The 142,100-nt window shown below is 47.6% G+C and overlaps 1 protein-coding gene, 1 long non-coding RNA gene and 2 pseudogenes across 4 annotated transcripts; 2 read left to right on the top strand and 2 right to left on the bottom strand.

Moving 5' to 3' along the window:
• The first annotated feature begins 34,013 nt into the window (after positions 1 to 34,013).
• On the top strand, positions 34,014 to 83,576 carry Cnot10 (CCR4-NOT transcription complex subunit 10). 3 transcript variants are annotated; one of them, XM_021635759.2, is made up of 19 exons: positions 34,014 to 34,344; positions 42,969 to 43,063; positions 43,827 to 43,988; positions 46,696 to 46,846; positions 50,035 to 50,177; positions 51,161 to 51,247; positions 51,747 to 51,830; positions 54,856 to 54,973; positions 58,516 to 58,665; positions 59,847 to 60,049; positions 63,330 to 63,451; positions 64,527 to 64,703; positions 67,123 to 67,203; positions 74,619 to 74,732; positions 76,879 to 77,009; positions 77,778 to 77,813; positions 78,000 to 78,127; positions 81,710 to 81,785; positions 83,152 to 83,576. In XM_021635759.2, exons 1-19 carry the CDS (start codon positions 34,323 to 34,325, stop codon positions 83,304 to 83,306), a joined length of 2,235 nt encoding a protein of 744 aa, XP_021491434.1. In that variant the 5' UTR covers positions 34,014 to 34,322; the 3' UTR covers positions 83,307 to 83,576. The 3 variants fall into 3 exon arrangements, with proteins under 3 accessions (XP_021491434.1, XP_021491435.1, XP_021491436.1); XM_021635760.2 differs by having other exon boundaries at positions 67,126 to 67,203; XM_021635761.2 differs by lacking the exon at positions 43,827 to 43,988.
• On the bottom strand, positions 43,125 to 46,700 carry LOC132654643 (uncharacterized). The gene is made up of 3 exons (XR_009592301.1): positions 46,557 to 46,700; positions 45,031 to 45,099; positions 43,125 to 43,354 (listed from the first exon to the last, which is right to left on the bottom strand). It is a non-coding gene; the product is annotated as an uncharacterized LOC132654643 (long non-coding RNA).
• Positions 83,577 to 86,946: 3,370 nt separating the features above from the next.
• Positions 86,947 to 90,867, bottom strand: LOC110547920 (small ribosomal subunit protein eS12-like; annotated as a pseudogene).
• Positions 90,868 to 106,811: 15,944 nt separating this feature from the next.
• Positions 106,812 to 107,120, top strand: LOC110547900 (translation machinery-associated protein 7-like; annotated as a pseudogene).
• The last annotated feature ends 34,980 nt before the right edge of the window (positions 107,121 to 142,100 follow it).

The following is a 142,100-nucleotide window of genomic DNA, read 5'->3' on the forward strand; positions in this document are numbered from 1 at the left end:
GTCTGTCAAGTTAGCAATCAACTACATCAGTCACAGAACTGAAGCAGCCTCATTGTTACCAGGATGAACTTGCAGGAAAGCATGAGGAAGTGTAGCTGCCCAGGCTTGGGAAGTGGGGCTAAATTGTCTCTCCTAAGCTTTAAGGACGGGAAATTCCCAGATGATCATTTGAGTTTTACAAAAAGTGGTCTGATCTGTGTATCCCTACTGGAATACACACTGTATTCCTAACAGTGCCCCGGGCCACTGTTCATGTATGAAGCTGAACATACGTCCCACGTCAAGTGCTGGATTCAGGCTCTCCTCCTTCAGCAGCTTCTAATACCCCTGTCCCTTGTGTGCTCAGTTTGCATCAAGGCAGGATCAATAATCATAAAAGATGCACCCAAATTTCCAGACCTATCTGGCATACGGGATGACTTCAAGGCCAATGCAGGCAAAATAAACCCCCAAAAGTAGAGTAGGGATATAGTTCAATAAGAGAGCCTTTCTTGAGCCCTTCTCCAAGGTGAGAACCTTTAGTTGGCCTTCATGCTTCTGTGTCCATATTGAGGTAACAGACTCCAAGGTAAAGCTGGAGATAGACTTTCAGTGTCTTTTCCTGGATCTAGAACAGAAGGAAATGAATATTCTTAGAATCAACTGGCACCATACACCTCTCCGATTCTTTACATCATGTTAGATGTGCTTCATGCATTGTCTTTCAAAGTCCTCAAAGACTCAGATAATCTCTGGAAACTAGACTAGCAGATGACAGAAGTAATGGGTAGACTCCCATCTCTTCTCAGGTAGCTAAGCTGGACTGTAAGCCCCTGGGACCTTCTCCTCCCTCCTACTCCCATCTCCCCATAGGAGCGCTGATGGCAGGTGTCCCCACCCCCAGCACCTGGCTTTGGTTTTTCTTAAACTTGGGCTCCAGGGATTGAACTCAGACCAGCAGGCTTTTGCAGCAATCAAGAGTTTTACACACTGAGCCATCTTTCCCAGCTTTACAATATGATTGTTCTAGTTTGCTTTCGTTTATTTATTTGTTTGTTTAATGTATTGGGTACTTTGTGTGTACATCTGTACAGCAGAAGGTGATATCAGACAGGTGTGAGCTTGTCATGTAGGTGCTGGGAATTGAACTCAGGACCTTCGGAAGAGCCATCTCTCCAGCTCCCTAGTTTGCTTTCTGTTGCTGTGATAAAATTGACCAAAACCAATCTGTGGAGGAAAGTACTTATTTGGCTTACATATCCTCAATCATGTCCTTCACTATGGGACATCAGGGCAGGAACTAAAGCAGAGATAGTTGAAGAACACTGCTTCCTGGCTTGCTCAGACTGCTTTCTTTACCACCCAGGACCCAGGGGTGACACTCCTTCCAGTGTTCTGCGCCCTCTCATATCAATCAGTAATCAAGAAAATGCCCCACAGATTTTCCTGCAGGCCAATCTGGGAGGGGCATTTTCTCCCTCGACACTGCCCACTTCTCAAAGGATCTTGACCTGTGTCAAGTTGGCAAAAAAAGAAACAAACAAACAAACAAAAAAACCAGCACAACAATTTCATTAACTGTGGTCCTTATGCTGTAATTTGATGTCCCCATCTGTTCATCTGGTTCATCCTGTGTCCTTCCATTCTAATTTTCTATTGTTATACTGTTTGAGACAAGTGTCACTGTGGCCCAGGCTGATCCGGGATTCTGGATAGCCTGCTGTTAATCCTTTGTTTATTTGCTCACACCCCTTCGCCCTTCTCCTCTCTATCTTATCCTCAGCCTTTCTGTGCCACTCTGCTGGAAGCTCATCCCCTGCCCTGCCCAGGCAAGACAGCAAATCATTGCATAATCCCTTCTCTTCAGGGCTCCTGATCAGTGCTCCGGACTGGATGTAAAGAACCAGCCAACAGCAGCTTCTAAAGAGTGGGGAGTGAGGGGGTTATTTTTAGGGCACTGTAATGTAAAAAACTCTTGCCAGACTGGCCTAGGAGACAGGGGAGTGTCCTCAGCCCTCCGGGAAATGAGGGTTTTTTTCTATTTTAGCCTGTAGCCAGAGTGAGTTGTCTGTAAGAGTTGGGAAGAGTTCACTGATCACTTCTCTGCAGGATTTAACACACAGCTGTGGAAAGCTTTAAGCAGCTGGAGTTTAGGTCCTTTCCCCGATTGATGGCCTTTGTTTATGAGGTAAAATCCATAGCCCTGATTCTACTACAGTTTTGTTTTGTTTCGTTTCGTTTTGTTTTCGAGATAGGGTTTCATGTGTCCTACACTGGCCTCCCTCACTTACTATGTAGCTAAGCGTAGCCTTGAACTTCTGGCTCCCCTGCCTCTGCCTGTGAATACTGAGACTGCAGCTGTGCTCCACTTCGCCATTTGCTGAAGTGCTGGGAGCGACAAGGACTTCCTGTGTGAACACCCAGCCCGCTACGCTACATCCCTAATCTCTCATTTTTCTTCTACGTTTATCCATGAGTGTGTGTGTGTGTGTGTGATAGCATATGTGTCAAAGTGGTCAGAGGACAACTTGTGAGAGTCAGTTCCAGGAGTCAAACTCACTTCATCAGGCTTGTTGGTAAGTGCTTTTACTTGCTTAGCCATTTTCACTGCCTCTTCTCATTCATTCATTCATTCATTCATTCATTCATTCATTTTGGTGTTCTAAGATAGTCCCATGTAACTCAGGCTTGCCTCAGACTAAGTATGTATCTGAGAATGACTTTTAGTCCTCCTGCCTTGACCAGCCAAATGCTGAGATTTACAGGTGTATGCCACCATAACTGGCTCCCGTACCATATACTTTTTCTTAGAAATACATGGTTTATTTTTTAAACCCTTTTTACACTTACTTATTGTGTGTATATAAAAATATGTTAGGGTCTTCTGAATCTTTTTGAATATTTTATTTTTATTATGGGGTGTACGATCATCAGTGCAGATGCTCAGAGAAGAAGTACCCATAACCACTGATCCATCTCTTCCGCCCCTGACGTAGGGTCTTTTGAAACCCACTGTTGCCTTGCAAGGTCTATTTGACTTTAAGTAGCAGAAATAGCTATTACTGTGGGCCATGGGAAAAAAGCAATTTGCAATGTTGTCTTAGTTACTTTTCTGTACTTTCAGAGAGTGAGAGTCCATGGCCATCAATAGGCCAGCAAGCAAGCACTTACGCCATAGCTGAGGGTTCACATTTTGAAACTCAACCAGGAGGCAGAGAGGGTTAAGTAGCAAAAATGTGGTATTCCAAAACCTCAAAGCCCACCTCTGATGACACACCTCCTCCTCCAACAAGAACATATTGCCTAATCCTTACCAAACAGTTCCACCAGCTGGGGACCAACTATTCAAAGATAAGAGCCTCTGAGGACTATTCTCATTCAAACAACCTTAAATGGCAACCTTCTCCTTTGTGGTTCCCATCCCCCAAATCCATGCTAAGAATAAGTGATGTCAGCCATTCTCTATCCAGTCAGCAAGTCTGGGCAGATGACAGCATGGAAACGCCCCTGAAAGCTGAGAGGGCAGCATCTGCAAGACTCCAGTGTCACAGCAAGCCGTGAGGGGATGACGCGACTCCCTCTGGCCATGCCAATTAAACCCAGCGAGTAGGAGATGACAATGCAGCCCCTGGTGCCCGGAAGAGGCCCAGGTGGACATTGTTTTCACAGCTCCTCAGAAGAGACGAAACCGCTTTCTTTTCTTTTTGACTATAGAAAGCAGTGTATCTTTTCAGTAACTACAGAGCGCTTAGGAACTATGAAAAGCCAGGCATGGAGGCACGCTCCTATAATCCCAATGCTCAGTAGGCAGACGCAGAGAGACTCTTGCATGTTTGAGGCCAGCTTGCTCTGCAGGGTAAGCTCCAGGCCATCCAGGGCTACACCATAAGACCCTGCCACAAAACATGATAGATAGATAGATAGATAGATAGATAGATAGATAGATAGATAGATAGGAGTAGCTATAATTTGTTTTTGTCATATTTTATTAACTCATAAATAAAATATGTAAGTAAATTTCAGATAGTTTTTAAATTTACGTTTTTCACTTTTTTGTGTGTGTGGGTGGGTGGGGAACAGGCAGCGGGACACAGGATTTTATGTAACCCAAGTCAACCTTGAACTCTCGCTGTCAACGTAAATGACCTTGAACTCCTGAGCCTCCTGCCTCCCCCTCCCAAGTTCTGGGGTGACAGCGCTACCATGCTTGGCTCCAGCTCTTCTGTAATATAATCGTATATTGGAGCTAGGTAGGATCTTTCTACATGGACAGCCTGTGTCCTGTTTTCCATGAATCATACATAGTTTATGTGGCTGGGGATGAAGCTCCATAACAGAGAATTTGCCTAACATGAACAAGGCCAAGGCCCTGGGTTTGATTCCCGAGTACCACACACACACACACACACACACACACACACACACACACATACTACTACTAATAAAAATAATAATACCACTTAAATATTTCTGTCATTTCAGTTATATTCTCTCGCACGTGGTTGTACCATAAACCACTTGGTCACTTTTCTTTGAGTCTCAGTGACTGTGGCTGATGCTTTTCCTGTATATCACTCAACAGCTGAGTGTTCCCTCATGCCATTACAGAGTCAGACAGTGGTGAATCCAGGCAGATAGGATGGCTCAGTGGCTCTTCCAGGTTGGTTTCTCTGGCTGTGATAAAACACTGGCTAAACGAAGCTTGGGAGAAGAAGCTTTACTGGGCTACATGTCCATCGCAAAGGGAGATCTGGGTAGAAACTGAAGCAGAGACCATGGAGGAGTACTGTTTACTGGCTTGCTCCCACGGCTTGCTCAGCTTTAATGCCGTCCAGGGGTGGCACTGCCCACAGTGGGCCATGCCCTCCCACATCAGCCACTACAAGAAAATGTCCCACAAACTCGCCTACAGGCCAAACTGATAGAGGCGTCTTCTCAATTGAGTTCTCTCTTTCCAAGTAACCCTCTTACAGCAGATTGACAGAAACCAGCGCAGTGGGCAGAGTGCTTGCTGGGCTAGCATGAGGACCCGAGTGACTCTCTACCATCTACTTAAAAGCCAGGCCTAGCTGCATGTGTCTCACGGCAGCACGGGGATGAAGACGGATGCATACTCTGGCCTTGCTGGCCAGTCAGACTGTCCCTGGCGTCAGTGAAAGACTCCATCTCAAAAATAAAGTGGAGAAGCCATTGAGGAACACACCCCAACACCTACTTCTTGAAACTACATACAATTATATACACACACATACACACACATATACAATACATGCAGATACCACATATATGCATGCATACAGACAAATACACATGTACACACACACACATGAAAGATAGTGAGTCCAAACATCTGGAACCTCAGGGCTGGGGATATAGTTCAATTGGTAGTGTGCATACAAAGCCCTTGCTTTGATCCCCAGCACCACACAAACTAGGCATAGTAACACACAGTTATACATATTACACATAGTAATCCCAGCATTTGCGAGGTAGAATCAGGAAGACCAGGAGTCTAAAGTCATTGTGGTCTACAGTGAGGCTAGCCTAGGCTACATGGGACCCTATGTGGAGTGAGGGAGTCTGTCACATGGGGACAACTTTCCTCAGGTGGGGAACACAGGCCAGGCCAGCAGCATTCAGTCCCAGAATCCCCAAGCTGGCAAATGCCTGAGACAGCTCCCTTAACATGGTCCTTGTTTTCAGATAACGAAACGCATGGCAAAGGCACTAAGTCACTTGTCATTTCTGGCAGTTCACCACTTGTCCTGACCAAGCCAGATTCCAGGCTTAGTTTGTTTTTAGAAACGCAATGGCATCATAACACAGAAAAGGGACATGCCAGAGGGCCAGCCAACCAGCTGTGTTGTTCTCGTTCTCAGGACCCAAAAGCCACCTCCTTCCTCATCAGCTGACCCTGCCTGGTAAAATAGACTGTCTTTTCCTACGTTGGGATGAGTGCCCCTGAGCCAAAGTCGGTGTTGAGGAGGAACCCAGTCCTCTGGTCGGAGAGTCTGCAGCACCCAGAGTAGGCTGGAGCGATGGCTCGCTCAGCAAAGCCCTGAACACACAAAGACTTCAGTTCAGGTCCTGGAACCCAACGCAACAAAAGATGAATGCACATATGTAATCCCAGCTCTGGGAGGCAGACACAGGTGGATCCCGGGGGCTAGCTGGCCAGCCAGTCTGGTTGAATGGACTAGGGAGACAGCCTGTCTGAGAAAACAGGGTCGGGGGCAGGAGAGATGGCTCAGTGGTTAAGAGTGCTGCTCCTATGGAGAACCCAGGTTCAGATGCCAGTGCCGACATCAGGTGACTCACAGCCGTGTGTCACGTCAGATGTAGATCTGACACTCTTTAGGCACCTGCACTGATGTACACCACCCCTGCCCACACACACACACACACACACACACACACACACACACACCCTACACCAGGAAGAGCAGCTAGACCTTCCTCGATTGTTGAAGACCTCCCAGGCCTGGGGCGTATTCTGCAGCCCTTGTCAGAGCTGTGCTCCCACCCCTGAGCACACCATTTCCAACAGACCACTTCCTACTGCAGTGCCTGAGACCACCTGGCTCTGGCTGCAGACTTGTTCAGGTGCATGTCAGAAAGCCGACCAAGCCAGGCAAGGAGAGCCCCCGGCAACACATGACCAGAGGGAGCTGGGGTCACAATCTTCCCATTCCCTTGTTATTTTTTCATGCCTGGCCCCTGTGCCTAAAGCAGGAGGCTATTGTCTAGCAATCCTGCCTTCACTCTCTTCCCTCCCCGCTTCATTTCTGGTACTCCCCAGCAGCAGCACCTCCATCAAATCCTCACCCCAGAATTTGCAGTTGCAGCAGCTGATCAAGGTTGTGACTGCAGGAACCTGCTGCTGGGTCATAAATATCCCAAGGACAAGCTGGCAGAGATGGACAGGGAGAGGACCAGCCCCTTACAGATCCATTTCCTCCAGCGTGGCTCTACCCATGGACCTATGGGATCCACTTTAGAAACCAACTATAGCATCAGAGTGAAGACTATGGAGACCTTTGAAGAGTAACTGTGGAACCCCTTCCCCCCAATATAAGAACCGAGGCAGAAACACAAATTGATAGAAATGTTAAAGCTTACAGACACATTGGCGGGACCATCAGCCACAGTTCAGAGGGGCTTTGTTCTGTACATGGATGTGAAATTCAGCAATGCAATGCTAAATAGCCGTTCCAACAGGGGCCAGGGTTTAGTCTTCTCCTTCTCGGTCTTTTTTTAAAAAGACTTGTGATTAGTTTATTTTATGTGCATAGCTGTTTGGCCAGTATGTCTACCTATGTACCATGTGCATGCAATATTACATAGGTCATCTCACTTTTATGGAACTGGAATTGCAGACAATTGTGAGCCATCGTGTGGGTCCTGGGTGCTAGGAGACAAACCTAGGTTCCCTGAAGAGCAGTCAGGGCTCTTCACCAGCAAGCCATCTCTCCTGCCCCTCAGTCTTCCTGTTCAATCCTGCTGTTCCTGGTACATATTTCTCATTATCAGTCACCTCGTGGTGCAAGGTGACAATTACAGCTCCAGCCAAGGCATCTACATTTCTAGGCAGGAGGAAGGAAGGACAGACACAAAAAAGAAACCCTTTCCCTAAGTCAGCTCCGCTTATGGAGTCTCTCTGCAAATCTCACAGAATGCTTCCTTTTAAAGCCCATTATACTTTCTCATCTGGCAGTTTCCTCGTTACAAAAGAGGTTCGGAAATAGCCTGCTTTTGTCGGGGAAATTGCTAAAATCAGAGCGGCGCTGCTAAGTGGGGAAAGAGAATGTTGGGTCGGGTCGCCAGCCGTCTGCCTGGCCAGGCAGGGCGACGTCTAGTGCAGAGAGTTAGGGAGATCACAGGGAACGAGCTAAAGGAATTTCTATTTTCGAAATTCCACACCCCACATGCCTCTACTCCCTCCTTCACCCATGCTGGGTGGTGGCAATCCAGACAAGAGCGAACTAGAGAAGGCTGAGTCTCCCACACACGGCTGCACAGCAAGCCATTGCAGAGGGCCACAGCCGAAAATAACGGAGCCGTAGAAGCTGGAGAGAAGGCTCAGCCGTAAGAGGCTTGCTGTACAACTGTGAGCACCAGAGTGCGCATCCCAGGACCAGGTCATGAGTCCAGCATTCCGTGTGGCCCCCATCTGAGGTGGGCAGAGAAAGGAGGATTTCTGAGGCTTGCCAGCTTCTAGCCCAGCTGAGAAAACATGAGCCCCAGGTTCAGGAAGAGACTTTGCCTCAAAGGAATAGATGAAGGAGGACATGTGATGCCTTTCTCTGGCCTCTGCCTGTGTATGCACACACTATTTCACTCTTTCTCGTGGTTTTGTGGACCAGCTGTGGTCCTGCTGGTCTCTTTGGAGGTACTTACACAAATACAATCTATTAACAACAGAGTTACTGACTCCAAGAACCGAGGATGAGCTAGGGCCTTACAGCTGTCTGTTAGCCTGCAGCCTCCACAAGGTTCCTCAAAGCCAGCAGTCTGACCTAGTCTCACGGTATTCCATGCATCAGCAGGTGGGAGCTACAAGGCCTCTCAAGAAAACAAGGCTGCACGGGAACAAGCTGCCAAGAGATGGAGGCTGGCTTCACTGAGAGCTGCTACTTCTAAGTAAAAAATAGGTCTTTTAAGAATAACAAAGTAATAATCATACCTTGAATCTAAAAAAAGATAAAATAAAATAAAAAACAAAGGCTCAACACTGGGCTGGGGAGATGGCTCTGAGGTTAAGAACACTGGCTGTTCTTCCAAAGGCCCTGAGTTCAATTCCCAGCAACCATATGGTGGCTCACAACCATCTATAGTGAGATCTGGGGCCCTCTTCTGGTGAGCAGGCACAAATGTAGGCAGAACGCTGTATGCATAATAAAGAAATCTTGAAAAAAAAAAAGAGCTTGAGAGACATCTCTTCTGTTCCATTCAGTTGGCTGAGGCAAACCTCAAAGGTCATGAATATAAGAGGTATAGGAGGCCAGAGGCAGGCTGCATGTTTGGATGGGTCTGCGGTAAAGTCACACTGAGCAAGAAGCAGGGACCCATCAATGAAGACACAACATGGGGACTGGGTACCGACTTTTCCTGAATAAACTGAGGGCTGCTTGGATAAGTCCTGCCCATGAAGTCCTGCAGGTCCCCCCATTTCTAGGAATAAGGCAGGGAGCATCAGAGCAGGGTACCCCATATCCTCTTCTAGACTCCAGCGTGCACATAGGCACACACCCACTCTCACATATGTACACACACCAGACACACACACAAGAAAAGGTAAGTAAAAGGTCTGTTTTTTTCTAAGACCCGTATTGGAAATTCGATTCTACATCTTTTTGTTTGTTTGAATCTGAAAACCGCCTTCGGCTCCATCCCTCATAGCTCATCACAGTCCCTCTCACAGTTGGAGCAGCAGCTCCTCTGGCCCCCTGCCATGTAGCTCCCATTTCCTCGTGAACAGAGGCTCCCCAGCACTAAAGAGATTTGTAAGCAAATGGCCTTTAACCCAGTGAGAATCCTGCCACAATCTGTGCTAATCCTCTTATGTGTTAATATTTAGCATTACCTTGTGCTGCCCAGGTGTGAGGCAGCTGCCAGGGAAGCCTTTAAAGAGCTTCCTTGCTGGACCTTTCCGGAGCCCAGCAGGAAGGTCCTTGAGCCCACAGATCTCCAGAAAAACCAGGATGTTAAGCACACAGAATTGTCCTCTGGGGGAGTGGGTGTGAAACCTGTTCTTCCATGCAGAAGGCTGGGAATTGGAGGTGATGAACTGCCTCGTCATCTGTGTTATCCGTTAGGCCAGGCCATATCAAGGTCCTACAGCCAGGACTGGAGGTGGCCAGTCGTCTGAATGACCCTCAGAGCCAGAGGCTCCTCAAGCTCCCACAACCAGGACCATAGGTGGCTAATAGCCCAGAGGGCCTCTATGCTATCTGTACGACTGAGACCAGGCTGGGTCCTCCCTTAGGTCCTTAAGCTAGCCTATCTATAGAACCTATCTTCTTGGAAGAAACTATATGTGCCCTGAGTTGAGTTTTGATATAGTTATACTTTCTTGTGCACCAGGATTGTATTATACAATTTTCCCCCTGAAATTAGGAATATGCTGACCATAAACCCTCTGGCAACAGACTACCCAAAGTCTTTTCTGTTTGTTTGTTTTTGCTTTTGGGATGGGGTTTCTCTGTGTAACCGTTCTGGTGTCCTGAAACTCACCCTGTAGACTAGGCTAGCCCAAGTGCTAGGACTAAAGGCATGCACCACCACATCCGGCCTCCCCAAAGCCTTGCTTCAGGTTGACAGTCAATCTGGACAGAGTTTTCATTCTCACCTCATGGTTCATTTCCCTACCTCTATGACCACCTGCAGGGTCTCAATGGCTCAGTGAAGAAAGGCCCCCAAGCCTAATACCCAGGTATGACCTTGATCCTGGGGACCACAGACTCCTATAAGTTGTCCTCTGACTACCACATAGGTACCCACACATGTCTGTTCCCACACACAAGTAAAATTTAAAATGTCTCCTAACTTCTTCCCTCTGCTGGGTTTGCCTTTGCTGTTTTGGCTGGTTGGTTGGTTGGTTGGTTAGTTGCTTGATTTTTGAACAATGATCTCATCATGTGGCTCAGGAAGGCCTTAAACTCCTGGGATCAAGTGACCTCCTACCTCAGACTCCTGAGTGCACACCACCCAGCCTGGCCCTGCTGCTTCTTCCTGCTGGAGAATGGCTGAATGGTTCAGAGCATGTATGGACCGCACCTCCAGAGGACCCAGGTTCAGTTCCCAGCATCTGCATCAGATGGCTCACTCCTGCCCTGTTACTCCAGTTCTAAGTGGTCCAACCCCATCTGGACCAGGAGGGCACCTAGACACATGTGGGGGGTGCACATGTCCCCTCCCCCACTGTGTGTGTGCATGTGTGTGCATGTGTGTGTGAAAAAGGAAGGGGGCAGTTCCAGCCTAGCAAGTTATGAATAGAAGCAATTGCTCCTTTAATATTCAAGCATTTGGAGTCTAGGCAGATGGCTCAGTGAGTAAGGTATTTACTGTGTGAGCACAAGGACCTGAGTTCAGATCCCAGAACCCACTTAAAAACAGGGTGTAACCAGTTAGTGGTGGTGCATGCATGCCTGTAATCCAGGCACACTCGGAGACTGAGGCAGGTGGATTTCTGTGAGTTTGAGGACAGCCTGGTCCACAAAGCAAGTTGAGGACAGCCAGGGCTACATAGAAACCCTGTCTGAAATAAAACCTAAAAGCCTAAAGAAATAAATACGATGTGTGGAGCCAGCAAGATGGCTGATCAGGCAAAGGTGTCATAAGAGTTGTTCCTGGGGTACAGTGCAGAGCACACACTCACACACACATACACATACACTCACACTACACATGGTGTTCTCACAGAGGTAGAAAGATCACTAAAGATAGCAAACAAATACCTACATACATACATACATATATAAATAAATAATTGGTAAGCAAACACATAAGAATAAAAAGTAACATGTCAAGACACAGACCACAAAAAGAAAGTCACTGCATTATTTTATTCATTCTATTTATTATTGTTGTTGTTATTATTCTTTTTATAACTTTGGAAGCTTTCTGTCACAGTAACAAAATACCTGAGAAAAACCAACTTAGAGGACAAAAGGCTTATTTTGGCTCACAGCTCCGGAGGTCTCAGTCTGTGGTCACTTGGCTCCGTTGCTAACAGCCAGTGCGAGACAGAACAGGATGAAACTTCCTCCAACTGGTTCCCACCTCCGAGCAGCTGATGGACTGTGAACACAGGAGTGGCTGAATCCACTGATGAGCTCAGACCATCCTAATCCATCACCTTGGAGACTCCACCTTGGCCCACTGCTGGCCCGGGGCCCAGGCTTCAGCATGTGAAATTCTGAGCGGACAGTCATAGACAGCCCTCAGAGGACTCCACTCTGAGATGACATACTCCAGGCAACTCCACAGTGCAAGCATTCCCCCCAAACACGCACAACACTCTCTTCAATGAGCCTTTTCTCTATGTGGTGACGGTTTGTTCACTCGGGAGCAACCGCCTTGCTCTGAGCATAAATCTGAGGTGTTTTGTGTTTGGCTGGTGACAGAGTCTCTCTAGTCCTGAACTCACCCTTTAGACCAGGCTAGCCTTGAACTCACGGTGATCCGCCTACCCCAGGCCCCCAAGCGCTAGGATTAAAGGCGTGCACCAGCAGCTAAAGCTCTTTTCAATACTATTTATGCGGAAATGTGTTTTCTTTTTGTGGACGAAGCAGCTCAGTAACTATAGGATCAGAATCGAATCAGCAAAAGTCGGTGCCCTGAGTAGTCCTCCATGCTCCCTACTCCCAATAGGAGGTAACAGAACTATCCCAGACAGATAGGTGAACAGGCTACTTACACACACACATACACAGACACACACCACTACACACACACTCCATACACCCCACAGACACTCACACTCATATCACATACAGTCATACTCTCTCTCTCACACACACACACACTCACACACATACTCTCATACACACTCACACCCCCTCACACATTCAAGTACACTTATACCTACACTCATGCATACACACACACACACACACACACACACACACACACACACACACAGAGTTCCATAAGCGCTAAGTTCCCTGCATCTCCATTTTGCTTGGAAGAACAAACAGATGAACCTGGCTGCTTTTAAAATGTGGAGCAAAGATATGAGAGAAAACAAGCACCGTTCGTTTACAAACCTCGATGCACTAGCCCACTCCCAGGTTGCTTAGGCACCTGTGATGTCACCATTGGTCACCAGGGACCCTGCCTCTTACCTCTCTCTCCTTCCTCTCTCTTGCTCTCTTCTCTCCTTCTCTCTGCTTTTGTCTCTCTGTTGGGGCGCCCCCTGCCTCCATCTCTGTCTCTGCCCTCAGGGTTCACACAGGCTCTAACTCTCTTCTGCTTCCCTTACCCTGAATAAACTCTTTCATATAAGACCTGTTGTATGTGGCATCATTTTTAAATAAATGCTAACAAGCACCACCAAACAAAATAAACAGAGGCGGGTATGTAACGGAGAGTCGGAGAGTCGGCTTCACACAACCCGAGGAAAACTCAACTGAGAAACTGTCTCGACAAGAAAGGCCTCTGGCCGAGTCCTGCCGCATTTCTTACTTGTTAATTGATGTAGAAAGGTCCAGCCCACTCTGGGTGAGGGGCATGCCAACCCAAGGCACCTAGGTCTGGGCTGTGTGAGAACAATAACTGAGCAAGCCAGCAGGCAGCATTCCTCTGCAGTCTCTGTGTTAGCCCCAGCACTGGGTTCCTGCCCTGAGGTTCCCAGTGATGGGACCTGAGGGTCATAAGATGAAATAGACCTTTCCGTACTCAAGCTGCTCTTGGACACTGTTCCTTCACTGGGCTTCATCAGAGAAATAAAGGAGGACATCTCGCAAGAGAGCTCCGTACGGTCACAAAGAGGAATTCCTCATTATGCTAGGATGTCTTTGTCAAGACTTCATTATTTCTGTAAAAATCAAAATGACAGCATCCTCAGGGAGACAGTTGCCTGGCAACGCAGGCCAGAGAGTCGCCTTCAGAGCCTCTGGAACTGTGCATGCCTGCTTTGGTTTTTCTGTTGAGGTCATTTTCTATACCTCAGGTTCAGCTTGTCCACGAACAATCTTGGGGGAAATCAGCTTTCGCTCAGAAGAAAGGCTTTCCTTTGAGAAGGAATCCTTGTTAGCGAGTTCAGTTGCCTTTGTGCGGCTGATCTGCTCCCTGTGCAGGGGCAGGACTGAAGTGAGAGCACAGAAAAGAGGGCTGGAGACGGCGCTCTGCTGGGCTTGATCCCCAGAACCACAGACACTGGCCTCGGTGGTCCATGCCCGTGATCCCAGTACTCACAGGTAGAAGCAGGAGGTCAAGGGATACTCAGACACACAGCTGATTTGAGCCAGCCTGGGCTATATGAGACTTTGTCTCAAAAAAGAAGGTGGGGCGAAGGAAAGAAAGGGGGGGAGGGGAGAATAAAGCAAAACGGGCTGAAGGGAGTTTCAGGTGGAGACCTGTATTTTGAGTTCCAGCCAGACAAAGGCTTTCTAAGAAAACCCATTGACAGAGCATGCCACAAGGGTCCTCTTGACGTCACTCCAGAGCAGAGAGGCTAGCGAGCCTCTTCACAGGAACAGAGAGCTGCCCAAGCAGGCTCTTCCTTGCCATGATTAGAAGCCCAGGGCTTGTCACCCAGCCCACGTTCTCACTCAGCGCGCAGACAGAACCCCAGTTAGCCACATAATTCATGACTCTCTTCGCTCCACCCCATGCCGGGGAAGCAAGGACGTAGATGGGAGGGGACCGGAGGAGGCCGCAGCTTCCGAAGCTGTGCCCTATGGGGTTAAATATCCTGGGTGGGGCAGCCGGTGTTCCCGCTAGATGAGAAAGTAAGGCTGCAGGGGTTTTCCCACACACTTGGCCAGCGTCCAGAGGCCTGGGCGGGATGCCCTGCACCCCTGGGGTGCTTTGGATGAGGTGGTCCCCCTAGGCTCAGGCATTCCGACACTCAGTCCCCAATTGATGGCACTGTGTGGAAGGCTCTGCCAACAAAGTCTTACTAGAGAAAACATGCCCATGGCTGCAGGCTTTTGAGGGTCCCCAGTTCACTCTCTGCTTCCTATTGCCCAGATGTGAGTTCTTAGCGTCCTAATCCTGCTGCCACCATGTCTGCTTCTTACTGCCATGCCTCCCCACCATGAGGGACTCCTCTTCCGGGAACTGTGAACCCACAAAACTCTTCCTTCTGTAAGTCACATTTGGGTGTGGTGGGTTTTGGTCTTTCCATCTTGGCTTTGTTTTAGATGGGATCTTATTACGGAGACCAGGCCGGCCTCAAACACAAAGAAGTTGACTTGCCTCTGCCTCCTAAACGCTTGGATTAAAGGCTTGGCTATGGTGGTTACCACAGCAACAAGTGAGTACCAATTACAGCCCCTTAAACCTGGCATGGTGATGAGGTCATCCTCACCTACATAACAAAGTCAAGGCTACCCTGTGCTACTCAAGACCTTTGGGATAGTGTGGGATTAGGAGTGTGGGAATGAGGGCTGGAGAGATGCCTCAGCAGTTAAGAGCACTGGCTGCTCTTCCAGAGGTCCTGAGTTCAATTCCCAGCAGCCACAAGGCGACTCACAACCATCTATAATGTGATCTGGTGCCTCTTCTGGCCTGTAGGTGTACATGCAGATAGAGTGCTCATTAAATAAATAAATATTTTTAAGAGACCGTTTTTTGTTTTTAAATCTGGATTTACAGGCACGTGTATACAATGGACAGACGGGTCCCAAAAAGGAAGCTGCTGCCACTATAAAAAAAGGACATGAGGGTCCCATATCTGTAACTGTGTCGGGGTGGGCTCCAAGACAGGGGTTCTCATCTAGAGACATATTGAAGTTGTGTCCTTGCGTTTCTAGGTAATGTGGATCCCGCTGACCAGGAGAAATTCCCCAGAGGAAGGGGCAAGTGTGGGTCATTAGAGCTGGGGAGATGGCTCAGCGGTGACGAGCACTACTGGCTGTTCTTCCCAAGGACCCGGGTTCAACTCCCAGAACCCACAGTGCAGCTCATAACTGTCTGTGGCTCCAGTTCCGGGGGCTCCAACACCCTCCCACAGACATACATGCAAGCAAAACACAAATTCACATAAAATTAAAAAAGAAAAAAGGTGTGGGCCAATAGCAGGCGGTACTTATAATACCTGCATTGGGAGTGCTGACAGCGAGGGCCAGGAGAGCTGACAAGAAGACTCAGTGCCACACTCAGTGTCTACCCAGCTATAATGATAAAGGCAAGGCACTGGGGTTAGATTTTTTAAATTAATTACAGTTTATTCACTTTGTATCCCAGCTGTAGCCCCCTCCCTCATCCCCTCCCAACCCCACCCTTCTTCCCTCTTCTCCTCCCATGCCCCTCTCCAAGTCCACCAATAGGGGAGGTCCTCCTCCCCTTCTCTCTGACCCTAGCATATCAGGCCTCATCAGGACTGGCTCTGTTGTCCTCCTCTGTGGCCTGGTAAGGCTGTTCCCCCACCAGGGGGATGGGGTTAGATTTTTTAAGTCTAGGAAGTGCCCTCTCTAGACCGTGAACACCGGGGGAACTAAGACCAGCTCTGGAATACAGTTTGTGAAAGAGATTGATCGTTTATTTGCATGAGAATTTTATCGGGGGGGGGGGGAGTCATGTAATTAGTAGAAAGATAGCAACAAAATAAAATTAACTTTTTTTTTTCTATGCTAAGAATCAAACCCAGGGATGCTCATATGCTGGGAACATAATCTACTGCTGAGCTATATCTCTAGCCCTAAACTTTTCCTAAAGGAAAAACACAGATGTCAAAGCACAGAGGCTAAAGGAGAAAGGGTTCCAGGAAAGAGGTCTAGAGGATTTTTAATTTAGAACATGGCTGTTCTGGCAAGAAATCATATCCAAAGGCCTTCTAGGTCTGTGTGATCCAGCTAGAATATAAACATGCCTTTAATCAGGGAGACAGAGGCAAGCAGATCTGAGTTCAAGACCAGCCTGGTATAGAACAAGTTTCAGGTAAAGAAAAGCATAGGTCTAGGTATGATGGAACATACCTTTAATCCCAAACAATGAAGGTAAAGGTAATTTATAGAAGGAAGCACCCATGTTTGAAAGTGATGTCTAATTGAGTGGCAGAAAAAGTGACGAATCAGAGACAGATTTGATGGAATAGGATATGCCCAACTCTCACTAGGAGAGAGAGGAAAGGGAAGCTACTTAAGGAGCAATGCAGAGAGAGGAGGCAGTTTTACCAGGACGGTAATAGTCAGGTTGCAGAGAGAGAACTCAGGTGAAGACCGAACAAGCCAGAGAATGAGAAGGAGCCAGGAGATGAGAGCAGATTGCTTGAGTTGAGGTCAAGCAGAGAAATTCCGGGGCCAGATTGAATAAGCCAGCTGGGAAGGGGTTTGAGACAGAACATGAGTTGAACCAGCCAGCCCAGAGCTCAGAAAGAACAGGAAAGGGTGAACTTATTAAGCTGCAAGTCTTAGAGGCAGAAAACATTCCAGGTTAGACTGTATGGAGGCTGGAAGCTTCAGGACTAGGCCTAGGTTAGCCGGAGGAAGCAGCAAGCCTTCCAGGCGACAATCAAACCACAGGAATAAAAGTTCCTTTTACAAAGAGGTCACTGGGAAACAAACAGCTACAGACTGCCTAATGCATCGGAAGAAACCTGTCGTAAAAGATAATACTGAAGAGCTTACACAGATCAGCGGTGGACAGTTTGGGAGTGATTGGTGACAGGCACACAAAAGCCGACGAGGCTGTTTGTTTGTTTGTGTCAGTTTTGTGTGTGTGTGTTTATTAGTGTGGTTTATGTACAGGTATGAATGCAGTGTCCAAAGCATCCAGAGAGGACGTCAGATCTCCCTGGGGCTGGAGGTACAGCATGGATGCTGGGAACTGAACTCAGGTCTTCTGGGATACAAGCAGCACTTTTGTTTGTTTGTCTTTTGAAACAGGGTTTCTCTGTGTAGCCTTGACTGTCCTAGATTGGAATTGTAGATCAGGCTGGCCTCAAACTCACAGCGATCCGTCTGCCTCTGCCTCCATGAGTGCTGGGATTATAGGCATGCGCCACTACGTCCAGCAGCAAGCAGCACTTTTAAATGTCAAGCCATCTTTCCAGGCCCCAAAGGTAGCTATTATTAACTCCAGGAAAAGCAAAAGATGTAGACGAAGATGGCTGTCATTTTGACTAGCATTTGACTAAATAAGCCGTGTCATTCATTACTTAAGATTAACAGTAAATATTCACACAACTCATACTGACATCCTGGTCCACAGCAGACCACAGAGATGACACCAGCCCCCGGAGACCACACTGGGACTGAGAGTCCTAGAGTCCTATTGCCTCTTTCTTTCTTTCTTTCTTTCTTTCTTTCTTTCTTTCTTTCTTTCTTTCTTTCTTTTCTTTCTTTCTTCCTTTCTTTCTTTCTTTCTGGTTTACTTTATTTTTATTTTATGCGTATGGGTGTATCTGCACCATGTTCATGCAATGGCCTTGATTGTGAGCTGCCATGTGGGTGCTGGGAATTGAACCCAGGTCTTCTGACAGAGCAGCCAGTGCTCTTACACTGAGCCATCTCCCTAGCTCCTTACTGTACCTATCTACATTACATGTTTTTAGATACATAAATCTTTACCACTGTGTTATAACTGCCTGCCATGTTCAGTACAGCCACCTTTCATTTGGTATGTAGCTAATGAGCTATAGTATATATGTGTGTGTGTGTGTATATGTATATGTGTGTGTGTGTGTGTGTGTGTGTGTATTGATCTAACCCAACTATGCTGGCCTGGCCTGCTTCCTAGCCAAGTGGCCCATTACCTACCATCTTAGTGGTGCCCTGGCTGTTCCTCCTCCATCCTCGTGGTGACTTCTTGGTTTCCAGCTGGGGTTGGAAGTCCTGCCTTAATTCTCCAGTGCAGCTATTGGCCAGTCAGCACTTTATTTGACCAATCAGAAGGTGACAGAGAAAAATGTTGACAACACCAAGATATGAGATGCTTCATGATAATGGGAATACCGAAGTCCAGATTGTAACCAGATCTCTGGGTACACAAATCAGCATTTGAATACACAGTGTGCAAAAACATCCTCTGACACAAATTTCCCAAAGGAGGAAAGGTTCGCATACCTCACAGCTTCAGAATCTTCAGTCCCGCTGGAGATAAGGAAGCCCAGAAGCTGAGGCAGCTATTCACATCACCTCAGTAGTCAGGAAGCAGATGGGTGGCAGCCAGGCGTCCATCCATCTTTCTTTTTTGAGACAGGATTTGTTTGTGTTGCCCTGGCTGTCCTGGAATTCAGTGTGTAGTTATGGCTGGCTTGAACTCACAGAGATCGATTTGCCTCTGCCTTCCAAGCGCTGGAATTAAAGACATGTGCCACCACTGCCCAGCTCTTTTTTCTCCTTTCAAGATTTTTTTAATGTGTCTCTGTATGTATCTGTGTGTGAAGGTACCCGACATGGCTAGAAGAAGGCATCAGAGACCCTGGAGCTGGAGTTACCGAAACATGTGAGCTGCCTACGTGGAGTGCTGAGAACTGGGGTCAGGTCCTTTGAAGGAGCAGCAAGCGCTCCAAACCTCTGAATTCTCTGGTCCTCCTCCCTGAAGCAGGCCAGGTACCACTCTTAATCTTCTGCCCTGCAGATGCTTATCCATCCCAAGAGAGAAAGAACTTCTCCAGATGCCAGCAGGAATCTGAATAAACAGCTTTGGTAAGCTCCACCAGGTTAGCACAATGAAATAAAACCCTTTTGTCCTCCAAACACCCTCTGCATAGCTCTCTGTCCACAGGAATGCAGTTCCTGGAGAGATGGCTCAGTGCTTCTCAGCCCTTGCTGTGCGTCTATGCCCACCTAGGAGGTTCATCTAAAAATTCCTCCTTGTCCCTCAGTAATTGCTTACTAAAACAAGTCTCTTTGCATAAAATTTCAATATTGCAGTGTTTGATTAATCCTGATAATTGGAATTCTCCATGGAAACTGCAGAGTGAGATGGTATATCTCCCAAAAAGCATAAAAATAATGCTCTCTTTTTATTTGTTGCCTGGCAACAATACTTTTTGTTTTTATTTGCATGAATTTTCTGGCAAAAAAAAAAAAAAGAAAAAGAAAAAGAAAAAAATAGTTCTTTTAACATTTAAAAATTGAAAGGAGAGCTGGGTGTGGTGGTGCATGCCTTTAATCCCAGCAGTCTGGGGGACTGGCATTCAGATCTGGGTGAGTTTGAGGCCAGCCTGGACCACAAAATGAGTCCAGGACAGCCAAGACTACACAGAGAAACCCTGTCTTGTAAAACAAACAAAACAAAAATTGAAAGGATTGTTTAATCTTTTTCATCTTAAAAACAAGGTTGACTAAAAAAAATAAAATAAAAAAGGTGGAGGGGCTGGAGAGATGGCTAGGCAGTTAAGAGCACTGTCTGCTCTACCAGAGGTCCTGAGTTCAATTCCCAGCACCCACATGGTAGCTCACAACCATCTATACTGTGCGTGGAGCCATAAAATGGCTGCTTGGTTCTAGCCTGCTTGGAATCCATGAAGCACAGTGTGCTTAGCAGGACATGGTGATTTTCCACCCCTGGACAGCAGGTGTTCTTTGTTCTTTAGATGTGTGCTCAGCCGTTTAGATTTGGCAGGTATCCGCATGAGAACTTGCCTCCCGATTACCCAAGAACTTTTCTCCTGCTTTTAGAATTTCCTTGAGAATATCCTGCTCTCTGATTTTCACTGAAACTAGTTCCTCCCCCCGAATTGCCCATTCTTACTCTTTATAAGCTGTAACCTAAAGAGCAATAAACTGAGACTTGTCTTGTCTCCAATTCGCGTCTCTTGTCCCATCCCATTCTCACCTTCTCTCTTAGTATTGACTTGTGGGTCAGGCCAATACTGGGCTCTGATGCCCTCTTCTGGCGCACAGGTGTGCACTCATAAATAAAATTGAAAACAAAACAAACAAGGTTGAATATTTTTAACCCTGAAACACAGAGGATACATGGTGCGTTGGCAGAGAGGAAGACCATAGAGGAACCAATAGCAAGGATATTTGGGAACACCTGAGATGCCACTTTAAAAAAAAGGATTGATTAAGTCATCTCGAGAGATGATGACTTAGTGGTTGAGAGTACATAGTCCTCTTTCCGAAGACCCAGTTCAGGTCCCGGCACTCATCCAGGAAGCTCACAGCTGCCTGTAACCCCCTTTTCTGACCTTGGCAGGCACTGCACACATGTGCAAACCTCCCCCACCCCATGCGTATAAGCACATAATTTAAAAATCAAAGATTAATCTTATTTATGCATAGGCCTGCCTGCGGGCCCACGCACATGCATGTGAGGCCAGGCGAGGGCACCCGATCCCCTGAAGCTATAGTGCAGGCAGTTGTGAGGCACCAAGGTGGGCCTACTAGGTGCTGCTTCCATTGTTGGTGAGAGGCATGGCTTCAAATAGAAGTGACAAGGCTCAGTGACCCAGGGGTGGCAGATTAAACAAACCAGAGCGGGCTTACTGGAAAGACAACGCTATATTCTACAAATGCAGATTTATTGGGAGCAGAGAGGGGGCAGGGGAGCACGCGCTGGGGTGAGGAGGGAGAGAGGGCAGGGAGAGGGAAAGGGAGAGGAAGGGCAGAAAGGGCCTATGGAACCAATATGTCTGGTTCCACAGTGAAGGGCCTCTGGGGGAGAAGCCCTGCCCCTAGGTGGAAGGCAGGGTATGGTAGCCCTGCCCTGCAGCAGATAGGGACTTTAACAGCCTGTACCTGTAACCCCGACCCCTGAGGAGGAGGATTGGGAGTTCAAGGCCAACCTAGACTACCTGAGATTCTGTCTCAAAGAGCCAAAAAAATAGCTGGGCATGGTGACACACACCTTTAATCCCAGCAGTCTGAAGGTAGAAGCAGGCAGACGTGGTCTACATAGTGAGTTCCAGGTCAGCCAGGTATACATAGAGAAACCAAATCAAACAGGTGCTTGAGACAGAGACAGAGACCCTGACTGGATCCCTAGTAGCATATGTAACTGGGCTTGGTGATGGATGTGTACAGTTCCATCACTGAGAAAGTAAGGATAAGAGATCAGGAGTTCAAAGCTAGCCTCAGCTTAGTGAGCTCAAGACCACGTAAGCCAGCAATCACTAATAAACGTATTGTTCCCAGCTGTCTTAGTCAGGGTTACGACTGCTGTAATGAAACACTATGACCAATGCAAGTTGGGGAATTAAAGGACTTATTTGGGTTATCACCTTCATCATTTAAAAAAGACAAGGCAGGAATTCAAATAGGACAGGAATCTGGCAGCAGGAGCTGACGTGGAGGCCATGGAGGGGTGCTGCTTGGTGGCTTGCTCTCTCTTACTCAGCTGCTCGCTTTCTTTCTTTCCTTCTTTCTTTCTTTCTTTCTTTCTTTCTTTCTTTCTTAGATTTATTATTTATACAGAATTCTGTCTGCATGTACACCTGCACACCAGAAGAGGGCACCAGATCTCACTATAGTTGTGAGCCACCATGTGGTTGCTGGGAATTGAACCCAGGACCTTTGGAAGAACAGACATTGCTCTTAGCCATTTCCCTAGCTTCCCCTCAACCTGCTTTCTTATCATCACCAACAATAGGCTGGTCCCTCCCTCATCAATCACTAATTAAGAAAATTCCCTACAGGCTTGCCTACAGCCCAGTCTTGTGGAGGCATTTTTTTAAATTGAGGCTCCTTCCTCTCAGATGACTTTAGCTTGTGTCAAGCTCACATAAAACTGTCCAGCACCCCAACAGTGCCTACCATAGCGCAGAGTCCATATAACTTCGGCTAGCCTTAAACTTACTATGTGGTATTGCCAATGTAACTTATCTTCCTGCTTCCAAACCCTGAGAGCTGGGATTCGAGGTGTGCACCATGATACCTAGAGTTGAGAAATCTCTGCCTAACTCAAGGTCAAAAGATTGTTTTCCTTCTCTGTGAACATTTTATAGGGAAAAAGTAACTTTCTCAAAATCTGCTAGTTTCTTGAAATTTTTACCTCAGAATGAAACCCTTCTGTCTGTCTGTCTGTCTGTCTATCTATCTTCTATCTGACACAGAGTTTTATGATGTAAGCCTGGAACTCACTATGTCACTGTGTAGACCAGGCTGACCTCAAACTCACGGCTGTCTCCCAGCCTTTGCCTGCTGAGTGCTGGGACTAAAAGTGTGCAGACAGAATAAAACGTATTTTAGCGTTACAATAATCTCCTAACTCAGGTTGAAAGAGAACCAAAAAAAAAACAAAAAAACAAAAACAAAAAAAAACAGATAAGCAGGCCAGTGAGATTTCTGAGCAGAGACAGTCAAACAACACGGAAGTGTCATGATTTGAGTTTAATTCCCAGAGCTCTCGTCGTGTTCATCTGCAATCTCAGCACTGCCAAAGCAAGAGGAGAAAGGAAGAGGAGAAAGGAATCGAGAATTTCCTGGAAGCTTGTGTGCCGGCTCCCCTGGAATATGCAGTGTGGCAGACACAAGAGAGACCCTGCCTCAAAAACAAGATAAAAGTAAACAAATAAACAAAAAACTCCTGAGAGTTGTCCTCTGACCTCCATATACACACTGGGCACACACTTGTGCCCTCACACACATACACACAAATTTTCCGCACCACACCTTCTTCCGCAGTGTTCTCTGAGATGTCGAGGTAGTGGTGTCAGCGACCGCTTAGGGCTGGGACCTCGCCCATTGCTTACTCTGCATCCTGAGCAGGTACAGCTCTCTGCCTTCACCACTTCATTGCACGGATCGTTTTCTCTGCGTCAGGCCGGAGCTGCTTCTGTCTCTGTGTACTGAGCAGGCGGAGCTCAGGTTTGCTGCTGTGTCAGTTTAGTTTGCCCACAGAGGCAATGTTACCCTCACGGAGAACGTGCAGCGTTTGTTCTTTTCCAGCTGAGTCGCTCTCTCCAGCGGATGTTGTCGCCACCTCCACAGCCCCGCCCCAAACCCGGTGAGCATAGCAAAAGATGCTGCAGGTTTTCACAAGGAGCCAAACCCACGCCCCATCCCAGTGAATCTGTGTAACGAGTTGAGCATCACCCTTGCTCGAGTTCTCAGAGGAGATACTGAGGTTCAGGAAACTGCAGTCTGGGCGCAGGCCTGCTCTTATGTCAGCCTGACACAAGTTAGAGTCAACTCAAAGGAGAGAACCTCAACTGAAAAAATATCTCCATAAGATCTGGCCATAGGGCGTTTTCTTGATTATTGATAGTAGGTGGTGCCATTGTTGGGCTGGTAGTCCGAGGTGCTGTAAGAAAGCAGGCTGGCCAGGCTGGGTGGTGCAGGCCTGTAATCCCAGCATTTGGGAGGCAGAGGCCAGCCGGTCTCTGTGAGTTCCAGGCCAGCCTAGTCTACAAAGCAAGTCCAGGGCAGCCAAGGCTACACAGAGAAACCCTGTCTCGAAAAACCAAAAACCAAAAGAAAAGAAGGCAGACTGAGCAAACCCTGGGGAACAAGCCAGGAAGCAGCACCTCTCTCTGGCCCCTGCATCAGCTCCCGCCTCCAGGTTCCTGTCCTGACTCCCTTCAGTGACGGACAGTGATACGGAAGTGTGAGCCAACGAAATCATTTCCTCTTCAGCTTGCTTTTTGGTGATGGTGTTCGTCACAGCAATAGAAATCTAAGTAGGACAGGGCTGTGTAGCCAAAGTGAGCTGCTGTGACAGTAACCAAAGCAGCAGGCTTGCTTGCTTCCGCGCAGTGGCTCTCGGACCACCTCACTGTAACACTTCACCTGCTGTCTTAGATTGCTATCGGTGTGACAAACTCTGTGGCTGAAAGCAACTTCAGGAAGAAAGAGTTTGTTTCATCATATAGGTAATGGTCTGCCAGGAAGGGAAGTCAAGGTAGGAACCTGGAGGCGGGAACTGAAGCAGATCATGATGAAGGAATGCTGTTTGCTGGCTTTCTCCTTGATCAGCCTGCTTCTTGTTTTGTTTGCTTTTGTTTTAGCGACAGGGTTTCTCCCTGTAGCCCTGGCTGTCCTGTAATTCTCTTTGTAGAGCAGGCTAGCCTCTAACTCACAGAGATTCACCTGCCGCTGCCTCCCCTGATTGCTTGGACTAAAGGTGTGCCTTACCACTTCCCAGCCAGCCCGATTTTTTAAAATATACTACCTGGTACTTCATGCTCAGGGACATCACCACTCCCAGTGGGCTAGGCCCTCCCACATCAGTCATGAATCAAGAAATGCCCCACAGACTTGCTGCAAGCCAATCTGATGGCGGTAACTCCCCAATTGCCTTCCCTCTTCCGTGATGACTCTAGCTTATGTCAAGCTGACAAAAACAAAAACAAAAAGCAAACAAAAAGCACATCAAAGCCTACCCAGCACGCCTACCATCGCTGAGTAAAGGGAAATCAATGAATGGGCCTAAGAAGGACCTCCAGAACATTATTTTACCTTTGCAAAGCTGTGTTAGTCTCAATCCACATTGTTTGTTCCAATCTACATTTGAGTGGGAAGGAGAAAATATGGTTAACCTCTTCATTAATCAGCCCTCCCCATGCTGACTCAGCCCCATAGACAATAGAAATAATTACACTGAACAATTGTGTTTATTCCCCTGTCTAGACACAGCCTGCATTTACAGACAGTGGGTAGCAGTCAGGAAAAGGCATATCCACTTTTTTAAAATTCTTCCTGGCAAACCTGTTTCTTTGATCTGTTGCTTCTCTTATGAACAGTATATGTATATATAATACACTGTAATATGATATATATATATATTCAAGACTATAAGTACTTTTTATTTTAGTTTTGTTTTTGTTCTTTTTGAGACAAGGTCTCTCCATAGCTCTAGCTGTCCTGGAACTCACAATGCAGAGTAGTAGGCTGGCCTCAAACTCACAGAATTCCTCTTTATTATGCCTTCCTGGTACTTGGGATTACAGGCCACCGTGGTGACTTTGGTCAGGATTTTTTACATTCATATTGGGACAGGATCCACAATGTTTAAACTTGATACTCTCGGGGAAGGTGTCCTGGTCAGATCAGACACTCGCAAAGCAGTCTCAAAGTGCACAGTAGCATAGTCTGTGAGACGGTACCATCTAGTGGCCAGTCATAAGCTTGGGGTTTTTCTGTTGGGAGAATGTAATCAAAGTCACATGGTCTAAAAGTGGTGCTTAATGCACGTGCTGCAGCCGCACATGAGATTAGTGTAGAGAGAACCTGAGAGTAGGAGGACCATTTCCAAGGTAACAATGTGAGGTCCTGGAACAGGCCACAGCATCATCTGTGGACACAGGTGATGGAGGATCAGGTGAAACATGACTCTAGGGCTTGACCCGAGGGGGCTTGTAGCTAGGACCTTGAAATCGATTAAAGATCTTTGTCTTATTTTTTCAAATTATTTTAATTTTATGTGTGTGGATGTTTTGCCTGCACATATATCTGTGCACCTTGTGCATGTCTGATGCCTGCAGAAGCCAAAAGAGGATAGCTGAGCCTCTGGGACTGGAGTTACAGGTTATGAACCACCACAAGGTTGCTGGGAGCCAAACCCAGGCCCTCTGCAAGAGCCACAGGTGCTCTTAGCCACTGAGCCATCCCTCTAGCTCCCTGGTCTAATGAGTTTGTTGTTGGTCTGCAAAACCCTAGAACACTGTGATTTGCCCAGGGTTACTGTTCTGAATTCAGGAATGATTTGGGCCAGGCTCTGCTTATATGAGCAGGAAGAGGGATGGATAAAGACTTTTCATCGGAGAGTGGTGGGCTGATGCCCCCAGATCCTAAAGCATGTTATATACTCTGTGTATGACAAAGGCTACCTGGCTTAGCACACATTCAGGCTCATTCATACACAGAGAAGCTTCCTGTAACCTCATCCTGCCCAGTTGTGATTGTTAGTTTTTACTACTAACTTGAAAATGATTTGGAGTCACACTGGGTGTGTCTGCGAGGGGGCTTCCAGAGAGGATGAGCTGAGGAGGGAAGATACAAGCTGCTTGTGGGCGCTACCAGCTGTCTTAGTTAGGCTTTCTTTTTCTTTCTTTCTTTCTTTCTTTCTTTTTTTTTCTTAGTTAGGGTTTCTATTGCTGCAACAAAACACCATGACCAAAACCAAGTTGGGGGCAAAAGGGTTTCTTCAGCTTACATTTCCACACTATTGTCCATCACTAAAGGAAGTCAGGACAGGAACTTAAACAGGGCAGGAACCTGGAGGCAGGAACTGAGGCAGGGGCCTTGGAGGAGTGCTGCTTACTGGCTTGCTTACCATTGGCTTGCTCAGCCTGCTTTGTTATAGAACCCTTTCTATAACAAAGACCAACAGTCCAGGGATGGCACCATCACAGTAGGCTGGTTCCTCACACACTGATCATTAATTAAGAAAATGCCTTAAGGGCTGGAGAAATGGCTCAGTGGTTAAGAGCACTGTCTGCTCTTCCAGAGCTCCTTGAGTTCAATTCCCAGCAAGCACATGGTGGCTCACAACACCTACACTGGGATCTGATGCCCTCTTCTGGCCTGCAGGCACACATGCAGATAGAGCACTCATATACATAAAATAAATAAAATATTTAATTTACAGATGTGGTGGTGCACGTATGTAATCCCAGCACTCAAGGAGGCAAAGTCAGGCAGATCTCTAGGAGTTTGAGGCCAGCCTGGTCTACACAGCAAGTCCAGGACAGCCAAGGCTACACAGAGGAACCCTGTCTTGGAAAAAAAGAAAGATAGAAAGAAAGGAAGGAAGGAAGGAAGGAAGGAAGGAAGGAAGAAAGGAAGGAAGAAAGGAGGAAGGGAGGAAAGGAGGAAGGGAGGAAGGGAGGAAGGAAGGAAGGAAGAGGAGGAAGGAGGAAGGAAGGAAATGCCTTCAGCTGGATCTTATGAAGGCATTTTCTCAATTGCAGTTCCTTCCTCTCTGATGATTCTAGCTCAGAGGTTCTCAACTTCCTAACTCCACAAGCTTTTATGGGTCCTCATGTTGTGGTGACCCCCAACCTTAATAGTATTTTGTTGCTACTTCATAACTGTAATTTTGCTGTTGTTATAAATGGTCATATAAATATCTGACGTGCAGGACATGTGATTTTCAACCCACAGGCTGAGAACTGCTACTTTAGCTTGTGTCAAGTTATTGTAAAACCACATATACCATCCTGCTGCTGGGCTCCCAGACTGAATAACTACAGGGAAGGAAAGAGGACGCAGACACAGACCCTGCCTGGTGGCCTTTAATCCCAGCACACCGGAGGCAGGTGGATTTCTGTGAGTTACAGGCAACCTGGTCTACAAATTGGGTTCCAAGGGCAGCCAGGGATATGGGGTGAGACTCAACTTTATACACCTTTGTAAAGAGCATACTGACACATCTGTATGAAAATATCAGGAGTCAATGAGAAGACGCAATGGGTAAAGGCTCTTGTCACCAGGTCCAACAACCTGAGTCCAACCCCTGGAACCCAGGGGCTGGCTGGAGAGAACTGACTCCCAAAAGTAGCCTTCTAAACCCCCCCCACACACTTTTTTAATGTGTATGTTTTTGTTTATTTGTTTTGTGCATCTTGTCTATGGTACGCCTGTGGAGGCCAGAAGAGGGCATCAGATGCCCTGGAACTGCAGTTACAGACAGTTTGGAGCCGCCATTCCAGTGCGGGAATAGAACTCCAACTCCAGTCCTCTAGAGAGAATGCTGCTGTGCTGTCTTTGCATCCACACTTTTTTCTCCTTTGAGGTAGAAAGCCCGCTGAGTGCCAGAATCCCCTTCTCTTTGCTTCTTGATCCACAGCGATGTGAGCAAGCAGCTTCCCACCAAAGCCATGAAGCCACCTGTAGCCGAGACTTCCCCACTGCAACTAACTCTATCCCCTCAAGCTGTAAGCTAAAATAAACCCTCTCTCCCACACGTTACCTCTCACTGATGCGGAAGGAGAAAAGTAGCTAATGCATAGTCTATTGCTGTCCCTCCTGTCACGAAGTTCACAGACACGTGATGGGATTCTTATCACTTCTGATCTTCCAAAAAATACTGGTGATTCATTTGGTTTGTTTGGTTTGTCTGGTTGTTTCTCACTCTGCTCCTTTCTTTCTATCTCCTTTAGGTAGGGGAAAAAGAAATTTGTGTGATTTGCCCAAGGGTGTAATTTATCCAACCTGGCTATTCTTCACTTGGAGCCAGCTGATTGCGTTTGTCAATGGAGTTGCCAACAAAGGGGCTCTGGCTGGGCTGGAGGCGGAACAGTCTATTCTCGGCATGGAAGGCTCACACCAAAAATCTGGGGATGTTTAAAATATTTGCTGAACGTCACCTTTTATCTTGCAGTGCCCCTGAAGTCCTGTTGAGCAAGTTCAGTATGAAGATTGGACACATATTTAATAAACTGGGAGTTCCCAAAGGAGAGTGGGGAAGAGTGAGAGAGAGAGCAGGTTCTGGGAAAGATAAATGCCACAAGAAGAAAAATCCTGTTGAATTCATCTAAATGCCATCTGCTTCGCTCGTTTCTTCCACCAGAACTCTCCACTGACATTTCAGCCCAGTGTGCAAAAAGAGGTGAGTTACAAGCCCAAAGATGCAGTTTGTGGCTGATATACAGCTTTTTGGCGGTGTGCTTGCCTAGTGCGCATGAAAACCTGGATTCCATCCCCAGCACCACAAAAACCAGTGTGGTGGTGCGCACCTGTAGTGGCAGAACTTGGAAAGAGGAGGCAGCCTGTTGGATTGGTTGTTTGTTGTTTTGTTTTGCTTTGCCTTTTTTTTTTCTTTGTGTGGATGTGATAAGTGGGGTGCCTGTGGAGGCCAGAAAAGGAAGCTGGAGCTGCTGGAGCTACTTACGGGGAGACTGTGCACCACTTGGCATGGGTGCCGGGAACTGACCCGTCCTCTGAAAGAGCAGCAGGGACCCTTGGCCACTGAGCCATCATCTCTCCAGCCCCTGTTTTGTGCCTCCTCCTGCCCCATCCCGGTTTGTTTGGTTTTCTGGTTTTGTTTGGCTTTTTGGTTTTGTTGCTGTTGTTTGTTAACAGGGTCCTCTGTATCTTACCAAGCTGGCCTCCAGCTGGCCACGAAGCTGTGGGTGACTTAATGTCTGCTCCTCCTGCTTCCCTGCCTCCCAAGTACTGTGATGATATGCATGTGCCACCACAGGTGGCTTGGTTTTTTTGACTGTTTACCCAGGCTGTACTGGAACTCATACTGATCCTCTGGACCACAGCTTTCCAAATACTGAAATCAAACACATGTACCACCAAACACTTTGCTAGTTTATATATACATATAGTGTGTGAAGATGTGTGTATGTGTGTGCATACAAGTGCACACATGTGAGTGCACATGTGTACATGTTATGCTCCTGCCACAGTACATATGCCACACTGCGCATGTGTAGGTTAGAGATCAACTTTCAGGAATCCTCTCCTTCTCCTGTGTGGATCCCAGGTATCAAACTCATGTCATCAGGCTGAACGGTGGGTGAGAGTCCTGAGCCATCTCCCCAGACCTTACAGCTTGCTTTCTTTAATGCAGGGTTTCTCTGTATAGCCCTGGCTGTCCTGGAACTCACTCTACAGAACAGGGTGACCTTGAACTCAGATCTACCTGCCTTTTCCTAATGCATGCTACGGTTAAAGGCATGTACAACTTTTCCTAGCCAAATTGCATACTGAAGTATTTGGACTTGCTTCAACCTCCTTTAGCTGCAAACAGAAAACGAAAAGAAACACAGAGGAAACTAATACAGAAAAATTGCACTGTGCACATGGGAGTCATGATGCTCACTGGCATCACATATATTGGAACGTTTTACAATAAAATTTTCATGATGATGTTGTCACGCACCTTAACTGCTCTTCATTGTCTGTATCCTAAAGAATGGCTCTTAGCTCTGCACGTGCTGAGAGGTGTTAGCCAGGCATGGTGGCACACGCCTCTAATCCCAGTGCTCTGGGAAGTAGAGGCAGGCAGATCTCTGTGAATTCGAGGCTAGCCTGGTCTATAAATCAAGTCCAGGACAGGCAAGGCTACACAGAGAAACTCTGTCCTGAAAACAAAGCAAAACAAACAAAAACCTTCAAGGAGAGAACAATAGAGTCAAAAGTTTTCATCTGCATCTTTTTTTTTTTTTAATTACATTTTAGATAAGATCTTGTTTCAGTCCAGGTTGCTCTGAAACTCAAAATCCTTCTGCTTCTCCCTGCCAGAGGCTGGGATATGACCTTTGTGCTACCACATCGGACCTCTGAATCTTTTGCCCAAGATTTATACCACCTGAGGTCTAGCTTTAAAAATAGGAACCACAAGCTGGCCAAGGTTGCACACCTGTAATCCCAGCACTCAGGGAGGCAGAGGCAGGTGGATTGCTGCGAGTTTGAGGCCAGCCTGGTCTACAAAAGTGAGTCCAGGACAGCCAAGGCTACACAGAGAAATCCTGTCTTGAAAAAAAAAAATGAACTTCTGTAAACACTGTAATAAAATACTTTATTGCTTTTTTGGATGCACGGTCTGATCTTGTTACAGCCCTGAGTGGCCCTAGGCTAGAAATCCTCTTTCTGCAGCCTGCTGAGTCCTGTGGTTGCATCCCATCATGACTTGCTTAATTATTTTTTGACATCATTTATTGGTTCATTCATTTGTGTGTGTGCATGCATGTGAGTACACGCACAGGTGTTCCACAGCATGTGTGTGTGGAGGTCGGAGGACAATTTGTGGGAGTCATTTCTCTCCTACCATGTAGTAATCAAACTCAGGCCACTAGGTTTAGTGTCAGGTGTTTACCCTTTGACCTAGCCTGCTGGCATTTGGCTTCATTTTTAAAAATCAAGATAGAATCTGAGAAACACTGTGGATGGTGCATGATTTAATCCCAACACCGGAGAGGCAGAAGCAAACAGATCTTTGAGTTCTGCTACAAAGAAAATAAAACAGAGAAAGGGCTGGACAGATGGCTCAGTGGTTAAGAACAGTCAGTGTTCTTCCAGAGGTCTTGACTTCAATTCCCAGCAACTACATGGTGGCTCACAACTCTCTGTAGTGAGATTTGGTGCCCCCTTCTGGCTTGCAGGTGTACATGCAGGCAGAATGCTGTATATATAACAATGCCTTTAAAAATACCTGTTTAAAAAGAAAATAGGGGACATTTTAAATAAGACAAGTAAGTTAATGTATTTTATTTGCTTACTTATTTACTGTCTTTCTGTCAAAGTACCACTCTGGGTCACTTCACAATTCACTGCTGTTGTCATTTAGATATGAAGAGTCCCTTCCTCAGAAGGCTCCTAAATGGAGGTCCTAAAATCCAGTCTTTGAGCATAGACACAGGATTCCAAGGGTCTGGAACTAGCCTTAGATCCATCCACTAGTAGATTCATAATTTTATGTATCATTGGGAAGTGATGGAAATTAAGGAAGTGGAGCCCAGTGGGAGTAAGTCTCTCAGTGGGATGTGTCCTTGGAGACTATTTCTTCTCCTAGTCTTCTCTGCTTCTAGCCACCATGAAGTCAGCAACTTTACTCTCCCAGTGTGCCCTGGCACAATGCATAGTTTCACCAGAAGCAATGCAGCCACGTGACAGTGGACTGAAAACTCTTGACACCATGAGGCAAAATCCATCTTTCCTCCAGGGTATTTATCACAGCAGCAAAAAGTCTAACACAAATGCCTTTGTTTGTCAGCAGATAGCTGCATGAGTCCAACCATCTCAGGAACACCTTTTATCTTCCTGACAGGAACATGGCTCCAGTTCTATCCTGCTTCTTCAGATGTTTCATGTTTGTCTGTTGACCAATAAAGGATGTAAAAAGGGCAGTTGCCATTATCCCATTATCTAAACTAAGACACAAAGTCATAAATGTGTTGCCTGACTTGACTAAAAGCTTGCCCAGTCCTTTGTTCCCTTATTATTCTAAATTCCATGACAAAGTCCTTGCAAGAGGGGACCTGACTGCAAAAGCTCAGTCAAGGGACCTGAAATTGGGTCATGTGGATAAGGCCCAGTCACTCACATTTACTTCCTTGCTCCACCCTTTGTGTCAAAATATGATTGGTCAATACAACAGCCCCTCCAGCTCCCCTTCTTGTGTGTGTGTATGAGTGTTTGTGTGTTGTTGTTGTGCCAGATTCAAGAGACCCCAAAAGACCACCACCAGGAGTAGAGTCTGTTGCAAAACATTGAGGATGTTTTTATTTACGAGCTACAGCTTGGGCTTACACACCCTCACCACCATAATAGTGAGAGAAGAGAACCTCCTGCTCAGGTTAGGTGGTTGAATTAAAGAGTCTGGTCCCTCCCAGTGCACCCAAAGCAGGGGGATTCCTGCCTGGCAAGCATCTATTGATTGAAACACAAAAGGGGATGTTGCATTTTTTAATTGATTTGCTATAGGAAGGCCCCAAACCATTAATGGTCTGACTTCCCTTGTTTGGCTGTCCTAGGGGAGAGGGACCAGTTTCCTAGCAACTGTATCTCTAGTGGGCAGGAAAAGAATTCAGTAAGGCTAGTCCTTCCCTGCAGGTGGCTGGACATGTCTCCACCTGGCTGGCCTTTGTTCAGGCTTGTGCTTTAAACTTTTAATTCTTTGGTCTCTCAGTGTGTGTGTGTGTGTGTGTGTGTGTGTGTGTATGTGTATGTGTGTGCACGATTGTTCCCATCCTTTAAAAATGTGTAAGCTCTCTTAGGGGACACGGTTCAGATCCTTAACTGCCCATTTCCCTGCATGCTCAGGAAATAAAGCTTTTATTTTTAAGCTTCCATCTTTGAAGTGAGTTTTCTCAGCTTCCACCCCGAAGCCAATGTCTTTGAACCTGTTACCATAAACTTTGGTTGCTCCCTTGGTGGGAAAAGAAGGATGGAATGCATGCTTCTGGAGCCCAAGGCTATGGTCACCGAACAAAAACAGTTCAGGAGTAAGCCCTTGCCACAAAGATTTCCAGCTAGGGATACACAGTGAGACCCTGTCTCAGAAAATTAAACAAACAGCAGCAACAACAACAACACTGTCAAGATATGTTGGATATGGCTCAGTGGTTATTGTTCTTGCAGAAGATCTGAACTTGAATCTAAATCATTGTGCTTACTAATAGTGGTGCAATAAGTTGATGTCTTAGATAGGACCGTTGTCCCATAGTAAATTAATGATTCAGTATTCACAATAAGGGAAACCGGATGCATAATACAGTAACTCTGTGAATGATTTTTTGCAACGTGGCCACAAATAACAAAACGACTCTAAAACTTAAAAATGTCTTTTATCTGGGGGTGTGGCCTGCAACAACGCCTTCCTCATAGGGTTGTTGTGGGAAAGTAGTGAGACAGGACAGGCGATGTGAGACTCAGCACTTAAGCATCAGGTGTAGTGCCTGTCAATTTTGGTGAAACAAGGAACAAAAAGCCTTGGCCCTTCCGTGTTTCAGTCAGGACCTCCACCAGAGCACTTCCGGCTTTACACAAGGGCGCGCTTCCGGGGCTGAGGCCAGCCCGGGTTCCCATGCACAGATGGCCGCGCAACTGGCCCCGCCCCGGAAGTAGTGTCCCTTGGACGCTACAGGACGGAAGCTGTGGATGGCGGGGAAAACAGCCCTGCACAGGCGCATATGTTGGTGCTGTTGCTAGACGACGAGCCGTAGCTTCGTCACTTGTTCGGCCCATAGTCCGCTCAGCACCGAGCCACAGGCGGCGGCCCCGGGTTGAGCGTTAGAGTTGTCCCCACGCCGTGCAGGATCCGCGGCCAGCCGGGCGGCGGGAGTCGGGGCCACGCCACCTGCAGGGAAGAACTCGAGCCGAGGCGGGAAGATGGCTGCAGACAAGCCCGCAGGTAAGCCGCCTGCGCCGCGCTCCAGGGGCTGACACACTGCGCTCAGGGACGGCGGGCCCCGGGTGGGCCACTCGAGAGCCGCTTGTTTCGCTTTTGTGCTTCTGCCCCTCACTTTTCCCAGCTGTCTTTGCTGCGTGTCCAGTGGTCTTCTGCCGTGACTCGCCTTGAAGCCACTGCAGACCATCCTTCCTTGCTGTCCAAGATAATTCTGGCCCAGGAAGCTCCAATTGGTCAGTCCGCTTTCCAGATGCTTCAAGGCAAGGTGTTCCGAGCATAGGCAGTTAGTTGCCTTAAGGGCCCCAGGCTCAGTTACTGAAAGTTCCCCCCTGGTCAGCGTGTCCAGTGGAATCCTCCTTTTGAAAACTGTTTAAATAGACGTGACGTTTCAGTGTGTCTTTTGCCTGCTCTCAGTTATTTTGTTTGGATACTTGCTTTTTTTCTAGGTCCTCGAGATTAACTTCTTGTAAAAAGGCCTCCTTTTGTGTGTGGGTGTAGGTGCCTGCAGAGCCCAAAAGAGGATGTTGTATCTTGAGGAGCTGGAGTTAAACTGTTGTGGGCAGCTTCTTGCAGGTGCTGGGAACCCTGGCTTGGTCCTCTTCAAGAGCAGCTGTTAACCCCCAGCCATCTTTTCAGCCCCAAGATTAAGTTCTTACTCTCTATGGTTTTCTGTGGTGCCCCCTCTATAATTTTTTTCCATTCAGGAAATAAGAGTTTCTAACTCATTACCTGGAAAGTCCGCTATTTTTCTTTCAAGAAAGTAATACTCGTTGTGGTATTCAGGTTTTAGTGAGAGAAACGTAAATGACAAGACTCTAAAGTGATCAGAGTACCTTTGACAGTGAAATTTAGTTAGAAAAAAAAATCAGTGGGCGTAGATTTTAGGTGGTCCTTATCTCAACAACTGACCAATGAGCTAATCCCAATTCAGGTACACCTAAACAGAACCATTGGAGAATATTCTCAGTGGTCCTTTTTAACAAAACAGTAAAGATTGAAAGATTGTAGAGTGTAGTGTGGAATTGTTTGTTTGGCTGATTTTTTAGTGATTGAGACAGGGTCTCACTCCATAGCCCTGGCTGTCCTGGAGCTTGCTATGTAGATCAGGCTCTTCTCAAACTCCGAGATATAAAGTCTCTGCCTCCTGAGCACTAGATTAAAGGTGTGTCCCACTGCTATAGCGTTTTAGATAGGTTGGTCAGAGAAAGCTTCTTGTGAGATGATTTTTTTAACTGTTTTAAATTGTGGGTGCATGCACATGAGTACAGATGCCTGAAGGCTTTCAGCAGAGTTGGGTCTCCTGGAGCTGGAGTTGGAGTTGTAGAATCAAACTCTGGTCCTCTAAAGAGCAGTATGTGCTCTTAATCATTGAGCCCCAAGGTGATTTTTTTTAATTTGTGAGTGTGTGTGAATGCATGCGTGTATATGCATGCTTTGGCTTTCAAGGATTGAGCTCATCATCAGGCTTGCATCCTCAGGTGCAAGCATCTTTATCAGCTGAACCACCTGCTGACCCAGCCCCTGCTGGGATAATATTTGAACAGAGATCTGAATACAATGAAGGAATGAACCATATGGTGTATGAAGAGTATGCATTGCCTGTCCAAGTCTAGACAAGGAACCAACTTGGTCCTTGTTAATTAAGACATTGTTTCCTGCTTGTAGAGGCCGTTACAGTCATCTCCCTGGAACCATCTTACTGTATACAGGACTGCCACTTTGCGTCCTAATTCAGTCATATAGCATTCCTCCACTGGTTCATTCATTCACAAGGATTCTGTGCAGACACCCCTTTAAATGTTTAAGTGAGTGCAACGTAGCCTGCCTCTGAGGACTTGTGCTCCTGTTTGGTAAGAGCCGCGTAGTATGTTTAATTGAGAAGATGCAGGGTAACCTTGATGTTCTTGGATTAGGACACTGTACTTGCTGAGAATTTGAATTTGTATAAAGTACCTGAGTTTGGTTGGTAAAGTTCTCATGGATCTCTGCTGTTAAGTGGCATAGTTCTGCCTGGGCACGGTGGCACATGCCTATGATCTTAGTACTCAGGAGGCAGAGGCAGGTGGATCTCTGAGTTCAAGGCTAGCTTGGTCTACAAAGTTCAGGATGGCCAAGGCTACACAGAGAAACCCTGTCTCTGAAAAATAATAAAAACCAAGGTTTTAGAACTTATTTTTAATTTATATTTGTGTGCATGTCTTTGTGTGGGTATATGCATATCTGGAGAGGTATCAAAGGATGCCAGAGGAAGATGTTTTGATACCCTGGAGCTCCAGTTACAACAGTTCTGAGCAGCCTGGTGTGGCTGTTGGGATTCAAACTCTGGTATCTATTCACAGCAGTCTTGAGAAAGTGTTGTTAGTCTCTTTCTGTGCAGTCTGGTTGCTTTACTGATCTGTTGCAGCTTTCATTTTTGTGAATGTGTGGATATGGTCTGTGTACACGTTTTGTTTGAGGGGTGAACATGTGCCATGGCATGTGTGTGGACATGAGGGAAAAGCCTTGGGTGTCTTTTCCTTCCACCTTTAAAATTTTATTTATTATTATTATTATTATTATTATTATTATTTTTATTTTGTGCATTGGTATTTTGCATGCATGGATGTCTGTGTGAGGGTATCAGATCTTGGAGTTACAGACAGCTGTGAACTGCCATGTGGGTGCTGAGAATTGAACCTGGGTCTTCTGGAAGAGCAGTCAGTGCACTTAACTGCTGAGCCATCTCTCTAGCCCCCATCTTATTTTTTTTTTTTTTTAAGATTCATGTTATGGAGGCTGGAGAGATGGCTCAGTGGTCAAGAGGACTGACTGCTCTTCCAGATGACCCAGGATCAATTCCCAGCACCCATATGGCTGCTCACAACTGTATTTTCAAGATCTGACACCCTCACACAGACATCCATGCAGCTAAAACACAAATGCACATAATATAAAAATAAATTTTTTAAAAAAGCTCATGCTGATATGAAAGGATGTATTTTAATTTGAATTATATGTATGTTTGTGTGTCTGTGTATAGTTATATGCCTAAGAATGTAGTGCCTGCAGAATTCAGAAGGTGCCAATCTCCTCGAAGTGAAGTTACAGGCAGTTGTGAACCTCCTGGCATGGGAACCAAACTCTAGAAGAACAGTATTCTGCTCTTAACCACTGAGCCAGTCAGCTGTCCACTTTGTATATGCAGCATACACATGCAGTATTCTGTTCTTAACCACAGTCAGCTGTCCACTTTGTATGTGCAGCATACACATGCAGTATTCTGTTCTTAACCACAGTCAGCTGTCCACATTGTATGTGCAGCATACACATGCAGTATTCTGTTCTTAACCACAGTCAGCTGTCCACGTTGTATGTGCAGCATACACATGCAGTATTCTGTTCTTAACCACAGTCAGCTGTCCACTTTGTATGTGCAGCATACACATGCAGTATTCTGTTCTTAACCACAGTCAGCTGTCCACTTTGTATGTGCAGCAAGGTCTTTCGGGTTGTTTGCCTCTGGGCTGCATACTCCAAGCTAGTTTCCCTCCAAGTTTTCAAGGGGTTTGCTTGTCTTCATTGTGGGACTGCTGGGATTACAGGCACACGCCACCCTGGCTGTAAACAGGTTCTGAGGGTCTGACCTAAGCTTGTAAGGCTTGTGTGCCAAGCACTTTTACCTGTTAAGCTATCTCCCCAGCTTCTCACTGGCTTTATTTTTTCTAAACTAATCATTGGACGCCCTGTTTTCTTCTCTATAAATTTCCTAAGATTGCCTCATTGGTTAGCCCCTAAGTCCTTACTTTTTAATATCTCTCTCCATGCTCTAATACATGTATAGCAGCCAGAAGACAACTTGTGGGAGTCAGTTCTCTCCTACCAGTTCTTTATTTCCAAGAATTGAACTTAGGTTGCCTGGCTTGGTGGCTTATTGAGCTGTCTTGGTGGCCTAAGAAGATTTATTATGTATACAGTGTTCTGTCTGCATGTACACCTGCATGCCAGAAGAGGGAACCAGATCTCACTATAGATGATTGTGAGCTACTGTATGGTTGCTAGGAATTGAACTCAGGACCTTTGGAAGAGTAGCCCGTGTTCTTAACCTCTGAGCCATCTCTCCAGCCCCTCTAGAAGCTTTTTTTAAAAAATTTATTTATTATGTATACAGTGTTCTGCCTACATATAGTACCTGCATGCCAGAAGAGGGCACCAAACCTTATTATAGATGGTTTTGAGACACCATGTGGTTGCTGGGAATTGAACTCAGGACCTTTGGAAGAGTAGCCAGTGCTCTTAACCTCTGAGCCATCTCTCCAGCCCCCTAGAAGCTTTTTTAAGTGTCAGTGTTCCTATGTGTACAGTAAAAAATGGTAATAGAGTCTTTCTCCTAGAGCCAGTAAAGGCTCAAATGACATCAGCTATGTGGCCTGGAGGGGGTTGTTTGTTTTTATACTTTTTAAGCCAAGGTCTCACTAGTAGCCTTGGCTGTCTTGAGAATTCTCTATGTAGACCAGGATGGCCTCAAACACCGAGAGACCCATCTGTCTCTGCTTCCCAAGTACTGGAATTAAAGAAATCCATCACCATGCTAGCCTTTTGGGTGTTTTGGTGGTGGTGGTGGTGGTGGTGTTTATATGTTTGCTTTTCAAGACTGTGTGTAGTCCTAGCTGTGTGTCCTTGAACTTGCTCTGTAGGCCAGGCCAGCCTCAAGAGATCCGCCTGCGTCTGCCTCCACCTCAGAGCCCTAGGATGAAAGGCATGTGCCACTGCCACAGGTACCACCACCACTTGGCTATGCCCAGCCTTTGTAACTGTCTGCTGCGGGCCTGTGAGATGGCTCAGTGGGTAAAGATGTTTTCTTTCAAGCCTGGCACCCTGAGTTCCGTTGCCAGGATCCATGTAGTAAGAGAAAACCACCCTCTCCGAGTTGTCCTCATAGTTGAGCCTCATTTTCTTCATTTGTTAAGTGGGATTTTTTTTTTTTTTTAAACCAGGTTTCTCTGTGTAGCCTTGGCTGTCCTGGCCTGACTTTGTAGACCAGGCTGGCCTCAAACTCACAGCGATCTGCCTGCCTGTGCCTCTTGGAGTGCTGGGATCACAGTTGCATGTCACCACGCCCGGCTCATTAAGTGTTAATTTTAATAGCGTTCTACTTGTCTTATTTCAGAAGGGTATAGATCGTTAGAATCCACCTAAAAAGATGTGTTTTAGCTAACGCCTTCTGAGTAAAACTGAACTTAAATTTGGTAAGTGCTAGCCCAGGTGCAGGGAGTGAAGAAGAGAAGGCCACGAGGAGACTCAGTGTGCTCCACCCCGCTCCCCATCCACCAGGAACTGAGGAGCAGTGCAGTCACTGCCTGTGGGGGTTCTTAAGGGAGCCCCACCCTTGGACACAGCCTCTGGAAGCAGGTTTGAAAGTAGCACATAGTGGAGAGAGAGGACTGGTCTGTGTGGCTTCCTCCTGCTTTCTCCTTGCAGTTGGTTAGGGTCCTCTAACAGAAAAGAACAGATTTTCTTGTGTGGCTCCTTGGCAGTTGATCGGCCAGTAGATTTAAGCTAGCCTCAGCCTCAGAATCTTCCTGCCTCAGCCTGCTGAGGCACTGAAATTACAGATATGTGTCACCATGCCCAGTTTACCTCAGTGCTGGATGCTAAGTGTCCAAGATCAAATGGCAGCATTTCAGCCTCTGGTAAGGAGCCCCTGGCTGTTGGATAGGACAGGGGTGCCAGTGTGTGTGAGAGAGATCTGGTGATCAAATAGGAAGTCAGCTGGGTGTGCTGACACGGGTCTGCAGTCCCAGAATTTGGAAGTTTGAGGTAGAAGAATTACCTGCAAGGTTGAGGTTGGCTTGGGAAATGTAGTGAATTCCAGGCCTTTCTGGGCAACAGACTGAGACACCCTGAATCAACAAAAGCAAACACAAACCAAAGAGCCGAAGAGGCCAGGCTTCCCACGTGATTAGTGTTTGGAGCTGGCCTATACTCACGGAGTATGGCTCCGTGTGCCGCTGCTGCAGAGCCCTCCTCAGCCCATAGTACCCCTCTGGTTGTGTAACTTCTCTGCGTCCTATTGAAGCCACGACCATGTGGAGTTTAGAGGAGCGCAGTTTTTTTTCTCTGAGTGGTAGCCACATCTGAGCTGTCCTGACAGCTCTCTGGTGCTTCAGTGAGGGCTGTCATGTTAGCACCCGTAAGGTAGAGGCCAGAGGCCTGCAGATTACTCCTTGGCTACACAGTGAGTTGGAGGCTAGCCTGGGTTACATGAGAGCCTGTCTCAAGAACAAAACAAAGTAAAATGGAAAGACATAGTTTACACCGTGCCTTGCCAAGGCATTGCTGATATTTTGTGACTGTGCTGTTCTGTCCCTTTCAGCGCTGCTGTTTTCAGTCCTTCCCAGGGACTGTGTCTGGACAGTGCTGTTCCTAGTCATCCTCCAATCAGCTTTGCAGTGTTAACATTCTGTGTTGGAATATGTGTGTGCTTTCAGTTAACTGACTTTCAGTTTGGAAGAGTTGTTACGTTTCTTTTCTGTGTGGTTGAAACCTAGAGGTGCGCGGGTGCGTATGCATGTTTGTGTGTGTGTGGTTGGAAATGAAGTCTCTTAGCTTAAAGAGTGTCAAAGTCTGTGCGTCCAAGAGCTCTGTTCGCCTGTTCCAGCCGTGCTCACTAGGCCAGGGCAGACGGAGAGCGAAGCTCCTGCAGGAGCGCTCGTACCCGCTCTCCATTGGCAATGGGGACTACTTCTGGACTAGCAAAAGCATGCTGTGGGATTATGTGCAGACGCTGTCTGGTAAGAAGCCGGCAGCCACCCGTGTGTATCTCTTAGAACATGCGAAACCCGCTTACAGTCTTCAGTGCACAGACGTTCAAAACAAATCTCACTGAAGTAAAGGCATGGATAAGCTGTGCTTGGCGGACACGCGTAAAGGAGCAGCTCAGCTCCAAAATACACATAGAAATGACTTTACCTTGAGGTTGGCCAGCTCTGAGGAATTTTGAGACTGTGTTTTTAGGGATGGTGACAGCTCCCTGCATCTGATTTTGGTGGAGGGTAAATGCATAAAATCTTCAGTGTCTTAGATGGGCATTGTGACTCACTTGGGAGGCATAGGCTAGCCTGAGATAGCTGTTGCAGGTGTATGTGTTTCTGTGTGTTGATTTTTTTAAATTTTTATTTTTTTATTAATTACAGTTTATTCACTTTGTGTCCCAGCTGTAGCCCGTCCCCTGTGTGTTGATTTTTGAGACAGGCTCTCACTGTGTAACCCAAGATGGCCACCGCCTTGTCCTCCTGCCCCCTTGCCCCTCAGTGCTAGGGTTATAAAAGTGTCTGGCTGTTCTGATCTGTGTTTCAAAGTTGCTGATGCTTAGGCCCCGATGATTTATTAAAGAATGTCAGTTAGGGGGCTGGAGAGATGGCTCAGTGGTTAAAAACACTCACTGCTTTACTGAACGTTCTACGTTCAATTCCCAGCAACTGCATGGCAGCTCACAACTGTCTGAGGTACATACAGACAAGAGTACCCATAGATAGGTAGGTAGGTAGGTAGGTAGAGATAGAGATAAACACACATAAATTAATCCCTAAAAAAGGAATGTCATCCAGACCTAGTGTTGTGCTGCATATCTCCAATCCCAGGACTTGAGAGATGGAGGCAGGAGAATCAGCAGTTTACAGCTGGCTTTCACTGTACAGAGTTCAGGGACAGCCTGGGCTATATGAGATCCTGTCATAAAAAAAAAAAAATAGCCACACCAATGTAATAATAATTTATACTTAAGTTTTTAAATATTTATTTTAATTTATGTGTGTGAGTATTTTGCATGCCTGGTGCCCTCAGAGTTCAGAAGAGAGTGTTGGGTACCCTGGAACTGGAGTTCAAAGGTTGTGAGTTACCATGTGGATGTTAGGAATTGAACCTTCATCCTGCAGGAGCAACAAATGCTGTCAAGTGATGAGCCATCTCCCTAGCTCCCAGTTAAGAGAATTTTAAAGAGGAGTGTGAAGTAGAGTAAAATTCTCCATCCCAAAGGTGACCATTTAGAGTTGGGTGTATAGCCTTGATTTTGTACATATGTATATTTTTACAAAACATGGTTTTGATTTACAAAATCATGTTGGGTTCGGGAAAGGATGTTGGTTGGCTTGTGAGACTGGGCAGTGAACCTAGGATGCTCCACATATTAGACATCATTCTGCCTTTCAGTTGTTCTGTCTCCAGTCACTCCTCCACCCCACCCCCTGTGGTTCTGGGGCTCAGACCCAAGGCCTTAACTGCTAGGCATGCTCCTCTGCCAACGTCACTACCACCTTGCCTCGTTCTGTTTTGTATGAAGTATGGAACACTTCATCATCCCTGCAGGTGATCCCTGCAGCTAGGCCTTGTTTCTCTGCTGTCATTCGGTTTATACATGGGCTGTCAAAATGAGCACTTGATTGTATTTAAAACAAAACACAACGAACAACTTCATCTTGCTATCTTCCTTGGGCTGGTCTTGAACTCCTGGATTTCCAACAGCCTCTCTATCCTGTAAGACTGGGCATCAAACCAGGTTGTCAGGCTTGCATGCAAACAAGTGTTTTCTCTTGCTGAACCGTCTTGGCGGTCCCTGCTTCCATTTCTGAAGAATCTTTGTGTGTTTGCAGATCAAGGAGCAGAGAAGCATGAGGGGGCAGGCCAGTCGTCTGGGGTCACTGACCAGGAGAAGGAGCTGTCCACCAGTGCGTTCCAGGCCTTCACAGTAAGAACTGGTTCCTCTCCTCACCTACCCAAATCAGGACTCTTCAAAACAAGCTTGATTTATAAATATTATTCGGTCATAATTCAACAGTTAACTTTAGGGAGAAGTAGGTTTCATTTTAAGTAAACATGGTAAAAACATTGGAAGTTCTTTGAGCCACCCCCAACTTCTTGTTTTCACAAACATGTTTTAACTCCAACATTGTTTGAGTCTTTTAAATTTAGATTTGTAATGTGTGGATCGGTCAGTCTTTCCATTTCCCTACTCCGTTCAGTTTTTGTCTTCAATGTACTTTAAGGCGAAACAACAAATATTTGTCAGAATTACAACTTCTCTGACATTAAACAACATGAAAAAACTTTATGTTATACATGTGCATACATTTGAAATATAAATTAGACAGAAGAATTTGATTTGCATTTAAATATATTTACTAGACTCTGACCTTTGGAATAATTGTACTCCCTTTCTTGGCTAGCCTCTGCTGTCCTTACCTTGCCAGCAATATGTGCACACTATCTATCATGTCTGCATATGTGTGCTGTGGCTGTGAGAGTTTGAGTCCTAGACAGTACATGACACAGTCCGCATTGATGTGCCTATCACTCTGCCTAGGGCCTGTCTTAGAATACTAAGGGAACTCCCGCTTTAGAGTGTGAGTGAAGATGAGGGAAACATATTTGGAAAAGCTATATTGTTTTTAAAGCTGATATGGAATTTGTGTATATATGTGTGGTTTTGTTTGTCTTTTGTTTCTTTTTAGTCTGGAAATTATGATGCCTGTCTGCAACATCTTGCCTGTCTCCAAGATATAAACAAAGATGATTACAAAATAATTTTGAATACAGCAGTAGCTGAATTTTTTAAAAATAATCAAACAACAACAGATAATTTGAGACAAACACTTAACCAGCTGAAGAATCAGGTGATAAATGAATTTAAGTGTAAAAATTTGTTGTGTTAATTTGTGAAATACAAATTAAAGAAAATAAATGTGATTTTTTTTTTTTTGCCGATACTGATGACAGAATTTCTACGTATTTAAATTCTTTGTTGCTATTAGTTTTGTTTGGATTTAATTGTTATTCCAGTTCTAACACTGGGGAGGCACCAGCCAGCCAGCCTAACTTATTTAGCAACTCCAAGAAGAAAACAATAAAGGAAAATATGCGATGTTGACCGTTAGCCTTCACAGGAGCGTATCGCGCACATGAACACACAACAGAAAATTTAAAATGCAATTACTATTACAAAAAGAGTTGCCTTTGTTTAGAAATGGAGTTTTCTCTATTTAAGACACTTTTTAAAGTGAAGATAGTGGCTGGAGATGTAATGAAGACTCCCATGAGCAGGTTAGCCAGGGTCTTCTCCTCCCTCTGAGTTCCCCTTCAGTGTCAGCCTCACCATGTTGGTGACTGAGTTATGATTATGAACCATTTCTGTGCAGCTTTGGGTTCCATGCCGTCAGCCACGCCAAGGTTAAAGCCATGTATGCTAAGCCACTGCATGATTTGGGGAAATGCCAGTCTTAGAATTAATCTAATAATGTTATGTGATAATTTATTGTAATTTTTATGATAGCAAAGGAATGTTAGTTTTAATGTAGCTAGAATTCTAGTTATGTGTGTTATACGTAACTGGAGACTTGTGAAGTGTAAAGAGGTTCAAGGCCAGTCTGGTTTACAAAGTGAGTTCCAGGCCAAGCCAGGGCTACATACCTGTCTCAAAAAAACAAAAACAAAAAAACAAAACAAAACAAAACAAACAACAAATAATAGGGGCTGGGGAGATGGCTCAGAGGTTAAGAGAACTAGCTGCTCTTCCAGAGGTCCTGAGTTCAATTCCCAGCAACCGCATGGTGGTTCATAACCATCTGTAGTGAGATCTGGTGCCCTCTTCTGGCTTGCAGGCAATGTATATGTAATAAATAAATAAATCTTAAAACAAAAATCCAGGTATGTGCATACCTTTAATCCCAGCACTCAGGAGGCATAGCATTATAGTTTTGAGGACAGCCAAAGTTGTACAGTGAGACCCTGTTTCAAACACACAAACAAACAAAAAAAAATAATTATTATAATAAAAATACAAACCTGAGGGGCGGAGAAGAGGGAAGGAGGGTGGAATTGAGAAGGGATGGGGAGGGGCCACAGCTGGGATACAAAGTGAATAAACTGTAATTAATAAAAATAAAATAAAAAACATAATTGATAGCATGAATAAAATATTTGAAAGCCAAAAACAAACAAACAAACAAACCTGGCCTTTAATCCCAACACTTGTTAAGATAAGGTAAGAGGATTGCGGTGTGTTTTAGGTCATCCTGGGCCATAGAATGAGGCCTATCTCAGAACTTTTATTTTTTAAAAAATAGAAAAGATGGCTCAATGTTTAGAGTCAGAGCACTTCCTGTTCTTGCAGAAAGAAGACCATAGCACCCACGTGGTCTGGCAGACATACATGTGGTATACATGCATGCATGCATAAAAACATTCATATGCATAAATAAAACAATTAAATCTAAAAAGGGGGGAAGAAGATAAAAATGCTGGACCGGGGGGTGGCTCGGAGTGTAGACACGCTTGCCACACCATCCTGCCCTCTGACCTCCACGCCTGCACCGTGACACATCGCCTTCCCCTCATCATGAGCGCACACAATAATAGTTCGTTAATGTTTTAAAATGTTATTGGCTTGACATTTTAAGAGATAGCTCAGTGATTGAGTGTGGGGGTGCTGCTCTTTCAGAGCACCTGGGTCTGGTTCCCAGCATCCAGGTGGCAGCTTACAATCATTTGTAACTTCAGTCCAGGGGATCCAGTGTCCTTTCTTGCCTCTGAGGTGGTTCACGTGCAGGCGTGCAGGCAAATACTCATACAGATTAAATAAAAAAGATAAAAGCTTTTTTAAAGGCTTATTCTAACCATCAACTGCAATGCAGTTGCTTGGGTTTTGTTGCTTGTTATCTTTTAAAATGTATTATTTTTTACTATGGGACTAAACCCTTAAATATACTCCCTTGGTCTTGGACAACGTAATTAAGCCTATGATGAAGAAGATGAATATCTGTATTTTCACAGTGTAGCTTCGGCTGGCCTGGGACTTGCTTTGTAAGCCAGGCTCAGAATGTTTTCTTTAACAGAACTTTACTATGTTTGACAGGTGAAATAATGTCTAGTATTTGGGACTAATTAAAATCTGAAAGTACTATTTTACTGTTGTTTTGTTTTGTTTGAGACAGGGTTTCTCTGTATCCTTCTTGCTGTCTTAGAACTCCCTCTGTAGAGCAGGGCTGGCCTAGAACTCGAGGATCCACCCATCTCTGCCTCCCAGTCCTGGGATTAGAGTGGTTTCAGCAGCCTGACAAAAAAGAAGGGACTATTCAATGTGGGAAAATCAGAATGAGATACATGAAACTGGGCGTGGTGGCATACATCAGTGTTGACACTATTCAAAACATGGGCCTGGAACTCCCTGTGTAGCCTCTGCTGACCTCGAACTTGTGGTAGTTCTCTGGCCTCAGCTTTGTAGGTGCTGAGATGACAGGGGCGTGTCACACACCCAGCTGAATCCTTTCTTTGCTGTTTGTTTCCATGCTGTTGTTGGAGCCTTCTGCCTGGATTGTTTTGTAGGTCCACTCAGCTGTTGAAGAAATGGATGGATTGGATGATGTTGAAAACAGCATGTTGTATTATAATCAAGCAGTCATTCTTTATCATCTGCGGCAGTATACAGAGGCCATATCTGTTGGTGAAAAACTTTATCAGTTCATAGAACCTTTTGGTATGTTATTTGTCGAGCCAGATACTTATCCTCTTACTTTGTGTTTTTATCTAGATGACCTAAATCAGAGCTCTATGCCAGCACTTAAGGGGAAAAAAAGAGTGGGGGAAATAGACAGCTCAGCCAGTAGAGTGCTTGCCTTGCAAATGTGAGGACCTGAGTTTAGTGCCACATAAGAATAGCTGGGCTTGGTGGTGTATGCTTCTAATCCAGTGCTGGGGAGGCACAGGTAGAGCCCTTGAGTTTGCTGGCTAGATGGCTTGGCTTGCCATCTAGGTATTGAAATACCTGTCTCAGAAAACTAACGTCAGGGACTGGAGAGATGGCTCAGTGGTTTAGAGCACTGGGGCTGTTCTTCTAGGACATGGATTCAATTCTGTCACTCTCAGAAAATCTGATGCCTTCTTCATCAAGCTCCAGGCATGTATGTGTGCACAGACATATATCAGGTGCCAGGCATGTATGTGTACACAGACATACATTTAAGTAAAACAGCTAAAGTGAACAGTCACTAAGCAACAAGAGCAGAGACTCCTCTGTCTTACACACACACATGCACACATTCAGCTGCACCCGTATGAAGTGACCAAAAATAACAAAGCATAATGCTGTGTCAACTTTTCTAAATTTGTTTTTAGTCTAGAGAAGGCCAGTTTTCCTTTAGCACGCCTTCCTACCAGAATTCTTGATGTCCACATGCTGTCACACGCCTGTAACCCTAACATCCTGAACTCACAGACAGGAGGACCTGTTCAGGGTCATCTTCTGATATATACTGGGTTTGAGTCCAGCTGGGCTTCATCAGACCTTGTCAAAAAGGAAGAAAAGAAGGGGAAAAGGGAAAAAATATCCAAGCTGTAGGGTAGTAGAAAGACGTCTTGTCTTTTCTTTGCTATTAAATATCCCTTAGTGACCTGAAGCCTTTCTTGCCTTAATGTACATTTAAAAAGATTGTGAGGACTGGAGAGATGATGGCTCAGTGGTTTGGAGTACTTGCTGCTCTGTGGAAGACCTGGGTTCGGCTCCCAGCCCTACATGGCCACCACCAACTGTCCGTAACTTCAGTTCCAAGAGATCCAGTGCCCTGTTCTGGCCTCAGTATGCACCAAAGACACACCTACATACATGCAGGCAAAACACTCACGTGCATAAAGTAAACATTTTAAAAGGAACATTGTGGCATGCTAGAGGCTGTGTTGTAGTATTTCATTTCTCTGTTGCCACGCTGAAAGGTCTACATGCAGAGAGCTGATGCGGCTTTGGGTTTGCACACTCTTGCTGGCTGGAGTGGAAGCCTGAGAAAGATGAGGGCCTCGGCAGGGCAGCGCAGGCAGGGGTGGTTAGAGCGCACCACGGCTCCCCAGCCACATGCAGCCTGCAATTCCTGTTAGGGCCAGATGCCTAATGAGCCATCCTGATGGACACCTGTCGGTTGGTGGTTACCACACGGCGGGTGTGGAGGGGGTGCTGATGGTGGGGTGGCAGTTGGGCAGAGGATAAGTAGAGGCCCCTTTGACAGCTAGTTGAGCAGTTGGTAAATGACTGGAGGGAGCTGTTTTGAGTTGCTTGTTTCTTCAGTCTTGATGGCTTGTTGAGTGGGGAAGCTGGCCAGGAAACAGGCAGTGGTAGGGGCTGTGTGACGAGGCACTAAGTGTCTCCATGAAGATACATGTCACAGTAGCAGTGTTTATTCTGAATCCCTCCAACAGCTCATAGAAATCTGTTAATCTGTACTGCAGCTAAGAGCCTATAAAACAGTGGTAGGTCATTTAGATCCATTTGTTTTTACAAAAATTGTTTCAGTGTTTCTATTTAAAAGTATTTATATTTCAAATGTTTATTTTTATGTGTGTTGGGGTATATCTGTGTGTGGGTGTGTGCACATGAGTACAGATGCCTGGAAATCAAAGACACGGGGTACCCTAGAGCTGGAGTTACAGGCAGTTGTAAGCTACCTGATGTGGGTGCTGGGGACCAAACTTGGATCCTCTGCAGCAAGCTTTCTTACTGTTTGAGCCACCCTCTAGCCTCTTATTTTTGAGACAGAGTCTCGCTCTATAGCCCTGGCCATGAGACCAGCCTTGCCTGGAACTCTCAGAGATCTGCCTCTCCTGAGTCCTGGAGTGAAAGGCATGTAACTTCATGTGCGGCCAATTGTTTACTTCTTGGGTTTTGTTTCTTTTTGTTTTACTTTGAGCAGTTTTGAGTTCATAGCAAAATCAGGACACCACTATTTCCTATTGCCTTCACTCATCAACATTCCCCATCACAGCTGCCCCTCACTGGTGAGATCAGTGTACGAGCTACAGTGGATGAGCCACACCAACACATCACAGTCCCACAGAGACATAGCTCACACTAGGGTTTACTCCTGATGTACGTTTCATGCATCTGGACCAAGTACCTCCTGGGGTATTGTTCTGAGCACAGTCACTGCCTTAAAATGCTGTTTTCTGGCTGTCTTCCCTCCTCTCCCACAGACACTGAGCTTTCTGCCATCTTTATAGTTGTGCTTCTTCCAGAGGGCCCAAGGGGAGCGCTCATTAGCTATGCTCTTCATGTAACTCATCCATTAAGTGCCGTAGACCAATGCTACAAGCCAGGCACGGCTCTGGTGTGTGGAGTTGTTAAAGTGAGCTAAACAAAAACTGTGGCCCATGTCATTTACTGGAGAAAGAGCAGACCTGTTATGAGTTAGTTGGATGCTGTGAGGTAGTGCCAAAACCAGCTCGGAGGATCAAGGTTGACTAGGCACTTTGAGATACAATAATCAAGCAAAGCCTCTGACCCGCCAGGCATACTGTGTGGTACACATATGCACAGACACATGTATGCACTCGCACATGCATATGCATGGCCACAATAAATAAAAATCAGAATTTAAGTGGTATGCAAAGTTACTGTGTATTAGTAAGTTCTAAAGCAAGTACTGAAATTGAGGCTTCTTCCTACTACATGGCTAGCTTTAAAGACTACCAAGAACAGGCTGGAGGCCCCATAGAACTACAGCAGTGCTTGGATAGCGTGCTGCTTTCATTCATGGCTTTAATGACATCCTTGTCCTTTTTTTTTTTTTTTTTTTTTGAATGAAGATGTTCATTTTGCAGAGCTCTGTGTGCTGTTTATAGGTAAGCAGAGATGTGTGCTCAACCTTGGATTGTAACTTATTTGTGTCTTTGTTTTACCAGAAGAAAAATTTGCACAAGCAGTGTGCTTTCTGCTTGTAGACTTGTATATATTAACCCACCAAGCTGAGAAAGCTCTGCATCTTCTTGCTGTCCTAGAAAAAATGATTTCACAAGGTAGCAACAACAAAAACGGAAAGAATGAGGTGAGTTCCCAGGCATTAGACTGAGACTTAAAAGTGTGACCCATGTCTCATGAGAGAGAGCATTGTAGCAGCTTCATGGAAATGTGATATGTGATTCACAGAAACTGTAGTGTCTGCCCAAAATTTACAAACTACCTTTTGAAACATTTCATTTATTTACATTTGTGTGTTTTGTATTTTTCAACCCAACAAGTATGTTGGGATTCCAGTTGAATGCTCTCAGCGTTATTCCTAAACTTTGTGTTTTAAGATCTTTCATTTTTGTATTTGGTACTTGTATTTGGGGAAATAGGCCTTGGTTCAGTAGGTGTGTATGTGTGTAGTAGGTTCTCATCATCTGGCTGCATGCAGTCCTTATCCTCTGGGCCCTCTGCTCCGAAGGATGGGTGGAGTTCAGTGAGTTCCCGGGTGGAAAGGAAGAAAATTAGGGAAGTGTCCAGGAATTTTGTCCTGTGTTTGATTTGAATAATTTTTTGTCAAGTGTTTGATTTGAATATTCAAACAGTCCGACACATCAGAGTAACTGTAGAGAAAACAGCAGGGAGGAATGAATGGTGGGCCAGAGCCCTTCTGGTGCTGAAATGAGCAGTGTGGAGGTGTGGAGAGCTGCTGGGATGATGTCACTAGAGGGGAAGTGGGTCCACTCGTAAGGAAGGTGGGAGGTTGAGTGTTTCTGAGGAAATTAGGGTTCAGTGGTGTTGGCAGTGTTCATAGCTGAAGAGGGTGTAAGAAGACAGGGTCTGTCTTTGAGTTTTAGAGAGTGGTCTGAGTAGCAGCTACAATTTTAAGGTGGGCCCATGGTTATGTTCATCTGTCAGTTTCCTGGTAGGCATGCCACACTGGCTCTCCATCCCCAGGAGTGGGCTCTGCGGTGGGTTTGATTTAGAATAGGTCTCTGGGTACTTGACTTGGGCATTTTGAACTTAGCTCAGTTGGAAATCAGTTACCATTACAAATATTTTATTGACTTTGTCTCACTACAGACTGGCAATAATAGCAGCAAAGACGGATCCAATTCTAAGGCTGAGAGTGGAGCTTTAATAGAGGCTGCAAAGTCCAAGATACACCAGGTAGGTATGTTCAAAGAGGGGTCGTGCACTGAAGCAGTGTGGGAGGCCCACGAACACAAAGTCAAGGCAGTATGTTTACTCAAGAGAAAGGCTTGTAGTTTAGAGTGTGGTTATCCCTCTCCATACAGTATAGCTTCTGCAAATTACTGTACAGAAGCTTGAAGTAGCCTAGAGTGGATGATACAGTAATAGATGGAATTTTTAAGATTGTCTTATGCAATACTTATCTTACATAGATTTGGATTTGTAGGTTTTTGCTCAGGAGTAGAATAATGGCCTGCAGTGCTTGAAACCTTAGTTTCAATCCCCAACACCACCACAACAACAACAAAAAAAGGAAACAAATATTTATGATAATTTTAAAGTTTAATTTGCATGTGACTGGCATTTGACTATGTTGTAATCAGGTGAGATTTAATGTCCTGGACTAGGAAGCATGAAAACTTGAGCATGAGTAAATGACCCATCCCTTTTCTTTGTCTCCATTCCTCCTTGACAGTACAAAGTCAGAGCATACATCCAGATGAAGTCCCTGAAGGCTTGCAAAAGGGAGATCAAGTCTGTCATGAACACAGCTGGAAATGTGAGTGCCTCCTGGGCTTTTCTCTTGGTTGTCAGTTTCTGCTTTCTTATTTAGACTGTGAAGCTTCGTCAGTGTGCAGTGATAGAACACATGTCTGTAACTCCAGCTCTCTGGGAAACAGGAAGATTGTGGGCTTGCTGGATTTCAGCCTACCATTGGAAACGTGCTCCAAATTCAGAGAGAGACCCTGCCACAACAGGCTCAGTAGAAAAGAGAGAGGAGACACCTGCTGCCTTCTTGTACCCTCTATACATAGGCATGCACACCTACACGAATATACATGGATAAATAAATCTTGGGGTTTTGGGGGGATTGGGGAGTTGGTGGTGATGCTTTTTTGTTTGGTTAGTTTGGTTTTTCAAGACAGGGTCTCTCTGTGTAGCCCTGGCTGTCCTGGAACTCTATAAACTGGGCTGGCCTTGAACTCCTGTTGCCGCCACCACCTAGCTAATAAATCTTGTTTTTAAAAACTGCTAATTGTGCAGTTCCCTGCTTATACCTGAGGCCATGAACATTTGAGATGGAGGTGCCTCTGCCTAGAAAAATCCCTGAGGCTATGATTTCTTAGTGACCAGAAGGCCTCTGGGCTGACTGGAGGCAGAAAAGAGAGAGAAAGAACTAGGCCATAGAAGGAGAACATTTCTGGGATGGAGATTCTCAAAGTACAATGTCCAGACCCTAAATCAGTACTCTCTGGAGGTTGCCCTAGCATGGAGATTTAATGAGTGATCTGAAATCCACAACGAGAATTTTGGAATAGGAAGATTAGTGCCTGCAATCAAACTTTGTCTGAAAGTTCTTCTGTTCACACAGTAATGACATGGTTGCCTTTTATACTTGGAAGAATAACTGTCATAGGTATTACCAAAAGCTGAACGTGAGTGGTAAGGAAAAAGAAAGGATGAGGAACAGTCCTCCCTGGGTTCAGCCGCAAGCTCAGGCACAGACACACATAGGACACAGTTCTGTCACTTTAGAGGTGGAGGGGGATCAGGAGTTCAAGGCCAGCCTGGGCCACAGTGTGGCCATCTTAAAAACAAGGGCTGGAGAGCTGGCTCAACAGTTAGGACCATGCACTGCTCTTGCAACATGAGTTTGGTTCCCAGCACTCACATCAGGCAGCTCACAGTTGCCTGTAACTCCATTTCCAGGGAATCCAAAGCCTTTTTCTGACATCCAAGAGCACTGTGCTCTAGTGCACAAACTACTACTCATATACATATAATAATTAAAATAAAAATAAAATCTGTGATCCCAGCACTCAGGGAGGCAGAGGCAAGCAGTTTCTGAGTTCTCTGAGTTCGAAACCAGCCTGGTTTACAAAATGGGTCCAGGACAGCCAAGAATACACAGAGAAACCCTTGTTTCAAAAAACCGAAAATAAATAAATAAATAAATAAATAAATAAATAAATAAATAAATAAATAGCAAAAGACATCTTTCCATAGTGTGCACATAAATAAAAAGCCTGGTTGCAGTAGTTCAGTCTTAAAGTACCAGCGATTGGGTAGCTAGCAGATGCAGGAGGATCAGAAGTTCAAGGTCAAATATTAAGTTCAAGACCAGCCTGGGCTCCTGCGTGACACCCTGCTTTTAAATAAGGGAGGGTGCTGGAGGCTAGAGGGGTTGTTATTCTTAAGGGAACCGTGAGTTTTGCCCATCAACCATGTTGGGTGGCTCACAGCCAGCTATAGACCCCGGCTCCAGAGGCTCTGACATCCTATTCTGCTCTCCATAGTCACCTGTACTCATTGTGTCCCCTGCTCCCCTCACACACATGCACATAAATTTAAAAAGTAACTTAAGTCTTTGTCTTAGTGTTCTATTGCTGTAAAGTGATACCATGACCAAGGTAACTCTTATGAAAGAAAGCATTTAATTGGGGCTTACTTACAGTTTTAGAGGTTTAATTCATGATCAACATGGTGTGGAGAATGGTGGCACCCAGGAAGGCATGCCACTGGAAAAGTAGCTGTGAGTTCTTCGGCAGGATTCCCAGAGAGCAGAAAGGGAGACACTGGGCCTGACTTGAAATTTTGAAACTGCAAAGTCCATACCCTAGTGACACACTTCCTTAACAAGGCCACACCTCCTAATCCATCAAGCAGTCATACTTCCTGATGACCAAACATTCAAATATATGAACCTATGGGGCCCATTCTTATTCAAACAACACAGTCTTTTAAAATAAAAAAGAAATAAGAAATAAGGAAGATCACTTTCTAAGTTACCATTCTACAGCTATGAGGAGACACCATGACCAAGGCAATTATAAGATGAATTGTTAATTTGTGGGCTCACGGGTCCAGAGAATTAGAGTCCTGCCGTTGCAGGACTGGCAATTAGGCAGGCATGATGCTGGAGCAGTAGTTGAGAGTCTTCATCTGGTCCATGAGAACAAGGCATAGAGAGCTATCTGGGAATGATACAGGCTTTTTAAACCTCAAAGCCTGGCTCCGGTAACACACTTCTTCAACAAGGCCACACCTCCTAATCCTTCCCAAACGGTTCTATCAATTGGGGACCAAGTTTTCGAATATCTGAGTTTATGGAACCATTCTCATTCAAACTACCATAATCATCAATTTTGCAATAACCATTAAAACAAAAGTCCTAGTTTGTGCTTTGTAATTGTAAAATTGGCATTTAGTTAAGCCAGGACCAGAGTTCTCTGCTTGTATCCCCAACTACTTAAGAGGCTAAGGCAGAAGCTCACTTGAACATAGACCAGACTGGGTGCAAGGAGACTGGTGAATGAAAATAGCCAGGTGATCCTCTGAGCTCTGTTCTTGTACATACCTGTTACAGTAATGTTCTTAGGTGGACACTCACAGACTGGTCTCTTCTCAGTTTCAATACTTTAAATAGATAGCAGGATCAGGGCAGCATTTAGGAACCGTTGTCTGTGGCATGATTCAGCCTGACTGATTAATGTCTTACCTATTTCGATGCACAGCAGTATAAACACAGTCATGCAAAGGACAACTGAAAACAAATTTTAAATCACTTTTATATTCCTTTACAGTCTGCACCTTCCTTGTTTCTTAAAAGCAATTTTGAGTACTTAAGGGGCAATTATCGAAAAGCGGTGAAGCTGTTAAATAGTTCAAACATTGCCGAGCATCCAGGCTTCATGAAAACAGGTAAAAGAAAAATGTAGAATATTAGTTGGTTTACTCCTCATTGCTTGGGATCCCCCCTCCTCTACACCCCAGCTTTCTTCAGAGTGACTTTGGTTCATTTTTAAGTGGAAATGTTCTAAGCTGGTATGGTGGCACACTCTAATCTCATCACTGGGTATACTGAAGCAGAGGGTCTTGAATTGGAGGCCAGCCTGGGCTGCTTTTCGAAGCTCTGTCTTAAAACAACGTTTTCATATTTCTTCCTGCAGAAATTTTCTTGAGATTTTAATGTACAGCTTGCTTCCATATTAAAAGAGGGCTCATTTTACCTTTGCTTTACTGTAACCTTTCATCTTCCTGCTCCACTTGGTGTGTGTGTCTGAATATTTGTGTGTTTTTGTTTTGGATTCTGTTCGGATGCATACATTGCCTCTACCTACAAAGCTGCTTGACCTTCTCCCAGGTTGCTGTCTTGAGTTCGCTGGAGAGTAGAGAAAGCAGTTCTACTCTAGTAAATACCACCTGGTTCGATTCTCCTGGTTTGATTAGCTTTGTGTCTTGTGTGCCCTGTACCCCAGGCTGGCCTCGCTTATTAAGCTCCATGTATCGAGGATGCTCTTGAGTGTTTTGTCCTCTCACCTCTGCCCTCCTAGTGGTAGAATTACAGGGGAGTGCCACCATCCCATTATGTGGTGCTCGGGGAAACCCCAGGCCTTATGAACGCTAGGAGGCACCCTATTAAATTACCCCCCCCCCACCTATTCAGTTTTATTTCTGCTGTTTTTATTGTTATGGTATAAAATGATCTCTCAAGTCAGAGTGTGCTCTGAGAGAACTCTGCAGGAGGTCAAGAGCTAGACGTGAATTTAGGCTTCTCTGATGGGAAGATTTTGTAGTTGTGTATTTTATGTTTTGATTGTTTCTAATGTAAAATCTTTAATTTTTATCTCCTATGTAAATTTTAGTTTTTGCTGTTGATAAAATATGCTTATTAAAGAATAATTGGAAAATAAAATTTAGCTTACCTAGAGTGACTGTGGAAGCGTCAGTGTGCTTGCCGTTCTCGTTTGTTTTTTCTTTGAGATGGGGCTTTGCTATGCGGCCTTCCTCTTGCTGACTGATAAACTGCTTTTCTTCCACTCAACTTCCAGTCCCCTTCTTTTCCTTTTACTACTATTGCCTGTTTAAAACTCAGCTTGAGCTAGAGAGATGGTTCAGCGGTTAAGAGCACTAACCGTTCCTCCAGAGGTCCTGAGTTGAGTTCTCAGCAACCACGTTGTGCCTCACAACCATCTATATAGGATCTGATGCCCTCTTCTGTCATGCAGACATATATGCATATGGGGTCCTCATGTGTAAACAAATAAGTTTTTCAAAAAGTTAAAGCTCAGTGCATACAGCCTTGATAATTTAGCAGTGAACAGCCTATTAATATTCTGTTTTGTGATATGCGGGTAAAGTAGGGCATGCTAATTGGTACATTTTACTCTATTTTTGTTTTGTTTTGTTTTGAGACAGGGTCTCACTGCATAGTTCTGGCCAGCCTCACACTCATAGATTACTGCCTCCCTCTGCCTCCCTAGTACTGGGATTAAAGGTGAGAGCTACCACACCCAGACCCACAGAGACCTTTGAAACAGCTGGAGAGCCAAGGATAACCTTGAACTCTGATGTTGCTGCCTCCACCTCAAGTGCAAAGATGATGGCCTCTGCCATCACACAGGCCTCAGGAAATGGTTTTGGAATGTTTGGGGGCTCACTCAGAAAGCGGAAACTAAGTTTAGATTATTTTCATTAAACCAGGATAAAAAAAAAAAATCTACCAAGGTATATGATTGGAATGTAAAAATAAAGTAAAACTGTGGATGGCTTAGTGATTAGGAGCACTGACTGTGCTTCCAGAAGACCTGGGTTCAGTTCCCAGGACCCACATGGCAGCTCACAATTGTCTATAACTCCAAGATCTGACACCCTCAATCACATACACATACATATAGGCAAAACGCCAGTGTAGGTTAAAAGAAATTAAAGTTTAAAAAAAAATTAAAGCACAGAAGGAAACTGGGATGAATATTTTACTTTGTGGTAAAGAAGGCTTGCTTAAACATTATCCAAAATTCTAGTGCCATTGAGTTTGGAGAAATAGCTAAAGATTTTGACCACAAAAAAAGTTCACTTTTTCATGATTCAAAACACAAATGTGGTAGCACACGCCTTTAGTCTCAGTGCTCAAGAGGCAGAGGCTGTGGATCTCTGTGATTTCGAGACCAACCAGGACTACACAGAGAAATCTGTCCCACAGAAAAACAACAGCAAACAAACAAACAAACAAAACCCATGGATAACACAAGATCAAGTCACAAAACAAATGACAAATGTTGGTGGGCATGAGTATTTGAAACATGTGACAAAAGGCTTCTCTGACATCTTAGTCAAGGGACAACTGATAGGCCAGATGAGGTACCGCATAAATTAAGAAACAGTGCCCGGTGGGTGTGGCCGGTGACACCTGTAATCCCTGCACTGGGGAGGCTGGGGCAGAAAGATTGTCAAAAGTTCAAAGCCAGCCTCAGCTGCTTAGTGAGTTCCAGGTCACCAGGACCACAGTGTAAGGCCCTCTCTCAGAAGAATGGAGGTAGTACTGGGCTTGTGTAGTTGGTAGAGTGTTCCCCCATTGTGCACAGAGCTCTGGGTTTCGTCCCCAGCAGCACACAGCTTAGTGTGCTGGTGCCTGTCTGAGCTACACTCTGGGAGGTGGAGGCGAGAGAATTAGAAGGCCACTGTCTACTGCAGAGCGTGCAGATGCGGCCGTCCTTTTCTACACCAGAGCCTGTCCTGGTGGTAGGTCGTAGGATAGGCAGATAGATGGAGCAGATAAAGAGTGGACACTCGGGCGTAACATGAAGCAGGGTTTGCATACACGGTGGTAGTGCATACGTTCTCCCTGCTATTCTGAACGCATTTTCACTATTCCCGTGTGTGTGCACACATGGACATGTTCAACTCAGAACATGCTTATACATGCTAAGCCAGCTCTACCACTGAGTTGAACTCCAGCCTCTGTTTAGATTGCTTCATTGTTTGCAGTTTGTATAGTATTTCAGTTGGATATATGGCATATATATTATTTTTTGTCACTTCCTTAAAAAAATGAGATCAGTGAAAACGTATGCAGTATTGTTTTAAAAATAGTATTATTCACCAAAAGGGGTGTCTGTATCACCCTACCCGGTCCTCACATTTATACTGTGCCTCTGAAACTGTCCTATAGGAACTTGGTGACACTTCAAATAACTTAGTAACTGGAAGCAAATAGGTGTTTTTGTTGGTGGTGGTGTTTTGTTTTATTTGTTTTGGTTTTTTGAGGCAGGGTTTCTCGGTGTATTTTTGTGGCTGTCCTGGACTCACTTTGTAGAGCAGGCTGGCCTCCAGCTCACGGAGATGTACCTGCCTCTGCCTCCCTGAGTGCTAGGATTACAGGTGTGCCCTACCATGCCCGGCTTAGCTCTGGTTTTTACATGATGGAAAAATTCTATGGATAAGGTGGTTTGTGTTGTTTTCAGGAGAATGCTTGAGATGCATGTTCTGGAATAATCTTGGTTGCATCCATTTTGCCATGAGTAAGCACAATTTGGGGATTTTCTACTTCAAGAAGGCTCTACAGGAAAATGACAATGTCTGTGCCCAGCTCAGTGCCGGTAGTACAGATCCAGGTAAGCCAGCACTGGGGACCTGCAGTGCTTAAGAAACACCTGACTGAAATGGCAAGTGTCAGGCAGGGTACTTGGGGTATGGGAGATACATTCAGGGCTCAGAGGATGAGACAAGTTTTAAGATCCCATAATAAAAGGGATAGCAGCCATCCAGTCACAGTGCAGGCCTTGTGAACAGACGTAGCTCTGGAGAGCCTTAGTAACTGTTGTCCGTTTGATGTTAGAAAGTAAGAGTAATTTTTAACTACCAAAAGATGAGAGCTGGGGAAATGGCTCAGCAGTTAAACAAGAGGAGCAGACTTTAGACCCCAAAACCTGCATGAATGCTATATTCCCGTGGTGCCTCATGGTAATTCCAGCTTTAGAGAGCAAAGGTGAGATCCGTGAGCAAGCTGACTAGCTCTTTCAGGGAGGTTCAGTTTGATTTCAAGACCCTGTGTGTGCAAGAATAAGACAAAAGAATGATTGAGGAAGGTTTTTGACCTTAAGCTCAGCTTACGTATACACACACATGAAAACACGCATAGACAAGGGGAAAAAGAAAAGACTTAAAAAAAAAAAAAATCCATTACCCTCAGTCTGTTACAGATTTGAATCGGAATCCTACTGAGTCACATTTTAACTAGTCAGAATTTCTTGACTAGCATTATTGTGAACTGTTGGCAGAACCTTACAAGTGACGGATTGTGGTATCTCACAGCCTGAAAGCAACTTGCTATGGTTTGCTGGTTACATTCAGATTATATGGACCTTTGATCAGAAATGCTTAAAATCAAGCAAGTTTCTAATTTGTAAAATCATAAACACCTATTCAGTTGATGACACATATATTTTAAACAGCGAAAGTGTAACATGTGCTAACAAAATGGCCAACCAATCTGAGGTAGGCAAGGTGCTGTGAGGTTCAGAAAACCGGTGACCCTGATCTCAGGTCTTTGCCCCCTGAAGCACCACTGTGGAAAGTGCTGACACAAACAAGGACATTTCTGTCCGTACTGTCACAGGCATTTGATTGCGTGCAGGTACTTGTGGCTGGGGTCAGCGTCGAGAGAGCACCTAGGAGAGAGCCGTTGGCCACAGTTTCGAATTGGGGTTGTTGGTACTCAACATGAAGTGTCTTAAGAGAAGAAGGCTTTCGTGCAACTGAACGTCGATGATCTATTCTCCAAATTTTATCACAGGCAGAAAGTTTTCTGGAAGACCCATGTGTACATTGCTAACCAACAAAAGGTATGAGCTGCTGTATAACTGTGGGATCCAGCTGCTGCACGTCGGGAGGCCTCTTGCTGCCTTTGAGTGTCTTATTGAAGCTGTGCAGGTATACCATGCAAATCCTCGTCTTTGGCTACGGCTGGCTGAATGCTGCATTGCTGCCAATAAAGGGGTGAGTGCTGCCTTGGCATCTCTCTCTCTTTTTTTTTTAAGGATTTATTTATCTATTATTTATACTGTATTCTGCCTGCATCTGTGCCTGCAGGTCAGAAGAGGGCACCAGATCTCACTATAGATGGTTGTGAGCCACCATGTGGTTGCTGGGAATTGAACTCAGGACCTTTGGAAGAACAACCAGGGCTCTTGATCCCTGATCCATCTCTCCATTCCAGGGTATCTCTTGATACATTGAAACTAAATGAGAATCTAAGGCCTCATTTCCTTTTTCACTGTCACTGAATTTATAGCAGTTGGGGGATAGAATTTAGCTTCAAAGTGTCACTTGCTTAGCTCTAATACTTGGCAAAGGACTGGCACCAGTGAGAGGATTGTGTCAGAACAGTGATGGCCCCTGCTGGGCTGCGCTGTCTGCAAGCATGAGGATGGTTCATGTACCAGGTGGTAAGAGAATCTGATAGACTATGGGCAGGAGTACATTAAACAGCATTCCAGCCAATGAAGCACAGAACAATAGAGTATCCTCTCTGACACACTGGGCCTCGGTGGCTAAAAATAGGCTTCGCCCTGCATTATTATCGCAAGGTTGGTAGCAGCCTTCTGAATCTCTGTTTGAGAGGGATCGGTTCACAAGTGGGAAAAAATAGCTGCCAGGCGTCTGTTCCCCTCACCTCTCTTCCCATGTTCCTTGGGGGGAGTGTGGAGGCTTCCCTAAGGTCCTACTTGCGTGCCTGCCCGCAGTAGGGTATGCGGGAGGCGGCGCTTCTTTACCGAGCAGCATTTTCTGAAAAGCAAGCAAAAGAACCAGGGGTTTGAAAGAAGCATGCGTGCTGGGCAGTCCTGCTCACAGTGTTTAAGTAGTTGATGAGTTGAACACCAAAGAGGTGAGATTAATGATGCTCTTGAGAAGCTTTATTCAGTTCACTCTGCCTGTCCTGGTGTGGAGAGATTGTGCCTGTGTTGTATATGTGCACCTTGTGCACAGTAAGAGAGCACTCTGCCACTGAGCTGCTTCTGTAGCCCGATATTTTGGGGGTTTCTTTTAAGGTTTATTTTTATGTATGTGAGTGCTTTGCCTGTGCATATATGTATGTACCACATGTGTATGCAGTGCATACAGAGGCCAGAAAAGGACATCACAGAGCCCTTGGAACTTGAGTTGTTATGTGGGTGCCGGAAACAACCTGGGCGCTCTGAAAGAGCAAGTGCTCCTAAGCACTGAGCCGTCTCTCTTGTACTTTGGTTTCTAAAAAAGGACTTCAGGGGGAAAAGGGACTTCAGAGTAGGGACAGAAGAATCAAGAATTCATGGTGAGATCATCCTGAGCTACCTAAACTTCATGTCAGAAGCAAACAAAAGGAAGTTTTTACTTCCTTATTTGAATCATTTTTAAATTAACTGATAAATTCTAGGCAGACTTATACTTGTTAAGAAAACTTATTAACTGGACCTGGGCACTGGAGAGATGGCTTAGCAGTTAAGACTATTTGCTGTTTTTCCAGAGGACCTGAATTTGATGCCCAGCACCCACATCAGGTGGCTCACAAATTGTCTGTAACTCACCTTCTAGACGCTGGAATCTCAACTGGATCTGATGCCCTCTTCTGGCCTTCTTGGGCACTGCACTCTTGTGCATAAACCCACTGGCGCATACATACACATAATTTATTTATTTATAAATTTACTTAAAAATAAACTTAAATGAGTGAATAAATTATTGAATGAATATCTAGAAATCACTTGCTTATCTTAATCCTTTCATGAATGTCAGTTGTGAGGACCCTTTGTGCTTAGAGAAAGGGCCACAGGGCAGCTCTTAGTTCCGCTGTCCTGCTGCCTGGCTCCAGTTGTTGCTTTAGAGAAGATTCTGGATATCTCACGTGATGATGACTAGGTGGAATTTACCTCACAGTAAGTAGAATGAGGTGGAAGAAGAGTAGTGTGTCACTGCCATTATCAGGTTCCTATGGTGAAGTCATCTATACCTTTTAGTTTAGCTATTCATTAGTTTTGTGGATTGGGGGTTTAAAAATTATGTAGATGGTAAGAATTATACCCATGTGAACTCTTTCTGTAGCTTGTTAGATGATGTTTCTGGTGATGTAAAGACGCAAGGCAAGGTGGTACCTGTAATCTCAGCACATGGGAGGGAGGGCCATCTAAAAACTACCCTGGCCTACAGAAGCAAGTCCCAGGACAGGCAGGGCTGCAGAGTGAGAGTAATAGAAACACATGGTGACAGGGAGTGGGTAGTGGCAGGAGACAGAGCTCATAATAAACATAAGGACTGGAGTTTGGCTTCTGAGCACCATGACTAGGGTCAGTGTAATTCCAGACTGGAATGTCAGAGACAGGACCTCTGGAGCTAGCTAAACTAGCCTTATCAGCCTGCCCTACGTTCTTGTCTTGGAGTTTCTGTTGCTGTGAAGAGACACAACAACCGTGGTGACTCTCCTATAAAGGAAAACATTTGTTTGGAGCTGGCTTCCAGTTTTAGGTTTAGTCCATTATTGTCATCACGGTATGCAAGCAGACATGGTGCTGGAGAAGGAGCTGAGAGTTCTACATTTTGGTTGCAGGCAGCAGAAGCAACTGTGTACAACACTGGGCATAATTTGAACATAGATGACCTCAAAGCCCACCTCTACAGTGACACACTTGTTAGTGTCACTAACAAGGCCACACCTAATACTGTCACTCCCTGTGGCCCAAGCATTCAGACACATGAGTCGGTGGGGCCATGTCTATTCAAACCACCACAGTTCTGTTGAGAGACTGTTTCAAAAAGTAAACCCTCAGGCCTTAACATTCACAGACAAGCATGTATTCTTCACGCATGAAGATATGTAGGAGGGGAAGCGTAGTGTCACAAAGTGGTTATTATGCTAATCCTACCATATAGGAGGTTGAAGCAGGAGGGTTGCAAGTTTGAGGCCAGCGTGGGCTACATAACAAAACCCTGTCTCCTAAGCATGCACATGCACCCTCCCATACTCACACTTAATAATTGTAAAATTTAGTACTGGAGAGTTGGACACTTCCAGGTTAGGTTCCTGGCAGTCACATGGTGGGAAACAAGTGCCTGTAGTTGAGGGATCCAGTGCTCTGTAGCTTCTGCAGGCGTCAGGCGCACACATGGGAGAAATACGTAGCAGCAGGCAAACATATAAAGAAAATAAGTTTATGAAACATAATAATAATTGTAAGCTAATTGATTATATTTTATGCTAAATTTAGTTTCTTTAAATTTTATTGAAATATTTTTTGTTTTATAGACTTCTGAGCAAGAAACTAAAGGTCTTCCCACCAAAAAGGGAATTGTACAGTCTATTGTTGGTCAAGGATATCACCGTAAAATAGTTCTGGCATCACAGTCTATTCAGAACACTGTCTACAAGTAAGTATTTTGCCGTGAACCAGTGTGTCTCTGTAATAACACCGTTCGTTCATGCTGTGTTTTTCGTGGGAAGTAGCTTGGGCTGTATCGTTTCACGGGAGAAATTGCTCTGTGATGACAGTTTATTGCTGCATTGTAAATAGGCCTATGCTGAGTTAAGTCCACAGTGAGTTGGTCTGTCTACTGTAATTATGATTAGCATCTGTGGGTGCTAAAACTGTCCATATCCTAAGGAAGCAGACCGTTCATTGCCATGAACTGGAATGTACAGAAGAAGGCATTTTGGTGTCTCCTTTTTGGATCATGTCTGCTCTCCTCACCCTTGTCAGTGAGTCTCTATCCATGAATCCATGAATCCTCTGATTGAAAACATTCACAAGCAAAAATACAACTATATTGAACATGTACTGATTTAAGTCCTTGTTTGTTTGAAGATTTATGTATTTTTATTTTACATGTATCTTGTGGCCATTTATTTATGTGTACCACATCCAAGCCTGGTTCTCATGGAGGCCAGAAGAGACATCAGGTCCCCTGGAACTGGAGTTAGAGAGGGCTGTGAACTACCAAGTGGGTGGTGCTGCAAGAACAGCCAGTGCTCTTAACCTCTGACCTCTGCCTCTGCCCCCACCTGCACCCCTTAGCACTCTTGCAGTACTTTCCTTCCCTGCATTCTCATGGCCTCATCCATAGTTCTCTTGCCTTAGTACAGACGGTGCAGATCCCTGAGTCTCATCCTGGTTTCATGTGTGTATTTACAGTCCTTTGTGTTTTGTAGCTTCTATGAGAGTATTTACAACAGCTTTTGTTAAAATTTCTGTCCATCAGAGGAGAAAGTTTTCAGTAACAGTTAATGATTCCTTTTTGTTTTGTTTTGCTTCATTTTGTTTTGTTGAGACAGGGTTTCTCTGTGTAGCCCTGGCTGTCTTCAGACTCAGATATCGGCCTGCCTGCCTCTGCTTCCCAAGCACTGGGATTAAAGGCGTGCATCATCACAGTTAATGAATCCCTATAGCAGCAAAGTCTGGTTTATTTTTCTGCTGTCTGTTCAGCTTATTTGTTTTATTCTTTAAAGTGATGGGCAGTCTTCAGCCATTCCTGTAGCTAGTGTGGAGTTTGCAGCCATCTGCCTCAGAAATGCCTTGTTGCTGTTGCCGGAAGAACAGCAAGACCTAAAGCAGGAAAATGGCTCCAAGAGCAGCAGCCAGCTTGGAGGGAACACAGAGAGCAGCGAGAGCAGCGAGACATGCAGGTATCCCTCCTACTCATCTCCCATCCTGTTGCTTTCTGCTGCTGTGGTAAGCGCTGTGACCAAAAGCAGCTTGGGAAGTGGCAGTGTCTAATTGGGGCTGGCTTACAGTTTCAGAGGTTTAGTCCGTTAATGTCATGGGGGGTGGGGCACAAGGGCAGACATCTCAGAAGGTAGCTGAGAGTTGTACATCTGGGTCCATACCCTCAAAGTTCACCCCTAGTGACACACTTCTTCCAACAAGGCCACGCCTCTTAACCTTTAAATGATATCTAATATATTAATTATTACTAATTAATAATATTTAAATCCTTTAAATAAAACCATTCACTGTTGACTAAGCATTCAAATATATGAGTCTAAGGCATCCATTTTTTTTTTTTAATCTTTTTTAGTTTCTCTGTGTAGCTCTCCTGGAACTCACTCTGTAGACCAGGCTGGTCTCAAACTCAGAGATCTGCTTGCTTCTGTGAGTGCTACCACCAGCGAGTTTAAGGGGGCCATTCTTATTCAACCCACCACAGGAAGGGAAGGGTTTAGTCTTGATCATATACCATCATTGAAGTGAGGACAGGAATTGAAGCAGAAGCCAAGGAAGGACTCTGTTCACAGGCTTTTTCCACATGGCTTGCTTCCCATAGTTCACTGTGCTTTCTTATGCACCCCAGAACCATCTGTCCAGGGGTGGCACCACCCACAGTGGGCTGCGTCCTCCCATATCAGTCAGAAAACAAGAATCAGCCTCACCTAGGCCAATTTGATGGAGGCTTTTTTTCAGTTGAAGTTCCCTCTTACCAAGTTACTGTAGCTTGTGTCAAGTTGACATTTCCAAAATTCATGCCAAAGGAGACTGTTTCTGGTGTTTCAGAAGAGAAACAAGGTGAAAGCTAAGTGAGGAGAACACTTTGCGACAAGGTAGAAATGGACAGGCGATGGCGCACATCTGTAGTCAGTTCTGGCAGCAGGAGAGTGACAGGTCTGAAGAAATAGGAAAGAAAAGAAACACCTTTTGCCTAACAGTGGGAGTATTCGAAAGTCTTGTAGGTATTAGGAAAGCTTTTTTATTTTGTTTTTCTTTTTTATTTATTGACTGTTAGGAGCCAAGCCGAGACAAGGTGGAGTACGCCTTTAATTCAAACACTTGCGAGCAGAGGCAGACAGATATGCATGGCCACATATGCGCATATTTTAAAAATATGTTGCTTTTTTTAAAAGGCACCAGCTAGGAGGCACATACGTTTAGTCCCAGCACTCAGGAGTCAGAGACAGAGCTCTCTAAGTTCGAGGTCAGTTTGATCTACAAAACAAGTTCCAGGACAGCCAGGGTTACACAAAGAAACCCTCCTATCTTGAAAAAAAACAAAACAAACACACAAAAAAGTAAGAAAGAAAAGCCTACTTGCTTTATTATTGTTACTGCCCTTTTCTTTGTGTTGATCTAGGTCTGTAGCCCAAGTCAGCTTCAAATTTCCAGTGACCCTTCTGCCTCAGCTTTCTGAGTGCTGCTGGAATAGAGGTGCGAGCTCCCACCTGCTCTCCACATGTGACCCTTAAGCCAAGTCTCCATTCCAACACCTCTTTTCGTGGTTATAATTTTCAACTTTTGACATAGAAATTTTGAGACAAAGTCTCACATAGACCAGGCTGACCTAAGTCCTTTGGCTGCTACCTCCCATACACTGGGGTTAAAGGCACATACTATCATGCCTGGCTCATACAGTGTTGGAAATGGATCCCGGAGCTTCATGCATGCTAGATAAGCACTCGTCAACTGAACCTCAACCCCAGCTTATCAACTAAAGAAATTTTGAGTGGAGTAGTGATGGCACATGCCTTGAATCTTGGGAGGCAGATGCAGGTAAATCTGAGTTTGAGACCAGCCTGGTTTACAGAGTGAGTTCCAGGACAGACAAGAATACATAGAAAAACCCTGTCTGGAAAAACCAAGAACAAAAGAAAAAAAAAAGAAAGTTTGAAGTAAAGTTAGAGTGTGAAGATACGTAGTAGAGATGCTTGTTCTAGGCACTGTGTCCTAGGGAAAATGCAGCAGTGGGTAGCAGGCTTGGCTGCTTGGCTGGTTGGTTGGCTGGGTGGATGGGTGGGTGGGTGGGTGTTTTTTTTTTTTTTTTTTTTTTTTTGAGTCAGGGCTTCTCTTTGTAGCCTTGGCTGTCCTGGACTTGCTTTGTAGAGCAGGCTGGCCTCTAATTCACAGAGATGCTCCTACCTGTGCCACCCAGGGTGCTGGGTTAGAGCGTGTGCCACAGCGCCAGGTCCAGTTAGCGTATTTGTAGCCAGGTGTGGGTGCATTAGTTGTTCCAACTCATACTTGTGTTGTAAGACCTGCGCTGCAGTGGAAGGTGGAGTAGGAGAGCAAGTTGCACGCTGGCTTGTCCCTTTTCACATCTGAGTCTTTCTGTCCCAGCAGTAAAAGCCATGATGGAGATAAGTTCATCCCAGCTCCACCTTCTTCTCCACTGAGGAAACAGGAGTTGGAAAACCTGAAGTGAGTACCTGATGCACTGAGCATCCCCCGGGTGAGCACACTGTGACCCAGTGCACACTAGAGTGTGGGCACGTGACCCAGCAGTCCAGCCGTGCCCCTTACTGTCTCGGTGCCGAAGTTACGGGGTCTGCGGCCATGCCTGGCCTTTTCCCTGGGTTCCGGGGAGCAAAGGCAGGCCCCCATGCCTGCCCCTGTGCCCTTATCCGCTCCGCCTTCTGAGGAGGGTATGGACAAAAGGTGAGCATAGCCTGGAGTCCTCTCGGTTCGTACCTTTAGTGGCACAGTTCTGTTTTCTTTTGTCCTAGCAAGACAGCTGGTGATTTTCAGAGATAATAGTTACTTCCTTCTCTGTGTGGAAAGAGGCATGGATGTTTATAGAGAAGTACATGATACAATGAGACAAAGACAGGGTCTCCAGGACATGCCAGCCTTCCCTGTGCAAGGGAATGCAGCTACCTTGAAAGGAGCCTAGTAGGTGCTGGACAGCAGCAGTAGTGACCTGGAGACACAGTTGGCTGTGTTAAGGTGTGAGGCAGAAGACAGCCTGAGCACAATGCGACTGTCAGGATGTAGGCCATAAAAGACTTGGCCTTCTCCTGACGGGAACTCTTCTATGTGGTTTATAACATGTAACTGGAGCAAAGCCTACTTTCTATTGTATTGTATTCGACCCCTGTGCTCAGTAACACTGAAAGCACCAGGGCAGGACCAAGTCCTATTTCCAGCACAGCTGACATGAGTAAAGAAAACAAGTCTAAAAATTTTCATTCTAAGCAAGCTGACAACAGGTGACAGTTGAGGTAGTGGTGAAATTCTGTGTTAAATCAAAGTGTCTTTTGAAAATATCCTGGAGGCTGAGGACGTAGTTGAGTTGGTAGAATGCTTACAGCCATGGTCATGCAGGCTTGTAGTCACAACACTTTGAAGGTGAAGGCTGGAGGATCATTAGTTCAGGGTCATCCTTGGCTACAAAGCCAGCCTGTAATAGATAAGACCTTGTCTCAAAAAAAAAAAAAAAAAGTTTGGGGCAGGCATGGTGATTCCTGGTTCTAATCCCAGCAATTCAGAGGCAGAGACATGCCTGGTTTGCATATAGTAAATTCAGGTCAGCCAGGGCTATACAACAGAGAAATGGCATCTTAACAAACAAAGGAGAAACAAAAACAAGGCTGGAGGCATGGCTCTGTGTTTAAGGGCACTTGCTGTCCTTCTAGAGGACCAGCATCACAATCGGTCAGCTCACAGCACCGTGAGCTCCAGTTGCGGGAGTTAGTGGAATGCCGTTTCTGGCTTCCGTGTGCGCATTTAGTCATGCAAACCTCTTATACACATAAAGTAAAAGGAAGTAAACCTTTAAAAAATACTCATTTCCCCCAATTAGGAAGTATGTACAAAATCAGCAAATGGGTCCAACTCACATGCTGGCATTGGAGAGTAGACTCAGAGCTCTTGTCCTCAGAGGACCCAGGCACAGTTCTCAGCACCCACTGGAGTTTCACGGTAACTGCAGTTCTAAGGGGTCAGATACCCTCTTGCCTCCAGGGGCAACAGAAACCCTTGTGCACATCCATACATACATGCAAAATGCCTATATACTTAAAAAATTATGGTGACTTTGAAAAAGCAGGGGAGCTGCTAGAGAGAGAGCTTGATGGTTAAGAGCACTCATTTCTATGGAGGACCTGGGTTGGATTCCCAGCACTCATATAGTGACTCAAAATTATGTAATTCCATTTTCAAAGGATCTGATATCCCTTTCCGACCTCCATGGATACCAGGCATATACATGGTGTAAATCCATACATGTAGGCAAAACATTCACACACATGAGATAATACAAATAAATCTTTAAAAGGACATGTTGCTCTTCCAGAGAACCCTAACACCCAGGTCAGGGTGCTCCAGGAGATCCAATGCCCTTCTCTAGTCTCCGAGGGCTTCTGCTCATGTGTATATGACAACACACACAATTAAAAATGAAGTTTTAAAAAGGAAAAAAAGAGTGTGGGCTCAGGATGGCACGTGCCTTACATTTCAGCTCTCAGTACGCAGAGTAGGCAGATGTGAATTTGAGCCCAGGTTGTATAGTGATGATATCTTGTCCCCAAAAAACAAAACCTCAGGGTTGGAGAGCTGCCTTAGAGGTTAAGAGCACCAGCTACTCTTCTAGAGGACCTGGATTCAATTCCCAGCACCCATGTGATAGTTCACAACTGTTAATCCTGAAGATAGGATAAAGACCACCAACCCAAATCATCATGTCCAAATTAATGAAAGCAAGCCTTTTTATTTGTGAACACGGTTTGGGTGCCCTGCAGTTGGAGTTCAAGAGGTCAACATTGGACATGGGGAAGATAAGGCAGGGGTAGGGGATTTCCAAGTGGGGAATTCGGCAGACAAATAGTGGGGTTAAAGAAACAAAACATAAACATAGTAGGTTGTTCATGACAATGTTCTGAAACAAAGACGTGGTTTCAAGGTGGCCTTAAATAACCTTTTGAAACAAAAGTTGGGTTGGAAGATGGTCATAACAACCCCCTGAAACAAAGACATGGTTGCTGTTTCCTGAACAGGTAGTAAACCATTTTGTAGTTAAGGTTACAGATGAGGCCTAGCCTTGAGAAACAGATTTGATCTTAAACAGTGTGAATCTAGTTTGTCTTTATCGTAAGATGGCTTTCAAGCCCAGGATGAATGCATGCTGGTTCATCAGCAAATTAGCTGTTATTCCAGTTTCAGGAAATCTGGTGTCCTCTTCTACATGCACATGCTACACATTCATGTACACAAAAACTCAAAACAACAACAAAGAATACTATTCTCACGAATTATGGATCAAGGCTGCTTGAGACCTGGTAGTCTCTGTGTTCTATGCCCAGCACCTCCAAAATTTTATTTGATATTAAAAATAAGGGGTGGGAGGGCTGGAGAGATGGCTCAGTGGTTAATAGCACTGTCTGCTCTTCCAAAGGACCTGGGTTCAATTCCCAGCACCCACATGGCAGCTCACAGCTGCCTGTAACACAAATTCCAAGGCATCTGACACCTTCACACTAATGCACCTAATATAAAATCAAATAAAAAAAAAATTTTTTTTTTTTTTTTAAATAAGGGGTTGGAGAGGTGGCTCGATGTTAAGATCATAGGCTGCTTTTCCAGAGGACGCAGGTTCAGTTCCTAGCACTCCTGTGGCAACTCACAGCTATCTATAAACTGCAGTTTCAAGGGTCTGTCACTGACATACAGGCGGGCAAAACACCAATGCACATAAAATTTAATCATTTAAAGAAAATAAGAGCCAGGGAGTGGTATCATGTGCCTTAAATCAAGCACTCTAGAGGCATAGGCAGGCGAATCTCTGAGTTCAAGGCCAGCCTGCTTTACAGAACAAGTTCCAGGACAGCCATGGCTACACAGAGAAACCTTGTTTAAAAACAAACAAACAAACAAAAAGATGAGGTGTGGTAATATATTCCTATAGCTGTATTCATATAATGTCAGTGCAGTGGAGGCAGAGGTTCAAAAAAGAAAAGAAGAAAGAATAATCCTTTGCTAACTCCAAGGTCATGAAAGCTCACTGTATTTTGTTTTCATGTGTGTGTTGCCTCCACTAATGAAGCTCATTTGGTGGAGTGTCTGCCCAGCAAGTGCAGAGCCCTTGAGTTTGCACCCAGCACAGCACAGGACGTGGTAGCCACACTCAGGAAGTGGAGGCAGGAGGGTCAGGAGTCCGGCGGTACTGCCAGCAGGTTTTTACTTTTGTTTTTCTGAACTGCTTGTAGAGCAGTGGCATAAGCTTGTGGTTTGGGGCTGTTGTAGTTTGTTTCTTTGAAATCACGTTGTTCACTTTGCTGTGCACTGGTTTCGCCAGCCCGTTTTTCAGTCGATACTTGTGAACATTCATTGTAAAGGCCTTTTTCTCTTGATAAATGGTGACTGATTTCAGCCGTGTCAGCTCCTTACTGGTGGTTGAAGTTGGAGGTGTCTGGACTGCATTCATTTAGTCCCCAGGAGATCTCTTTGACAGTTTCTAATGCCTCGTCTGCAGCTGATTGTAACTTCTGTTTAAGGAGACGTCCCCCTTTGCTTTCCCTTCCTTTCTTCTGTCTCTCTGGTTGTTGTCTAAGGACTTAGCTAGCCCTCAGGCATGTGCAATAGAGTGAGGGTTTTGTCAGAATCTCCACAGGGGGCAGAAGCTAGAGTGTCTCTGCCCTTGCTTCTTCCATCTTCTAGTCCGATGAGCTGTCAGATCCACTGAGCGTCAGGTAAAATGGATTGGACAGTGACTCCAGGGTGTAGTGTGTGTTGGGGATGGGGGAGTATTTTAAGTAGTGATGATCAAAAGTAAAATGATTTTCTGCAAGGGCTTAGTAGGTAGAGCCATGCGTGTTTCTTTTTGTTGTTCAGAGCCTGCGGGAAGTACTGTTTTCTAACGGGAAACTGAGTGGAGAGGGCATTGAGAAGTGATCTGGAGTGGATTATCAGGCTTCAGGAAGAAGGCATCATAAAAGCTGCTATCCCTTCAGGGCAGTGAAACTGCTTTAACTCCGTGGCCCTTGATCAGGATGCCAGCCAAATGTGTTGCTTTGCTTTGCTGAGGACTGAAATGTTAGCCAAGGTCTGAGCTGTAGACCCGTCCCTGGCCCCCAGCTTTATACTGACTTATTTAAATATTTGAGGAGGTTGGTTTTTACTAATGGTTTTATTAACGGTGCTATAGTTAAAGTTGGGAAACACTCATTTTGTTACATGTAGGATGATGTGAGCTTGCTGGGAACTGTCCTGTTGCAGAGCTCACATGACTGATTTCTGGACCCAGAGTGAGCTTGACAGTGGGCTGGAGCAGTAATAGCCACCTACTGTCAGGGGAGGCTCGGGCCAGCGGTTCCCAGTGGGCCTGCCTCAGGTGGTCCTGTTCTGGTTCCAGGCGCTACGGTGTAAAGGGACAGCCTCTGGCTGCAGGAGCCAAAGAAAGAGGGCTCTGAGTGTGCCTGCTGAAGCACACAAAAAATAAAGTGTATTAAAGTAAAAAGTTTCTAAAATAAAATAGGAACAAGAATATTGGTGTGGCTCAGTTGGCAAACTTGCCAGCCAGAGTCAACCTCAGTTACGTAGTGAGTTGAAGGCTAATCTGTACTGAGGCTAATGAGACACTATCTAAAATATTTTTTTTAACTAAAATCAAAACAAACAGGTATGATGACCCTGGTAATGTAAGCAATGCTGGTAATGTAAGCAAGAATAATAGTTCAAGGTCATCCTTGACCCCAGAATGAGTTTGAGACAACCTGGCTTACATGAGACCTTCTAAAACACCACCTAATTAATCAAATAAATGTAGTAAAGAAAACAAGCCAAAAGAAAAAACTACGCTAAAAAAATTGAGTCTTGTCACACAGTTCTAACTACTGACATGTTTCTGAAGATGATAGCTAGCCCGTGCTTCCCTCCCTTAGTCCCTTGAGTCTGCTAGCCAAGAAATGGCTGTCGTGGGGACCATAGCCACAGGCAGCCTTTTCTTGAAACTAGTGGGAGGTGCCAGCAACCACCAGTAATCAAGTAAGGAGGTAACAGGAAGTGGCACAGGACTATAAAGCCAATAACTTGCCCCTGGTGCCCACCTTCCTCCAGCAAGGGTGCACGTCCTAATGGTCCACAACCTCCCCCAAACAGTGACAACCGCCTAGGGACCAGGTGTTCAAATGCATTAGCCTGTAGGGAACATTTCTCATTCAAACCATCACAGCCCTTTTTTCTTTTTGTGGTACTGGAGACTGGATTCAGGATCTTGTCTGTGCTCGGCAAGTACTCTGCCACTGAACTGTGTCTCCAGTCTTAAATTACTGGGTACTGTTGCTTATCATGAGTTATAGATAGGCAGCTGGGTGGTGATGGCACATGTCTTTAATCCCAGTGCTTGGGAGGTAGAGGCAGGTGGATCTCTGTGAGTTCAAGGCAAGCCTGATCCATATAGTGAATTACTGGACAGCCATGGCTATACAGAGAGACCCTGTCTCAAACAAACAAATGAAAAGATTAGAGGGGTCTGAAAAGATGGTTCAAGAGCTGACAGCACGAGAAGTCCTGGATTCAGTTCCTAGTACCACAGACATCTGTAACTACTGTCCAGAGAATCTGATGCCCTCTTCTGGCCTATGAAGGACCAGGAACACATGTCGTGTGTATACACCTAGACGAATCAAGTAAAAGATAGTAATGGGGGAGGGAGGAATTAGAGAAAGCCAGATATGGTGACTTACAGCTTTGCTCCCAGTACACTTTAGGCAAAGGTAGGTGTATCTCTGAGTTTGAGGCCAGCCTGGTCTATCTAGTAGATACCTGTAATCCTAACATTTTGGGAAGCCAAGACAGGAGAATTGCTGTGAGTTTTGAGGCCAGCCTGTACTACAGAGGAAGACCCTGTCTTGGAAGAAGGAAACCAAACAGCCCTGCGGTGGGTGAGCACTTGCTGGGGCTTGTGCCTATTGTTCGGCACGTGGGAGGCTCAAGTGTAAATGCAGGTTAGACTATAAGTTTCAGGAGAGTCTTTACTTTGGAGTAAGGCCCTGTCTCCATGCTCACTCTGGCAGCATATGTACTAACAGTGCAGAGAAGAATGAATGACCTCTGCAAAAGGATGGCATGAGAATGAAGTGGGGGGGAAGGGGCTGGAGAGACGGCTCAGAGATTAAGAGCACTGGCTGGCTGCCCTTCCAAAAGTCCTGAGTTCAATTCCCAGCAACCACATGGTGGCTCACAACCATCTATAGTGAGATCTGGTGCCCTCTTCTGGTATGCAGGTGTACATGCAGGCAGAACACTGTATACATAATAAATAAATAAATAAATAAATAAAATCTCTTAAAAAAAATTAAGTTGGGGAAAGGCTAAGAATTTGAAAGGGAGCTATGGGGGCAGTGTCCATGGGAGGGTGGAGGGAGAAAAGAGGGAAATGATTAATTATAATCTCACACAATGAAAAATGAAGAGGAACCATCTTCATAAACTCCCAGGCATCTTAGGTTGCTCCCAAACTCGAGCCCCTCCCGTCTCTGTCTTTCAAGCACTGGGATCCTAGTGTGTTACTAAGCATGCAAATGCATACAAACATCTTTAAATTTTTATTTGTGAACAAGTATCCTACATGTAGCATCGCACTCTAACCTTTGTGTTTTAATTTTCCCTGCATTTTTTAAATTATTTTTTGAGATTATGGTATAATTATATTATTTCCCCTTTTCTTTCTTACAATCCCTCCCGTGTATCCTGTCAAATTGAAGCCCTCTTTTTCTTGGCTGTTAAGTGTATGTGCACATTCCTAACTATATAAATACAACGCTGTTACTTATTTTCATGGCTAGCCTTTTGGTATTGGACAAAGATGTCAGCTTCTGGCCTTCTCTTTTGTGTTGCAGGTGCTCCATCCTTGCTTGCAGCGCTTATGTGGCTCTGGCCTTAGGTGATAACCTCATGGCTTTGAATCATGCAGATCAGCTCCTTCAGCAGCCCAAGCTGTCGGGCTCTCTTAAGTAAGTGTGGCTTCCCCTGCGTTCTCGTCTGTCTCAAAGCTCCTGCTTCCTCTCTGCAGGGCTTGCTTTTACCTTCCAGTGGGATGTGTGATATATGTGACTGTTAATCCCGGGACTTAGGAGGTGGAGGCAGAAGGATGAGGAATCAGAGCCAGTTGTAAATGCATACCGAGTTATCCTGAGCTACTTGAGACCCTGTCTTAAGAAATGGAGGGAAGAAGGAAGTAAGTACAGGCAGGCCGTGGTAGCACATGAGTGTAGTCTTAGAACTCAGAAGTTGAGGCAGGAGGATGAGTTGCTTTGTGTTCAAAGCCATCCAGAGCCCTATCTTTAAAAACAAAACAGAAAAAGAAGTATTTTTAAAAATGCCACAAGCGTCACTCTGTGCAGTGTGCTTGCCTCACGTGCATAAAGCCGTGGTCCAGTGGCAGCACCCCCATGACATGTGCCACATGTGCATATAATCCTAGCAGTGGCCACACAGGTTGGCCAGAGGATCAGAAGGTAAAGGTTTGTGGCAGCCTAGGATTCGTGGACTTGCACCTCAGTTTTTATACTCTCACACGGGACTTCACTGTGTGGCTCTAAGTGGCCTAGCTGCCTACCTCCCCCTCCTGTGCTAGGACTGAAGGTGTGCTCCACCTTGCCTGGCTTGCAATGTGGTTTTTGTTTGTTTGTCTGGGGTTATATGTATTATTGGTGTATGTGTGTGAGTGTTGGTGTGCACGTGCCACAGTGCGTGTGCCACATCGTGGCAGCTCATTGGGCCTGTTCTCACTGAGGCCAGCATCTCTGCTGGTCTCTACAGTGGCACTGTGTGCTTGGGGGAGGATGGGGGACACAACACCAGTGTCGGAAGGAAGGGTGGGAGGGTGGGTGGCAGGCGTGGGGGCCTTCCATGGTGCTCAGATGGAGTTTAGAGGACAGCTTTGTTTGAAGTTAGCTCCCTCCTTCCGATCTTATGGGAATTGAACTCCGATCACCAGGCTTGCATTGTCAAGTGCCTTTACCAGCTTCTAATCTACAGGGTTGTTTTTGTTTTTGTTTTGGGGGGGCGGTCTGTGCAGCACTTCCTAGTGTTTGTGGAGACCAGAAGAGGACATTGGGTCTCCTGGAACTAGAGTTAACAGCCAGTTTTGAGTCACTAGGAATTGAACCCAAGTCCTCTAAAGAGCAGCCAGTGCTCTTAGCCATTTAGCCATCTCTGTAGCCCTCTCTGCAATGTTCTTATTCTTGGGATTTATTATTGTTTATTTTGGGTTTGGTTGGTTGATTGGTTGGTTGGTTGGTTGGTTGGTTTTTCAATACAGGGTTTCTCTGTGTAGCCCTGGCTGTCCTGGAACTCACACTGTAGACCAGGCTGTTTTCGAACTCACAGAGATCTGTCTGCCTCTGCCTCCGCCTCCCAGGCTAAGATCAAAGGCATGGGCCACCACCACCCTGTGGCTGTTTTTGTTGTTGTTGTTGCTGTTGTTTGTTTGGGTTGGGTTTTGTTTTTTTAAGATTTATTTATTTTATGTATATAAGTGTTCTATCTGCATTTACATCTGCCAAAAGATGTTATCAATTCACATTGTAGATGGTTGTGAACCACCATGTGGTCGAGAATTGAACTCATGACCTTTGGAAGAGCAGACAGTGCTCTTAACCACTGAGCTCTTAACCACTCCAGCCCTTGTTTTGTTTTTTGAGACAGAGTTTCTCTATGTATCCTTGGTTGTCCTGGACTCACTTTGTAGACCAGGCTGGCCTTGAACTCACAGAGATAGACCTGCCTCTGCCTCCCTGAGTGCTGGGAGTGCAGGCGTGCACCACTGCACCTGGCTGGTTTTGTTGTTTTTAATTGTTTTTGTTTTTTTTATATGTGGTTGTTGGAGAAGTACGAGTGATGGTGTGCATGTGGAGGTCAGAGAATAAGAGTTAGCTCTCCTTCCAGCACATGAGCTCCAGGATCAAACTCAAGATGTGAGGCTTGCTAACAAGTGGCTTTACCCTCTTGCTGGATTAGAAGAGCCTAATAACCTAAATAAAGTTAGCTCTTAGGTCGTGGACGTGAAGTGTGTGACCTGTATACCCAGGGTTACTGTACACTGAGCATTTCTGTGATAACCTGTTCTTCAGACTAGAATCTGCATTTTCATTTCAGATTTTTGGGCCATTTATATGCTGCAGAAGCCCTCATCTCCCTCGACAGAATATCTGATGCCATTACGCACTTGAATCCTGAGAATGTCACTGATGTCTCCTTAGGGATCTCTTCAAATGAGCAAGACCAAGGTTAATGAGGACACATTTGATCAGCGCTGGTCACTGTTGCCACTTCCTTCCTGTTGTAATCAGGATATGTAGAGACCTAAGGGCCTGGTTGTGAAGGGAAGGAAGTTTGAGATCTGCTCTCCCTGTTTATGGCTGTTCCTGCTATGTAGTAATAGTTTGCTAAGTAAGCCTGGAAACTGATTGTCACATGGCCTAAATCTTCACTCAGGCTGAAGTGAGGTCTTCCCTTCCATTCCATTCCCTTCTTTCTTCCTCCCTCCTTTCTTCCCTTTCCCTTCCTTTCTTCCTTCTTTCTTCCTTCCTCCCCACATTCTTTTTTTTTTTTATGTGGTCTCACTGTTTGCTCAGGCTGACTTCAAACTCTGGGCTCATGCCACCCTCTGGCCTGGCTGGACCTTCTGAGTCCCAGGATTACAGATGTTTGTACCAACTCACCTGGCTTAAGATTCATTTTGGTTTGGTTCTGACAGCTTTTTGTTTTTCTTATTTTTTTTTTTAACTGATTCCACCATGCAAGAGGGAATGGAGATGTGGTTTTCAAACAATTTTCACTCATGTTTAAGTTTCTGAGTATGTGAAACCATGTGGTCCCCTCTTCATGGCTAGCTCACACGGGGTGGTGGTGAGGTTGCATCGTGACACGCTTAACAGCCTCCACAACACCAAAACCAAACACGTGACACATTAAGTTCCTACTTGGTAAGAAACTTAGGTGTTTAGAAGATGTGCTGTTGTCCTGCCCTCAGATTTATTTTCATGTATTTGTAGGATCAGACAAGGGTGAAAATGAAGCAATGGAATCCTGTAAGTAAGAAGTTTTGTAAATCCTTAAGTAGCCTGGCCTGCATCCCAAAGATTAGACCCTGCATCTCGTGTCCTCCGTGTACTGTCAGCCTGAGGAGTAGTGCTTTGTTCCAAGTGCTCTGCGGTGGAGTGGTGCTCCCTTGTCCTCTGACAGCCCCTTCATCAGTGTCTACGCTTTCTCCTCAGCTGGCAAGCGTGCCCCTCAGTGCTACCCCAGTTCTGTCAACTCTGCCCGGACTGTGATGCTCTTCAACCTGGGCAGTGCGTACTGCCTGAGGAGTGAGTACGACAAAGCCCGCAAGTGTCTGCACCAGGTGAGAGCACGTGGGGAGAGGGCAGCCTTCCTGTACACCAGCCATTAAAGGCCCTGAGGGTTCGTGGGGTTTGATTCTTTATTTGACGTGTATGCGCAAGTTATTAAACATCTGAAATACTTTTCCAGGTTTAAAATATTCTTGGGAGCACGGTGGGGCACACCTTTAATCCCAGCATTTGGGAGGTAGAAACAGGTAGATCTCTGAGTTCAAGACCAGCCTTACCTACAGATAGTTCCAGGCCATCCAGGGCTACATAGGGAGACCTGTATGCTGGCTAGTTTTATATCAGCTTTGTAGAAACTAGTCATTTGAAAAGAGGGAGTCTTTCATTGAGTAAATGCCTCCATAAGATCAGGCTGTAGACAAGGCTGTGGTGCATTTTCTCAATTAGTGATTGATGTAGGAGCCATCCCATTATGGGTAGTGCCATCCTTGGGCTGGTGGTTATGGGTGCTGTAAGAAAGCAGGCCGAGCAAGCCATCGGGAGCAAGCCAGTAAGCAGCACCCCTCCATGGCCTCTGCATCAGCTCCTGCCTCCAGGTTCCTGCCCTGACTCTCTGCATGATGGACTGTAAGTGGAAATAAACCCTTTCCTCCCCAAAATGATTTGCTCATGCCATTTATCATGACTTTAAAAGGCCTAAGACAACCTGTCTCAATAAAATAATTTTTAAAGCCAGGCAGTGCTTGTATATGCCTTTACTCCAGTGCTTGGGAGGCAGAGGCAGGCAAATCTCTGAGTTTGAGGAAAGCCTGGTCTACAAAAACAAAGCAAAATTCAAGAAAAAGACATTATGCCAGGTGGTGGCAATGGTACACTCCTGTAATCCCAGCACTCTTGGAGGCAGAAGGAGGCATGTGAGTTCGAAGCCAGCCTAGTTTACAAAGTGAGTCCAGGATAGCCAGAGAAACTCTGCCTTTGAGAAAAAAAAACAACAACAACAAACAAAAACTAAGAAAAGGGCATCATGAGCGAGCCTACTTTCTCAGATGTTGTTAGGGAAACTGACACTGAGCTGATGAGACTCTGAGAAGACATGGCAGCTGCCGTGCACTCCATAATAGGTGACCTTGACATGACTAAAAGTGATGGGGCTATATCATGGAACAACCATCCAAGAGCTGTAGTCAGCTCATGGTATTTAGTCAGCATTTCAAGTGCCAAATCAGAAAAGCGATGCTGAGCTCTCCGGGGAACCTTGAGGAGCTGAGCATTGAGCTATTGAACATTGAGCATTGAGGTGAAATGTCCTACTGTTCTCAGTGACGGGGCTCAGTATTCACCAGCCCTTCTGATACCCCATCTGACCCCAGCCTAGGTTCTCGTACAGCAAGTGGTCATGGCTGCCACTATGCTGGAAGAGACAGATGAGGTCAGTCCTGGTTTGGGGTCTCAGGCTTGTTTTTGGTCTCTGTTCTTTGGGTTAATCCAGTGGTGGGGCCACTGTTAATTGGGAGGGCCATACTGTTTAGGAGGGTAGACAATGATTTGGAGAGTCAAAAAGGGCTGTGAGCTGATGCTTTCAAAGTCTGTCCCCGTCCTATGATTCTGAACAGTCAGCAGCCAAATGCCATTACCAAATGCCATTACCTCATTTCTAGAATATGAGAACTCAGCGTTGTTACCTTGAGTTCTCATATTCTAGAAAAAGCTATACAGGCTATGCCTGATGTAAAAAATCAACAGCAAATGACCTGTGTTTACTAGCCACTAAGAGAAAACAGAACTTTAGAAATAAAATGTGTATCTGTGTGTGAGAGAGCGAAGACAGCTCAAGGGAGTTAAGTTACGCTATCCACTGATCCATCTCAACTCTCCCCACATATACACACACACACAAAATCTTAATGGCTGCAAAATGTAGTGATGCTCTTGCCCACAGAAAGCCAAGCCTTGCAGGTAGGCCTTGCATTTTCACTTTCTAGACCTAGCTGTAAGGCGTGGTGGCATACACCTTTGATCCCAGCACTCAGCAGGCAGAGGCAGGTGGATCTCTGTGAGTTCAAGGCCAGCCTTGTCTACAGAGTGAGTTCCAGGATAGCCAGGCCTACCCAAAGAAACTCTGAATCAACCTCAGCTACCCACCTCCATCCCCCTGCAAAAAAAAAAAAAAATGCTGAAGAGACAGGGGTTAGCCTGGTCGTGTGACTGTAGTGTAGAGTCAGTGTGCAGTATAGCAGGGACATAGTAAGGCCTCCCAGAAGAGGGGAACATGGGTCTGGTGGTACAGCGCTGTAATCCCTCTCACAGAGAGACCGAAGCAGGAAAACTGAAATGTTAGCTTCACTTGGACAATTTCATGAGCAGCCATCTCAAAACAGCAAGAAAGCGAGCACTCAAGGGAAGCAGAGGCAGGCGGATCTCTGTGAGTTCGAGTCCAGCCTGGTCTACAAAATGAGTCCAGGACAGCCAAGGCTACACAGAAACCCTATCTGGAAAAACCAAAATTAAATTTAAAACAGTACCAGTAAGATGACTCACTGGTAAAGTCGCTTGCCTTCCAGCCTGGTGGCCTAAGTTTAATTCCCTACAGACAGCGTGGTAAAGCAACTTGTACAGATGGTTCTCCGGCCTGCACACTGCCACACACACACATGAATAAGAAAAAAATTGAACTTGGGACTAGAGAGATGGTTCAGCTTTTTGTTTTTGTTATTTTAGTTTTACGAGATAGGGTTTTTCTGTGTAGCCTTGGCTATCCTAGAACTCACTTTGAAGACCAGGCTGGCCTTGAACTCAGAGACTCACCTGCCTCTGCCCCTTAATCTGCTAGGATTAAGGGTTGTGCCACCATTGCCCAGTGATAGCTCAGCTATTAAGAGCATTTATTCTTGGAGAGAACTCAGGTTTGATTCTCAGCATACACTGGTGGCTCACAACTGTTTAGAACTCAGTTCCCAAGGATCTGGTGCCACCTGCTGACTTCCTCGCTTTGTCAGGCATGCACGAGGTGCATATGCATACATACAGGCAAAACGTGTATACACATAAAAATAAGTTGATCTAAAGCTAGGTATAGTCATACAGACCTGTAACTATCAGCCATTAAGGAGGTAGAGATTAGAGTTAGAAGTTCAGGGTCATCCTTGGTTACACAGTTTGGGGTTGCTGCCTCAAAAAATAATAAAGGGGGGAAAAGCCAAAATCAGTACTGGGGAAGTGGGTGGAGGCCGAGAAACTTACATTTTTATTCTGTATATGAGAGAACAAGATGAGGAGGAAAATGATTTAATAGTAGTTTTCAAGAAAAGGCAATGCAGCCCAGCACTATACTCAGAGGAGACAGGAACTCCACCCTGTGTTCAAGGCCTGTCATCCTCCTTTGACCTCAGATGCTAAGCATACTAGCTCTTAGCACTGGACACTCAATGTGAGGCCATCCCGGGCTATGGTCTAAGGCACTGTTTTCATGACAAGCAAGGGCAGCTGGGAGACAGCAGAGGTAATAAGGGGTGCTGAACCGACGCCCCGAGCTTGCCATCTTCAGTGGACAATGTCACTAGGGACTGTGTGTGGTGGTACTTGGAGTTGTATCTTAAACTGTTGGTTTTCACCCGTCTCTCTTCCTTTTGAGCAAGGCGGCTTCCATGATCCACCCTAAAGAGGTACCCCCTGAGGCCATCCTGCTGGCAGTCTATCTTGAACTGCAGAACGGTGAGTGTCTCTCTTTAGGGTGGTGTTCTTCAGAGTGCTCAAGATTGTTAGTGCCTGCTATCTCTCTTCAAATTCAAACTCAGGACCAGGCATGTTGGTTCCTGCCTATAATTAAAGCATTTGAGGTGCAGAGGCAGGAGGGTCATGTGATCAAGACTGTTCTGTCCCCCAGACAATACAATTTAAAGCTTCACCGTCCTAGAGAATGTGCCCCAACAGGTTGTCTGAGTAAAGTATATGGCGAAGGGGCTGAGTACAATGGCTCAGCAGGTGAAGGGCATTTGCCTTCTGGTGGCCTGAGCTTTAATCACAAAGTTGTCCTCTGACCTCCACACACACACACACACACACACACACACACACACACACACACACGCACGCACGCACGCACACACGCACTCGCAGGCTTGTGGCACTGCACAGACAGGAAGAGGGAAAGAGAGGGAAAGAGGAGTTAGCAAGGCTTTGATGTCAAACAGATCCCTGCCCACAAATTAAAATATCCCCTTTAGTCTGTGAAAAATACAAAAGTATTAACTTCTGACCCTCAAAATTAGTCCCTGAACATGCAGCTTCTCTTGGGCAGCTGACTGGTTCTTAATTGAGAACATGAGTCACGGCGCTGCTCACTTGGAGTTGCACAGTGCAGTACTTTTTGGTCGTTGGTTGGTTCTTGTTATTTTTATGAAGTGGGTCTCACTGTGTGTCCCTGGCCTGTCTGGAACTTGCTTTGTAAACCAGGATGTCCACAAACTCATAGATCCACCTGCCTCTCTGCCTCCTTCCTGACTGTTGAGAGTTCACTGTATATGCCACTGGTCCAGGCCCATTTTTACAGGGATTGTCAAACATCAAAGCCAGGGGCTTGGGATTGAACCTGGGGCCTCTGGAAGAGTAGCTGGTGCTCTTAACCTCTGAGCCATCTCTCCATCCTCTTGTGTTTTTATAGCTGACGAGCCATTAAGTGGTTGGCACTCTGAGGACCTGGGCTGACTGAAAGCCACAGCCTGAATGAGTTTGTGATCCTGAATCCCTTGAGCCCCTTCTTTTAGATAGCCCACTTATATAAGTTGTCTGTCTTGAGAGTCCTTGAACATCTGTAAAACCCTGTCACTAGCCTGGAGATGTAGCTGAACAGCAGTAAGTGCGCAGGTCTGTTTAAACCCTTATCACAAGGCAAACCCGAACATCACTCAGCCACACCACATATCATGTAATTAAGTAAGGCTGTGGCCTGGGCAGCAGCCAGGGCTGCAGAGCAGAACTGTTGGGCTTCTTCGGGCTCCTCTTCAGGCTTCCGGCGCCTTGCTCTGTGCAGTTCTAGTGCCGTGTGCTTGGGTGTTTTTGAAGAGCCATGTTTTTCTAGGTAACACGCAGCTGGCCCTGCAGATGATCAAGCGGAACCAGCTGCTCCCCGCGGTGAAGGCGCACTCTGATGTGAGGAAGAAGCCTGTGTTCCAGCCCGTGCACCCCATCCAGCCCATCCAGATGCCTGCATTCACCACTGTGCAGAGGAAATGAGGACTTGCTTTGGGGGAACTGTTACCTGAGGCCCTGGGCATGCTCAGTGGCCTCTCAGCTGTCCACTAATAAAGAGGATACAGTGGCAAAGGTGCTGGTTTTAAAGACAGGTTGAGACTGTTATACTCCACTGGTTTTCTGCCAGAGATTTACTTAAAATTAAGGACTCAAACCCACTTTTGGTTTTTATTTAAACTCTGCCAGGCTTTTAATTGTGAACCATTGTATGCTATGTCTGTGTCTAGGCATTAAAACATGTTCTTATCAGAATAGTTTTATAGTCTTTCTTAAAACTGTTGGACTAGTTTATCAACAGATTTAATGTCAGAATTGAAAAAACTAACAGAAAATAACGTCAGCTCTAGCCAGTCCAGAAGCTGACCTTGGAGCGAAGGAGGTGAGTACTGGGTCTGTGTGAGCCATTGTTCTGTTGCTGTGATGAGCCACTATGACCAGGGAAGCTTAGGAGAGAAAGCATTTGATTGGGTTTGCCTGCAGTTTGAGAAGGTCAGTCCCCTGTCATGGTGAAGAGCATGGCGACACGTGCTGGAGCCATGTCCTGGACCGTGGGCCCAAAGAGATGCTCTCGGCCTGCTGTGGGTTTTCTCAATCCCAGAGCCCATCCCCAGCAACACTTCCTCTAACACGGCCATGCTTCTAATCCTTTTGAGCACTGCCGCTCCTAGTGACCAAGCACTCAAGTCTGTGAGCCCCTTGAGGCCATCTCATCCAAACAGTGCAGGATAGAATTGGGTTTAAAGGAGCTAACTGGTACACTGGGAATCCTTTACTGGAAAACTCCCGACAGCAGGGCTGGACAGATGGCTCAATGGTTAGGAGCACTGGTCCTACAGGGAACCAGACTTCTGTTCCCCACACTCACGTGGCTTACAACTGCCTGTAGCTCTCCAGTCCCAGGGCTGTCTGACACCCTCTTTCGGGCCCTCTTAACACCTGCAGAGATGAGATGCGGGCTCACGTACACATAAGTAAATAAAGAACTGAGTCCTGTACTGTGCCCTTCGTCCTAGGAGTCCTATAAGCACCTGCACAGATAAAATGCACACAAGCTCTGTGCACGCTCGCAATCACAGGTAGGTAGATAGACAGATGGGCAGATGGGCAGATGGGCATGCTGTATCATGCCTTTAATCTAAGCAGCTGAAAGGCATAGGCAGGTCAATTTTTATGAGTTCGGCCAGCTTGTTCTACGTAATGAGTTCCAGGCCAGCCACAATATTTCAAAGGCTGACACAATGTCTCAGACAAACAAAACATAAGTTAAATAGCGAAATAAAGGAAACAAAACTTCTGGCAGATACAGCTCTAATCTGGTCTGCTTCAGACAGATAAGGTTCCTGACAACTGTTAGGACCCTTAGCAGGCGTCAGGACCATGGCAGCACCTTTGGTAGGTGTTTGCCAGCATGGACAAAGCCTTGATTTTATCCTCTGTGCTAAATAAATTTGGTGTGGTGGTGCATGTCTCTGATCCCAGCACATAGGAGGTAGAAAGCATTAGGAATAGGAGTGCAAGGTCTATCTTGGCCACATACAACGTTCAAAATGCGAACGAGAATTCAAGTCTAAAAGCTTTTTCACAAAATAACAAGTGTGGTGTAAGATCGCCATTCTGAGAACTGTTGCTAGGCCACACGCTAACTTTAGGAAAACAATGTAGATGCCCTTAGAAAAAGGAGTTGATCCACTGTTGACAAGGTGCTAGGCGGGTGTTTTATTTAGGAGTGCCCCTTGATGTCCTCCCTGTCTTCAGTTCCCTGACGGGCAGACCACCGTGTCCTGGGAGGTGTGTGTGCCAGCTGTCTGAGGTATTTTGGCAGCATATTAGGGCTGACAGTTTTCGAGGGTTAGAGGGCGTGGTCACCATGGCAGGGGATGTGGTGCAGGGGCAGTAGCTGAGAGCCCACACCTTAATCTGCAAGCACAAGGCAGAGAGCCGGAACCTCATGGCCTCAGTAACAGCTGCTCCAACAAGGCCACACCCAGTCCTTCCCAAGCAGTTCCACCAACTGAGTCTGAGAGGGCTGTTCTCATGCAAATCACCGGAGCCATGCCTGCTGCTGGCTTCTCAGGTCCTTCGAGACCAATGGACAGAGGTTGTCTAGAGCTTTGTCTGAATGGGCCTTCTGGTACCAAACAGTCCAGGTAGGAGAGAGAGAGAGTGTGTGTGAGAGTTTGCAGGTATCTGTAGCGGCCAGAAGGGGGCCTCTGACACCCCAGTTATAGAAGGTTGTGAACTGAGGACTGAACTGAACTCTGGCTGTCCATAGCTAAGTGGTTTTTTTCTGGAGTTTATTTAACTTGCAGGCAGTTGTGAACCACCACGTGTATGTGCTAGAAACTGAACCTGGGTCCTCTGCAGGAGCAGTGTTCTTGTTTGAGACAGGATCTCACTGTATAAACCAGGCTGGTCTTGAACTCACAGAGATTCACTGGTCTCTGCCTCCCAAGTGCTAGTGCCACAATGCTGTACTCAAACAATGTTCTTAAGAAATGAGGCAGCTCTCCAGCCCCGTGCTTTTTGAGGCAGGTCTTACTGTGAACTCCGGGCTGGCCTTAAACTCTGGGCATCCCCATACCACTGTGCCTCAGCCTCCAAATGCTGAGATTACACATTTGTCTACATCTAGAGATGATGTCTGCCATCATGCCCAGCTCTCCTAGCCTATTTGTAAAGAGCAAGGATTTTCTGTTAGCCCCAGTGTGAGGACTAAATTCTGGTGGTTGAGTAGTTTTGTGGCTCGGCTGGTGGAGGCCCAGCATGTGGGTACCCCTGGATAACATCCCCAGCGCCTCAGAAACATGCTATGATGGGGTGTGCCTGTAATCCCAGCGTTTGGGATAGGAACACCAGAGGCTAAGAAATTCAGAGCCAGCCAGGGTTGGGGAGAGAGGTTAAGGCCAGCCTGGGCTATATCTCTTTAAAAAGGCAGATGAAATGGTTCAGTGTACCAACAAGCTAGATGGCCCAAGATTTGTCCTGAGTTCCTGTGTGGTGGAAGGAGAGAACCAGATTGTTCTATGGCCTCCATACCTGTGCTGTGGCATAAGCATAAAACACAAATAAGTGTAAAAAAAAAAAAAGTTTTTTTCAAGAGAGGGTTTCCCTGTGTCTTGGACTTGTTTTGTAGACCAGGCTGTTCTTGAAATCACAGAGCTCCACCTGCCTCTGCCTCTGAAGGCTGGGATTACAGGTGTACGCAGGCTGTAAGTGTAAAAATTTTAATATATTAATGAAAATAATTAAAATACAATTGTATTATAGTATGGGAGAAGTCTGGCCCACAGATGATTCCATTTACCCTCTACTGCCTGTACGCCCCATCCAGCTGACGTCACCCTTTGCACAATTCTCTCTGGACCCTTGTTCTTGGAAGCCACCAGGAACAAAAGCTAGTGATGATGTCACGGACCCTTGGGTCAGTTTTTGATTTAAGATCTTGATTCTTGGGCTGGAGAGATAGCTCAGAGGTTAAGAGCACTGTCTGCTCTTCCAGAGGTCATGAATTCCCAGCAACCACATGGTGGCTCACAACAATCTATATGGGGATCTAATGCCCTCTTCTACCATGTAGGTGTACATGCAGGCAGAACATTCAAATATATAAAATAAACAAATCTTTTTTTTTTAAATGAGCCAAAATTTTTATTTAATTCATTTCTTGCATTTGAAGTATTCCTTGATGACATCCTTGGCCTGAGATTCTTTGCCATAATCCTCAACCACTACACAACCACAACCAGCCACTTCCCGTGGCTTCCCCTCTGGATGGATCTTACAGAGGCCCACCCATCCCCTGGTTTCTTGTCATCAACCTTCATCAGGTTGATCTGGGGCTTGGCACAGAGCGCCTCCACCAGCTTGACGGACATGGGCCCCTCACAGCTGGATGCAGGCACACAAAGATGGGCCTGGCGCTTGTCTAAGGCTTTGGCAGCTTCCTGTATGCCACGTGCTAGGCCATCGTGGATGAAGGTGGTCTTCAGTACCTCTTGTAGAGCAGTATTGATGACCATTACACCTCCAGCAGCAATGCCTTCCTCGGCCATGGCAGTGGGTTACAGATGAGGCCGAATTTGAACGCACCCGAGCTTCCGCCTCCACGCAACTCGACGACGGTGGCAGGGGAAAAGCAATAAAAAAATCTTAAAAAAAAAAAAAAAAAAGACCTGGATTCTCCCTGGGACAGGCTTGACCTGGAGCCAGGTTCTCAGCTGTGTGCTGCGCTCTGCTGACTGGCAGCGATGCTGTGGTTCTGTGCTCTGTGTGTGTCAACTCTGCCGGGCCTGCCTGTTGTTACTGTTCTTTTGTGTGTTCGTGCATGTGCTTACAAGTGTCCAAGGAGACCAGAGACAACATCTAGTTCCTTGGAGCTGGAGTTAAAGACAGTTGTAAACCACCAGACGTGAGTGCTGGGAACCAACTCTGGTCCTCTGGAAGAGCAGCAGTCAACCCTGAACCATCTCTTCAGCTTATAAAATATTTACTATGATATATGAGATAATAATATATATTATATATTCATAAATAGGGGTCTCATGACACCAGACTAGGCTGGTGTCAAAACAACTAAAACTTTATTTACTTAGCTCTTGTGTGGTGGCATCTTAGTCACTGCTCTATTGCTGTGACGTGTCACCATGACCACAGCAACTCTTACAAAGGCTGGCTTACAGTTTCTGAGGCTTAATCCATTGTCTTTATTGAGGGGAGCAGGGTGGCAGGCAGGAGTGGGGCTAGAAAAGTGGCTAAGAGCTGCGTCCTGATCCATGTGCAGAGAGAGACAGCTGGGCGTGGCTTAGGCCCTTGAATGTTCAAAGGCCAACCCCAGTGACACACTTCCTTCAATAAGGCCACACCTCCCAAGCCCTCTCAAGTAGTGTCGCTCCCTGATGACCAAACATTCAATTATATGAGTCATTATAAGAGGCATTCTTGTGCAAGCCACCACAGTAGTGAGGGTTGAACCTGGCCTCTTGCACCTTCCAGGATGACGCTCTACCACTGAGCTATAGCCCTCGGGCGTCCACCTCCGGAGTGCTGAGGTTGCCGTGTCCAGCTTCAGCCTCCCTCCTCTCTTCCTCCACAGTGTTCATGCCTTCTCCCCAGAATGAATTTCCATTTCCCACCTTTCAGGGAGATTAATGCCTTGGGCTGCTCAGCTGCCTAGAACTGGCCCTTACCCTTTAACAATTGAGGTTTTTAGTGCTCTTTGCCCTCTGTATCCCCAAAGAAGCCTCTTTCCAGGTGCTCCTGAGTGCACCCAGGACTGGTAGGAATTTTCTGTTGAGCTATTGGGACTCCACAAATCTACACACGTGTTTTGTTTTCGTGGTATCGGGAATCAAAACCCAGCTTTTTTTTTTTTTTTTTTTTTTTGAGGGATGTGTGGTTGTAGTTTTAAAAAATCAGGTGCTTCCCAGCCTTCCTTCATCAGCTTGGCTTCATCAGCCGAGCTCTATCATCACCAACACCAGTCCTTTGAAAGGTCCTAGCCATCCCTCACAGCTCATGCTTGCTCTCTCTGTCTCCATCTCTGTCTCTCTCTCTGCCATAGCCTTTTGCCCTCCTCCTCAATGAATCTGTTGTATGAACCTGTTGCACGCTGCTGTTGCTGGCCTGGACCTGCCTGGTCGGTCCCCTGCTGTGTAAATCCTAACAGTGTGGTTTGCTTTTGGAAGAGGGTTTCCGTATTCCTGCTCTCCTGAACTTGCTGTCCTGCTGTGTAGATCAGACTAGCCTCAAACTCACAGATCTACCTGCTTCTGCCTCCCAGCGCTCCAGCGGCAGAGAGGGGTGGATCTCTTGAGTTCAAGGCCAGCCTGGTCTACAGCGCTCATTCCAGGACATCCAGGGTTACACTGAGAAACCCTATCTCAGCAAAACAAAAAATTTGCTACATGCGGGGCACAAACCATAAATCTGAGTGAGACTGAAATATATGAGGTTAGCCAGGCCTGGTGCACACGCCTGTGATCTCAGCACTCCAGCAGGCAGAGACAGATGGATCTGCGTTTGAAGCCCTGCCCTGTCTCAAAAAAAAAAAAAAAAAAAAAAAAAAGAAGAAGAAGAAGAAAAAGAAAAATATGTGAGATTGAAGCCACCCTGTTCTACAAAGCAAGTTCCATACCAGCCAGAGAGTCATAATGAGCCCTGTGGAAAATAAAAGGAAAGAAAGAAGGCTGGGGAGGGCTTCGCTAGGTATGGCTCAGTGACTTAGAGGCTGTTGACGCAGAGGACCCGGATTTGATTCCCAGAACCCACATGGTGGCTCAAAACCATCTATAGCTCCAGTTCCACGGATCCTACTCCCTCTTCTGGCCTCTGTGGGCACATAACATGTGCTAGCAAAACACTGATACATATAAGACAAAAATATCACCGTATTTTTCTTTCTGGGCCCGGCAGTGTTGCAAGGGGCCTGAGATGGGATGCTTTATAGCATCATCCCAGGGTGACCCTCAGGGCTTGGAGTGAGGGTTGAGCAGTGAGGTCCCCAGGAGAGGTACGGGTCATATTGGTCAGCCTGGATCCTGGAAGCCGGCTGGCCCAGCCTAAAGTAAACACGCCCTGACACACAGCCGGAGAGGGGCGCTGAGGCTGGGGCGCGGTGCGAGTGGGCTGCCACGGGAGGAGGCCATGAAGTTCATTAGCCCCCTCATTTGGGGCAAAGCGAATCCGTGTGGTGACACACAATTGTCTTGGAGGATTTAGGGGGATTTGCCCGAGTGTCCCGGTGGGCCCCTAGCCTCCTCCTAATCCCGTCCACATTTCAGACTACTTAGGAACGCATTAAATGTCAAAGCCCGGCGTTTAGGGAAATATCTACATTTCGTATGCATCGCCCGGGTCAAAAGAAAAGCCTGAACCGAACCTTCCCGCATTTGGCGCGAGAGGCGCTCTGTGTGGTCCCGGTGTGGACGGGGAGGGCCGCGCCGCCCGCCCTGGAATGCGGCCCTTTCACATGCAGAAGACGCTGACGCTTTGTTCCCGCCTCGGCCTCCCCGGGCGCGGAGGCGCCCGGCGCGATTGTCACCGCCGCATTAGCATGAGAGCGGCCGCGGCCCCCGCCCTCCCCCCCGCGCGGCCCCGACTGGGAACTTCTGGGACCTACCTGTCCGCCCAGGCCTCGGGAAGCCGACGGGGCCGGCAGCCGCGGCCGTTTTCACGCCGCACGTGACGTGCGAGGGACACCCTTACTGTGACCGCCCCGCCGGGGAACGTCCGCGGCCCGGCCGCCATCTGTGTGTCTTTGTGGCCAGCGGAGCCTGCTCGCGGTGGGACCCGTCCCGGGGCTCCCAGACCGCTCCCCCCGGGGCCTGACGGGAAGGGGCACAGCGCGGCACAGCCGCCCGCGCGAAGGAGCGGGGGCCAGAGGCTCGGGGGGAGCCAGAGGCTCCGGGGAGCCAGGCTCGGTGTGGGCCAGAGGCTCGGGGGAGCCAGGCTCGGTGTGGGCCAGAGGCTCCGGGGAGCCAGGCTCGGTGTGGGCCAGAGGCTCCGGGGAGCCAGGCTCGGTGTGGGCCAGAGGCTCGGGGGGGCAGGGGCTCGGGGTGGGCCAGGCTCGGGGTGCAGCCGGCACCCCCGGGGACCCCAGCGCCACCTAGCGGCAGCACGGCGCACCCCGCCTGTCCCCACCCACCCTCAAATCCCCCGGGTTGCCTCTCTGGGAAGCGAGCCCGCTTTATTCGTTTATTTCCGATTCATTCGTTTCCTCTACTCGCTTTGTTCTACTTACCTAACCAGTTAGTTATATATAGCTGTATTTTACTCAGGTCACTTCAATGTTCAATGATTTTAGCTGAGTGAACATTTCAGCCATTTCGTCCTAAGCCTTTTGTTTTTCCTTTGCTCGGGTATTAATTTTTGCCTTGACACATTACTTATTTTATTTGCTTCTGTTCCTTGACTTATCTTCGCTTTGTACTCTTCCGTGACTTTTCTGCCAGAGTTCTGAGGAATAGTTAAGAAAAAAAAAATGTAGCTAAATACGCCAAATGTTTGTCAAGGACAGGATTTTATGGCTTTCTGGCGGCCGTCGCTGGGCCGTGCAGGCATCTATTAATTGGATAAATACCATTAGTAAACATTTCAGCTGAGCGTTGTGACACGCGCCTTTAAGGCCTGTTGGCACTAGACTTAGGCAGGAGGATTGCTCAAAGTGTAATCTTGGAAACATAGTGAGTTCCAGATCAGCCTGAACTACGGAGTGAGAACCTGTCTCAAAAGTTAAACGTCAGGGACTGGGGAGATGGCTCCGCGGACCCGGGTTCAAGCCTCAGCTCCGCAGGCCGGCTCACAGTGCTGTCAACTCCAGGGGATCCGACGACCTCTTCTGGTCTCTCTAGGTACTGCAAGTGGTTCACAGACCCGAACACCAAATATAAATAAAAATCAAAGGAACCAGGAAGGTGTTCTCGCCAGTGCCTTTAATCCGGGCACCCAGGAGGCAGAGGCAGGAGGATCTTTGTGAAGTTCGAGGCCAGGCTGGTCTACAGAGTGAGTTCCAGGACAGCCAGAACTACCGAAGGTGTTGGGGGCGGAGGGAGGCCTTAAATTGATAGGAGAGTGTGGAGCAGAGATATCAGCTGAGTTGGAGGGTGGACTGGGAGTCGATACACCTGAAATACATGTTGTACATCCACGAGACTCAATTGATAAGTTAAAACATTAAATTTTCATTTAACACATTCATTGGGTGTGTATAAGTGTTTCATCTACACGTGTGTCTATGCATCATGTGTGCAGGAACCACGGAGGCCACACGAGGGTGCTGCAGCCCCTGGAGCTGGGGACAGTTGTGATCTGCAGTGTGAGTGCTGGGAATAGAACCGTGTCTGCCCCTTTAACAGTGTTGAAGCAGGGTTCTTTTTGCTTGGCTGGACCAGAAGATTGTAAGAAAAGTTAGCACTGCCATAAAGGGCAGGCAGACAAAAAGGCATGGTTCCTCAGAGTTTTGCCTTTTTGGTTGGTTGGTTGTATTTTTGGGTTTTTGAGGTAGGGTCTGTCTACATAGTCCTGGCTGTCCTGGAACTCATTATGCAGACCAGGCTGACCTGGACCTCACAGAGACCCACCTGCCTCTGCCTCCTGAGCGCTGGGACTAAAGGTGTGTGCCACCACTTCCTGGCTGTGGAGTTTATGGAAATGGAGGGTAAGATGACTCCATGAAGAAGGACTGCGTCTGCTGGCTTGAGACAGAACGTCACGCTGTAGCCCTCTCTGACATCAGACCATGGTCACCCCTGTCTCAGCCTCCCAAGCTCTGGTGTCTTACACACATACGATGGGCAGAATTTACCTGTTGGTTTCAAATTCTAGTTCTAAAGCCCTCCCCTGGGAGGCAGAGGTAAGTTGGCAAAAGAAAAAGGAACCCACCACCGTGGCTTGCCCTCTTCCTAGCTGTGTGACCACCATGCCTCTTGGCCTCTCTGAACCTCAGTTTCTAAAATGAAGGATGTGCTTGCTCACTCCCAGAGCAAGGCAGAAAAACTATTCTTAGCTGTGCTGCCAAGTCAAGTGGGAAGAGCCTCATGGCTGCCCCTGCCTGAGGGGAGGAGAGGCCCCTTTTTACCTTTGTACCTTTTCATAAGAACAATGTATAAAATCCGGAGCCAGGTGGCAGCGGCCTTTAATCCCTCTGTCAGCCCCTTCAGGGTCACAGGTTGTCTAGGGTGATGGAAGACACACATTTACCCTTTACTGTCTGATTCGGCACTACAACAGCCAGGTGTGACGGCGTTCAAGCTGTAATCCCAACACTTAGGAGGCCGAGGCAGGAGAGGCACTGTGAGGTTAAGGCCCAAATTAACGAACATGGGGGCCGAGGGTCTGGGAGATAGTTCGGTGAGTAAAAGCGCTTTCCATACAAGTCTGATGACCTGAGTTTGATCACTGGGATAAGAAAGCAAGTTCTGAAAGAAAAAGAGAGAGAGAGAGAGAGAGATTTTGAAGCAGAGGCAGGCAGATCTGTGAGTTTGAGTTTGAGGCCAGCCTGGTCTACAGAGTGAGTTCCAGCACAACCAGAGCTACACAGAGAAATCCTGCCTACAAAAACAAAAACAAACATACAAAAAGAAAGCAAGATTTGGGGCTGTAGAATAGTTCAGTGGTTAAGAGCACTGGCTGCTCTTCCAGAGGACCCAAGTTCAGTTCCCAGCATCCACACGGCAGCTCACAACTGTCTGTAGCTCCAGTTCCAGGAGATCTGACACCTTCATAGATGTACATGCAGGGAAAACACCAATCTACATAAAATAAAAATAAATAAGTCTCCAAAAAATAAAAAAAAACAAATAAAAACAGAAAGGAGCCCAGCCAAGCATGGTGGCACACGCCTGTAATCCCAGCACTTGGGGAGGCAGAGGCAGGCGGATCTCTGTGAGTTCAAGGCCAGCCTGGTCTACAAATTGAGTCCAGGACAGCCAGGGCTACACAGAGAAACCCTGTCTCGAAAAACAAAACAAGAAAACTAATTTAAAAAAAAAAAAAAAAAAGGCAGATTGCCGTAACTCTAGCCCCAGCACTCTTATGGCAGATGGGGTAAAAAGAAAGGAGACCTGGCCAGACGCTCAAAACTACAGTGATAGAAGAGAGACCCTGCCCCGAAGTCAAGGTGGAAGGGTCTCACTCTGGAAAAGTGTGTGTGTGCAGTGGAGCACACACAGGTGTGTGGTAGGAAGCATGAACGTGATTGCACACATACACAATCAAGTTCTCTATTTTTAAACATTCGTTATTCATAGTGTTCTGTCTGCATGTACACCTATGCCCCAGCAGAGGGCGCCCGAGCTTAGTATAGATGGTTGTGAGCCGTTCTGTGGTTATCGGGAATTGAACCCGGTCCTCTAGAAGAGCAAATGGTGCTCTTAACCACTGAGCCATCTCTCCAGACTCTCTCTCTCTTTTAACGAGTATAAAAACTTTGCCTGTATGCGTGTCTGTACCATGAGTGTGCCTGGTGCACAAGGAGGCCAGAAGAGGGCTTCAGATCCCCTGGAACTGGACTCACATAGGCTTGTGAGCCACCATGTGGGTGCGGGGAATCGAACCTGGTCCTCTGCAAGAAACACCAGTGCTCTTAACCTCGGAGCCGCTATCACTCCAGACCCAATTACTTTTGAAAAATATTTGATTTCTTTTCATGTGCACTTCTTAAGTTTGTTTTTGTTTTCTTGCTTGTATGTCTGTGTGAGGGTGTCAGAGCCCCTGGAATTGGAGTAACAGACAGTTGTGAGCTGCCATGTGGGTGCTGGGAATTGAACCCGGGTTTTTGGGAAGGGCTACCGGTGCTCTTAACTGCTGAGCCATCAATCTAGCACTGCCTCCATTCCAATTACTTTTTTTTTTTTAAGTGAAAATAAAATTCTTACAATTCCAGTCAAGCCCCTGGAAACTGGAAACCGGTCCCAGCAACCATGGCTACCAGGAGAAGACTTCAGACAGAGCCTGTTCTCAGCATGCAAGGCTGGGGTCTGACCCAGCACCCACTCCTAAAATAAATAAATAAATAAGCAGAAACAGGAGGCAGAGGCAGAAAATGAGAAATACAATTTCATCGTTAGCCAGTCCGCTTTGTGGGGATTTTTTTTTTTTTGGGGGGGGGAGGCTTGTGTACTTGAAGATAATTTTCTTTTAAATGATTTATTATTAGTAGTTTGTTGTTGGTTCAAAGCAGGGTTTTTCATTGTAGCCCTGACTAGACTGGAACTCACTCTGAGTGCTGGGATTAAAGGCACCTGCCACTACCAAACATTTTTTTTAACGTGTGTGTGTGTGTGTGTGTGTGTGTGTGTGTGTGTGTGTGTACAGATACCTGTGGAGGCCAGAGGTCCTGGATGCCCTCCAGGCGGTTGTGAGCTGCCCAGTGTGGGTGCTGAAAACCAAACCCAGGCCTCAGGAAGCCCGTTCCCACTCCGCTGCCGAGCCACCCCGCCAGCCTCCTCGGAGACAGTTTCTCGCTCTGTAGCTTGAGATCATGCAAACTCAGGACGTCCCTTCCGCTCTCCCTGAGCCTGCGTGTGCATGGATGGGCACATGTCCATGCGTGAGTGTGTCTGTGTGTGTCTGTGTGTGCACTCCTGTGATCAGAGGGTGGCTTGGGAAGAACTAGCTCTCTCTTTGCACCATGTGCGTTCTAAGGACCAAAGTCTCATCAGCCTCAGGGACCAGGCCTTTTCCTGCTGAGCTGGCTCACTACTTCAAGACTGGGTGTGCGAACACGAGGGCACAAACCACAGAGCCCCTGTGGAGGTCAGAGGACAGTTCTGTGGATTCTGTTTTCTTCTTCCACCTTCTGGGTTCCAGGGTTCCAGTTGTCAAGTACTTTCACCCACTCAGCCATCCTGCCAGTCCCCAAGAACAGTGTTAATGAGTTTTGTTTTGTTTTGTTTTGTTTGAGACAGGATTTCTCTGTGTAGCCTTGGCTGTCTTGGACTCGCTTTGTAAACCAGGCTGGCCTGGAACTCAGCAATTGCCTGCTTCTGCCTCTCAAGTGGGGCCATTTATTATTTTTTAATGAGCATTAAAGTCCATTTTTAAAAACTGTTTTGCAGGCAGTTGGTGGTACTTGCCTTTAATGCCAGCACTTGGGAGGTAGAGGCAGGCAGATCTCTGTGAATTCGAGGCCAGCCTGGTCTACAAGGCTGATTCCAGGACAGTCAGGGATACAAAAGTCTGTCTGTAAAAAAGAACTTTTGTTTGCTTGAGATAATCGTTGTCTATGAGGCTTACTGTCTCTGTCTGCTAACCGTGGCCTAGTCCTGGAAGCTTCTAGCCTCTGTACACTCTAACCTAGACCAAAATATTTTCTGCCTCTGACACTCACTGCTGAATAAGTTCACCATTTCTTGTTCTTTCTAAGCTCATAGCTGGCTGATTCAACTCAGCTGTTCTGGCTCAAAATACTCTCCCAACTAAATTATTCAATCTGGCTTTTCTCTCGGCCCCTGAATTGCTCTGCTTGGCCTCAAACTAACTCCAGCAACCTTTTCTCATCTTCTGGCTCCTTCTCATTCTCTGGCTCATTCAGTCTGCACCTGAGCTCCCTCTCTGCAACCTGTCTCTTTATTACTGTCCTGGTAAAAGGTAAAACTGCCTTCTCTTCTCTCTGCATTGGCCCTTAAGTAGCTTCCCTTTCCTTTCTCCTCTCTGAGAGTTGGGCACATCCTGTTCTGTCAACTTCTCTGATTTGTCGCTGTTTCTGCCATTCCATTACACATCACTTTCAAACATGGGTGCTTCTTCTACAATCTTTACCTTTATAGGGATGAAAGCTGTGAACCACCTCACCTGGACCTAAGCTTTGCTTTTCCTGAAACGTGCTCCATACCAGAGCAGGCTGGCCTCAAACTCAGAGATCTGCTTGTCTCTGTCTCCTGGATTAAAGGCCTGTTTGTATTCCAGCCAGATCACACAGAAGGTCTTTGGATGTATCTCTTGCCAGAGCAGCCATGTTCTGAATTAACTAGCGTTCCTTTACACCTGTGTCAAAAAGAAAACAAGTATTGTACTTATTTGCACTCTCACAATGGTGAGGGACAAAGGGGTGGCGCCTGTGAGGGCAAGCCTGTTTGCTGAGGGATGAGTGGTAGTCATAAGACAACCGGCAGCAGGGGGTTCCCCACCCCCACCCCACCCCCACCCCACCCCCACCCCACCCCCACCCCACCCCCACCCGTGTGGGTTCCAGGTAGTGAACACAGGTCATGGAACTTAGTGGCAAGTGCTTTTATCCACTGAACCATCTCCTCAGCCCAAGAGAAGTTTAAAGCTAACAGGACCGGAGCTGGGAGATGGCTCAGCGGTTAAGAGTAATTACTGCTTTTCTGGGTGACCCAAGTTTGGTTCCCAGTGCCCACCCACATCAGTCAGCTCACAGTCTCCTGTAGCTCTAGCCCTGGGGTGTGGGGGGTGTGTGTGTGTATATGTGTGTCAGACTCCCCCTTCTGGACTCCTTGGGCATCTGCACGCACATGTGCGCACATACCTACACACAGACACAGTTACATACAAAATTAAAAATAAAGCTAATCGTTTAGCGGGGCAAGGAGGTGCACGCCGCCTGTGAGCCCAGCACTCTGGGAGGCAGAGGCAGGCAGATCAGCTGTGAGTTCGAGGCCAGCCTGGTCTACAAATCGAGTCCAGGGCAGCCAGGGCTACACAGAGAAACCCTGTCTCAAAAACAACCAAACTAATCGTGTATAAAGCAGAAACGGGAAAGAAAACAGAACAAAGGAGGTGCTGTGGGGCCAGGGAAGGTGCCACAGAGGCACTGAGGCAGTGTGACTAGAGCCGGCCCTCGGGCTAACGCGTAAGCTTCCTCCCTTAGGCAGAGGAGGAAAGGGCTCCTCACGCGGATTCAAAATGGGGGTGTCAAGTAGGCAGCCCTCACAATCCCGCTCTGCTTGGACTCGAACCCTAACTGGGTCTCCCGGCGAGGCTCCACCTGCCAGAGCAGGGCTGCTTGCCTGAGAGGGAATCCCACTGAATTAAGGTTCAATTAATCGAACTTTAAGGGCAAGAGAAAGTATTTGTTAAAAAAAAATCATTAAAGAGCACATAAAAGGCTTTGAGGGACTGGCAGAGACGGGGAACACAGCCTGGCTTTTGTTAAGGAACTTTGGGCCCAATGAGTTAACTTTTTTTTCAGGAATTTTAACAAGATAGTGGTCAAAGTGAAATTTGTTCGCGTAGTTTATTTAAGGTTTTACAAGGCCCTGCAAAGAGTCTGTCCCCTGGGTCCTGGAGGCACAGAACTGCTGACAGGAGGTGAGATGCGGGCTCTAAGAGAGGGGAGTTTTCAAACTTGCTGTGGGTGGCGGCAAAGCAACCGAAATGGAGGCCTGGGGGACCAAGGGAGCCTGGGGTCTGCCTTGGATCCCGGGAGCCTGAACGCTTTGCACTTGGGATCCTGGGAAGGAAAAACAAACCCAGAAGAGCCATTATTGGGACACCTGATGAAATGTGAACGGCCCGCGGATTAGATAGTAGGCTTGTATCAACACGGCTTTCCTGATTTTGATAAGGACACTCTGCCCCGGTAAGATAACGCTCCGCGTCTTAGGAAATGAACCCGGAAATGGTGGTGGTGAGGGCCCTCCCTCGCAAAAGCAGAAAATCGCAGAGTTGGTCTGTGATTGTTGGGGCCCGGGTGGCCAGGTGCCTTGAGTGAGCAGCGTTATTACGGGGTTTTGTGGCTGGTGTGCATTTGTGTGAGAATGGGTCTGGATACACACGCACAACTGCGTGCGAGTAAGCCACCAGGTTGATATTATTATTGTTGTATTATTAGTTACTTTGGCAGTGCCGAGGATCAAACATAGCGCCTCACCTTGTTCCTTTATTTCTTTGTCTCTTAGGTTTTGCCTGCTTGTGTGTAAGTACATGTACCGCGTGCATGCAGTGCCTCTGGCGGCCAGAAGAGGGCGTCAGGACCCCGGAACTGGATTTCCCCACGCCTATGGTCTGAAAATTCATCAGTCTGGCTGGACTTGCAAGCCCTGGAAATCCTTCTGCCTTTGTCTCCCCAGCGCTAGGATTTTAAATTTTTTTTTAAGATTTACTTTTTTTTTTTTAAGATTTATTTATTATGTATACACGTCAGAAGAGGGCACCAGATCTCATTATAGATGGTTATGAGCCACCATGGGGTTGCTGGGAATTGAACTCAGGTCCTCTGGAAGAGCAGCCAGTGCTTTTAACCTCGGGGCCATCTCTCCAGCACTAGATTAAAGGCACACCTTTCCTGTGCCCAGTTTTCATTTTATTCGTTCATTTATTCAATGTATTTATTTTGAGGCAGGGGCTCACTGTAGAGCCCTGGCTTGCTCACCATCTAGACCAGGCTGGCCTAGAACTCATACATTCCTCCTGCCTCTGCCTCCCCAAGAGCTGGGATTGAAGGTGTGGCTGGGGGAGAGACTGCACTCAGTCCTGCTGTGACTTGGTGTGCCAGGACAGGTCTGTTCCCATGGGGCGTCTCCCCTTCTGGAAGAGAAGGGGGGTTGGGGAAAGGCTGTGCGAGGGCGACACTGGGAGAAGAGGAGGAAAGGTGGGGGCTGTGATTGGGATGTAAAGTGAATAAATAAATTAATTAATTGGAAAAAAGAGAGAAAGAGATGGCTGGGGCCTGGCGGCAGCAGTGACAGTGGTGGTATATGCCTTTAGTCCCAGCAGCACCCTGGAGGCAGAGACAGATGAAATTTAAATGAGTGTTATGCCTGCCTTGTTTACAGTGGGAGTGCCAGGACACCCCAGGCTATACAGAGAAACCCTGTGTTGAAAAATAAAAAAAACAAAACTTGCAAACAAACAAGATGGGTCCTCGTGGCTGTGTGGTGAGGATTTTACCTAGTGAGCCATCTCCTTAGGCCTTTTTTTGTGTTTTGAGACGCGATCTTGCTGTATGTGGACCTGACACTGAGATTTTGAAGGCTTGTTGGAGAAGGGAGTTATGGGCATGGTGGAGAAGCCAAAACTTATGTGTATATCCACTCGTGTGTGTGTGTGTGTGTGTGTGTGTGTGTGTGTGTAGGTATCAGACAAGGGTTGTCAGAGCTACCTCCTGAGGCTGGAGGCAGAGGCAGTCATGAACCCCTGATGTAGGCTGGGGATAGAATTCAGGCCAGAAAGAGCACTGTCTCTGTTGAACCATCTCTCTGTCCACAATTCTAAAGCTTTTAAAAGTAATATTTTAGGTGCCGGGCACAGTGGCGCACACCTTTGATCTCAGCGCTCAGGGAGGCAGAGGCAGGTGGATCTCTGTGAGTTCCAGGCCAGGCTGGTCTGCAAAGTGAGTCCAGGACAGCCAAGGCTACACAGAGAAACCTGTCTCAAAAAACCAAACCAAACCAAACAAGCAAAAAATCCACTAACCAAACAAACAAACAAAAAAACAAAAACCAATATATATGTGTATATAATTATTTTAATTTTTTTTAAAGATTTATTTTATTATTTATACAATATTCTGTCTGCATGTATGCCTGCATGCCAGAAGAGGGAATCAGATCTCATTACAGATGGTTATGAGCCACCATGTGGTTGCTGGGAATTGAACTCAGGACCTTTGGAAGAACAGTCAGGGGTCTTAACCTCTGAGCCATCACTCCAGCCCCTATTTTAAAATTTTGAACTAGTTACATTTATTTTTAATTTATTATTTCATTATTTTTTCACGTGTGTGACTTTTGCCTGCCTGTATGTATGTGCACCATGTATAAGCCTGGTACCTGCAGAGGCCAGAGGAAAGCTTTGGATCCACTGAAAGTAGAGTCACAGACAGTTGGGAGCTGCCCTGTGAGTGCTGGGAATCGAGCCCGTTCGTTTTTCCTTGGAGAGGCAGCCAGTGCTCTTTACTGCTGAGCCCTCTCTCCAGTTATTTCTTTATTTCTCATTAATGTGAAGGTTCCAGGGCAGAGTGGTGCCCTTTAATCCCAGCACTCTAAAGGCAGGTGGAGGCCTGTGGCTTTGAGACCAGCCTGGTTGACAAGTGAGTTTCAGGACAACAGAGCTGTCTCAAAAAACAAAGCAATTTCTTTTTTTAAAAAATAATTTATTTGGGCTGGAGAGATGGCTCAGCGGTTAGGAGCACTGTCTGCTCTTCCAGAGGTCCTGAGTTCAGTTCCCAGCACCCACACGGTGGATCCTAGCCACCTATACTGGGGTCTGATGCCCTCTTCTGGCATACAGATGTTCACGTAGAACACTCATACATAAAATAAATAATAAATAAAATCTTCAAAATAATTTATTTAATTTTATTGTATGTGCATTAGTGTGAAGATGTCAGATCCCTTGGAATTGGGATTACAGTTATGAACTGCCATGTGGGTGCTGGGAATTGAACACAGTTCCTCTAGAAGAGGTTAAGTGCTCTTAACCACTGAGCCATCTCTCCAGCGCCCCCCAAAATTTTTTTTAAGGCAAGTACTCAGGCTGCCCTTGAGCTCACAGCCTGCTTCTGCTTCCTGGGAGTGCTTGGGTTAAAAAAGTGGCCCATCTCACTGTTGCTGTTGTTTTTCTCTCTTTGAAATGATCTTCCATTTATTTGGTGTGAAAGGGCGGGTGCGCCTGTATTAGTTCGCCTGCGGATGTCAAGGACGGCTTGCCGGAAGTAGTGGCTCTGTCCTTCTGCCCTGCCGTTCAGAGGAGCAAACTGAGGCCCGAGACAGTCTCACTAGACAGCCCTGGCTTCCGTACTGAAGAGGATGGGAAAACTGCAGATGGGGACAGGACCCAAAGGCAGCGGAGGCCAGGCCTGCGTAGACAAACGCCTGGAGCCTCGGGGTCTGACCAGCGAGTCTGACCAGCGGTAGTTGCGCAAGGGGCTCATTACCGCCTGCCTGAGGGCTGCAGTCCTGCAGTCAGGGTCCCCGCCCCCCCCAGGATGGGCCCGTCACCGGGAAGGTGCTTGGGACAGCCACTGAGGCAAACTGTGGCGCTTCCTAAAAAGGGCAGAACCTGAGAGAGAGAAGAGCGACTTGACTCTACCCAACCAGGCGCGTCCCAGAGGAGCCGAACTCAGCGCGGGGGAGAGATGTCTCGAAAAGGTTTGCTGGCTTTATGTGTGTGATTATTTTCACCTGCGTGTTTGCATGCACACCACCTGTGTGCCTGGCACTCTGGGAGGCCAAAGATAGTGGCAGCTGATCCCCTGGAGCAGGAGTTACAGATGGTGGGTACCGGGAATTGAACCCAGGTCCCCTGGAAGAGCAGCCAGTGCTCCTAACCTGGCAGCCATCTTCCCCAGCCTCTCTTGAAATGAATTTTACGTTCCAGTGTTCATAGTAGCCAAGGTGAGAATCCAGCCTTAGTACCTTTTGACGTAAGAGTAGATCAAGGAAATGAGAGAGCTGGTGAGTACAGAGGCACTTCTCATTCCAACACTTCAACACTTGGGAGGCTGACGCAGGAGAGTCAGGAATCTGAGGCTATCAGAGAATACGTGGTTAAGTCTCAGAAGGAGGAGAGGACAAGAGAATGGAAAAACGGACAGCAGGTGGGTGGGAGGGGAGAAGAGGAGAAAAGAAAGAAAAGACAGGCCCGTGAAATGGAATACTAGCTAGTCTTTGATATTAATCTTATTGTTAAGTGTGTGTATCTGTGTGTGGATTTAAGCACACAGGAGCAGTGCCCTCAAATGCTAGATGCTCTAGGGCCAGAGACAGGGTTTCTCTGTGTAGCCCAGGCTGTCCTGGAACTCACTCTGTAGACCAGGCTGGCCTTGGACTCAGAGACCCACCTGCCTCTGTCTCCTGAACAGTGAGATTAAAGGCTTGCACCACCACTGCCTGATGAAGAATCTGTTCTTAAAAAAAAAAAAAAAAAAAAAAAAGTAAGCTAGGTGTGGTGACACATGCCTGTAATCCCAGCTCTCAGGAGCAGAGGCAGGGGGATCTCTCAGTCCAAGGCCAGCCTGGTCTACAAGTCCAGGACACAGAGAAACCCTGTGTCAACAAAACCAACCAACCAACCAACCAACCAACCAACCAACCAACCAACCAACCAAAGAATCGGTTCTTTTCTGCAGGACTGGAACTAATGTTGTCAGGTTTAGTTGCCAGCCCCTTCACCCACTGAGCCGTCTAAATGGCCCTCCACCATTTTCTCATGGTTTATAATTGTGTGGACTGAGAATTCAGACGAGACCCTGCTGGGCTATAGCTTCAGTTTGGAGAGGCTTCAAGATGGCTTCACTCAGTGGGCATGGAGGCACACACCTTTAATCCCAGCACTCAGGGAGACAGAGGCAAGGGGGTCACTGTGAATTCGAGGCCAGCCTGGTCTACAAAGGGAGTCCAGGACAGCCAAGGCCACACAGAGAAACCCTGTCTGGAAAAAAAGCCAAAAAGCCAAAAAAAAAAAAAAAAAAAAGGCTTCCCTCCCTCATATAACTGTCTGGACAACCAGGAAGCTGAACACCAAGGACTCCTCTCTGTTCCAGTAACCTCTAACGCTCTTCTGGGAAGGAAGTCAGTCTTCCAGAGCCGCTGTGGCCTTGGGACCAAGGCACAAGCTGTCTGTCTGCAGGGTTAGACAGGTAAAGCCAGGCTTCCTCTCTTCTTTCAAGGCAGTGCCGGGGGAGAGGCTTAGGGACCAGGATGGAGACAGACTGGAGGGAGGACTGCACAGGGACTGTCAGGCCGAGCATCTTGGGGTCCGTCACCTGCTTTAAGGGACCCCTGCGTGGAGGGATCAGAGGGAAAGACTGAGGACGGTATCAGGCACACACTGGGCAAAGGCACACACCGCTTTTCCACAGCCCGGTCCTGTAGCGCTTAGAATTGTCTTGAAAAGCATTTGTTTATTCTGTGTGTGGTGGGGTGTGCGCGAATGGGCGCGACGGCACGCGCGTGTGGGGAGGTGGTAGTGCAAGTCCAGCAGGCTCCATCCTTCTGTGTGAGGTCTGGGGTTCAAATCCAGCTAGTCAGACTCGGTGCTGGGTGCTCCTCAGGAGTGTTTTTAAAAGTCTGCTTACTGCGGGCGGTGGCCTTTAATCCCGGCACTCTGGAGGCAGAAGCAGGTGAATCTGAGTCCAAGATCCTGAGAGTTCAGCCTGGTCTACAGAGTGCGTTCTAGGCCAGCTGGGCCAGCTGGGCCAGCTGAGCCAGCTGAGAGAAATCCTGTCTTGAAAAACCAAAAGAACAAAACAAAATGAAAACAAAACAACCCAAAAAAGCCACTTCACTGAGGGCTGGAGAGGGGGCTCAGCAGTTAAGAGCACTGGCTATTCTCCTAGGAGACCCAGGATCCGTTCCTGGCACTCATGTGGTGGCTCACAGCCATCTGTAGCTGTGGTCCCAGAGGAACCAGTGTCCTCTTCTGCCCTGCACAGACCCTGCAGATGTGTGATTCATAGACACACACAGGCAGGGTACCTATACACATAAAGACTTAGGAAACAGCTATTTGCTGAGTTTGTATGTGTTTGCTACTATGCAAAGCACTGTACGCTTAGAAGCTTGTTTAGCTCTGACTGGCTGTATCATCCCTGTTATGTGGACGGAGAATTGGATGTACATAGATTAAGTAAACTGTTTCCAAGGCACAGAGTAGAGTAACGGAACCAAAAATGGACATAAGACTAGAGTTCAAAGCAACTTCTGTTTCTGAGACAGAGTCTCGTGTAGCTCAGGCTAGCCTTGCACTTGCTGTGTAGCCAAGGAGGACCTTGAATTTCTGCTTGTTCTGCCTCTGCCTCCTGAGTGCTGGGATTACAGTCTGATAGTCCTTCCTCCTTCCTGCCTTCCTTCTTTCTTTTCTCTCTGGTTATTCTGAGCAACTGTGCTCAGGACACCAATTTACTTACTTTACTCAGGACTCACTTCAACTCAAGTCCCAAAGCCCTGTTCATCAGGGACTGGAACTTTAGGACCCAAAGGACTTAGTATCCTCCCATTGTGTTTTCTTTCTTTCAATATTTATTTATTTATTTATGTATTTAATGTATATGAGTGCTCTATCTGATGTCCACCTGCACACCAGAAAAGGACATCAGATCTCATTATAGATGGTTATGAGTCACCATGTGGTCGCTGGGAATTGAATTCAGGACTCCTTGAAGAGCAGCCAGTGCTCTTAACTTCCGAGTGAGCCATCTCTCTAGCCTCTCTCTCTTTTCCTTTTCTCTTTTTTGTGGTGGTGGGCTGGCCAAAGCTCACTCTGATCCTCTACAGCAGGCTTCTTTCTGGCACTTCTCTTCCCCTTTTCTGGCACCTCCCCCACCTGTCCTCCCCTCCCCCACCTGTCCTCCCCTCCCCCACCTGTCCTCCCCTCCCCCACCTGTCCTCCCCTCTCCATCTGTCCTCCCTTCCCCCATTTATCCTCCCCTCTCCCACCTACCCTCCCCTCCCCCAACTGTCCTCCCTTACCCCATATGTCCTTCCCTCCCCATCTGTGCTTCCCTTCCCCAATCTGTTTTGCCCATTTTGTTATATATATACTTTTTGTTTGTTCATTTTTTTTGTTTGTTTTTTCGAGATAGGGTTTCTCTGTGTAGCCTTGGCTGTCTAGGACTCCCTTTCACTCTGTAGAACAGGCTGGCCTCAAACTCACAGAGCTCCACCTGCCTCTGTCTCCCAGAGTGCTGGGATTACATGTGTGCATCACCATGCCTGGATTGTTTGCTTTATATTTATTTAGGTTTTTCAAGACAGAATCTGTGTAGTCCTGGTTGTCTTGGAACACACTCTGTAGACCAGGCTGGCCTCCAACTCAGAGATCTAATGGCCTCTGCTTCCTGAGTGCTGAGATTAAACGCTTGTGCTGCTCTGTTTTAAGTAACATACTAGAAGCCTAGGATTTAGTCCAGCCATTGATTCTTTGCACTCAATAAAGCTAGCTAAATCTGGCCTGGGAGTATGTGCTTATTTCATTTGTTATCTATCTATCTATCTATCTATCTACCTACCTACCTACCTACCTACCTATCTTTCTGATGGGATTTCTCCATGTAGCCCAGGTTCTCCTAGAACTCTGTCTGTACACCAGGCTGGCCTCAAATTTAGAGATTTGCCTGCGTCTGCCATCCAGAGTGTTGGGATTAAAGGCATGAAATATTACCACTGGGCAATTTTCTTTTTTAAAACAAAGAACAAAAATCAAAACTATAGGTAGGTGTGGTGGCACACAACTGCAATCCCAGCACTCTGGGAGGCAGAGGCAGGCAGATTAGCTGTGAGTTCTAGGCCAGCCTGGTCAACAAAGCAAGTCCAGGACAGCCAAGGCTACACAGAGAAACCTGTCCCGAACAAACAAACAAACAAACAAACAAACCCCCTCAAAATGTCAACAACAAAACTAAAGTCAGTTATAGAAAGAAAAAGAAATAAAACGGAAAAGTACTTTATTTTTATAGGCAAGCCTGCATGGTAGAAAATTATAGGTGTGTTTAGACTACTTTTTAGATATTTTTTTGTTTTTCTTTTTAAGACAGGTTCTCAGTATGTCACTCTGTTTTAGAATTCTTTTTTTTTCTTTTTTATTTATTTTATGTGTATTAATGCTCTATCTTCATGTACACCTACATGCCAGAAGATGGCATCAGATCTCAATATAGATGGTTGTGAGCCACCGTGTGGTTGCTGGGAATTGAACTCAGGTCCTCTGGAAGAGCAGCCAGTGCTCTTAACCACTGAGCCATCTCTCCAGCCCTGTTTTGGAAGTCTTTAAGTAAATCAAGCAAATCAAGCCGGCCTTGAACTCAAAGATCTGCCTGTGTCTAGTTTTTGAGTGCTTAGATTAAAAGTATATGATTCTGTACCTGGCCAAACAAATATTTTTTCGGGTATATGATGGTCTTGTCTGCATGCATGTGTGTGTGTGTGCATGTGTCTGGTGCCAGAGAGGGGGTGGGATCCCCTGGAGCTGCGGTTCCAGAGGGCTGTGAGCAGTGTATGGGTGCTGGGAACTGAGCGTGGGTTCCCTGGGTAAGTGCTTGTAACCTCTCTGGCTCCCATCTCTTAAGATTATCACAGGGTTGGCGCCATGTCTGGCCGTGAAGGTGGCAAAAAGAAGCCCCTGAAACAGCCCAAGAAGCAGGCCAAGGAGATGGATGAGGAGGATAAGGCTTTCAAGCAGAAACAGAAAGAGGAGCAAAAGAAACTGGAGGAGCTGAAAGCCAAGGCCCCGGGAAGGGGCCCCTGGCTACAGGTGGAATTAAGAAATCTGGCAAAAACTAAGCTATTTCTCGTATCTGAGGTGATGGTGACCCTCTTCCATTCCTATTTAAACATCTGGATCCCCTGCCATAACATCTTTGCCACCTACAGCTAGAATGAAGTGTTATCCTGGAGCCTATTGTAATAAACTTTTGTAGTAAAAAAAAAAAAAAAAAAAAAACGATTATCCTAGAAGAGTCCTATATTGTCAATAGGCAATACTATCCAGCCATGGTGACCAGTCTAGGTCACTGGGAGGCTGAGGCAGGTGGATGATTGAGGCCAGTCTGAAGAAACCCTACACACACATACTCACTCCTTTTTTTTTCTTTTTGGTATTTTGAGACAGGGTTTCTCTATGTAGCCCTGATGTCCTGGAACTCTCTGTAGACCAGGCTGGCCTGGAACTCAGAGATCTGTCTACCTCCGGAGTGCTGAGATTAAAGTTGTGTGCCATCACTACCCAAAAGTTTATTCTATTTTTTTATTTTTTTGAGACAGGGTACCACTATGCAGCCCAGGCTGGCCTACGCTGTCAGTTTTGCTAACTCCTCCCAGAGGCTGGCATTTCAGCTGTTCTATCATACCAAGCTTTAGCCCCAATTTTACTGCCTTGTGTTTTGAGATAGGATCTCAATATGTAGTAGTCAAGGCTGGACTGGAACACAAAGCAAAGCTCCTGAGGTAACCTCCAAGTGCTGAAGATTACAGGCGTTTAGACACCACGTCCAGCTTCTGCCCCTAAGTTTTATTAAGTCAATTTTTTTGGGCTGTCATCGAGATGGTTCAACAGTTAAAGTGTGCTAATTGCTTCATCAGAGGACTGGCGTTCAGCCCCCAGCACCCGTAGCAGCAGCTTGAAAACTTCCTGTAACTCCAATTTCAAGGTACCGGACACACCTTTCTGGCCTCTTCAAATAGCTATCCACACACAGTACATCTCTAAAGAAATGAGCATTTTACGTTTACTTGTGGGTGTGATGTACCCTTGCTCTCCATGTGGGTCCCAGGGACTGGAGTCAGTTCTCAGGCTTAGGAGCAAGTGCCTTTACCCTACAGAGTTTTTCACTGAAGAAAACTCTGAGGTGCCCCCCAACAGTTTTATTATAACCAGAAACGAGATTTCCTCCTGGTCCTTGTCTTTACTTTATAAAAAGCTTTCCATCTTTGTTTAGAGGAGCCCTGTTCAGTTTTTCCTCACTTCCACATCAGAGAAAGTAGAGAGTCACACATCTTCCATGTTGCCTGGGCGGTAGAGGGGTGGAGAACAGCTGGTCGTCTCCGCTCTTCCCATGGTGCACAGGGCGCTTGTGGGCTGGGGAAGCTCTCATCCCTGGAGCGCCTTCTGAGCCCCTAGGGCTCTCTGGCTGTTCAGCAGTCTGGCCAGTTGGATTGATTCGTGTTTCCAGAACCATCTTCCCTGTTTTTTTCCATGAATAAGAAAGACAGAGGCCACATCTAGACTTTCATTGCATCCTTCTCTTTACCATCCAGGCGTGGTTATTCGGATTGGAAGCCATGTTCTCTTCTAGTCTTTAAAAGAAAAAAACCCCTTGTTTTTGTAAATTATGTGTGTCGATGTGGGGTTATGTGGGTATGCATTCAGGTGCCTGGAGGCTGCCAGAAGTTGGATTCTCCGAAGCTGGAGCTGCAGTCAGTTCTGAGCCACCCAACGTGGCTTCCAGTCCTCTTGACAGACTGCAGAGCCAACTCTCCAGGTCTTTCATCACTTTCTTGAGAGGTCTCACGTGGCCCAGATCTTGAACATCTGAGGCTCCAATGTCCACCTTCTTTTTTCTAACCGAGTATAATCCACACAGTGAAACTTTATACCCACCTTGATAGCATTTATTTGTGTATTTTACTCGTGCGTTAATTTGACCCAGGGTCTCACCGCGTAGTCCAGGCTTAGAGCCATCTCCAACCACAGCCTCCTGCCTGCAGAATTGTAATGGGTGCATCAAAATCACCACGCCCGTCTTAAATGACATTTTTTAAAAGTTCTGAGAGCAGTGTTTCCAAGTCATTCTTCTGAGGGCCCTATAGTTCCTCTCTCAGAACCGCCCGGGCACCACCCAGATGGCCGCGGGGCCGTCAGTAGGTCGCCTCCTCTCAACAGCTGCCTGGGCTCCCATTAAAACTCAGAACAACCGGCCCCTTGGACGAGCAGAATTCAGATTCACTTAGTTCCTTGCGTCCAACTGCACAACTGTGCTGTGCTTCGAGGCCAGTCTCAGCTCTGTGGACTCCTAGAGAAATGCAAAGTAAAGGGAAGAGAGAAGAAAAAAAAAAAAGGGGTGGTGGGGAGGGGATCCCTAGCTCTCCCGGGCAGTGACCATCAGCCTCAAGAGGCAGGGATTCCGAATGAAGTCTTTTTTCTTTTTTTTAAATAAACGGAAGAGTCGCTCCGCGCTCCTCGCCCGGGAGGTTCCAAAGGTCGTCACACTGGGGCCTGGGGGCGAGCGTCTCCCCCGCGGCCGGAGCGGGGGAGGGGGGTGGTGGGAGGAGGGGAGGCGCACACAAAAGCGGGCCGGGCCAAGAGGGCTAATGTTTCCTGTTTGCCTGGAACCCCCTCCCCGGCCTCCCCTCCCCCACCCCGCCCAGCACTCGGGCGGAAGTGAGTTTGCTCCTTTGGAGATTAAAAGGATTCCGAATTCCGATCAGTCCCAATAACCGGCGTTCGGAGAGGCGGCAAAGCGGAGAAAGAAGGGGGACACGCGCGCGCGCACACGCAGTCCCCCACTTCGGGGGAGTCGCGCAAAAATAAAACCCCAAGCGAGCCAGGCCAGGGCACCGGGAGAGCCTGAGCCCGGTAGGCGCAGCGCAGCCGGGGCCACCCGCGTCCCCGCTCGGCGACTCGTTCGCAGGAGGATGACGCAGGCGGGAGCCGCGGGCGGCGTTGGCCACGCGGCTCCCGAAGTGGCCGCGCGGGTCCCTCGCCGGATCCTCTGATTCCAGCGCGCCCGGGAGGGAAGACTCGGCTCCCGAGGCTCCGGGATTTGCAGGGGGGACCCGAGCCAGGGTGAAATGGCCCGATGACAAAGGAAATGTGATCCCCCTTCGCCGCCCAGGTTTCGGAGAGGACGGCCGTGAGGAGGAGGAGGAGGAGGAGGAGGAGGGGCGCGCGGCGCGCGCGGAACGCGGATAGCATTGCACGACGGCCCCGCGCGGAGCGGGCGGCGGGTACATCCAATATCTCCCCGCCGATGAATAATTCAGGGCGGCCCGCGGGGACCTGCGGGCCCGCGCCGCGGAGCGCCTGAGGCCGGAGCAGGGTCGGAGCGCGCGCCGCGGAGAGCCCGGGCGGCCGGGGGCCACGCGGGGGCCGGGCCGCGGGGGGCGCGCGTGCGTGTGAGCGCCGGGAGGCCGCGGCCCGCCGGGGCTGCGCGGGGGCGCGGAGTGCGTGGGGCGCGCGTGCGTACTGGGCGCGCGTGCTTCCGCGGGCCGGGGGGCCCCCGCACGAGGTGCAGCTGCGCGCCCGAGCCGACCGCGCCGCGGGGGAGCCTCGGCCGCCACGCGGGAGCTCCTGCCGCCGCGACATGCGGCGGGGCGGCCGGCGTCGCGCGCGGGGACTCGGGCTGCTGCGACTCGGGAGCGTTTCCCCCTCCCTCCAGGAGATTCCGTCCGTTTAGCCCGGGGCAAAAGGAAAAAAAAAAAAAAGAAAAGAGGAGGCAACCCAGGCAGGACTCGGGACCAATTTTCCTCTGCGCCGCGGGGACCGGATTCCACGGCGGACTTTGGAGACTGGCGCGGGCGCTCGCTTGCTGCGGGGTGGCGGTGTATGCCTGCCGAGCCGAGGTGGCCCGGGGGTCGCCTCCGCCGCGTCCTCGATGCGCCCCGCCGCTGAGTGAGCCGCGCGCCCCGCTCCTGCTCTTCGCACGCCCTCTCCCCCCCGGGCCGCCCGCCAATGGCTTCGTTCCCGGAGACCGACTTCCAGATCTGCCTGCTGTGCAAGGAGATGTGCGGCTCGCCCGCGCCGCTCTCCTCCAGCTCGTCCGCCTCATCCTCGTCCTCGCAGACGTCCACGTCGTCCGCGGGCGGCGGCGGCGGCCCCGGGGCGGCGGTGCGGCGCCTGCACGTCCTGCCCTGCCTGCACGCCTTCTGCCGGCCGTGCCTCGAGGCGCACCGGCTGCCCGCGCCCGGCGGCGCCGGCCCGGCCGACGCGCTCAAGCTGCGCTGCCCCGTGTGTGACCAGAAGGTGGTCCTGGCCGAGGCGGCGGGCATGGACGCGCTGCCGTCGTCCGCCTTCCTGCTCAGCAACCTGCTGGACGCCGTGGTGGCTACCGCCGACGAGCCGCCGCCCAAGAACGGGCGCGCGGGCGGCGGCGGCGGCCCCGGGGGCACGGGCGGCCACAGCAACCACCGGCACCACGCGCACCACCCGGCCCAGCGCGCCGCCGCCCCGGCGCCGCCGCCGCCGCCGCCCGGCCCGGCCGCCTCCCCCGCCGCGCTGCTCCTGCGCCGGCCGCACGGCTGCAGCTCGTGCGACGAGGGCAACGCCGCCTCGTCGCGCTGCCTCGACTGCCAGGAGCACCTGTGCGACAACTGTGTCCGCGCGCACCAGCGCGTGCGCCTCACGAAGGACCACTACATCGAGCGCGGCCCGCCGGGGCCCGCGGCCGCCTCCGCGGCGCAGCAGCTCGGCCTCGGGCCGCCCTTCGCCGGCGCGCCCTTCTCCATCCTCTCGGTGTTCCCGGAGCGCCTGGGCTTCTGCCAGCACCACGACGACGAGGTGAGTGCGCGTGGAGCGCGGCCAGGGCCCCCTTTGCAGACTTGAATCACCCCTTGTTTAGGTTGCTCAGAGAGGCAGGTCCTGGCGACCTCTTCTCTTGTGCGTGTCCGGATTCCCAAAACAGTAGATTCCCTCCCTTTCTTGTTCCGTTTTTTGTGTTTGTTTTTATTAGGGAGGGTCGAACCCCGGACGAAGGCTCCCCAAGTCGTGAAGTAAAGACTCCAAGCTCCTGGGTTTCCCTTTTTAAAAATTTCACTTTTACATTCATTTGTTTATCTGTAAGGTCAGAGGACAACTTTAGGAGTCGGTTTTCTCCTTACCCGGGGACCGAAGTCAGGTCTTTGAGATTTTGCGGCAAGTGCCTCTTAACCAGTAAGCCATCTTGCCAGCCCAACTTCATTTGTTACTTTTTTTTTTTTCTTCCTTTTTTTTCCTTCTGTGTGGCGTAGTGTGCGGTGCCTGTATCCATTTAGGCACGAGTTGTGTAGAGATGAGTTTGTGGAGTCGTGGACTCCTTTTGTGTGGGCCCGCCAGAGGCCGCCCAACGTGCAGAGCGAGCTCTCCGGGGTGGGGAAGCGACGCTTGCGCTTCGGAGTTGCTTCCCACGTGCGTGCAGGGCCGGAGCGCTCGGTTATTGTTGTCATTGGCACCGGTTGGCATTCATCAGGTTGTCTGCCTGGTTGTTGGTTAGGGGTCCCTGTCTGGCTTTTAAAAAACCCAGCGAATCCCGGTGTTTACTATTTACTTTTGCATCTATAGTTGCTCTACATACTGTGTGTGAAGCGTGTTCTGGTTGGTGAGTGCCCACGTGCAGTGACCTGTGGCCTCGTGGGGGCCCGTGAGAGAGAGAAGCCAGATTCGGATCACCGCAGCTGGGTCTCCGGCGCAGTATCCATGCCGGCCCCATCTCCCACCTCGCAGCGACCGGCCACCACTCTGCCCGTCATCCACAGGCACTCCACTTGCCTTGGGATAAAGGCTCAGCCACCCGCAGCTCAAACCTGGGGTGTGCAGAGTCTGAGGACTGCCCTGTGCGTCCTGGGACCCGATCGGCCCTTTGGGCTCTTGATTTGGTTCGCTTTGTGCGGGACCACCACTTACGAACCCCACTGGAAGCCGAGGGCAGAAGCTTGGCGACCACCCTTAGCCTTGATGGCTTGGGCAACCTACCTGTAAATCAGACCCATGCGGTGGTGTTCTGTCGTTGGGAGGAGAGCAAGGGACAAACACAGCCCCTCGTGACTTAGAGTGAGAGTGCCGGCACCCCGCAGCGGGTCCACTTTTTAACATGTTATCTGGGGGAGAAGGCAGAGTTGCCCAACTCTGATGGCCTTAAGTTAGTTAAGGTTGGAAATTCAAATGCAAGGAGGAAAACTTTATTTTTTAAAGGTTTCTTCTGAAGTGAAGTCGATGGCTCACTTTGGTTTTCAACTCATTTTTGTGAGTTGATTTCCGTTTTCTCATGTTCCTGGTAGGATGCTTATAGGATGTTTTGTCCCATTACTTTTAGAAAATTACTTTTAGAGCAGGAAGATGGAGCCAGTTCCCTTGCAGATTGAGATCAAATTGGAGACCCAGTGGGGAAGAGAGCCCCTTGAATCTGGATTGTTTCCCCCCAGAGAGGGAGGAAAGGGGTTGAAATGACATTTTGTTAATTTTTAGTCAAGTCCCCTTTGGGGCCAAGGCTGTAGGTGTTTGGCGCTGGCTGACTTGCGTTTATTTTGAGAAAAGTTCTTTTCTTTAGCTCAGGCTGGCTTGGAACTCCGTTAGCCCAGGTTGGTCTGTGACACAGCCATCCTCCTGCGTCACCTTCCCAAATGCTGCAGTTATCGATGTGAGCCACTGTGACTGGCTTCACTACCAAACAACAGTTTTGAGTAAGCAGACAAAATCCTGAGTTTCTTGACGGCACCTTCACCCACGTTTCCCCACCGCCTTGTTGCGTAGTTTATTCTTGGGGTCTGTGCCACCATGTCAACTTTGTGTTTTCCTTCCCAGTCCTCCCTGTGTCTGTCCCCATGTTTGAAGCCCCTTGTCCTCACACAGGCCACATTGAGGAAAAGTCAGGCCTTTTCCTAATTGGGGCGGATGGGCCTCTTCATCCAGCTTTCTGCAGATGACATGGTTTCATTACTTACCATCTCTGTTTATTCACTGTAAATTACCGAAGCATTTGAACGGTGTGGGAGAGAGAGTGTGGGTGAGGAATGGGAGGCTCTTTCCACCTCGGGTCCAGCCCAGATGTGTGTTAAAGCCCCTTTCAACATGTGCGTTCAGGAGACGTTAAGATGTGGGGCTGTTGGAGAGGACTTGACGTTTGCCTAGCAGCGTAGAGCTTGGTAGCCGGCTCCTCCTCAAGTGTGGGGTGACAAAAGTCAAGTCTCCGTTTTTCCCTCTTGATGGAGATGATCTTTTAGGGTCTCCGGAAGGTGTTCCTTTAAAAAGTCATTGTCCATGGCTGGGAAAGAGTACCTGGGGCTCTTTGGTGTGTGTGTGTGTGTGTGTGTGTGTGTGTGTGTGTGTGTGTGGTGCAGCATTGATAGTTGGATAGCTGTCCTCACTTTCTAAGGGGGTATGATAGATGGATCCCTGTCTTGACTGTGGTATACAGGATACCTCACTTGAATTTCACCCTGCCATAGTGTCTTTAGAACATGCCACCTTGTCAAGTGAATCCTGTGTCAGCAGGGAGAAATGATTTGGGGTGTCTTTTTCTTTCGGGGAATGATGTTGCTTTGGCTGTAGAGACTTGCTTGTCACCTAGCTTTTTGGAGAAAAGGCGCCTTCTCTGGGGAGATGAACCTTATTTAGTTGTCTCCCAAAGCCCCCAGTTGGGAAACTGAAGCACGATGATGTCGGAACATTTATTTGGTTTAAGTAAAAATTTACAAGTACCTTAAAACCTAGAAAAGAGCCTGAGGATAGGTTTACAACTGCAGACCCTGGATGAGGCAGGAGCTAGGCTTTTGAGGCAAGCCTGGGCTACGAAGTGAGACCTAGCCTCAAAAAATCCAAAAGAAAAGTTTAAAAAGGAGACATTTGTGTTTTCTGGTAAAGGTGTGCTTGGGCTGTTTTTGGCTGGTTCTGTGCCTGGAAAACCAGTTCGTTCTGCCTGGCACTGTATGCCTGAGGAGTGAGAAAGGCTTCCCATCCGAGGGACCCCGTGGCTGCATGTTCCTGAAGCCTTGTGAGGAGCTCAAGGCTTCTGAGATTCTTCTGTTTTCCTGAGGTGTGCCACTGCCTGCCAGCGACTACCGCAGCCTGACCTGTGGCTACCACTGCCTGCCAGCGACTCCTGCCATCCCCCTTTGCCTCCCCAGCAGTACCTAGGCTGTGAGCCTCTCGCTTGGTTGGGAAGAGAATCAGTGTGTTGAGAGTCCCAGAGCTGGGTAGTAAGCTTGGTCAAAATGGCAGGATTCCTAGGGGACCTGCAGGGGACCGGTAGGTGGTGATGGAGGTTTGACTGGCAATGTTGTTCCGGGCTGTAGGAGAGGCCTGGCTGGGCTTTGTCAGAAAACTATTGTGAAGTGAAGGTCCTGGTAGAGCTAATCCAGCCTGAATTATGGCTGGAAAGATCCAGAGTTAATCCCAAACCCATTTAACTCAGAATATGGAGTCCTGGTCCTCCTAGGACTGTCTCCTACCACTTGCTGTCTTAGAATAATTGGTACTTGTCTGAGTTCCTGTCTCTTACCCTTTTACATCATGCCTGTATTCTATATGGCTGTTTTTTGTTGTTGTTTTGTGTTCTTTTTTCCCTCTCGAGACAGAGTTTTGTTTTGTGTAGCCTTGGCTGTCTTGGACTTACTTTGTAGACCAGGCTGGCCTGGAACTCAGATTCTCCTGCCTCTGCTTCCCAGAGTGAGGGGATTTAAGGTGGGACCATCCCAGTTCCTCATCACTGTTGGTTCTCAGGACTGGAGCTGCTCTTATCTGCTACTTAGTGTCTGCGTGTCTTAATTCTGCTTACAAAATCTTTGCAAAATGGTTTTTAAAACCAAACAGTTTTGTTTGCTCCAGTGTCAGAGTTGTTGTTTCTTTTGCTCCTCCGCCCCCCCCCCCCCCGCCCTTCCTGCTTTTGCTTCAAGTCTGGGATCTTCTGTACCCTGCAGGTCTCCCTCCACGCTGACTTTCCTGCTAGGCAAGCCAAAGGGTGCTAGGATTACTGGAACACCAGCCAGTCTGAGAAACGAGATTGGTTGTGTCAACCAAACAGACTAAAAAATCCTCTCTCCATCCTAACCTTTCTAACTCCAGCTGTCCCTGGAGGCCAGATTGATGGTAGACTTTGAATTTGTACCAGAAGTGGGATTTTAACTGGAATCTCACCGGTGGGAGAGAGGAGGAGGTCTCAGGTGCTTGCTTGTATCTCATCTGTGGGCAGCACAACAAAACTGTTCCTGGGGAGTGATTGCTGATGCCATGCACGGCCTGTACTTCAGCAGGTGTGGCTGGCACTTGCTGACTGCTTAAGCTTTGAGGAACATTACCGGAATATCCGTTCAAGTGCCCAGAGCAGAACTTCATCAGCCTGGCCAGTCCATGCCTCCTGATAAGGTTGCAGTGGATGCTGGGAAGGCTGAAAGCTGGGCCCGTGTCATCTGCATGGCATGGAGACCTTTCTGTGCGTGCTTCTGAAACTGTCTTGAGGGGAGGAAAATCTAGTTGTTTAAAAAGTTTGGTTTTTCAGTGTTTGGATTATGTGTTTTGGATATCAGTGAAGGTATTTTAGGGGAAAAGGACTCACAGGCTTCAATTTACTTCCCTTTATCATGAACGTTTTTTCAAAGTTGTATCTGGAATGGAGAAATCTTGAAAGTGTTTGGACACTAGTGAAATTGCTAATTCTAACCCCGTGTTCCCTTTTATTTTAGTCAGAGAAATAATAACTAGTTTATCTATCTATCTATCTATCTATCTATTTATTTATTAAATTTATGGCTAGTCGAAGCCCTTCAGACTCTGGCTACAGTGTCTGGTTTGTTAAAAACACTCCTTAAAATGGTTGTAAGTTTCTCCTGCGCCCAGGACTAAGCCTTTTATCTTCTGAAGCACAGCTTGGTTGTGTGTCTGTCCTTGTGGGAGCAGTAAATGAGGTGAAGCGGCTACTGCCCGGTTTTGTTTGTGAGGTTTGCCAGGGTGGTGGAAAGTGTGCAGCATTTGAATCTATTTGAGATTCTGATTTGGTGTTCCCTGTCCTCTTGCTGTGTAGCCTGGGCTGGCTCTCCTGCCTCAGCCTCCCCTGGGGCGAGGTCAGCCGGGGGCCCCTTACTTGAGTTCTGCAGTTCCAAAGTTTAATCCCCTCTGGCTGCTCAGCGTCACGTGGTTTGCTTACCCTCACTGTTTCTCCATCCCCACCAAACACAGGTCAAGGTTTATTGGAGCTGGGCTTCATTCTTAGTAAATATGGGTGGGGAGAACCTGGGATGAGCTTTACCCCCTGTTTGCAGTTTCAGAATATTCCTCCTTTCCCCTCCACCTATAACACGGCTAATGGTGCCACAGAGGCTGTTTTTGCCTTTTCTGTTTTGGAAGAAGGCAAGAGAAGGATACTGAGTTACAGTTGTCCAGCCACAGGGATGAAGACCCTCCAGCCTTCCTGGTTTCCTTCTCACCTTTCTGCCCTCCACCTTCCCCTCCAGACTGAACTATTCCTTGTGTGTTTGTGGTGTCCATGTGTCTCTTCCACTTTGGGTGGGTTCTTAATCACCTTCAACTTTGAGACCAGGTCCTAAGGAGCTTCCAGAAGCAGGGAACCTACAAGCAATGCCCCAGCCCCCAAAGGACTGGCTCCTCAGCAGATTTGGAGAGGCAAGGTGCTAGTTTATTTGCATCTGAAAGTGACTTGGCTCCCTCCCTTGGGGTCAGACTTTAAAACAGGGCTTGTTTACAACTGGCCTTTTTCTTCTCTCCTTTCTTTCTTTTCTTTTCTTTCTTTTCTTTCTTTCTTTCTTTCTTTCTTTCTTTCTTTCTTTCTTTCTTTCTTTCTTTCTTTCCTTCCTTATTTCCTTCTTTCTTTCCAACTGGCCTTTTTCTTCTCTCCTTTCTTTTCTTTCTTTCTCTCTTTCTCTCTCTCTCTCTCCTTTCTTGAACAGGGAGAATGAACTCTTTCTTGGGGGCCCTCCTCCATCCAAATCCACTCAGTATTGCTAGTAGACTAGTTTGGGTTTTCTCTTTAAAGTCGGCTTCCCAGATCAGCCCCACCTATTGAGGGGTTCCCTTTACTTCCCCTAAACCTTGCCAGATGCCTCTGGAGCAGTGGTCCCAGAGGACGGCTGCTCTCTGACTGTGTTACAAGCTGATTGGGCGTTTCGTCATGAGTGGGTTCCTTCTGTTAATTCTGATTGGGTGGGTTTTTGCTATTTTGTTGTTGTTTTGCTTTTTTGAGATAGGATCTCACCGCAGAACCCTTTGGTTGGCTTGAAACTGTTTGTAGCTTCAGTCTGTGCCCTCTGGGATCAGTGCCAAAGGGAGGGAGATAGTGTTGACTTAGAATCCATCATAGGCTTCTTTCCCAATGTGTGCCTAATGTGGGGAAATAAAAACAGATCTAGTAGAGATAAATAATTCATCGTTGTGTGTGTACAAGTGCACATGTGGGGGTCAGAGGACAACTTTATGGATGGAGTTTGTTCCTTCCCCTTGGTTGCAGGTAGGGTCTCACTGTGTAGCCCTAGCTGGCCAGCAGCGCCCTATGAAGAGCAGAGTTGATCGCAGAGATCCACCTACCTCTGCTCTCAGAGTGCTCGGATCACAGGCAGGCCCAGCTGCTTCTCTCTGCCTTTGTTGGGGGAGATGGAGTCAGGTCACCAGGCTTATTCAGACAGCTGTAGCCCAGGATAGCCTCAGTCAAGCTCAGGCTGTCTCCCCTTGTGCTGAAATTGCAGCTGTGGTCCACACTTAATAGGTTGTGCTTGTATTCCTTAAAACAGTATTTTTTTAGTTGGCTTTAGCTGTCATTCCAGCTGAGGCAGGAGGATTGAAAGTTCCCAGGCCACCCTGGGTTACAGAGCATGATGAGTCTTGCTTTTGGAGCAGACTTTTCTGGTTGCCGGCCAACTCTGAGCCGCTTCGGGTGGCTCTTCCTCACGATGCCTGTGGCCTGGGGAGGGAAAGGGAACAGCAGGAGACCTCTTTGCGCTCTCTTCTGTGAGGCACCGGGCGAGGCCGGGGATGAGGAGCTGAGTTGGGCTGAAAGCCTTGGAAGATGAGGGGTTTTAGGTGTCCGGTGGAGTCCAGGACATGTGTCGTGGTGGAGAGCTTCTCCCCTTTTCTAACCTTCTTAACTTCTTAGGAAGGTCTGAGGTTTGCCACCCTCTTCCTGGAGCCTGGAGGAGTGGCTTATGCTTGTGATCCCAGCACCCAGGAGAGACGGAGGCAGAAGATCCTGTAAATTCAAGCCCAAGCTAAGACTACCCAGGAAGACCCGGCCTAGACAGGACCAGTGAGATGGCTCAGCTGGTAAAGGCCTGTGCTCCAAGCCTGAATACCTGAGTTCAGTCCCTGGGACCCCACATGGCAAAAGGAGAAAACTGACCCCTGCTGGCTGTCATCTGTGCTTGCTTGTCAGGGCATGGGAGCAAATAAAAGCCAACAGTGGAGAGCAGGCTCCAGCCAGGTAGCCAGGCAGTCCTGCAACTTGCTGAGTAGACTCAGGCCCCTGCCCCCCAAGTACTGGCATTAAAGGTGTATGCTACCACCTTCTAGCTGAGGAACTTTTTTTTTTGGAGACAAGGTTTTTCTGTGTTACAACCCTGGCTGTCTTGGACCTGGCTTTGTAGACTAGGCTGGCCTCAACCTCAGAGGCCCTCCTGCCTCTAAGCGTGCCCTTAGACAGTGCCAAGGAAACGGATTTTTAAAGACCATTCCTACTTGGGTGTGCTCAAGCCTGTAACCTCATTATCATGAGATTTGAATTTTCTCATGGGTTGCAGTACATCGGAGGCAAGGTGTGGAACCAGCAGTCAGGCCAGGGCCTTGCTGGTGCCTCCCAGTCTGTAGGCTCTGCAGCCCCTACCTCTTAGCCCACTGAGCTGTGAGCCTTTCTGAGTTGGTCATTGTACTTGTTGATAGTCCTTGCCTGCTTGAAGGAAAGAGGAAACGTGAGTGCAGAGATTTGTCCTTTCTATGTGGGTGGCTGCCTCTGGACCACGGTGGGGAACAAGTTGGTTTCAGGGAATTTTGAATTGCATATGGTTACAGCCTTAAAATGGGGAGGCTCAGTGCAGGTTACAGAAAGGCACTGAGGATTGGGATCCCCTCCCCCATCCGTGGCCAGTGTCTTTGAGTGCCTTTTCTGGCACCTGTGTACCTCCTAACCGTGGTTAGAGAAGTGACCACTAATGATCTGCCCAGTGACTCCCTATTTGCACAGGTTAGCTCATTTACCTTGTAGCATAGACTTTAGCATATGTTGGCAACACCCACTGTTTGTAAAAACTGCACAATTCCCCAGGTGTGGTTGTCCACACCTTTAATCCCAGCACTTGGGAGGCGGAGGCAGAGACAGGTGGACCTCAGCTGTTCTACAGAGTGAGTTCCCGGACAGCCAGAGCTACATCGTGAGACCCTGTCTCAAAAGCAAGCAGCGTGCCCTTTTGTTGGTGTTCTCTGTGTAACAGGCTGTTCTAGAGCCCTGTACCAGGCTCTCACCAGAGATTTGCCTGCCTCTGCCTCCCAGTGCTGGGAGGACTCCGCCTATTAGAGTTTCTGTTGCTTTGATGAACAAACACCGTGACCGCCATGAGTTTGGAGAGGTCTATTTCCACTGCCAGTCCCTCAGCGAGCATTCTGGAGCATTCTTTCACTGAGGCTGTGCACCTGGTTTGTGCTGGGCTTGTTTTTGTTTTGAGACAGGGCTTACTCGACTCCAGCTGGTCTGGAACTTGCTGTCATGTAATCAAGGGTAGCCTCATACTTGAAGGGAAGTTGTGCCGCCTCCGCCTCCTGGTCTAGGATTACAGACCAGAGACTCTCGCTGCTTTCTGCTCTTTCATGTCAATGGATTCCTGTTGGCATGTAGTCACTGTGAACGCAAGCCAACAGTGTACCCTGAGCATGTCCCTTCTCCGTGCATCTACCTCTTTTCGCATACTTCCTCCATAGCCCTTTATTTCTGTTTCCACGACATACATTTCTTTTTCCTTTTTTGACAGTATTAAAATTATTATTACTATTTTGATACAGGGTTTCTCTTGGTAGCCTTGGCTAGCGCCCAGAAACTCACTCTGGAGACCAGGCTGGCCTTGAACTCCTGGGTGCTGGGATTAGAGGCGTGCACCACCACTTCCCAGCTTCAAGCTTATTTTTTATTTTATGTGTTTGGGTGTTTCAGCTTCATGTGTGTCTGTGTATTGCATTCATACAGTGTCTGCAGAGGGCACAAGAGCTCCCCTCGGCCTGGAGCTGCTGGTAGTTGCGAGCCACCATGTGGGTACTAGGAACCTGAACCTGGGTCCTCTTACCCGTGTGTCTATTTCTCTAGCTTAGTACCAGGAGTTTCATTTTATTTCTTTTCCTCTCACAGGAGGGATGGTGGTCACATTGGGTGTTTCAAGATTTTTCCTTCCCTTTCTCTCAGATAGGATCTCTCTGTCACCCAGGTTAAATTTGTGCATGCTGGGTATTTCTGCTAATTGTTTAGGGGTGACTGGGTGAAGCTGAGCACAGACTTTGAATTTATGATGCTCTTCTCCTCAGGGAATCTGCTCTTAGGCCCATATAACTTGTTTTCAGGCCGGTTGCTCACTTTCCACCAGGCCGGTTAGTCACGTGTTGTCCGTGGGTGAGTGCCTTCTCCACCCGAAGCAGGCTTGTGCTGTTGACAGGAGGCCACTACTACTGCGCAGTGTGCTCCTAAGCACAGGTGCCTAGTAGGCACCAAGTTTGGGGCGCCACTCCCAGCACCACAAAAATCCTGCTTCAGCTGCTTTGGTAACACTTGGGACTTGGGACGGGAGCGAGGGACGACAATTTTGTCTTTAAATTGTGTTCCTTTAGTCACACTTGAGGCTCCTCTAAGAACTGACCTTGTTTATAGGGTTCACTTGCCCGTTAGGATGCCATTTTCCTACGTTCTTAACCTTTCTCAGCCCTTCGCTTTGCTGTGCTCACTGAGTTTTACAGTCGACAGATAAAGATAGAACAGGCTTTCCTGGGGCGGCCTTGTTCCTGGTTGTTAAAAGTCCGATCATCCGGTCATTCCAGGCCTCATCTGACATACCCGCTGTCTGGGAATTTTAACTGAAAAGGTTAGGTGTATTTATTTTAAACGGGAAGAGTTTTGTCTCTATTTGTAGGTGTACCTGATTCCCAGGTGGTCTGGAAATAGTGTCAGATGCCTCAGACTTGGGGTTAGGCCTGGTTGTGAACCGCAACAGTGAGTGCTTTACCTGCAGGGACATCTTGTTGGCCCTTAATTAATTTTCTTCCTCCCTCCCTGCCTCCCTCCCTCTCCCCCTCTTTCTTGCTCACTTGCTTGTACCGGACCCTAGCTTATTCCTAGCAGCCATGTGTACACGTAAGGCCTATTTGCAAAACTACATTGAGTGCTAACCAAACAGCTGTCTGTTCTTACTGCTCCAGGCCTGGGCTCTTTCCATGCTCTTCTTCCAGCTGACAGGAACATTTATCCTTTTCCAGCAGCTCGTGCCTGCTTCCCTTGCTGCTGACCTCTAGCAAAGGAGCCTGTGGGACCCTGAAGAGGCACATTGGAAATGTTAATAGGCCCAGGCCTTGCTCTTGGGAGCTTCCCCCACACCCAACCCCATTTCCTCCTACTCAGGCTGCCCTTATTGTCATCAATCTAATGGAAGAAAAATGGCCAGTCCTGTTTCACCTCACACTGCCACGCTTACCAGAAAAGGGCTGCTGGGTGTGCAGCTTTTATACATCCTATTGCTCACTTGGGTTTTCTGTATTTGAGTTTTCTGCTTATGGACTTTGGCTTCTTCTATTTCTTACTCTTTTTGAAAATTAACATTTATTTTTACATGCATGGAGGTCAGAAGACAATTTGAGGGAGCTTGTTTTCTCCTTCTACCATGTGGGTCTTGAGGGTTGAACTCAGGTCATCGAGCTTAGCAGCAAATTCCTCTACCTGTTGAGCCAGCTCACAGGCCCTATAAGATATTTGGGGGGGGGGGTGTTTTTTTGAGACAGGGTTTCTCTGTGTAGTCTTGGCTGTTCTGGAACTCTATAGACCAGGCTGGCTTTAAACTCAGATCTGTCTGCCTCTGCCTGCCAGAGTGCTGGCATTAAAGGTTGTTTGTTGCTACTACCAGTATTTGGGATTTTGATAAGGAGAGCATCACCATTGCTCCCAGCAAGTGGGTGGGTTAATGATACAAGTTGCCATGTCCTGGCTCGCGTCTGACAGGTGCGAGATGCCTTCACCTGGAGAGCCATGTCTCCAAGGCAGACCAGTGTGCACTTTTTTCCATTATGAACTTTGCTGTTTCTGGGCCACAGTGCAAATGGCCAGGGTACACTTTCTTTCTGAGCAGATGCTGACTGGGAGGACTGCCTGGAAAATGTAGAGGTGAATTCCACCCCATTAGCCTGACTGCCCTCTGGATGTATGAGGGACACAAAGAAGCAGAGTTCCCTTCTGGGAACCCTTGCATCACTAGAATAGGGAGAGACAATTACCTATACCCATACAATTGGGGTGTGTCATTGGTAAAGGTGCTGTCTGTGCTTGTGTTAACTATTTCAAAGTTCCCAAGCAGTTCTTCCACTGGGTGAAGTGGTAGAGAAACAGAAAGCCAGCTTTTGTGTGATGTCGCAGAGGTGAACAGGTAGGACAGGGGGCCCAGGAGCTAGGACAGCATTTTAGTTTCTGTAGGGGTCAGTTGCCTAGGCAGCCAGGTGGCTTCCTCTGGTGAAGGCATTTCCTTTCAGAAAAATGTTGATTTTTTTTTTTTTTTAAGCTTCTTAACAGGAACATAAAATGTGCAGAGGATGAGATGGGGCCAGGCTAGGCAGACGCTCTGCCAACTGAGCTATTTCCCTAGCCCACACCAGGGCCATCTTGCCATAGACCCGCTATTGTAAATGCCTTTCAGAATAGCCTTCCGCTGGTGATGGGGTCCCAGGGGAAGCGACCTGATCTCAGCAGTGGGGGCACATGACTCCCTGATCTTTACAGTAGGCTGAAGGCCGCTTCCTTCCTGTGGGGTCTGGAGGCCCCCCCCCCTCACCCTGGAAGCCTGGCTCTGGAGGAAGGCTACCTCACCAGGCCCGGCAGGGTTCAAGAGTGGATTTCTTCGCTTTGTTTCTTGTGTAATGCTTCTCTCACATGGAGTCCCTGGACATCAGTATTGGAAATAGGGAGTTGGGTTGGGTGAGGGTTGGACTAGGGGTGCTGATTGTGAATGGTACCTAGGAAAGGGAAGAAGAGTCACCAGTGGTGGTCCCAAAAGGCCTGGCAGTCAGTGCATCTGCAATAGCCTCTCAGTTCAAGCAGTGTCAAGTTAATTAGACTGGCTGAAGGAAGCCGGCGGGTTCCACTGAATATTTGCTTAATTAAGCTAATTAAGTTACCAGAGGTTGGGTGTCACACTGGCTATCTTGGGGCCCACTGTGCTCCCAAATTGTTCTTGAAGCTGTGGCAGTCTTCCTGCTTCAGCCTTGTTAGCGCTGTGCCTGCCCGGGATGTCTTCTCTGCTCTCAGAGAAGAGAATCTACCTCAGATCGGTGGCTCAGCTGTTGATGCCCTCAGATTGCTGTGTCACAGCCATAGAGTCAGCAAGCAGGAACAGAGGCGACCTCTCCCAAGGAATGTGAAGGAATCTCCCTGAATCATCTCCTATGGTGACGGTGATGCCGGCCTCCTGTTTAAACAACCCCACCTTCCAGGCTTTGAAGGGCAGGAGTGTTTGCCCTGGTTTCGGCAAAGCCAGAGCACTGGGAGAATACAAAGGAGACCCTCAAGAAGCCGTTAATGATTAAATCCAGGGCTTTGGGCCTCTCCCTCCCAGCCCCCCAGGCTGTTCCTTACTGAACTTTGCTCCCTCACGCCCTGGGACTCACCCCGCCTTAGCCAGCTTGCCTGCTGCTTGTAGGCCTCAGCTTGGAGGATCTACTGGAGCCCTCCCTTGGGCGTTCTCTTCCAGCACCCAGAGGACAGCGGGCTTCTTGGTACCTTGTGTCCTGTGGCTTTTTCCTGCCTCTCTGGGCTCTGTTCCCCAAAAGCTGGGAATAGCTGCCTCCTGTAGTGTTGGACAGGATGGCCTTGCTTTGGGTGGATGGCCCCTCAGGTCCTCCTAAACTGGACTTAGCTTTTGTCCTGACGCCCTGGGTTTTCTTAAACAAAAGGCCTGTGAGTATCTGTGGAGTGTTCTACCCATTTATTAGGCTTAAGTTGGGGATCCTCTGTCCCCACAGTTTATCTGGAACCCTCCTCATTAGCACGGTTAGCCTCTTTCTCACCAAAGATAGATTTGAGTTTCACACATGAATTCTCCTCACGGTGTGTTTAGTCTGTGTGTGTCTTGCATGTAGTGTTTAGGGCAGTGTAAGTTTGCCCAATGCCTGATGTTTTGCATGGCAGCCTCACACAGGGCGCCCTGAAAACTTTCCCTAAAGATCTCCACGTCCCCACACAGTATCTTCAGTGTTCTTGAAGAGGTCTGGGGTAGCTCCAGTGACAGGCTCCAACATCCCGTGCATGCATGCCCGGCACGAGAGGAACCCTGTGCTAAGCTCAGGATGTGGCCCAGTGGAGGGCATCCGGAAGGAAGAGCTGCTCTGCCGTCTGGCTTGTAGTGCTACCACACAGGTTTATGTGGACGATGACCCCTACGGTTCCTTGAGCTCTCTGAGCTGAGCCACGAGGACACATACAGATGCTCACTCTGGAATAGGATTTTATTCAGCTTGTGCATGTGAGCGTGCGTGTGTTTTGTTTGTATTTATTTATTTAGTTTGTTTTGAGACTGGGTTACTCCAGCCCTAGCTGTTCTGGAACTACTATGCAGATCAGATCAGCCTCGAACTCAAAGAGATTCACCTGCCCCGATGCCTCCTGAGTGCTGGGATTAAAATGCACCAACACTACCAGCTCAGAGAGATTGCTGCAGGGCAGGGTGGGACAGGGCGCCGGGCAGAGCTACCCCTGCTCTCTCTGGTTCAGCATTAGAGTTGCCGAGCAGGAGCAATCAGGTTGTTTCTCCTGTCTTGTGTGGCTTTGTTCTCTGCCCTGGAGGTGGGTAAGGGTTAGTCCTCATGTACCGATTGTTCAGTCGTGGCAAAAACTGTGCGTCGGGAGTCTCAGCTTTCCTTGGGTCCCATCCTAGGAGGTCATCCAGTCAGTATGCTTCTTAATCTTTCTGTTTTATTTTTTGGTTTTTTTTGGGGGGGGCGGTGGGCGACCAGGTCACTCTGTAGTTCTGGCTGTCCTGGAACTCACTCTGTAGACCTGGCTCTCTTCCTTGAACTCAGGTCATACTGTGCCTGCCTCTGGAGCGCTGGAATAAAAGTGCCACCACTGACTGACAGTCCTTTTTCTTTTTAACTTTATGTGTGTGGGTTTTGCCTGCATATATATCGATGCACCATATGGGAACGGTGCCTGCAGAGGCCAGAAGGCCTCAGATGCTCCAGGATCAGTTACAGCCCCGAGTGAGTTAACCACTGAGCCATCTTTCCAGGCCCTCTTACTGTTCCTGACTCAGCCTGCCTGTTTTGTAATTGTTTATCTCTGCCAGGTGTGGGCTGTGGGGTAGTTTAGTCGACAGAGAAGACTTGCTTGGACATGGGTTTAAGCCAGTAGACAGCCTTTTTTAAGTCGGCCTCCAACTATACTGGGTGTTCGGAATCCCACTGTAGTTCTGAGCCTTTGTTGGGGTGGGCTTTTAAGCACAAAAACCATATCCTGGGTTAACAATAACAGTTAGGCAGAAGCAGAACTTCAGAAGCTTGAAAAGCAAGGTTTTGAGACTTTCCCAGAACCATATGGGTTTTGGATTAGGCCTTCGTTTTAGTTTCGTTGGGTGATGCTGTCTGTGTGCTGAGTTTTACAGCCTGAATGACATTTCCGTCGTGGTGTCAGTTGTGCTAAGGTCTGGGGCCCTATTACAGTGCAGTGTCTTGGGCCTGTAACCCAAGGATATCCGGTGGCAGAGGCCAGGAAGATGGAGGGACTTCAGTTAAGGCTAGCTTCAGGCTGGGCAGGTTTGTGAGACATTGTGAGATGTGGTTGTGCACGAATCCCAGCACTCAGGAGGCAGAGGCAGGAGGATCTCTGAGTTAGTTCTAGGCCAGCCTGGGTGAGACCACATCTCAAAAAATGTTTTGTTTTTTTTTTCCTCTCCTCTGTAAGCCATGTTTCCTAAGCTTGAGTAAAGCTGATAAAATAAGTTTTAACTAAAGTTGACAGTTGAGCTAGTTGTGGTGGTACATGCCTTTAATCCCAGTACTTAGGAGGCAGAGGTGGTCTCTGGGAGTTCAAAGCCAGCCTGTATATATACATAGTGGGTTTCAGGACAGCCAAAGCTGTAGAGTGAGTCCTTGTTTCAAAAAAAACAAAAACTAAAAAAAGGTGCAATTGGAAGGGTTGTGTATGTATTGCCCAGGGTGAGGATAGTTTCTGATCCAGCAAAGCTGACTGATGGAATGTAAAAGAATTAAGCCATTGTACCGTCACAGCACTTGGCAAACAAACACTTAATCCGCTCTGTTCTTGGACAGAGTCCAGACCCGTGCCAAGGGGCGGGCCAAGAGGACTTGGTAAAATAGACACACCAAGACCGGACTCGGTGTAGGAATCAAAGCACAGGACCCTCGGGTTAATTTTCTCCTCCCCTCAGAGGCCCTGGCCAGGTGTAGGCCCTCTGACAGCGTTGCCTCCTGCCTCTACCCTGGAACCTTCTATTCTGCAATTTGGTACAACTTGAAATCCCTTCTGCAGAGGTGGGAGGAAGTGGTTAATCCCCACTTCCTTCCCTGGAGTTTTATGAGCCTGTGGGAGCCTGCCTTACCCTGCCTTAATGGTCATAAATGACCCTCTCCTGAAGGCAGGCCAGGCCCCTATCATTCTGAGCCTGAACCCCAAGCGATTTGGCACTTATTAAGTGCTTTTTGGTGGCAATAGCGCTGGTCTTCTGTAACTGGGAGGTGGTGGCTGAAGGCCAGCTGGGAATGGCATGACCTGGAGCTGCCACTGGGACAGGGTTGTCAAGCAATTGCCGGAGGAGGACGTATGAATAGAGGGCAGTCGGGGCTCAGCCTCCAAGGGACCCTTTCTGTCCCCAGCTCATCATATCTGGTCCAAGAGATAATGGCTTGGGCTGAAGGAGACTGTCCATGAAGAAATGGGGGTTTTGTGCTTTGGAGGTTACCACTGCTTGGCAGCTCCCCCAGGGCTCCTGAGTTTTGCTACAAAGGGCCTTTGGGGCTACACGCCTCTGCCTCTTGAAGCTCTAAAGGGCCTCGGGGTGCTGGAATGGGAGGCTGAGCTGCGCGTGGACATTCCAGGCAGAGTCTTGATTAGCAGCAGGACTGATCTCCACGGCAGTTACCACCTGTCCTGCTAATAGGTCCCTCTTTTCTCTGCCAACTAATCCTCCTGCCAGGGTTTTAATGACTGCTCAGTCTTCTCCAGGAAGCAGGCTTAATGCTGGCCTGTGTGCTTATCCTGTTACCCTGCTGCGTTGGAGAGCTTATGCCAAAGAGGCACCCCCTCCTGCCTGCCCTTGCTGAGAATCTTCCTGAAAAGACCCCCTGAACGGAATATTGTACAAATAACTTCAGGAGCGGGCTAAGTACCCAAGCGTCCAGTGCATAGAGAGTCCAGCCCTTCCATTGTCTTCTCTTCAAACAAAACCTAGGCTGCCCCTTACATTGAGAGCAATCCTCCTGCCTTGGCAGGGGTTACAGGCATACAGCACCAAACCGGTTTAGAACTGTTTTCTTCAGAAAGCATTTTTAGTCGCTACCTGTTTGCACGCTTGTCGTCTTCACGACGTTCTTGGTTAGCGTGAGCCCTTAGATCAGCACCCTCTCTTTGTTTGCTCCCCCTTTAATAATGAGTGGCTTTGGCTGGAGGGTGGGCTGTGAGTTACAGGTACCAGATGCCCTACCTAAAACTCTTACACGGACTCAGTGGCCCTGGCCAGCTGAGCAGCTCCTTCTGGGAACGACTTTACAGTAGGTCCTCTGGGTGCAACCAGGCATTGTCTAAGATTGGATGGAAAGTTTCCAGCATTTACACACTCACACTGTGTGTAAATTGCCTGAGTATCTTTTTGAGTGCTTGCATGTAAGCTATTGCCTTTGGCAAAACTTGAGCTGTTTAAAATGAGGATGGAGACTGGTCATCAACTTGCTCACTTGCTCATTCATTCATTCATTCATTCAGAATGTCTTGAGCAGGAAACTTGACCGATGGGCCAATAACTAATACTGTTATTAGCATACTCACCACTGGATTTTGTAGAAGAAACACCTTAAACTAACTTTCGAGATTTTTGAAGGCAGCAGTTCATTCACTAAAGTAACCAGTGGTGCAGTATGCTTTACTGTGTGTGTCTAAAACAAGTGTTAGGGTTTCGAGGACAACTTTCGGGGTCATGACGCTCCTTCCACTGTGGAGTCCGGGCACTCACATCATCAGGCCTGCTCGGAGGCTTACTGCCTGCTGAGCCGCTTTGCCTGGCGCTCAACTTTTTCAAAAATTATTAAACAAATACAAATTAAACTTTGAAGCCGGGCGCTGTGGTGCACTCCTGTAATCCTAGTGCCCAGGGAGGCCAAGGCAGGAGGATCTCTTAAATTCCAGGCTAGAAGCCTGGTCTACAAAGTGAGTCTAGGACAGCCAAGGCTACACAGAGAAATCCTGTCTTGAAAACCCCCTCCCCCCAAAAAAAAAAATTCTTTGAGACAGCCTTGTTCTTGCAGCTCCGGGTGGTTGCTCTTCTACCCCAGTGTCCCAGGTGTGTTGTTTGCAGTACTGGGGATTGAATGGTCTTCCGTACACCAGGCAAATGTTCAGCCACCGAGTGACACTTGCAGCAGCGTAATGCAAGTAACATGCAATATTAGCTTTTCAACACAAGGTTTGTCTCCCTTTCATAGGTCTCCGTCCAGCCTCTAGTTTTTATGTCGCAAATGATGATTTTTTTTTTCTGGGCGGTGGTAGCACATGCCTTTAATTCAGCATTCAGGGTTAGGGAAGCAGAGGCTGGGGGAATCTCCAGTGAGTGAGTTTGAGGCCAGCTTGGTCTACAGGCTGGGTTCCAGGACATCCGGGGTACACAGAGAAACCCTGTCTCAAAACAAAAACAAATGATGGAATTTCTTTTTGAAGAAATGGGGGAAGGGGTGCTGGGGATGTGTTTGTCATGGAAGCATGAGGGACCCGGGTTCAGATTCCCATTGTTCACATAAAAGTTGCACAGGTATATGAGGGGGTAGGGTGGAGACAGCAGATCCCCAGTCTAGCCAGTCAAGTAGTTAAACCAGCACTGGCTCAAAAAATAGGGTGGTGTGGGATCAAGAGGAGACACTCAACACTGACCTGGCCCCCACATACAGGCACACAAACACACACTTTGAAAACATATACATATACATGGGTAAAATTAAGGCTGAAAGCTAGGCACGGACGGTGCCTCAGACTTGCTATAATCTTGGCACTTCGTATGAAGCTGTATTGCTATGATGTTGGGGTAGCCTGGGCTAGAACAGCCCCTGTCCTTTTTTAAAAGATGGTGGTGGTCATGAAGGCTGATGGCTAATCTTGTGAATGATGTTCCCCTCTTGAGGGTTGTGAGTGTGCTCGCACGAAGTATGCGCATTGGGTACTTGTGTTCTCACAATGAGCACCCAGGCCATAGCTGTGCTCTGCTTTTATGCATTTGGCAAATGTGCCCTCAGCCCCTGAGCTTTGTTCTGTACTCACTTTAGCGTCCTCTTCCTCTTGGGACGGATGGATAACCCACAGCTGAGGTCTGCCTAGGACCTGCCTTCTTTCCACCTCCACATGGAGTTTTTAAGTCATAACAGTACACCCAGTAACGTGATCTGCCCCACTCGCTCCTGCTTGGGTGCTTGGCTCTCCTGGGCTCATACCTCTGCTGTCCTGCAAACACAGGACACTTGTCTCCAACTGTGCTCCTGGGCCTGGGGTGTGTTCCTCCCTGCCCTGTTGTTCTGGGGTCAGAGGAATCCTGCCTAGGGAGTTCTGCAGGGTCTGGCCTGCCAGCTCTTATCTTGTCTACAGAAGTCAACTGGTCTTCCCCGGTCAGCCCCGCACAGCAGCAAAGCTGACTCACCAGGACGTGCTGTGTTGCTGGACAGGCAGAGACACTTGCTGATTCTTTACTCTTCTGCGCTTAGGCATCCGGACCTTCTTTTCATACTAATATTTGGGCAACAGTCTGGAAGTTTCCTTAGATTGTTTGTCTCAGGCAGTGTGCCAATGGCAGGTGAGACAGTCACTATGTAGTTCTGGCTATCGTAGACTGTGTAGACCAGGCTGGCCTTGAATACAGAGGTCTGCCTGCCTCCAAGTGCTGGGATTCAAGGTGTGCACCACCACACCCAGCAAAGCTAAGAATGTTGGAAAAGAGGTCTTGGGCTGAGGAAATAGAGCCTGAACCAGGGAACTGGGGTATGGGTCAGCTCTAGCCAGATCCCATGGAGGTCCCAGCACATTTTTTTGTTTGGTTTTGTTTTTCAACACAGGGCTATTCTGTAGACCAGGCTGGCCTCGAAATTAGATCCGACTGGCTCTGCCTCCCAAGTGCTGGGATTAAAGGCATGTGCCACCACTGCACATTTTTGGTTTTGCCTCAGACTTGCCTGCCTACTCTTTCCCTCTAATGCCTGGGTGTGCTTTTTTTGGTCATTGAACCAGGGACTTAAATATGTTAAGCACCCTCTCACTGTACTCTAAACTCATCAAGTATAAGCCCACCTAAGACTTTGTTAAGACTTGAGAACCGAGAACCACTTACGTAGCCCAGGCTGGCCCTGGTGTTCCTGCTTCCTAACTGCTAGCACACCCCACCAGACCGGAAAGGTTATATCTGTAAGAGATTAGAGCAGCGGTTCTCAGCCTGTGGGTTGTGACTCCTTTGGGGGTCAAATGACCCTTTAACAGGGGTCACCTAAAGTCATTGGAAAACACAGATATTTACATTATGATTCATAACAGTAGCAACATCATAGTTGTGGAATATTGACAAATCATTTTATGGTTGGGAATCCCCACATTTAATGCATGAAGAAGTGCATTAAAAGATCAGCAGTAGGAAGGTTGAGGACCAGTGGATTAGAGGAAGCAGTCTGGGTAGGACCTAGCAAATAAGAAATCATTCCTGGTTGGCCCATAGATTTTTCTCCCCGGCTGGTGGCCTCCTGTGGGATGTAGTGAGGTCTTTAGTAAGAGAGGGGTTTCTAGCTCCAGGCTGGTCTGAAACTCAGACTTGTGCATAACCAGGAAGCAGAACATTGGTAATTGTGCGCACAGGTTGAGGGGTTGTCAGGCTCCAGGATTATTCTGTGTGCATTGTATTTGTTGGTTTGTTTGTTTGCTTGGTTTTGAGAAGGCCCTGGCTCTCTTGAACCTCACCGTGCTGCCCTCAAACACGCAGAGACCCAGCCTCCCAGGTGCCGGGATTAAAAGCCCGTACTGCAGGCCGGGCTGTGTGCATATTTAAAGGTGGGCCCATCCAGCGGAAGGTCAGCTTCTGTGGCTCAGAATAATCTGGGGACACTTTACTGTTTTTTGTTTTTTGAGACAGTTTCTCTGGGTAGCCCTGGCTGTCCTAGACTCAGAGATCCGCCTGCCTCTGCACAGCCAGGAGAAGGACTCCAGTCATGAGTGTGACTGAGCCATTCTGTTTTCTGGCAGGAACTATGCTGGTCATTAGTGGGAGCAGAGAATATTCTGGACCTATTTAAAAAACCACAAGTCAAAATAAACAATATCCCTTTGACATCAGCACTACCCAAGTATATACATAGGGAAAACTCAATGGGGGGGGGGTGCCAAAAACAGGGGCTGACAATGCAAGCAGGCAGAGGGAGGAGGGCGAGCCCCTGTTACCAAGCATTCTTTCTTGGTGGGGTCAGCAAGCATTCTGTTGTTCCCTCGCCACCAGCCTGAAATTGCTCATCGGAGAGTGTGCCTGGAACTCTTTGTCTAGGGAGGAGGTAGGAACAAAGGCCCTCTTCTGGACCAGCTGCCATCTTGGACCCAGTTATTTCATCAAGGCCTTCTGCTTTCTTTGGACTATAAATTGATTGTAGATTCCCCAGGGCAATAGCCTTTTGGATTTTGGGGCAGGATAGTGACGTGGCCTGGTCTGGAGCATCTGGGGCGCCTTTTGGAAAAAGGCTGAGGGTTGTGTCCTTGTGTCTGACCAGAGGGAGGGTGGGGGCTGGCTTTCTCCAGTGTCTGTTTATTTGTGCCACCGGGTTTTACCTTGGAGGGGGCCGTGGAGAAATCTGAGGTATTGGGAGCAGGATTGCAAGCAGCTAAGAATGCAGTGTGATAAGAGAGGAGCCACGCACTTGGGAACAGGACAAGGCATGGCAACATCTGGCCAGAGAGCTCACCCTGGATGGAGATAATGCTGTTGATGTCAGGCCTGGTTTAGCCAAGAGGCGTTACTCCCGACCTGCCTGTGACGTAACGGGGAGCCACCGGGCTGTTGGGCTTCAACAAAGAGGTAGTCATCTGTTGTGGCGATGGTTAGGTTGCAGCAGCCTGACCGGATAGGTCTGGAGGGGAGTCATGTTACAGCCTGCCAGGAGCCTACCGGCTTCCCCGCTGACCTGGAGCCACTTTCTAATTGTGTCCTTGAGCAGACTAAATAGTGCATGCCCACTCTTCATCTATAGAACAGTGGTAGTGACAGCCGTCGACCCGTAGGGCAGTGGCTAGAGAGAGCAAAGCCGTAAAACTCAAAGAAGTCATCTGCCTGCACAAGCACACGCTCGCACGGTCACATCTCTGAGCAAACTTTCTGCCTCTGACAGAGCTTGGATAAATGGCCCTCAGAGTGCCCCCAAACCTATTAAAAATTCTGTGTGTGTTTTCCTGGAAAATGTAGGGGCTTGAGGTAGTCTAACCCTTTGCATAATTGTTCTAGTTCTTAGGGTTTGATAAAAAAGAGACGACCCTCCCTCTCCTCACACCTCAGTTAGGGTCACATTGTGTGTGGGTCACCCTCCTAGGCTGATGTTTCCCTCTGTGTGCCATGTTCACATCCGGAATTACTCCTCCTGTTTTAGATTGACTTTGATTTGTGTGTGTGTGTGAGTGTGTGTGTGACTGTTTTGCCTGCGTTTCTGTATGGGTACCACATGTGCATCTGAGTCCCCAGGACTCAGAAGCGGGCAGTGGATCCTCTGGAACTAGAGTTTTGAAAAGTTGTGAGCTGCCATATGGGTGCTTGGAACCAAACCTGGGTCCTCTGAGAGCAACAAGTGCTCTTAACCGGTGAGCCATCTCTCCAGCCCCTTAGAGACTCTAGTCTGTCTTTCTCTTTCTCTCTCTCTCTCTCTGTGTGTGTGTGTGTCTGAGAGAGAGGGAGAGAGAGAGAAAAGAGACTGTAGGTTGATGGGGTGGTGTGAGAGAGTAGAGAGACTGTGTGTGTGTGTGTGTGTGTGTGTGTGTTGAGAGGAGGTGACACTGTAGATCAGGCTGTCCTCAAAAAAAAAAATCCACCTGTCCACCTGCCTCTGCTTCCTGAGTGCTGGGACTAAAGGTGTGCACCTCTTCTAGCCTCTTCTGGCCTTTTGTCACGGCTCAGGCCTGTAATTCTAGCTATTGGTTGAGGACAACAACCTGGTAACTTATTGAGACTCAGTCCCCAAACTATAAGGGGGGGCACTATGGGCATTACTTAGTTGAACCCAATGCCATGGCTTCACCCTCCACCCCACCCCCAGCTTTCTTATTCCAGGGCTGCATCCCTGGAGGGCACTGCTCAACAGTAGACCCCTGCGGAGCACCCTCCTGGCCCTGGGTTCAATTCCAGTAAGCGTGTAGGCCGTGTGAGGAACAAGTGTTGGTGTTGGCCTCAAGCCTGACCCGGCTATTTTACTGCTTTACTAGTTTTACAGAAAGCAGGTACAAAATGTTGCTCAGGCTGTGCAGACTGGGAAGCTATGGCCGGCTGTTGGGTATTGGGGAGGCTGGCTTTTCCTCTGGGTGCTTTGCTGCCTGCCCTGCAAAGGCTGGAGTGAAGGGGGAAGCCGAGGCCTGTTTTGATGGGTTAAGCTGTATGAAAGAAGCCTTCAGTGTCCTCATCCCCCAAGCCTCTTAGAACTACTGCTCAGAGAGAGCTAGGGAGGCCCCCCAGCCCTGCTGTTGTGGTCTGTGACAGCAGAGTAGTTTTCGACTTCACCCAGAGTCCTACAGTCAGCCTGCAGTGGATCTAGGTCAGCCTGGCTGGAAGGAGTGAGGTGCTGGCACCCACATACCTGCCCAGCCTTACCAAGATACGCCCTGCTCTTCCTGAGCTGTGTGTCATTTCCCTTACACTTGTGGGCCTGACAGATGGTGAGGACCCGCCCACATTTCAAGGGGAGGGAACTTGAAAGCTCTTAGTGCTTTTTTAGGAAGGCCTGAAGATTCACCTTCCCTAGTGGAAGCTAGAGTTCCCTTCTAACAGCCTTCATTTTTATCTATGCTTCTGGTGGGCCAGCTAGGTTTTTGTTGCTGTTTTTCGAGACAGGTTTTTCTGTGTATAGCTCTGGCTGTCCTGGAACTCACTTTGTAGACCAGGCTGGCTCTGCCCGCCTCTGCCTCTGCATCCCTAGTGCTGGGATCAAAGGTGTATGCCACCATTGCGGCCAGTTTAGTTTAGTTGTGTATGTCATTTTTCTGTCACGCCCCTTTTCCTTCTCTTGCCTTTTGTTGGTTGTAGGGGTGCTTTTCAGATGATAAAGTCACCCTGTCTGAAGGTTCCATGTCAAATTGCTGGTAGGGTAAGGAGGGCATTGCCTCTTTTCTGTCACAGTTCTACTCTGGTAAGATGCCAGCCCATTCCACTAAGTTGAATCATGGTGTACTAAAACCGTTTTTTCCTTCACTCTGTTCAGCTATTTATCGAGCATGGAACTACCAGATGGTTGCCAGGGCTGCAGTTAAGCAATGGACAGTGACCACCCCGTTCCCCCGTGCCACATTTACATTTTAGGACACAAACAATACACAACACACTCTAAGAGGAGGAAAAAATGATAAGAAGGGACTGTGGGTCAGGGTGCCTCACACCTGTTACCCCAGAGAATGAGGCCTTGGTGGGATGATTGTGTGAGTTGGGAAGCCAGCCTGGACAACACAGGTTGCAAAACAAAGAAGGAACTGGAATTGAGGTGGAAGACAGGGCACCTAGTTTGTGGAAGTGATTGTGGAAGTGCTGTGAGGGCAGCTGGCCTCCACTCGTTGGCTGCTTGGCCACCCTCACAGGGCTGGCATTTCAGGGTACGCTTCTGAAGAACAAGTCCTTTCCAGATCTGGTGCGGAGTGAAGGGCCAGCAGGGCACGCAGCACAGGGACCAGTTAGAGCATGCACGGCCATGCCTGGGTCTTAGGCCTCTGTCCTCTGCACGGGGAGAGATCAGCTGGTGGTTTGCTGGACTGTGATTTGGGTGCACAAGGGGCAGGATGGAGCACTGCACAGTGAGGAAATTTCAGAGTGCCACCAGGAAGGGCCAGCCGCTGTGGTTCCTCCGTGGAGACGGGCAGCTGCTGGCCTGCAAAGGAAGTTGGGCCGTGGCCATGTCAGAAGCGTCATTCAGCGCCCCACTTCCAGCCTCAGCCCCTGGGCGGAATCTTTCATCATCCTTCTTTTCAGTGGGTGTACAAACGACTCAGGCTGGAGAATGTTGGCCAAAAGGTCTCTTGGGTACCTCTGTTCCCAAACAAGATTCTCCTGTAGCCCAGGCTGGCCTAAATTCTGATCCCCCTGCCTCCACTTTCTGAGTGTTGGGATTACAGGCATGTGATACTGGGGATCACTTAAACCTAGCCAGGGCTTTGTATGTGCGAAGTGAGCAAGCACTAGCAATTGACCTGTATCTCTGGCCCCAGCGCAGGGAGGGTTGGAGGCTCCCCCCCTCCCCCTCCCAGCCACTTACTCAGGCCTTACGCGACATACTCTTCCAACTTGAGTAGTTATACCTGCAGCCTCACAGGTCTATCAGCTATGTATTTTAAGGCGGGGTCTCGTAATCCAGGCCGGTCCTGTGTTGCTGAAGCTAGCCTTGAACTTGCGTTTCTCCCGCTTAACATATTTCAAGCTGGCTGGGACGGCAGAGCTGCCACCAAGTTTAATGTGGTGGTGAGAGCGAACCGAGGGCTTTTTGTGTCTGGTTGAGCGGCATCTCCAGGCCTTGTTTCGTGACCTCTGCCTCTTTCCTCATGTCTGTGCTAGCCCTAATAGAAGTAACACCTATTAATACAGGACCAAATGTAGGGGTTCCAGGAACCCCCAGAAACCTATCTGAAGGTCGTTACACCTAGTGTTCTTCTAAAGCCGTAGGTTAAGGAACTGAATTGCCACCCACCCCCTTTTATTTTCTTGCAGCAGGATCTCTCTGTGTAGCCCTGGCCTTCCTGGAACTCTCTAGACCAGGCAGGCTGGCTTCCAACGCAGACATGTGCCTGCCTCCGCCTTCCTGGGATTCCTGTCTCTGCTGGGGTTAAAGGTGTGAACACCACTGCCTGGTTTACTAGCATAGCTTTTATCTTCCCCTGTGTCCCTCCCCTGCCCCAGTGATCTGGTGGTGTCTGGGACAGGAGAGGAGAGAGGCTCTGTCACCACCCTTGTGAGACTGAGCAGGGGGTCCTCAAGTGGCCTCTTTCCTGGTTATGTTAATTAGCACATGTCCTTTGAGGAGGCCATTCATCCGAACATTACACACACCTGTGGCCCAGCACTGAGCGGGGCCTCACCCGAGACCTGACATTAAAATATTTCCTTATCTTTATTTTCCCAATAACTGGAAAAACAAGCCAGGCATGGTGGTGTAAACTGGTAATCCCAACACTTGGGAAGCTGAGGCAGGAGGATCACTACAGGTTTGAGGCCAGCTTGGCCATCCACAGTAAGGAGGTACAGGGCAACCAGGGCTAAAGTGAGACAGTGCCTCACCCCAGCAAACAAAGGACAGTTATAATTTGGTTACATTTTGGTTGCTCTAGGATGGGAGAGCCTGGGACTGACTTGTGTAGCCCAGGTTGACCTCGAAAGAGATGGCCTAGTTTTCTGAATTTATAAAACTTTGTTAATAACGCCCTTCTCCCATGTGTGTCTCGCCCAAAGAGGCCAATAGAAGGTGTGTGTTAGTTATATATACCAAGCTCTATTAATAGTCTGTTGGTAACTGAGTTTTTCTTCTCCAGTTTTCCTTTGCTTTCAAAACCACCCATTTTTCACAGCCCCCGCCAAGCAGGCAGAAGAATGAAGGCTGCTTGGCTACATCAGGGGGTGAAAGGAGGAAAGGGAGGAGGCTGAGTTTAGGCCACCTATTGAGCCCACCCCGTTCTGAAGTCAAGTCCTAAGTTCTGAAGTCAAGTCCTAAGCGTTCTGTTCTTGCCTTTAACTAAGTGCACCCTGCTTCTGCAGCCTTGAAGGCCACAGGAACTGCAACTCTCAAATATCCATCTTCTTCGTTGGGTCTGGCTTGAAAAATCTATAATTTACATGAGCAGTGATCTCTGTGTTTGGACAGATCTCTCTGATTTCCGGCTGGAAGCTGCTCATTAGAACACCAGAGGTCAGGTGCGTGCAGCGTGGCAGCTGGGACACTAATGATTTCATAGGCTTTGTGTGACCCCTGGTCAGGGGTGCTGTAAATTGGACTTCAGATTCTAATTCCCCACCACCACCACCACCACCAAAAACCTCCAGGGAGGTTGGTCTTTGCTTGCCTCCTGTGAGATAGAACTTTAGATAGTATCTAGAATCGAGGAAAAGGAGAAGTAATGTGGGAGATTGTGGAAAGACTGGCAGCCCGTTAGAAGCCGATTGTGTGGGGCCCGCAGAGCTAACTCGTTTATGGGAGCTCTAATGGGAGTCTGGTTCTGAGCCTCACCCATCAGCAGCGTTGTTGAATGTCTTCCTGGTATTGGGGTGTAAGTATAGTTTGAGGTTTTGGGGGGTTTGTTAACTAATTTTTTAAGATTGATTTATTTTTAATGTGAAAGAGTATTTTGCTTGCATATGTGTGTGTGTGTCTGTCCACCATGTGTGTGCCTGGCGTCTGCTGGGGTCAGAAAGGGCATTGGGTACACTGGTGTTGGGGACAGTTGATCACATACCTGTGTGACACCACTCTCATACAGAGGGAGGCTCGCCCAGCCTCCACAAGTCCCCAAGTCCTCCGCCCTGTTTGCACCCACACTGTTTCTCTTGTTTTCCACCCTCTTTGGATTCCAGCTCCTCTCTCCATGAAGAGGGATGACTATTGGAGTCATCTTTGTACTTGACTCATCCGGTAGCTTGTTCCCTCTCCATATACTCCGTGTAGCTGATGCGGAGGTTTTGGGTACGGTTTTTATTTTTTGAGACAGGGCCTCTCACCATGTGATCTGGCTGCTTGAGAACTCAGTATGTAGACCAGGCTGGCCTCAACTTGCCTCTATTGCCTCCAACTACTGGGACCCAAAGTGGCCATGTTTGTACAGTTTATTTTTGAGACAAAGTACCCCAGGCTGGCCTGGATCTTGGGGAGTAGCTGAGGATGTCCCAGATCCTCCTCCTCTGCTGAAATACTGGTTACAGGTGTGTATACCCCACAGAAGTCCACGTAAAATTTGTGGGTTATGTGGGCCTTGGCAGGGTGGCAAATCCCAGCACCCCTGTGGGTTTGAGGCTAGCCTAATGTACATAACATTAAGTTCCAGGAGTACACAGAGACCCTGTGTCACCTCCATCCCAGAAATAAACACATTTGCTGGGTCCTTTGGAAGAGCAGCACACGCACGCTCTGGTTTTAAACACTGAGCCATCTATCTCTCCATCCTACAATTCCTCAAACAAGGATTAGCAGTGATTTTATACAACACCATGCAACTAACTATTCAGCCATGATGGAGTGTCCCAGAACATTCTGGAAGATGTAGTGACAGCCCAGGCAAGATATTTGCCAGGATGATGATGCAGGCCCACCCTGACTACAGTGTTACAGTGTGAGGCTGTTTCAACCAGAAAAAACCTGGTAGATGTTTCTGATCTGAGTTGGGGCTGTAGGACTGCAGGAGGGGCCTTGTTCAGCACAGGCAAAGCCCGCCGCCTCCGCTCTCAGCGCTGTACCCAAACCATTCCCTACTTAGAATATAATATAGGACGCCGCAGACTAGAGCCGGTGGTGATGCACACCCATAATCCCAGCACTTTGGGAGCAGAGGCAGGTGGATTTCTGAGATGGAGGCTGGCCTCTGGTACAAAGTGAGTTCTAGGACAGACAGCTAGGGTTACACAGAGAAACCCTGTTTTGAAAATCAAAAACAAAAAGCAAAGAAAGAAGGATTGGTCTCGGTGCATTGCCAGTGCTGGCTTCCAGCTGTAGGGCTCACCTTGTCCCAGCCTGATGCTGAGTGTCTGGACAGCCCTGGGCATATGCTACCCTAAGCTCTGAACAGGGAAGACTTAGGGGAGAAGGCATTTGCACAGGGGAGAGGGATGCAGTTGGATCCAGAACTCACAGTGTCTGCCTAGGCTACATAAAAACTCTGTCTCGGTAAACAAAATAACAGAGGTGGGCTAGAGGGATGGCTCAGCTTTAGGGGTACTAGCTGCCCTTTGAGAAAGCTGACGCCCTCTCCTGGCTTTTGAGGCCGCTGCAGGTAAGATACCATACACATTAAAAAAAACAAAACCCAAGTGCTACATTATTTACTGATTCTGATTTCTGAGACAGGTTCTCTCTATCCTCGGGACTTGCTAGGCAGACGAGGCTGGCCTCAAATTGAGGTCCTCCTGCCTTTGTCTCTCCCAAGTGCAGGGACTAATGCCTGCCCACTCCCGGCAACATTTCGTATCTTCAAAAAAAAAAGGAAAGAAAGGCCCTTCTCTTTCTGCCAGAGAATGTTAATGGTGCACATGGTTTCCTTCCCTCTGCTGAGCTCTCCTGGTTGTGGGGTTGCAGGCCTATGGCTCCTGCTGAGGGCTTGCTGGCCCAATAGCTTTCCCACCAGCTTTTGCTTTTTGTAAGGGTGTTTGTAGCACCCTTACCCACCCCATTGCCCCAGCCCGGCCGTAAAGCTTGGGTTTGATGTTCTTTAGCAGATGCTTTTCATGGCTCCGGACGTTGGTCCGTGTGCAACCCACAGAGGAAGGTACAAGGATTGGGCTCCCGTGCCACCTCACACTTCAGGAACGGGAGGTGGTCACTGGCCAGTGTATGTTTGGAGGCTTTCCTTTGTGAGAGACCAAATGTTACTTAAAAGAATGAGTCATTTAAGTAAACAATAAATAAAATTAAGAAATTTGAAAATAAATAACGTACTTCAGCTGAGGCGTTTTGATAAACTTGAAGCCATGTGGCCATCGGGCCTGCCCTCCCTGCCCCCCCCCCCCCCCGTTAACATTCCTCATTGCTGTGGGTCACTGCTTAGAACCATTGCCTGTGTTCCCTCACCCCCGAACACGTCCCCGGATGTGTGTGTCCCGGGCGGCGCTGGATGGAGGGACGAAAAAAAAAAAGTGGAGCCACACACACTTGTTCACCGATGGAGCATTTTATTTCAGTATGTAGGGCGGCCAGCCTGCCGACCCTCTGTTGTTATTTATTTATTTTTCTTAGTCTTCCCCACCCCCCTGTTCCTTTCCTGCTGGGCCCACATTCCTAGGTCTTTGTCTCCGCTTGGTATTTTAGAAATTTTGGGAGAGGAAGGCCGAGAGGGGTGGGACGTTCTGAAGCTGGGGGCAGGGAAGGGGGTGGTCACTTGGAGGGTCAGAGGTCAGGCCAGCTCCATTTAGCTAGAGCAGCCAGATTGTCGCCAGGCCCGAGGGGGCGTGTCCATGCATCTGCCCGGGTATCCCCAAACAGGCGGATCGTGGGCCCTGGAATTTCTGCCACCAGCACACTCCACCCCTTCCCGTTCTGCTCCCTTGTGGTCGCCAATTTGGGGGCCACAGGCTTCTCTGCCTAGCACTGTCTGTGTATTCCCTGTTTTTAAAAGATTGGCTCCAAGGCAGTCAGTCCCTGTATGTTTTCTAAATGGCATCTGTTTATTTTGGGGACAGTGTGTGGATAGCAGAATTAAACTTGGTAGAGTCTGCTCTTCACCGTGTGAGATCCTGCTCCACAGCCAGCACCTTAACCTGCCCCCAGTTAGTCTTTGAGGGAATCATCCGACCCCTGCAAAAGAGCACTCTTTCTCACCCATTTGACTTCATGTCTGCAGTTCTAGCATTC

This window comes from Meriones unguiculatus, chromosome 6, assembly GCF_030254825.1.
Source record: "Meriones unguiculatus strain TT.TT164.6M chromosome 6, Bangor_MerUng_6.1, whole genome shotgun sequence".
Classification (NCBI taxonomy): Eukaryota; Metazoa; Chordata; class Mammalia; order Rodentia; family Muridae; genus Meriones; species Meriones unguiculatus.

Excerpts from the sequence above, each read along its gene's own strand:
- Cnot10 (XM_021635759.2), top strand. The coding sequence starts at position 34,323 with ATGGCTGCAGACAAGCCCGCAG. Across the intron at positions 51,248-51,746 it reads CAAAGTCCAAGATACACCAG|TACAAAGTCAGAGCATACAT; the intron begins GTAGGTATGTTC and ends CCTCCTTGACAG. Across the intron at positions 64,704-67,122 it reads GAGAGCAGCGAGACATGCAG|CAGTAAAAGCCATGATGGAG; the intron begins GTATCCCTCCTA and ends TTTCTGTCCCAG.